This window comes from Thalassophryne amazonica, chromosome 2, assembly GCF_902500255.1.
Source record: "Thalassophryne amazonica chromosome 2, fThaAma1.1, whole genome shotgun sequence".
NCBI classification, from domain to species: domain Eukaryota; kingdom Metazoa; phylum Chordata; class Actinopteri; order Batrachoidiformes; family Batrachoididae; genus Thalassophryne; species Thalassophryne amazonica.
In genome coordinates this window covers 94,411,938-94,533,833 of record NC_047104.1, presented here as the reverse complement: position 1 = coordinate 94,533,833, position 121,896 = coordinate 94,411,938, and the positions used below count along the sequence as shown (strand labels likewise).

Here is a 121,896-nt window from a genome sequence, read left to right as displayed (position 1 = left end):
TTTCCTTCTAACAACACTCAATAAGCATTTGGGCACTGAGGACACTAATTGTTGAAGCTTTGTAGGTGGAATTCTCAATTCAAAAGAAAAATAAGTAAGGAATCTATGGCCAATCTTAGAATGGAATTATCGCACCAAGATCAGTGTGGCATCTATGTACCACAGGCTTTTAAGGTGGCAGTAATTAAACCATTACTTAAAAAGCCATCATTTGACCCAGCTATCTTAGCTAATTATAGGCCAATCTCCAACCTTCCTTTTCTCTCAAAAATTCTTGAAAGGGTAGTTGTAAAGCAGCTAACTGATCATCTGCAGAGGAATGGTCTATTTGAAGAGTTTCAGTCAGGTTTCAGAATTCATCATAGTATCAGCATTAGTGAAGGTTACAAATGATCTTCTAATGGCCTCAGACAGTGGACTCATCTCTGTGCTTGTCCTGTTAGACCTCAGTGCAGCTTTTGATACTGTTGACCATAAAATTTTATTACAGAGATTAGAGCATGTCATAGGTATTAAAGGCACTGCACTGCAGTGGTTTGAATCATATTTATCTAATAGATTACAATTTGTTCATGTAAATGGGGAGTCTTCTTCACAGACTAAGGTTAATTATGGAGTTCCACAAGGTTCTGTGCTAGGACCAGTTTTATTCACTTTATACATGCTTCCCTTAGGCAGTGTTATTAGAAAGCATTGCTTAAATTTTCATTGTTACGCAGATGATACCCAGCTTTATCTATCCATGAAGCCAGAGGACACACACCAATTAGTTTAACTGCAGGAATGTCTTTCAGACATAAAGACATGGATGACCTCTAATTTCCTGCTTTTAAACTCAGATAAAACTGAAGTTATTGTACTTGGCCCCACAAATCTTAGAAACATGGTGTCTAACCAGATCCTTACTCTGGATGGCATTACCCTGACCTCCAGTAATATTGTGAGAAATCTTGGGAGTCATTTTTGATCAGGATATGTCCTTCAATGTGCATATTAAGCAAATATGTAGGACTGCTTTTTTGCATTTGCGCAATATCTCTAAAATTAGAAAGGTCTTGTCTCAGAGTGATGCTGAAAAGCTAATTCATGCATTTATTTCTTCTAGGCTGGACTACTGTAATTCATTATTATCAGGTTGTCCTAAAAGTTCCCTGAAAAGCCTTCAGTTAATTCAAAATGCTGCAGCTAGAGTACTGACAGGGACTAGAAGGACAGAGCATATTTCACCCATATTGGCTTCTCTTCATTGGCTCCCTGTTAATTCCAGAATACAATTTAAAATTCTTCGTCTTACTTATAAGGTTTTGAATAATCAGGTCCCATCTTATCTTAGGGACCTCATAGTACCATATCACCCCAATAGAGCGCTTTGCTCTCAGACTGCAGGCTTACTTGTAGTTCCTATGGTTTTTAAGAGTAGAATGGGAGGCAGAGCCTTCAGCTTTCAGGCTCCTCTCCTGTGGAACCAGCTCCCAATTTGGATTAGGGAGACAGACACCCTCTCTACTTTTAAGATTAAGCTTAAAACTTTCGTTTTTGAAAAAGATTATAGATAGGGCTGGATCAAGTGACCCTGAACCATCCCTTAGTTATGCTGCTATAGACTTAGACTGCTGGGGGGTTCCCATGATGCACCCAGTGTTTCTTTTTATTCACCTCTTTTTGCTCTGTATGCACCACTCTGCATTTAATCATTAGTGATTGATCTCTGCTCTCTTCCACAGCATGTCTTTTTCCTGATTCTCTCCCCTCAGCCCCAACAAGTCCCAGCAGAAGACTGCCCCTCCCTGAGCCTGGTTCTGCTGGAGGTTTCTTCCTGTTAAAAGGGAGTTTTTCCTTCCCACTGTCGCCAAGTGCTTGCTCATAGGGGGTCGTTTTGACCATTGGGGTTTTTCTGTAATTATTGTATGGCTTTTGCCTTACAATATAAAGCGCCTTGGGGCAACTGTTTGTTGTGATTTGGCGCTATATAAATAAATTGATTTGATTTGATTTGTTAGACAGGAAGTCAGTGATCCACGTACAGGTGGAGTCAGGAACACCAAGCTGAGAGAGCTTGTCCTGCAGCAGGGCTGGGATGATTGTATTGAAAGCAGTGCTGAAGTCCACAAACAGAATCCTAGAGTAGGTTCCTGGGGAGTCCAAATGCTGGAGGATGAAGTGGAGGGTTGTGTTGACAGCATTGTCTACAGACCTGTTGGCTCTGTAGGCGAACTGCAAGGGATCCAGGAGTGGGTCAGAGATGGCCTTGAGGTATGTGAGGACAAAGCCCTCGAAGGTCTTCATCACCACAGAGGTCAGGGTGATGCGTCTGTACTTATTAAGTCCTGTTGTACTTTGTTTTTGAGGATAGAGATGATGGTGGAGGCATGTCTCCAGAGAGGTGTTGAAGATGTCTGTGAACACTGGAGACAGTTTATCTGCACAGTTGTTCAAACTATATAACACATGCCAAAACTCTCCTCCTCGCAAAAACCCATGAAGTACAGAGGGATTGTGTCTGTGTAGTACTGAGAAAGTTTGATAACTCCCTGACTTCAAATCAGTGTGACACGTCGCCGATACGCATGTAATGTAATGAAGCTTCAGTTGGGGAGTCACGTGATTTTTTTGCAGGTTGAAGCGAGGTATTGAAACATCTTGCAGCGACACTTCTGCTTTGAAAGACCAGGGGCCTGTACTACGAAGCGGGGTTACTGGCTTATCAGAGTAACTTCGGGAGTAAGTTGATGACGTGTGGAGTAACTTCCCGGTTAACCCGTACTATGAAAGGTGGATAGGTTTTGATCGAGGTATGCTGCCATGGCAATTTATGCTGTGTGCCAAACCTGCTCCAAGCAGGTTATGTTCTAGGTTAGCTTGAGGTTTTCGCTTAACCACTCCCTTTATAAGTACCGCCCATCCACCTTCAATCACTCCGAAGACAATGCCGACCTACCTGGATGATCCATTTGATATTGGGGCACAAATTGTGAGGGGCTCTCCTTGCAGGGCGAGGGTTTTTAAAGACCGCCAGAATCCGCTGACATACCCGGACGATATTCTCTATGAAAGATATAGATTCTCAGCCGAGGGAATTCGTCATCTTTGTCAGCTGATCGGGCCAGAAGTCTATAACATCACCCATCGTAGCAATGCCCTCACGATCGAGCAGATAATGTGCCTTACGCTTAGATATTTTGCCAGTAGACAATTTATGTATTCCATTGGTGATGCTGAACATCTGAGCAAGAATACTGTATGTCGTATGATTTGCAAGGTAGTACTTGCTCTATCTAAACTGTTGGATGAATTTGTCGTTTTCCCTGGCCATTTATCCGCAATGCAAATCAAAGAAGGGTTTTATGCAAGCGGGTAATTACAAATATCAAAATAGGTCTAATGCATGTCCATTAATTAGGCGAAGTGGGGCTTATCAATGACAATTTCTCCTAGGTTTCCCAAGAGTAATAGGAGCCATTGATTGCACACAAATCCCAATCAGTGCACCCCTGGGAGTGCACAAGGGCAATTATGTCAATCGCAAATCTTTTCACAATATCAATGTGCAGGTATAGCCGTTCTATTCGGCCTATTTCATATACCCATTATCGTGTAGTCCACTCTAAGATCACCTTCTTTTCACTTATTTCAGCCACATAAGGGTTGCTTTGGTTTGATTTTTCTAAATATTCCAATATGCAATTACTATAATTACATATTTCACACTCTTTTTCTCCCCACATGGGGCTGTCCTGTTGGATAACCTCCATGCCAAAGTGATATATATGTACCTATGTTAACAGAATGACCATTAATGGCTTTAAATCCTTACATGACGTGAGCATTTACCCGATCAGCAATACGTTGCAAACAAGCCTGTCTTGCTTTATTGGCAGACAATGTGTTCGATTTCCCCCTTAACGTTAATTTAAATTCCTCGTAGCTCCGCATAATAATCGTGCATTCTTCTTCGGTAAAGTAAGGTGACCGCGCCATCATTGAAAAATGGTAACCTGCCCCTTTTATGTGAACGCGCACAAACTCCAATTAGGTTAACACAGGTTCAACAAATCAACATCTTAATCAGCGTCGTAGTACCGATTAACACCACTTGAGAAAACCAGGTTTTGTCAACCCCGGTTTAAGATGTTGACCCTGGGTTACATCTGAGTAAGTTAACCCCGCTTCGTAGTACAGGCCCCAGTACTGTGTAGCTCTGTCTGCTTTGAGCATAACATCACTACCTTTTTGCACAAGCATTTCCCAATTTATATCTCTATTACATACAGTATTTTATGATAGCACAATCACATTATAACACAAGAATATTACTAATGTCTTTAAAATAAAATATAGTCAAAAATTTCAAGCTACACATAGAGCATTTATTATTAAACACATAACAGTGCCTTACTCTTTCATGACACCTTGCCCTTTGTTGTTCCATGCAAGTGCTATGTTGAGGTTTGGCCAGCAGATGTCGCCATATTTAATTGTATCGAATGCTTCGAAACATTGAACCATATTGATTCACTGGTCCAAAAAGCTTTGGTTTCTCCATCACTAGGGAGCAGCACTGAACCATCTCCTATAGACGCAGAATAACATCCTGTCTGAAGAAGAAGACAGTGCTATGAAGCGGTGAGAAGGTAAACTAACCGAACATAACTTCTTTGATAAACCTATAGAATTTTTGTTTTTAGGTAAATTTGATGAGACACTATTATAAGTATCAGCCAAAGCTGAATTTTGCTCTCTCATTCTTTTTTAAAAACTGTCCCTTGAGTTCATAAATAATATTAGGTCGTGTGGTTTAGTTTCATTGTGGTTTGTGGGTCTAAATAGACTTGTTGGACCTTACAGCTTCTTCAGCGTTAACGCTGTTGTTAGCATGCTAATGTGAGTTGCTCGTTAAAACAACAGGAAACTGATCTAGATCTCTGTAAATAAAATAAAAATGAATTTTTTTTCTTTTAAAGTTATTAAGTTGACTGACATAACTGGTCTTTTTGGTACAGGGATAAAAGTGTTGTAGTTGATTATTTGTGGTTCAGACCTTTTCAAAATACGAAGTGGTTACAGTTACAGTGTCACGTACTGACATGACTCCCGTAGCGGGAAAAAACGGGAAGTTTGTTTTGTAGCTATTGAATTTACCCTTTCTGTGTCCGGAAAGGACTGAGAGCTGGCTTCAATTTATGGAGAAAAATAACCCCCTGGGGCAGCACCGTGGCTTAGTGGTTAGCACTGTTGCCTCACAGCAAGAAGGTCATGAGTTCGATTCCCACCTGTGTCCTTTCTGTGTGGAGTTTGCATGTTCTCCCCGTGTTTGTGTGGGTTCCTTCGGAGCTCCGGCTTCCTCCCACATCCACACACATGCATGGCCCTGCGACAAACTGGCGTCCTGTCCAGGGTGTCCAGGTGTACCTGGCTTACACCCTCCAACTCCAGCTCCCCCATGACCCTTAATTGAAGTAAGAGGATTAATGTATCTCTGTAAGATTTGAGTTATTTGGGCTATTGAGTTAGGGTGAGGTTTAGAATTAGCGCCATAATAATAACAGCCTAGAAAATATTATATACATGGCAGTGGCTATTCATATAGTGAAATTCTATAGGTACGTAGTGTCACAGGCTATCTACTTTTACATGTAAAATAACAGGAAACACTTTGCCTGATTTAACTGTTAATCAAATAATAAATCTTTGTAGTTGTATTTGTCTGCACTGCAGCATAAATATTGTATATGTCAGAAGCTGTGTTGATTGATTAAAATCTCTGCAATATTCATATTTGTTACACTTTTCTGAAAAGTCTGCTGTAGGTGCTAAATGGTAACCACCCAGAGAGAAAAACAGTCCATCCCCACCTCTCAAAAATCACTATCTGCTGCAGCCAGGTGAAATATTGGCGTGCTTTTGGCCTTAACGTGCTGCACCTGTGTGCTGGATCCATTTTCAGGATGTCCCAGAAACACTTTGCGAAAATTAACATAGGCTGCAAAAAAAAAAAAAAAAATCACCATCAATAATCACTTGTGTTCATTGAGTACTCACAGATCTAGGATGCTGTCCATGGTTGAATTCTTGGGTGTGAAGCGATCCTGCTTCAGTCACTGAGCGGCAGTTAAGTTGAACGGAATCATGTGTTGTTGTCTACACATCCATAGATTTCAGATATAATCACTGTGATACAGTTGACATCCTTGTGAATTGTGTTCATATACTTCGACATGCCAAGTAATGCGGCATAGTCTCTTTTAACCCGTGCATAAGGAGCTGACCTGTCTTTATGTAGATATGGGTTTGAATCTTGCTCATGTTTCATGTCTGTGTTTGGGACAAGACGCTTCATTTGCATTGTCCCCCGACCAGGGAGAGTTGTGCACTCTCATTTGCATTATGTTATGACACTAACTGGCCTATATAGGGCTTATATTTAATAACAGAAGTGTAGGCAACACCATTGCAAGTTTGCCAACTCGCAGTTAGATCTGGTTTTATCTGTATGTGCGTGGAATGCATCAGTGGCTTTCTTTGACAGTATTGTTGAACGACAGATATATGGTTCATGTTTTGTATTTTCTCTTGCAGGATGCCTTTCAGATTCTGTCCCCAGTGCGGAACGAAGCTGCAACCTGAGTTCCGCTTTTGTCCATCTTGTGGAGAGAAGCTCCTTTGTCCTGTTGAGCTCCCTGAGCCTTCTGGCCAAACTGAGTCTTGGGCTCCATCTCAAAGTCATGAAATTGAAACATTCACAGTTAAAACAAGCCCAACTGTTTTAAGTACAAGATTTGAAGCCACAGAAAGTAGGTACACTTTATTGGTTTAACAAGTAAAAAACTTGGTTTGCAAAAATAGAGATGCAAGTTCACTTTTTCTGCAGGACATCCATGCAATGAGTCCCTTCCAGTTAGTGCTCGTCCTCCTTTGCGACAAACCCGTAAGTCTTCTCGATTCATAAAGGAAGCTGATTTCAACATTCAAGATGTCGCTCCACCTGCAGATGTGATTGAAGGTAATTAAATGGTTTTAAAACTGTGGCTTTTCTTTGCTGTTCAGTTTGGGGGCTGCTTTAAAGTTTAGGTTTCTTTGTTGCATTACTAACAAAATTGGGTGAGGAGACATGAAATACAGTGCATCCAGAAAGTATTCACAGTGCATCGCTTTTTCCACATTTTGTTATGTTACAGCAGTGGTGTCCAAATTATTTCACTGAATAACATCACTTTGAGCAGATGGGATGAGTTCATCAGTGAAATCACCTTCTGGAGTCGGTGGCTGCAAAGAAAACCTGCACCCTCTTGGCCCTTTCTGGAATACTTTGGACACTGCTGCGTTACAGCCTTATTCCAAAATAGAGTAAATTCATTTTCCCCTCAAATTCTACTCACCCCATAATGACATTTTTTTTTTCAAATTATTAAAAATAAACTAATAAATCACATGTACGTAAGTATTCACACCCTTTGCTCAATAGTTTGTTGATGCACCTTTGGCAGCAGTTATATATGAATGTGATGCCACAAGCTTGGCGCACCTATCTTTGGGCAGTTTTGCCCATTCCTCTTTGCAGCACTTCTCAAGCTTCATCAGGTTGGATGGGGAGCATTGATGCACAGCCATTTTCAGATCTCTCCAGAGATGTTCAATTGAATTCAGCTCTGGACTCTGACTGGGCCACTCAAGGACATTCACAGAGTTGTCCTGAAGCCACTTCTTTGATATCTTGGCTGTGTGCTTAGGGTCATTGTCCTGCTGAAAGATGAACCGTCGCCCCAGTATGAGGTCAAGAGCGCTTTGGAGCAGGTTTTCATCCAAGATGTCTTTGTACATTGTTGCGTTCATCTTTCCCTCAATCCTGACTAGTCTCCCAGTTCCTGCCACTGAAAAACTTCCCACAGTATGATGCTGCCACCACCATGCTTCACTGTAGGGATGGTGCCTGGTTTCCTCCAAACATGACAACTGGCATTCACACCAAAGAGTTCAATCTTTGTCTCATCAGACCAGAGAATTTTGTTTCTCTTGGTCTGAGAGTCCTTCAGGTGCCTTTCGGCAAACTCCAGGCAGGGTGCCATGTGCCTTTTACTAAGGAGTGGCTTCTGTCTGGCCACTCTACCATACAGGATTGGTGGAGTGCTGCAGAGATGGCTGTCTGTCTGGAAGGTTCTCCACTCTCTACAGAGGAATGCTGGAGCTCTGACAGCGTGACCATCAGGTTCTTGGTCACCTCCCTAACTAAGGCCCAATCATTCAGTTTAGACGTGTGGCCAGCTCTAGGAAGAGTTCTGGTAAATCCAAACTTCTTCCACTTACAGATGATGGAGGCCACTGTGCTCATTGGGACCTTCAAAGTAGCAAAATGTTTCTGTATCCTTCTCCAGATTTGTGCTCCGAGACAATCCCATCTCCAGGGTCTACAGACAATTCCTTTGATTTCATGCTTGGTTTGTGCCCTGACATGCACTGTCAAATGTGAGATCTTATATGTCGACAGGTGTGTGCCTTCCCAAATGACGTCCAGTCAACTGAATTTACTCCAGGTGGACTCCAATTAAGCTGTAGAAACATCTCAAGGATGATCAGTGGAAACAGGATCCACTTGAGCTCAGTTTTCAGCTTCATGGCAAAAGCTGCAAATACGAGTGCAAGTTATAAGTTATTGCAAGATTTGTTCTACAAATAATTTGCATTTGTTGTTTATTTGTACTCATATTTGTACAAAAGCTGCGAGTACATGTGATTTCTTAGTTTTATTTTTAATAAATTTGAAAAATCAAAAAAGCTTTGTTCACATTGTCATTATGGGGTATTGTGTGTAGAATTTTGAGGGGAAAAAAATTAATTTCATCCATTTTGGAATATGGCTGTAGCATAACAAAAAGTGGACAAAGTGAAGCACTGTGCATACTTTCTGGATGCACTGTACCATGAGTAGGCGGCTGAAGCACCTATATTCTGTGTTTGTACAATGTGGTAAAAAAGTATTTAGTCAACCCCTGATTGTGCAAGTTCTGCTACTTAGAAAGATGAGAGAGGTCTGTAATTTTCAACATAGGTACACTTCAACTAAAAGACAAAATGAGGGGAAAAAAAAATTCCAGAAAATCACATTGTAGGATTTTTAAAGAATTTATTAGTAAATTATGGCGGAAAATAAGTATTTGGTCACCCACAAACAAGCAAGATTTCTGGCTCTCACAGACCTGTAACTTCTTCTTTAAGAAGCTCTTCTGTCCTCCACCTGTTACCTGTATTAATGGCACCTGTTGGAACTTGTTATTTCAATTTCAATTTATTTTCATTTATATGACGCCAAATCACAACAGAGTTGCCTCAAAGCGCTTCACACAGGTAAGGTCTAACCTTACCAACCCCCAGAGCAACAGTGGTAAGGAAAAACTCCCTCTGAGGAAGAAACCTCAGGCAGACCAGACTCAAAGGAGTGACCCTCTGCTTGACCATGCTACAAACATAAATTACAGAACAATTCACAGAACAATTCACGGACAAATATACAAGAAATGCTATTGGTGCACAGGACAGGAGGATCGCCAACATGAATACAACTGCCATCTCTGGATGGAGCTGCACCTTAAACAGAGAGAAAAGCAGAATCATGCATCAGAAAGACAAAAAATACTGTATAATTTGCCAGCATTAAACAAGAAAAACAGAGAAGTACTAAGGTGATCACCGGCCACTAGCCCTAAACTTCACTAAAAGACCCAGAATTTAGGTAAAGTTGAGGCCGCAGCCTGCTTCAATTACTAATAAATTAATTAAAAGAGTAAAAAGCGTAAAACAAAACTGTACCAGTATGCTAGCCATATGAAATAAGTGCATCTTAAGTCTGGACTTGAAAATCTCCACAGAATCTGACTGTTTTTTTTTTTTTGATGCAGAGAGATCATTCCACAGAACAGGGGCACAATAAGAGAAAGCTCTGTGACCCACAGACTTCTTACTCACCTTAGGGACACAAAGTAGTCCTGCACCCTGAGAACGTAAAGCTCAGGCCGGTACGTAAGGTTTTATTAGGTCAGCTAGGTAGGGAGGTGCCAGTCCATGAATAATTTTATAGGTTAGTAGCAGAACCTTAAAATCTGATCTCACTGGGACAGGAAGCCAGTGAAGAGACGCCAAAATGGGTGTAATGTGGTCGAACTTTCTGCTTCATGTCAAAAGTCTGGTTGCAGCATTTTGAACCAATTGGAGACCCCTAACACTAGATTGCGGTAAACCAGAAAATAGAACATTGCAGTAGTCCAGTCTAGAAGAGATAAATGCATGGCTCAGGGTCTCAGCATCAGCCATAGACAGGAGGGGACGAATCTTTGCTATATTTCGCAGGTGGAATAAAACAGTCCTAGTAATATTTCTAATGTGGAGGCCAAAGGACAACAAAGGATCAAAAATTACCCCAAGGTTCCTCACTTTGTCAGTGTGATGTATGACACAAGAGCCGAGGCTGAGCGTTAACTGGTCAAATTGATGCCGATGTCTCACTGGACCAAGAACCATCATTTCAGTCTTATCAGAGTTTAAAAGTAGGACGTTTCTAGACATCCAACTTCTCACTGCTGCAAGGCAATCTTCTAAGGATTTTATGTGAACGAGATTATCAGCAGTTATCGGCATGTACATCTGTTATCTGTATAAAAGACACCTGTTCATAGCCTCAAACATTCAGACTCCAAACCCAACCATGGCCAAGACCAAAGAGCTGTCAAAGGACACCAGGGAGAAAATTGTAGATGTGCACCAGGCTGGGAAAAGACCATTGATAATCTACCTCGATCTGGGGCTCCACGCAAGATGTCAGCCCATGGGGTCAAAATGATCATGAGAACGGTGAACAAAAATCCCAGAACTACACGGAGGGACCTGATGAATGACCTGCAGAGAGCTGGGACCAAAGTAACAAAGGCTACACACTACACAGAAAGGGACTCAAATCCTGCAGTGCCAGGCATGCTCCCTGCTTAAGCCAGTACACGTCCAGGCCTGTCTGAAGTTTGCCAGAGAGCATATGGATGATCCAGAAGAGGATTGGGAGAATATCATATGGTCAGATGAAACCAAAATAGAACATTTTGGTAAAAACTCAACTTGTTGTGTTTGGAGGAAGAAGAATGTTGAGTTTCATTCAAAGAACACCATACCTACTGTGAAGCATGGGGGTGGAAACATCATGCTTTGGGGCTGTTTTTCTGCAAAGGGGACAAGACGACTGATCTGTGTTAAGGAAAGAATGAACGTGGCCATGTATCATGAGATTTTAAGCCAAAACCTCCTTCCATCAGTGAGAGCATTGAAGATGCAACGTGGCTGGGTCTTCCAGCATGACAGTGATCCCAAACACACCGCTCAGGCAATGGAATGGCTCCATAAAAAGCATTTCAAGGTCCTGGAGTGGCCAAGCCAGTCTCCAGACCTCAACCCCATAGAAAATTTGTTGAGGGAGTTGAAAGTCCGTGTTGCCCAGCGACAGCCCCAAAACATCACTGCTCTAGAGGAGATCTGCATGGAGGAATGGGCCAAAATACGAGCTACAGTGTGTGCAAACCTGGTGAAGACTTACAGGAAACGTTTGACCTCTGTCATTGCCAACAAAGTTTATGTTACAAAGTATTGAGTTGAACTTTTGTTATTGACCAAATACTTATTTTCCGCCATAATTTACAAATAAATTCTTTTAAAATCCTACAGTGTGATTTCCTGGATTTTTTTTTTTTTCTCATTTTGTCTCTCATAGTTGAAGTGTACCTATGTTGAAAATTACAGACCTCTCTCATCTTTCTAAGTAGGAGAACTTGCACAATCAGGGACTGACTAAATACTTTTTTGCCCCACTGTATTTGTTGGCAGTCTAAGCCTCCATAGTTGCATGCACTTTGAACTTCCAGTCAGTACTTCCTTAGAAGTATTGTTGATGAATGGATTAAAAATAAAAACTGTGATTTGTAGCAAAAGATAATGCCGCTGGAAGCAAGTTATTTCCACCCAAACAACACGCACTTACTTCCAGTCTCGATGAAAAGGTGCAGCCAGCTTCAGAAATTTTATCTCCTCCTGTCTCTAAGTCCCCACGACGAGGTGAGCTGAAACACAAACGTTGCATGGTGCCATGTGTAAAATTCTTTGCTCATAATCTGTTCTCATTTGGGGCTGAATCCATATGAAGTTAGGGGAAAGGCAAGAACCAGCAGACCTGTTGAAAAACTTGTGCAAGAAGGAAAGGAGCTGACTGATAAAACGAGTCTGGAGGCAGGGGAATCAAATTTAGCATGTTCTCCAGTGTCAGCCTCTTTGACCCGTTCTTCACCTGCCACCTCCAGGTCTCCTTTGAAAGGTGAGCTCAAACATGCATTCGACAGAGTTTGCATCGTCATTCATACATAGACTACAGGGAATTTCCGACTTCCATCAAAGCCTCATTAACCCTACTTTGCTGCATTTGTTCTGGTTCACTGTAATGACTTGCACAACACAAATCTGTATTCTACCATAGGCAGCATAATCACCAATATGAGCTGATTTTGTATAATAACGTGGAAGTGGTGACTAAGAGGAAAACAACATGTTGTGGTTATGATCTGAATATGGATGTAGGTTTTAACTAGATAAACCTCTTGGAGCACACATTCTTCTGACACACTTTGCAATCTGTAGGTTTTTTTTTTTGTTGTTTTTTTTTCATGACTGAGATCACGTTGATGAGAAGAAACAACACAGGGAATTAGTTTTAGTTGTAAATTTGCATTTATTTTTGGATTTTCATGATAGTTTACCAGAAAAAAACATGCTTCATAGTATCAGCTTACAGATGTAGTGCAACTAATGTGAAATGGTTAGGTAAAATTTGGTCGGGCTATGTTGGTGGTTGAGCATCATAAAATTGAATTCCATGTAAATGTCAGTGTTCTCTGTCAGTCAGTGTTATACTTCTTGAAAAGTATAACACTTCTTCTTTAAAATGTGAAATGTTTCCTTTTTTCCCCCTTATTATCTTTTTCCATACAGTCAGTTCATACATCATCTCCCCTCAGTTCCTTTTCTTTCAAGTCTTTATGTTGGTTTTCAGTCATCTGGATTTTTTTTTTTTACCATAGCTGTTTTACTTCTGCAGGTGTCATTGTAAGCACAAGCAGATTTACCATATCAGTCTTCAGTTACTCAAATGTTTTCCTTTTAAGTGGTTTGAATTTTGTTATGCAATTTGTCACACTTGTATGTACATTCACAGGCAGAGGTAAAGCCAAAAAGGCAAAACATATGTTTGCTTTGGAGCCATTAGAGGAAAACGAGGAGGTAACTGACACAACAGGCAAAAAGTGGAAGCTTGTGAAATTAATCAGTCAGAGCATGACAGAACTCTTTTATGAAGGTGAGCTTGTGAGACAGTTGCAGAAATGATACTTTCTCATATCGTGACTATGGGTAGAAAAGACACACATTGCCTTGTCTTTTTCAGTCTTCCAGGCGCAGACACGGTCCAGTTCCAAAGAAATTAATTACATCCTCAAACTGGTAATTTCAGCTATATTTCCCATTTTTAAATTTCAATGTTTTTGTGTACCCCATACAGGAAGTATCCAAGTGATGTTGCTGTCTCATTGTATATTCATTAAATGCTTTTTCCATGAAATTGGTTTACAGAGGACTTGGACTTTTTCATATATCGTTGAGTCCTTGATGGCAACCACCCAGACAGACCACCTGTCAAAAGCCAGGTGAGCTGTGGGTGTCTCCATGGCCTTTTCTAGATGCTTGGGTCCTCAACACTGAGGCACGTGTGCTGGGTCATGCCTGGAGAAAAGCACCACATTCCCAAAATGTCCTTGGAAGTGTACTTCTCATCTGAGTCTCATTAAATAACTGTTCATTTGACACACAGTCATTCTAGCACTACCCAAAGATCCATTGATGAGACCTAGTACCAAAGACATCTAGTTATCACCTATGGTCACTGATTAGCATCCATGTTTCACAGCTATACAGTAAGACAGGAAGCACAGTGACCCTAAACACTTCGACTTTTTCTCCTGCAAAGGTATCGCTGTTGCCAAACACCTCTGTCAAGCAATTTCATGGCTTCATTGGCCAGGGGTATTCATCTCCAGCCCTCGAGGGCTGGTGTCCTGCAGCTTTTAGATGTGTCCCTGGTCCAACACACCTGAATCAGATGATTGAATTACCTCCTCAGTATGCAGTCAAGTTCTCCAGAGCACTGCAAATGACCTCATTAATTGACTCAGATGTGTTGAAGCAGAGACACCGGCTCTCGAGGACTGGAGTTGTATACCCCTGCCATAGACTCTTCTTAGTTGCCTCTTGATCTCAAAGGCCTGGGATCCAGAGATATGATGGTTACTTTACTTTTGAGACATGGGGTTGGACCGGTTGTCTTCTTGGGTGGTTGCCATGCAGGATCTAGGTTCCATAGTGTGGTATAGTCAGCAGTGAACAGTGCCAATGCTTACTCCCTAACCTGACTTGCGATGGTTGCCGTATTCACTTAGTACTTCCTAAACAATTTTTTTTAGAAACCAAAGTTTCTTGCAAATAAAGCAGTCATCAAAGGTAAATAGATTACTCTGATGCTTTATTGGTAACAATGTTTTAAAAATGACTGGGGTTGTTTTAAGAATGACATTTGTAAAGTACAGAAGAAAAATGCTACTAGTGGTCAAAAGTGAAACATTCTTTAGCGCAGTGAATTCAGCCAGATCACAATCAAGGGGTACCAGTGGGGTACATTAAGGGTAGAAATTTTATGTTCCTATATTAAATTATTTACACTCAGAAAAAATATTAAAAGTGTTGTCTAATAAATGCCAATTATTAACTTCACTTCCTGAAAAGCTAGAGCTGATTTCGAAATGCATGTTTTTTTTGTACCAAAGTGTGGTGTACAGACACTACATTTTCATCATTTGTTAAATGAAAAGGTGCTTTTATTTAAATATGTGATGCATATATCAACCCAGAACCAACCTGAAATGATCTTTAGCGTGCGTGTGTGTGTGTGTGTGTGTGTGTGTTGGAAGTGTGAAGGGTGGGGGAATGGGTGGGTGGGGCGCAGCATATAATTATGTGGTGTTTCTTTATTAGGGAAAATATAACATGTTTTCTCATGCATACTTGAATGTTACATACATTGCAGCATGGAAGTGAGCATTGTATTACTTATTGTAACTCTAATACAACTGGTTTCTATGTTCATAGACCAGACTTGCAGCACAAAATATCTTGGTGTACGGACACTACATGGTGTACGGACACTACATTTTGCAAACCTGAATTCCAAATCAGCCTTGCTGATTTACAATAAATATCATTTGTTGTATGTAAATATAATTTTAGTTGTTACTAAAGAAATTTGAACTTTTCAATGAAATAATACTGCTAAACTAGATCAATCTAAACCATTTAAATAGTGGTGTACGAGCACTACACTGATTTTTGTGAAATATTGAGGGTCATATTTCTCGAGACATAAATCCACAATTTATTGAGACAACAATCACAAAATCTATTTCGATCAATCAAAGTGTCATTGTGTATCAAATAACAGCATTATGGTCACTCAGAAATATGCATGTTTACTTTAAAACAGAACATTTTCTCTCAATGACGTGAAAAAGATTGATTTCATAACAGCAAGCATGAATACAACAGTCAGCAATATCAGCATTGCTTCTCAGCAATAAGTAAAATACAAATAACACATTACCAATCCAACAACCAAATTTTACTTGGAGAAGTATTAAACATTGTTTGCTGTAGTTTTTCTACATATAAGATACATTCTTCTTAGTACTTTGTTGAAATCAGCACCATAATAACAAATAACAACATCAAAACAATGGTTTCTAGTTGTTTAATAATACACCAGAATTTTAAAAAGAACATTGCAAATTTCACCAAACTGTGCATTGTGGTTAATTTCAGTACCATGAAACTAACGAACACATGCAAATCGTTCACTGGCAATACATTAAATTGTAAATCACATATAACAAAGATTTGCTTAACCTGTACCCCTTGATTGTGATCTGGCTGATTATGAATTAGTTCAAATACTGGTAAGTAGTTAAAACTCCCATTGTATTATTTTAACATCAGTTTCACATGTAAAATCTTATTATATAAAGTAACTCATTGGTTGCAGCCATCATGTAAAAATACCATGCAGTACAAATAACTTTTGTTTCTCTCCATTCAGTAACTGTGCCCTGTACTTCACTTTGCAATTTTTCTGAACTGCTGCCATTGTGTAACTGTTCATTTTTATATTTATTGTGTCTATACATATTTGTTTTAGGGAGCAAAAGATGGAAGAATCTTCAATGAGCAGAACTTTTTGCAGAGATCTGCAAAACCTTCATCTGGTGAGTTTTTTTCCTGTGCTTTTGTTTCAGTTTTTTTTCCTGTGTTTTTGTTTCAGTTATAAACAACATTTAATGCCATGATGATTTTCCTGCCTTCTTCAATCACACAATACTATAGAAGAAAGAATACAGATGTGTGCCGGTTAGTAGGCTTCAATGTCAGAAAGGACAAATTAACAACAGTCACTCATTGAATCATTACATACTTTCAGTATTCCAACCTGGTTCAGCTTTATTTCTGTTTACAAAAAATCAAAACTTTCCAGGATCATTAACCAAGCAAATAAAATAACTGGTGAGACCCAAACTCAACTATCTGTACTTCATACACAAGCAGTAAAAAGGAAAGCCAACCACATCATAGCAGATCACACACCCCTTCCATAAGTCTTTTCAGTTATTTCCATAAGGTTGTAGTTACAATGCCCCCTGGCCAAAAATCAATCAATCTGTAACTCCTTTATAAGATCCCCCAATTACTACGTCATTTAAGACAAGGACAGTTTGTACACATTGGCATTTTCTAAGTATTTTATGATTTTATTCTGTTTTGCACAGCTATTTTTGTTTTATTTTAGGAATGTCTCCCAGTATCAAATACAGGGTGACATACAGTAAGGCAAATAGGTATTTGATCCACTGTCAATTTTGCAAGTTTTCCTACCTACAAAAGAATGGAGATGTCTAATTTTTATCATAGGTACACTTCAACGGCGACAGACAGAATCTAAAAAAAGGAAAAAAAAAATCAGAAAATGACATTGTATGATTTTTTTAGAAATAATTAATTTGCATTTTATTGCACGAAATAAGTATTTGATCACCTACCAACCAACAGGAATTCTGGTTCTCACAGACCTGTTAGTTTTTCTTTAAGAATCCCTCCTATTCTGCACTCATTACCTGTATTAATTGCACCTGTTTGAACTCGTTACCTGTATTAAAGACACTTGTCCACACTAGGCATGGGCTGGTATGAGATTTGCCGTGGGCAAAAATGCCGCAGTTTCATGGTATTATGTATAGCTTTAAAATGTACTTTAACAACATTATGACTATTTGCATATGAAATGCACGTGATTCAAGCGCACTAATTGACATGTTGTCTACCGCTATGAGCACTGATGGATTGTTTGTTGCTGTGACGCCACTCTGAACTTCACACGGTTGTGTACGCTTCTTTTATTTCTGTTTAGCACTCTTCTGGTTATTAATTGTATCTACTCTGAACGTTATTTAACAACAGTCCTGTTGTGACTCGCTAGCAGTTAGCATTCGCTAGCTAGGTCGACACCTCCCCTCTCCGTTGTTACTTTTTATAGCTGTTTCTTATCTATCCGTTTAATACTTCTGTTCGTTTTTCAGTTGAACTGCTGTGAATTTTAAGTAATTTTTACTCCTGTGTAAAATCTTAGGAGCGGCTAGCATTTTCGCTAGTGGCTAGCTTGCGTTAGCTATTTCTGACCCTTCTCATCATTTTTTCCATTTCATTTTTTACACTCCTGTTAGTTAACTGTTTAGTGTATTTTATAGCTGCTACTTTTTTACCTGTTTAATACTTCTGTTAGTTTTTCAGTGTAACTGCTGTGAATTTTAATTCATTTATCTGCATCTGTGTGAGCCTTAGGAGTGGTTAGCTTATCCATTATTGGTTAGCTCGTGTTTGCTTGGCTACATTTTTGAATTTCTTAGTGCACAAAGTACACTACTTATTATACTTTACACCCTCTGTAAATCCTGCGTGATGTTGGAAGATAGGGTGGCTCTCTTAGAGAGCTGTGTCCGTAAGTTAGAGCAGCTTCTTAGTGGAGTTAAATGTTACGGGCACTCCAGATGAGGTTAGTGTTGGGCCAGCTAGCGAGCCCATTAGAATCAGCTTAGAAACGCCGGCTGTGGAGGACGGCTTTCGGACTGTGGCTAGGCGGAGGAAGTCCTGTAGGGCTTGGTGCCCGGTTGTGGCACCCCGATCACACTCGCCAATGCGAACTGTGAATCGGTTCTCCCCCTTGGATTTGCCAGATGTGAATTCTCTGAGCCCACGAGTGACTTCCACTCCTGTCTCCAAGCCGAAACACCGGACTTTAGTGATAGGGGATTCTGTCACCCGCAAAGTCAGTCAGTCAGTCAAAGCTCCCGACATTGCATCTCATCTTAGGGTGCTGACGCTGCAGCAGGGAAAACAGACGAAGGAACATGACATGAGATATAGTCACATAGTTATTCACGTTGGCACCAATGATATCAGGATGAAGCACTCAGAGGTCACAAAAATGGACATAGAGAGGACTTGTGACCTTGCCAGAAAGATGTCGGCATCGATTAATAGTCTCTGGTCCCCTCCCCTCCCGGGGTACTGATGAGGCATTTAGCAGGCTGACATCATTAAATAGGTGGCTGGCGCAGTTTTGTAGACAGCAAGGCTTTAGCTTTATTGATAACTGGCCTTCGTTCTGGGGCCACTGTGGCTTGCTGATGCTGGACGGCCTCCACCCTACTGGGGAAGCCGCCGCCATCTTGTCTGCGAACATAGATAGAGCTCTACAGGGAGGGTAACATTAGGAATCTACAGCAGGCCATGGAGCAGGTGATTAGAGACCCTGCAAGGCTTATGACAAATGTGGTTGTGGAATCCATAAGCTTAGTGGGAAATTTTGTGCAGAAAATCCACTATGGTGATAGTGCAGTTTATTTGCCAGGGAGGGAATTTCAACAAGTTGAGACTGTGGCCTGCTTTCGTAGTCGTGTCCATAAAAATCATAGAGGGATATACTTTCCAAACTTAATACTCATTACTATATTGGATGATGTTGAAATTGAGGATGGCCCAGTGGTTGTTCCAGCAATAGCAAAGATTTCGTGTCTGCTACCTACAACGCACGTGGAATGTCTTAAACCCAAACCTGCTTCTAGGCATCTTATATATGCTACTCTGGAACCACCCCTAAACCCAAACAGTTCAACCCCACTGAGGTTCTTAGACTGGGTCTTATTAACATAAGATCATTGTCTTCAAAATCATTGTTGATCAATGATCTAATTATTCATGATCACTTAGATATGACTGGGCTATGTGAAACCTGGCTTAAATCTACAGCTGTCCTCCCCTTAAATGAGGCCTGCCCACCAGCATATACATTTAGTCACGTCCCTCGTGATGTGAAGCAAGGCGGGGGTGTTGCTCTTATTTATAAATCTAGGTTTAGCTTACTAGCTGTTGGGGGTTGCAAATATCACTCATTTGAGCATCTGATTCTCCGCTCTGCTCAGGATATTACACATTGCCAAGGTCAGAAGAATAAAATCTGTCGTATTACTTTGTCACTGTATATAGGCCTCCTGGCCCATATTCTGAATTCTTAGATGAATTTGGTGCGTTCATCTCTAACTTGTCAACTAGTGTAGATAACATTCTGATCATTGGTGACTTGAACATTCATATAAATAAGCCTTCTGATCTCCTCTGCAAATCATTAATGGAAATTGTGGATGCATTAGGATTTCGGCAATGCATTCGGGATTCGACGCACATTAGTGGAAATGCCCTGGATCTGGTTCTTGCACGTGGTATTGCTGTCATGAATATTGACATCATGCCTCTTACATCAGTGGTGTCTGATCACTCGCTTATTAAGTTTAGTTTCGCTGCTGTGTTTAGTGGAACAACAACCTTATATATCTTTACGGTGATGCATCAACTCCTCAACTAAGACTGAACTCAAAGCTAGACTGCCTGATGTCTTAGCTTCACATTTGACAAATACCCAGTCAGTAGACAGACTTGTGGATAGTTTAAACTCAGTGCTCAAAACTACACTTGACATGATTGCGCCACCTGTGTTAAAACCGCGCTCCCCCAAATCACAGTCACCTTGGTTCATTGATTATCTGCGTGACCTCAAGCATAAAGCAAGAGGTCTAGAATGGAAATGGCGTCGTTCAAAATTAGAAGTATTTCATCTTGCGTGGTGTGATGCTATCTTAGACTATAAGCATGCATTATTGGCTACAAAGCGGACTTACTACTCTGATTTGATCAACAAAAACAAGCATAACTCAAAGTTCTTGTTCGACATGGTGGCAACACTTTTGCATGGACAAGCACCTGTAGTTTGCGCTCCTTTTACAGCACAAGATTTCCTGGATTACTTTGGGAAGAAAATAGAAGACATCAGGTTAAACATATCCCGGCATGCCTTAATCCAGCCACTACACCCTGCTATTGATGTGGGCGCCACTACTGAGGTATTACCTAGATTTACAGAATTTGACAGTATCTCACTAGGCATGCTGACAAAACTCTGTCAACAAAAAGCACAACTTGTTTATTTGATCCTATACTAACAAAACTGTTTAAGGACCTGTGGCCCACTCTTGGGCCGACTGTGCTGGAAATTATTAATCTTTCTTTAACTTCTGGATCTGTTCCTAAATGTTTCAAATCTGCAGTGATTAAACCATTACTTAAGAAACCTAATATTGACTCTAGTGTATTGACAAACTATCGGCCGATATCAAATCTATCATTTTTCTCTAAAATTCTGGAAAAAGTGGTGTCACGGTAGCTCGTAGACTGTCTTACTGAGAATAATCTCTTTGAGCCACTGCAGTCTGCTTTTAGAAAATATCATTCCACAGAGACGGCTCTCACTAAAGTGGTGAATGATCTTCTGCTTATAGTGGATTCGGACACCACTACGGTTCTGTTGCTGTTAGATCTCAGTGCTGCATTTGATACAGTGGATCATCATATTCTACTTGATAGGCTGGAAAATCATTTTGGGATTACTGGGAGTGCCCTTGCATGGCTGACGTCATACTTGACCAGTCGTTCTCACTGTGTTTTGTACAGTAACACTACGTCTAACCTTAGTGACATGAAATTTGGGGTTCCACAGGGGTCTGTCTTAGGCCTCCTGCTTTTCTCCCTTTATATAGCACCCCTTGGGCACATATTGCAGTGTTTTGGGATTACCTTTCACTGCTATGCAGATGATACTGTTATACTGTACCAGCCCGGGCTTTACGTTCTCAGGGTGCAGGACTACTTTGTGTCCCTAACGTGAATAAGAAGTCTGCGGGTCACAGAGCTTTCTCTTATCGTGCCCCTGTTCTGTGGAATGATCTCCCTGCGTCAATAAAAGTCAGATTCTGTGGAGACTTTCAAGTCCAGACTTAAGACGCACTTATTTTCCCTTTCATATGGCTAGCATACTGGTACAGTTTTGTTTTACGCTTTTTACTCTTTTAATTCATTTTATTAGTAATTGGAGCGGGCCGCGGCCTCAACTTTACCTAAATTCTGGGTCTTTTAATGAAGTTTAGGGCTAGCGGATGGCGATCACCTTAGTATTTCTCTGTTTTTTCTTGTTGTTTAATGCTGACAAATTATACAGTATTTCTTGTCTTTCTGATGCCTGATTCTGTTTTTTCTCTCTGTTTATGGTGCAGCTCCATCCAGAGATGGGAGTTGTGTTCGCGTTGGCGATCCTCCTGTCCTGTGCGCCAATAGCATTTCTTGTGTATTTGTCCATGAATTGTTCTGTAATTTATGTTTTGTAGCATGGCCCAAGCAGAGGGTCACCCCTTTGAGTCTGGTCTGTTTGCGGTTTCTTCCTCAGAGGGAGTTTTTCCTTACCACTGTTGCTCTGGGGGTTGGTAAGGTTAGACATTACCTGTGTAAAGCGCTTTGAGGCAACACTGTTGTGATTTGGTGCTATATAAATGAAAATAAATTGAAATTGAAAACTATACCACTGATAGCTTTAGAGAAAATACCAAAATGATAGTCATTCTTTTAGACATGTAGCATCTGCCCTGTGGGAAACATGACTTACTTGCTTAGGGAGAAATATTGCTGGAATAAGGTCCGGAACTCCGGATGCTCAATACTTGGCCCATCTTCACGAACAAAGTGCTTGGAATAGATGTATTTGTCCTTCTTGACATGCTTATGGGAGACATTTGGTCGATCACAAGTACGACTTGAGTCTACCGCTTGTACTTCTCAGTGGTTTCAAAGATGGGATAAAGTTTACTCCTTCCTTGTAATCCTTTGCGGGTATCTTAAATCGCTCCGAGTCCAACACAGGCCATAGCTACAGTGCTTTGCTGTCACCATTTTTGGTTTGAAGGGCTATTCCGCTGAAAATAAAAAGAAAAAGCCGACTTGGTTCTTTTAGACGGAGGGAAAAGTTCAGTGCAGGCTTCCTCCGTCAGCCATAATGCGGCGCTAGCTAACGATAGCTGCCTGTTTTTAAACAAAGACAGAGGTGCACACCAGGGGGAAGGGCGGCAGCGGCCACCTCCGCTCTGCCTGTCAAGACTTTTCATAACCCGCTCATACCGTAGGGACGGTATAACGGAAAATTTTAGTGGTTTTGATACTACGGCTTTTTCATACCGCAGTATACCGTGAAACCAGCAGTGGTGAGCACAGCTAACCAAAAAGTTAGCTTTAAAAACAGATAATCAGCTAACTGAAAAGTTATCTTTTATAAAGCTAAACCGATAAACCATCCAAAAATTTGTTGGAAGCTACAGCTAACCGATAATTGATAGCTTTCAGTATTGTCTCCTGTACACTTGCAACTACTAGCAAGCTGATTTTGAGTTTTAACACCACAATCGCTTCTGGTAGCATCAAAGGCGACCACAGACCCAAACAATGAGCCAGTACTTCTGTCTTTGTGCGCCCTGCCCACTGCTGGAAGCTCCTGTTCACTACATAGCTTGCAGCAGTGAAGCAGTTGAGAGGAGCTGCGAAGCTCAACTCTCTACTCATTAGCAGTGTCGCCGTGAGGTGGAGGTCTTGGAAAATAAAGCAGTGCTGACTTATGGTTTTGATTTATAAATAAAATGAATACAGATAGAATAGCTCCATTAATGTAAATTCTGTCATTTGTACAAAGTTAAAATATAACACATATCTTCTAATTTTAAATAATGCACTAATTCTGAAGTTTTGTAACAAACAGACAGATGCCAAAGGGATTATCGGTAAATGAGCCTCCGCTAACACTGATTGGTTGACTCATTCATTCTATGTAAAAACCAACATGTTAATGTGAGGTGTGTGTGTCGGTGTTTACATATAAATGTGCTTTTGTAAAATATGCCTTTTTTATTTGTAAAAAAAAAAAAAAAAAAAAAGCTATTTGCAAAAAGCCAAAAGTTCAAGTTGTGATTTGACAACCGTCTGATATAACCAGAATCAAAATAAATAGAACACTGCCATCTACTGGTGTCCAGAAGCTCATTCTGCCATGAACACTACTGGCCATCAGATAGCAGTAGAGACTGTGAAAACTTGCCAAAACAAAATTCCAGATAATCCGTGTCTGCTACATTTAAGATGCGTGGAATTTAATAAACGCAGACTGAATTTCAGACATCTTATATATATTACTCTGGAACAAAGACGACAGACAGTGTTTGACATAAGCAGGACTCTAAAAAGCAAACAGTAATCAATTGCAGTGATTCCAATTGAAAATAATGGAGAAGCAACCTGGGACCACAGTCTCAAAGATTACATTAGTAACACACTACACCGTCATGGTTTAAAATCCTGCAGGGCATGCAAGGTCCCCCTGCTCACACCAGCACATGTCCAGGCCTGTTTGAAGTTCAACTGTGACCATCTGGATGATCTGGAGGAGGCATGGGAGAAGGTCATGTGGTCAGATGAAACCAAAATAAAGCTTTTTGATATCACCTCCACTTGCCGTGTTTGGAGGATGAGAACAACCCCACGAACACTGTCCCAACCATGAAACATGGGGGTGCTTTTCTGCAAAGGGGACAGGACGACTGCACTGTATTGAGGGGAGGATGGATGGAGTCATGTATTGCAAGATTTTGGCAAGCAACCTCCTTCCCTCAGTAAGAACATTGAAGATGGATCGTACCTGGGTCTTCCAGTATGACAATGACCCCAAACACATAGCCAGGGCAACTAAGGAGTGGCTCCATAAGAAGCATTTCAAGGTCCTGGAGTGGCCTAGCCAGTCTCCAGACCTGAAACCAATAGAAACCAATAGAAGATCTTTGGAGGGAGCTGAAACTCAAAACCTGAAAGATCTGGAGAAGATCTGTATGAAGGAGTGGACCAAAATCCCTGCTGCAGTGTGTGCCAATGTGGTCAAGAACTACAGGAAACATCTGACCTTTGTAATTGCAAACAAAGGTTTCTGTACCAAATATTAAGGTATGTTTTTCTATTGTATGAAATTCAATAGAAAAAATGTGCATATATCAATCAATCAATCAATTTTTTTATATAGCGCCAAATCACAACAAACAGTTGCCCCAAGGCGCTTTATATTGTAAGGCAAGGCCATACAATAATTATGTAAAACCCCAACGGTCAAAATGACCCCTGTGAGCAAGCACTTGGCTACAGTGGGAAGGAAAAACTCCCTTTTAACAGGAAGAAACCTCCAGCAGAACCAGGCTCAGGGAGGGGCAGTCTTCTGCTGGGACTGGTTGGGGCTGAGGGAGAGAACCAGGAAAAAGACATGCTGTGGAGGGGAGCAGAGATCGATCACTAATGATTAAATGCAGAGTGGTGCATACAGAGCAAAAAGAGAAAGAAACAGTGCATCATGGGAACCCCCCAGCAGTCTACGTCTATAGCAGCATAACTAAGGGATGGTTCAGGGTCACCTGATCCAGCCCTAACTATAAGCTTTAGCAAAAAGGAAAGTTTTAAGCCTAATCTTAAAAGTAGAGAGGGTGTCTGTCTCCCTGATCTGAATTGGGAGCTGGTTCCACAGGAGAGGAGCCTGAAAGCTGAAGGCTCTGCCTCCCATTCTACTCTTACAAACCCTAGGAACTACAAGTAAGCCTGCAGTCTGAGAGCGAAGCGCTCTATTGGGGTGATATGGTACTATGAGGTCCCTAAGATAAGATGGGACCTGATTATTCAAAACCTTATAAGTAAGAAGAAGAATTTTAAATTCTATTCTAGAATTAACAGGAAGCCAATGAAGAGAGGCCAATATGGGTGAGATATGCTCTCTCCTTCTAGTCCCCGTCAGTACTCTAGCTGCAGCATTTTGAATTAACTGAAGGCTTTTTAGGGAACTTTTAGGACAACCTGATAATAATGAATTACAATAGTCCAGCCTAGAGGAAATAAATGCATGAATTAGTTTTTCAGCATCACTCTGAGACAAGACCTTTCTGATTTTAGAGATATTGCGTAAATGCAAAAAAGCAGTCCTACATATTTGTTTAATATGCGCTTTGAATGACATATCCTGATCAAAAATGACTCCAAGATTTCTCACAGTATTACTAGAGGTCAGGGTAATGCCATCCAGAGTAAGGATCTGGTTAGACACCATGTTTCTAAGATTTGTGGTGCCAAGTACAATAACTTCAGTTTTATCTGAGTTTAAAAGCAGGAAATTGTTGTGTGGGCCGCTGAAGAGGAGGTACTGCTGGCCCACCACCACCAGAGGGCGCCCTGCCTGGAGTGCGGGCTCCAGGTACCAGAGGGCGCTGCCGCCTTATGGGAGCAGCCTGGGTGACAGCTGTCACCCATCACTGGACACAGCTGTTCCACTCAGCACAGAGGTATATCAGGAGGACGGCGTCTCCACCTCAGTGCCGAGATATCGCCTTTAGACTGAGGTAACGTTCTCTGCATTTATATTCTGACTAACTAGCTAAAAGATTTGTTAAACCTTTTCAGGACAGCTGATTACTGTAAGCTAAATTGCTTGGATAAGTACTCACCTGCCTGCCATATTGTGACTAGAGGTGGAGGCGGCTTCTCCCCTCTCCATTACTGGGTGCTGTCGCATCCACGCCTGTGTTGTTGCTCTCTCCCGCCAGCAGTACCGGATCCGACGAGCGGAGGCAGTGGCCACCTGGGAATTCGGGACTTGGCGGTTCCAGTATTTCCAGGGTTCGGTGGCAGAGGAGATCTGGGTGGTTTCGGTTCGACTGAGACGGACGTCTCCTACCTTCGAGCCTGCCCACACGACACCAGCGGATTCGACCCCAAATTGTGATTGTTGTATTCATTGTGCTCGTTTCACAATAGTAAACCTTGTTATTCACCTTCCTCCATTGTCCGTTCATTGCGCCCCCTGTTGTGGGTCCGTGTTCCTACACTTTCACAACAGGATATCTCGGCCAGCGTCATGGATCCCGAGGGGCGTCAACCGGCTGTTGAACGGCCAATGGAAGAACAAGGCGCGTCGGCGGCTTCGGGAGGGGTAATCGGTGGATCCTCACCGCTTTCACCACTCGGATCGATTTAATGACCGAGCAGCACGTTCTCCTAAACCGCAGGGTGGAGGCTCTCGCCGCGCAAGTGGAGGCGCGCCCTCCGGGCGCCGCTGCGGCTCTCCCTCCCGAGGACCCTGCGCGTGAAAGTGACGTTCCACTGGTCGTTCAACGGTCCCTTCCTCCGTCCCCAGAAGCATACATAAGCCCTCCAGAACCGTACGGAGGCTGTGTGGAGACGTGCGCGGATTTCCTGATGCAGTGTTCGCTCGTCTTCGCACAGCGTCCCGTGATGTACGCGACTGATGCTAGCAAAGTCGCTTATGTAATAAACCTGCTTCGCGGGGAGGCACGCGCTTGGGCTACAGCGCTCTGGGAGCAGAACTCACGGCTCCTTCATACCTACGATGGGTTTGTACGGGAGCTCAGAACGGTGTTCGACCATCCCAACAGAGGAGAGTCCGCTTCAACCGCGCTACTGTCGATGAGACAGGGGCGTCGGAGTGCAGCTGCCTATGCAGTCGCCTTCCGCATCGCGGCGGCGAGATCCGGCTGGAATAGCACTGCCCTCCGCGCCGCCTTTGTAAACGGACTGTCACTGGTCCTAAAAGAACACCTGGTGGCGAAGGACGAACCGCGGGACTTAGATGGTCTCATCGATCTGGTCATACGACTCGACAACCGGTTAGAAGAACGCCGTCGGGAACGAGGCGAAGGGCGTGGCCAGGCACGCGTCGTCCCTCTCCCTTCCGGTTCCGATCGAGCTCCGCCCTCCCCACGCTCCTCTGTTCCTGCGCTCCGTGCGCCTACGGCTCCCCCTGCTGACGAAGCTATGGACACGAGCAGGGCAACATTTAGGGCACCTGGAGCACAAAGGAGGCGGGCCCACGGAGCTTGTTTTGTTTGTGGCTCGAGTGAGCATCTCGCAAACGACTGCCCCGAGCGGTTAAACTCCAACGCCCGCCCCTAGAGACTGGGCCAGGGGTGGGCCAGAACATTCATGTGGGACACACCCACATTGCTACATGACTCCCAGTCACGATCCTGTTTGAGGATTCAACCCTGAAGGCCCCAGCACTGGTGGACACGGGCTCTGAGGGGAATCTGCTAGACAGCAGATGGGCTAGGGAGATAGGGCTCCCTCTGGTGGCTCTTACCTCGCCTGTGCAGGTTCGGGCACTAGATGGCTCCCTACTCCCACCAATCATGCACAAGACACCTCCAGTAACTCTGGTGGTGTCAGGTAGCCACCGGGAGGTGATAGAGTTCTTTGTGACTCAGGCCACCTCCCGTGTGGTTTTGGGTTTTCCCTGGATGTTGAAGCACAATCCCCGGATCGATTGGCCGTCCGGGGTAGTGGTTCAGTGGAGCGAAACCTGCCATCGGGAGTGTCTAGGTTCCTCGGTTCCTCCCGGCTCCCACGCTAGGGAGGAGGTCCGAGTCCCGCCCAATCTGAAGGCGGTGCCGGCGGAGTACCATGACCTCGCTGACGTGTTCAGCAAGGATCTGGCTCTCACGCTTCCTCCCCACCGTCCTTATGATTGTGCCATTGATTTGGTTCCAGGCTGTGAGTACCCGTCCAGTAGGCTGTACAACCTCTCACGGCCGGAGCGTGAATCAATGGAGACCTACATCCGGGACTCCTTAGCTGCCGGGTTGATCCGGAATTCCACCTCTCCGATGGGTGCTGGTTTCTTTTTTGTGGGTAAAAAAGACGGCGGGCTTCGTCCATGCATTGATTACAGGGGGTTGAACGAAATCACGGTTCGCAACCGATACCCGTTGCCCTTGTTGGATTCGGTGTTCACCCCCTTGCATGGAGCCAAAATTTTCACCAAGCTGGATCTTAGGAATGCGTATCATTTGGTTCGGATCCGGAAGGGAGACGAATGGAAGACGGCATTCAACACCCCCTTAGGTCATTTTGAGTACCTGGTCATGCCGTTCGGTCTCACTAATGCTCCCGCGACTTTCCAAGCGTTGGTAAACGATGTCTTGCGGGACTTCCTGCACCGGTTCGTCTTCGTATATCTAGACGATATACTCATCTTTTCCCCGGATCCTGAGACACATGTCCGGCATGTCCGTCAGGTCCTGCAGCGGTTGTTGGAGAACCGCCTGTTTGTGAAGGGCGAGAAGTGTGAATTCCACCGCACTTCTTTGTCCTTCCTGGGGTTCATCATCTCCTCCAACTCCGTCGCCCCTGATCCGGCCAAGGTTGCGGCGGTGAGAGACTGGCCCCAACCAACAAGCCGTAGGAAGCTGCAACAGTTCCTCGGCTTTGCTAATTTCTACAGGAGGTTTATTAAGGGCTACAGTCAGGTAGTTAGCCCCCTGACAGCCCTGACCACCCCAAAAGTCCCCTTCACCTGGTCGGATCGGTGCGAAGCCGCGTTCAAGGAGTTGAAACGGCGCTTCTCGTCTGCACCAGTTCTGGTGCAGCCCGATCCTAGCCGCCAGTTAGTGGTTGAAGTGGATGCCTCGGACTCAGGGATAGGAGCGGTGCTCTCCCAGAGCGGGAAGACCGATAAGGTCCTTCACCCGTGTGCCTATTTTTCCCGCAGGTTGACCCCCGCTGAACGGAACTATGACGTCGGCAATCGGGAACTCCTTGCTGTGAAAGAGGCCCTCGAAGAGTGGAGACATCTGTTGGAGGGAACAGCCGTGCCATTCACGGTTTTCACTGACCATCGGAACCTGGAGTACATCAGGACCGCCAAGCGGCTGAACCCCAGGCAAGCCCGCTGGTCACTGTTCTTTGGCCGTTTTGACTTCCGGATCACCTACCGTCCCGGGACCAAGAATCAAAGATCGGATGCATTGTCCCGGGTGCACGAAGACGAAGTCAAAACGGAACCGTCGGATCCCCCGGATCCCATCATCCCGGAGTCCGCTATCGTGGCCGCCCTCACCTGGGACGTAGAGAAGACCGTCCGGGAGGCCCTGACCCGTGACCCGGACCCCGGAAACGGACCAAAGGACAGACTATACGTCCCACCAGAGGCTAGGGCTGCAGTCCTGGACTTCTGTCACGGTTCTAAACTCTCCTGTCACCCTGGGGTGCGAAGGACCGTGACAGTCGTCCGGCAACGCTTCTGGTGGGCATCCCTGGAGGCCGACGTCCGGGACTACGTCCAGGCCTGTACCACCTGCGCCAGGGGCAAGGCCGACCACAGAAAGACCTCAGGGCAGCTACAGCCACTGCCCGTGCCTCATCGCCCCTGGTCCCACATCGGCCTGGACTTTGTCACGGGTCTCCCGCCGTCCCAGGGACACACCGTCGTCTTCACGATAGTGGACCGTTTCTCCAAGGCGGCCCACTTCGTGGCCCTCCCGAAGCTCCCAACGGCCCAGGAGACAGCGGACCTCCTGGTCCACCACGTCGTCCGTCTGCATGGCATACCATCAGACATCGTCTCCGATCGCGGTCCCCAGTTCACCTCGCACGTCTGGAGGAGCTTCTGCCGGGAACTGGGGGCCACGGTCAGCCTCTCGTCTGGGTACCACCCCCAGACTAACGGGCAGGCAGAGCGGGCGAATCAGGAACTGGAGCAGACACTTCGCTGTGTGACAGCCGCGCACCCGACGGCCTGGAGTACCCACCTGGCCTGGATCGAGTACGCCCACAACAGCCAAGTGTCATCAGCCACCGGCCTCTCCCCGTTTGAGGTGTGCTTGGGGTATCAGCCCCCCTTGTTTCCGGTGGTTGAGGGAGAGGTCGGTGTGCCCTCGGTCCAGGCCCACCTACGGAAGTGCCGTCGGGTGTGGCGTGCCGCCTGCTCTGCTTTGTTGAAGGCCCGGACGAGGGCGAAGAAACATGCAGACCGGCGGCGGGCCCCGGCCCCCAAGTATCGTCCTGGGCAGGAGGTCTGGTTGTCCACCAAGGACATTCCTCTGCAGGTAGACTCGCCGAAACTTCAAGAACGGTACATCGGACCTTACAAGATCCTCAAGGTCATCAACCCCGCCGCAGTGAGGCTCCAGCTTCCGGCCTCACTGCGGATCCATCCAGTTTTTCATGTTTCCCGGATCAAGCCCCTTCACACCTCACCCCTCTGCACCCCGGGTCCGGCGCCGCCTCCTGCCCGGATCATCGACGGGGAACCGGCTTGGACTGTACGCCGGCTCCTTGATGTCCGTCGGATGGGCCGGGGTTTTCAATATCTGGTGGACTGGGAGGGGTACGGCCCCGAGGAGCGCTCCTGGGTGAAGAAGGGCTTCATCCTGGACCCGGCCCTCCTGGCCGACTTCTACCGTCGCCATCCGGACAAGCCCGGCCGTGCGCCAGGAGGCGCCCGTTGAGGGGGGGGTCCTGTTGTGTGGGCCGTTGAAGAGGAGGTACTGCTGGCCCACCACCACCAGAGGGCGCCCTGCCTGGAGTGCAGGCTCCAGGTACCAGAGGGCGCTGCCGCCTTATGGGAGCAGCCTGGGTGACAGCTGTCACCCATCACTGGACACAGCTGTTCCACTCAGCACAGAGGTATATCAGGAGGACGGCGTCTCCACCTCAGTGCCGAGATATCGCCTTTAGACTGAGGTAACGTTCTCTGCATTTATATTCTGACTAACTAGCTAAAAGATTTGTTAAACCTTTTCAGGACAGCTGATTACTGTAAGCTAAATTGCTTGGATAAGTACTCACCTGCCTGCCATATTGTGACTAGAGGTGGAGGCGGCTTCTCCCCTCTCTGTTACTGGGTGCTGTCGCATCCACGCCTGTGTTGTTGCTCTCTCCCGCCAGCAGTACCGGATCCGACGAGCGGAGGCAGTGGCCACCTGGGAATTCGGGACTTGGCGGTTCCAGTATTTCCAGGGTTCGGTGGCAGAGGAGATCTGGGTGGTTTCGGTTCGACTGAGACGGACGTCTCCTACCTTCGAGCCTGCCCACACGACACCAGCGGATTCGACCCCAAATTGTGATTGTTGTATTCATTGTGCTCGTTTCACAATAGTAAACCTTGTTATTCACCTTCCTCCATTGTCCGTTCATTGCGCCCCCTGTTGTGGGTCCGTGTTCCTACACTTTCACAACAGAAATTAGAGGTCATCCATGTCTTTATGTCTGTAAGACAATCCTGCAGTTTAGCTAATTGGTGTGTGTCCTCTGGCTTCATGGATAGATAAAGCTGGGTATCATCTGCGTAACAATGAAAATTTAAGCAATACCGTCTAATAATACTGCCTAAGGGAAGCATGTATAAAGTGAATAAAATTGGTCCTAGCACAGAACCTTGTGGAACTCCATAATTAACTTTAGTCTGTGAAGAAGATTCCCCATTTACATGAACAAATTGTAATCTATTAGACAAATATGATTCAAACCACCGCAGCGCAGTGCCTTTAATACCTATGGCATGCTCTAATCTCTGTAATAAAATTTTATGGTCAACAGTATCAAAAGCAGCACTGAGGTCTAACAGAACAAGCACAGAGATGAGTCCACTGTCCGAGGCCATAAGAAGATCATTTGTAACCTTCACTAATGCTGTTTCTGTACTATGATGAATTCTAAAACCTGACTGAAACTCTTCAAATAGACCATTCCTCTGCAGATGATCAGTTAGCTGTTTTACAACTACCCTTTCAAGAATTTTTGAGAGAAAAGGAAGGTTGGAGATTGGCCTATAATTAGCTAAGATAGCTGGGTCAAGTGATGGCTTTTTAAGTAATGGTTTAATTACTGCCACCTTAAAAGCCTGTGGTACATAGCCAACTAACAAAGATAGATTGATCATATTTAAGATCGAAGCATTAAATAATGGTAGGGCTTCCTTGAGCAGCCTGGTAGGAATGGGGTCTAATAAACATGTTGATGGTTTGGATGAAGTAACTAATGAAAATAACTCAGACAGAACAATCGGAGAGAAAGAGTCTAACCAAATACCGGCATCACTGAAAGCAGCCAAAGATAACGATACGTCTTTGGGATGGTTATGAGTAATTTTTTCTCTAATAGTTAAAATTTTGTTAGCAAAGAAAGTCATGAAGTCATTACTAGTTAAAGTTAATGGAATACTCAGCTCAATAGAGCTCTGACTCTTTGTCAGCCTGGCTACAGTGCTGAAAAGAAACCTGGGGTTGTTCTTATTTTCTTCAATTAGTGATGAGTAGAAAGATGTCCTAGCATTACGGAGGGCTTTTTTATAGAGCAACAGACTCTTTTTCCAGGCTAAGTGAAGATCTTCTAAATTAGTGAGACGCCATTTCCTCTCCAACGTACGGGTTATCTGCTTTAAGCTACGAGTTTGTGAGTTATACCACGGAGTCAGGCACTTCTGATTTAAAGCTCTCTTTTTTAGAGGAGCTACAGCATCCAAAGTTGTCTTCAATGAGGATGTAAAACTATTGACGAGATACTCTATCTCACTTACAGAGTTTAGGTAGCTACTCTGCACTGTGTTGGTATATGGCATTAGAGAACATAAAGAAGGAATCATATCCTTAAACCTAGTTACAGCGCTTTCTGAAAGACTTCTAGTGTAATGAAACTTATTCCCCACTGCTGGGTAGTCCATCAGAGTAAATGTAAATGTTATTAAGAAATGATCAGACAGATGGGAGTTTTCAGGGAATACTGTTAAGTCTTCTATTTCCATACCATAAGTCAGAACAAGATCTAAGATATGATTAAAGTGGTGGGTGGACTCATTTACTTTTTGAGCAAAGCCAATAGAGTCTAATAATAGATTAAATGCAGTGTTGAGGCTGTCATTCTCAGCATCTGTGTGGATGTTAAAATCGCCCACTATAATTATCTTATCTGAGCTAAGCACTAAGTCAGACAAAAGGTCTGAAAATTCACAGAGAAACTCACAGTAACGACCAGGTGGACGATAGATAATAACAAATAAAACTGTTTTTGGGACTTCCAATTTGGATGGATAAGACTGAGTCAAGCTTTCAAATGAATTAAAGCTCTGTCTGGGTTTTTGATTAATTAATAAGCTGGAATGGAAGATTGCTGCTAATCCTCCGCCGCGGCCCGTGCTACGAGCATTCTGACAGTTAGTGTGACTCGGGGGTGTTGACTCATTTAAACTAACATATTCATCCTGCTGTAACCAGGTTTCTGTAAGGCAGAATAAATCAATATGTTGATCAATTATTATATCATTTACCAACAGGGACTTAGAAGAGAGAGACCTGATGTTTAATAGACCACATTTAACTGTTTTAGTCTGTGGTGCAGTTGAAGGTGCTATATTATTTTTTCTTTTTGAATTTTTATGCTTAAATAGATTTTTGCTGGTTATTGGTAGTCTGGGAGCAGGCACCGTCTCTACGGGGATGGGGTAATGAGGGGATGGCAGGGGGAGAGAAGCTGCAGAGAGGTGTGTAAGACTACAACTCTGCTTCCTGGTCCCAACCCTGGATAGTCACGGTTTGGAGGATTTAAGAAAATTGGCCAGATTTCTAGAAATGAGAGCTGCTCCATCCAAAGTGGGATGGATGCCGTCTCTCCTAACAAGACCAGGTTTTCCCCAGAAGCTTTGCCAATTATCTATGAAGCCCACCTCATTTTTTGGACACCACTCAGACAGCCAGCAATTCAAGGAGAACATGCGGCTAAACATGTCACTCCCGGTCTGATTGGGGAGGGGCCCAGAGAAAACTACAGAGTCCGACATTGTTTTTGCAAAGTTATACACCGATTTAATGTTAATTTTAGTGACCTCCGATTGGCGTAACCGGGTGTCATTACTGCCGACGTGAATTACAATCTTACCAAATTTACGCTTAGCCTTAGCCAGCAGTTTCAAATTTCCTTCAATGTCGCCTGCTCTGGCCCCCGGAAGACAATTGACTATGGTTGCTGGTGTCGCTAACTTCACATTTCGCAAAACAGAGTCGCCAATAACCAGAGTTTGATCCTCGGCGGGTGTGTCGTCGAGTGGGGAAAAACGGTTAGAGATGTGAACGGGTTGGCGGTGTACACGGGGCTTCTGTTTAGGGCTACGCTTCCTCCTCACAGTCACCCAGTCAGCCTGCTTTCCCGGCTGCTCAGGATCTGCCAGGGGGTAACTAACGGCGGCTAAGCTACCTTGGTCCGCACCGACTACAGGGGCCTGGCTAGCTGTAGAATTTTCCACGGTGCGGAGCCGAGTCTCCAATTCGCCCAGCCTGGCCTCCAAAGCTACGAATAAGCTACACTTATTACAAGTACCGTTACTGCTAAAGGAGGCCGAGGAATAACTAAACATTTCACACCCAGAGCAGAAAAGTGCGGGAGAGACAGGAGAAGCCGCCATGCTAAATCGGCTAAGAGCTAGTAGCTATGCTAAGCTAGCGGATTCCTAAAAACACGCAAAGTGAATAATGTGTAAATAATTTAGAGGTGATTCAGCAGAAGGAGTGCTTTAGTTAAGGCACGTAAAGATTACACTGGGAAACAAATCGTAATCTAGATAACTAGATCAATCTAACTGCGCAGATTAAACAGCTAACAGATACAGAAAAACACCGCTGTGCTCCGGAACAGGAAGTGATACAATACCACATATATATATACGAGGGCTGTCAATAAAGTAACGGTCCTTTTTATTTTTTTCAAAAACTATATGGATTTCATTCATATGTTTTTACGTCAGACATGCTTGAACCCTCGTGCGCATGCGTGAGTTTTTCCACGCCTGTCGGTGACGTCATTCGTCTGTGAGCACTCCTTGTGGGAGGAGTCGTCCAGCCCCTCGTCGGAATTCCTTTGTCTGAGAAGTTGCTGAGAGACTGGCGCGTTGTTTGATCAAAATTTTTTCTAAACCTGTGAGACACATCGAAGTGGACACGGTTCGAAAAATTAAGCTGGTTTTCAGTGAAAATTTTAACGGCTGATGAGAGATTTTGAGGTGATTCTGTCGCTTTAAGGACTTCCCACGGTGCGAGACGTCGCTCAGCGCTCTCAGCCGCCGTCGTCAGTCTGTTCAAGCTGAAAACCTCCACATTTCAGGCTCTGTTGATCCAGGACGTCGTGAGAGAACAGAGAAGTTTCAGAAGAAGTCGGTTTCAGCATTTTATCCGGATATTCCACTGTTAAAGGAGATTTTTTTAATGAAAGACGTGCGGACGTGTCCGCGCGTCGGGACGCAGCCGACGCGACGCTCCGCCACAGGAAAAACACCTCTGTTGAAAGCCTTAAGGACAAGTTGGAACATGTCCTGCTGTTAAACAATTTCTCATATACTCACTCCACAGAAAGCCATCAAAAGCCGCCTGGATTTTACAAATGGTTATCAACACGGAGGTGTTTTTCCTGTGCCGCCGCACCGCGTCGGCTGCGTCTCGACGCGCGGACCCGTCCGCACGTCTTTCATTAAAAAAAATCTCCTTTAACAGTGGAATATCCGGATAAAATGCTGAAACCGACTTCTTCTGAAACTTCTCTGTTCTCTCACGACGCCCTGGATCAATAAAGCCTGAAATGTGGAGGTTTTCAGCTTGAACAGGCTGATGACGCCGCCTGAGAGTGCTGCACGACGTCTCGCACCGTGAAAAGTCCTTAAAGCGACAGAATCACCTCAAAATCTCTCATCAGCCGTTAAAATTTTCACTGAAAACCAGCTTAATTTTTCGAACCGTGTCCACTTCGATGTGTCTCACAGGTTTAGAAAAAATTTTGATCAAACAACGCGCCAGTCTCTCAGCAACTTCTCAGACAAAGGAATTCCGACGAGGGGCTGGACGACTCCTCCCACAAGGAGTGCTCACAGGCGAATGACGTCACCGACAGGCGTGGAAAAACTCACGCATGCGCACGAGGGTTCAAGCATGTCTGACGTAAAAACATATGAATGAAATCCATATAGTTTTTGAAAAAAATAAAAAGGACCGTTGCTTTATTGACAGACCTCGTATATATATATGCATTAAAATGCAAATTAATTATTTAAAAATCATATAATGTGATTTTCTGAATGATTTTTTAGATTGTCTCTCACAGTTGAAGTGTACCTATGATAAAAATTAGACCACTCCGTTCTTTTGCAGGTGGAAAAATGTTCAAAGTCTACAGTGGATCAATTACTTATTTGCCTCACTGTAAATAGATAGTACTAACATGCTGAGTCCCTATATATCACGGGTAGAGTTGGGGGGGTGGCTGTGCCATCACCAGATGGAGCTGGAAGTGCTCCCAAATAATGAAAACAAATCTCTCCTTTCAGGCCCTTTTGCCTCACTAACAATTACATAAAATTTCAGATGATCCTGATACAGCTTTTTCTGTGGACATCCTACTACACAGCAACTTTTATTAATTTTCTATGAGCACTGAGACATTTAAAAACTAAGTGACCTACTGCAAGCACAATAAACTCTACGAAGAAGCACGTAAAGTTTGTCCCCAATGTCCAGTCCTGCTACCTGTTAGTTCAGACAATTGTCAGATGACAGTCCTCTCTCCTGTGATCCAGACTTGTGATGATTTAAACTGCAGAGAAAAGGCAGTAGGAGGCACCTGATATCACAATATAATCCCCTCATTACAGTAATTCTCTTGTTTCTCCCCTAGTGGACAAATGGGTGAAGAACAACAAGATGGATTTTCTTGGGATTCCTTCTTGTGTTGGTTTTGGTCTCCACGGTGATTCCTACAGGTATGGAAGAAGATCGTTTTTACACTTGATGCACTTTTGCATAACCTCTGAATCTTCCTGTTGTTTTTGTGTGTGTGTGTGTGTGTGTGTGTGTAGGTTTCTGGTTTTTCCTGACTTGGGCCAGTCTCTTGAGTCTCTTATGCAGAATGATGGGCTTCTGTCTGAAAAAGTTGTTCTTCAGCTTGCCTGTAGAATAGTGAGTGTTTTCAAATCAGCTCTGAACCCGATGGATTTTTTTTTTTTTTACTATATTTTTTAGATGTTTTGTTGCTATCAGCAGAAACTATGGTGCTCTCTCACTTCTTTGTCATTGCAGTTGGATGTGCTGGAATATATCCATTCAAATGAATATGTTCACGCTGACCTCAGTGCAGAGAACATTTACGTCAAGCCTAGTCAGAAATCACAGGTGATGAATGTTTTGCAGTACAGACTGACATGTTTGTCAGTGTATATTTACACGATGGCCATATATAAAGGCAGTGAAAAAGTGCACACCGCTGATTGATACTTTTGTCTTTAGGTGTACCTGGTCGGATACTGCTATGCTTTTCGCTACTGTCCAGGTGGGCAGCATGTAGAGTACCGTGAGGCCAGCAGAACTCCACATGAGGGCACTGTGGAGTTCATCAGTCTGGATGCCCACAAAGGAGCAGGTGAAAATCAGAGAATTACAAAACCTAATCTTGTTTTTCTACCACAAGGGGCAGCTGTACTCCTCCCACAATCCATCTGTCCTGCTGTGGTTGCAGCAGGGCTGTTATACACGTGCAGATATAACAAGGCTGGGTAGATGTTCTCATGTAGCTTTTATTCCTGGTGAAGCTGATTCTGGCCTCTCTGGCTATAATGTAAAACGGTTTGGACAACTGTGACACGGTCCTGTTTGAACCCAAAGTGGAGGATTCAGATGAGGGTTCTGCAGTGATTTCTCTTCATGTCATCCTTTCAGCTCCGTCTCGGCGCAGCGACTTGCAGTCTCTGGGTTACTGCATGCTGCGCTGGCACAGCGGGATGCTGCCGTGGACAGAAGTCACTCAGCCAGACCAAGTCGCCACCCAGAAACAGAGGTGAGAAACTTTTGAGGCTGCATTTTTGAATTCCACTTACATTGTGCAGTACTGAAAGATATCTGTTACTTCTAATCTACAAGCAACTGTCGTCTGTTGTTAAAAAAGTAATGCAACAGAACACACTGGCTATTGAAGATAAATCCTATTTCAGGTACATGGACGATGTGCCTGCACTGTTGAATCACTGCTTTGGGAAGAAGAGTGTTACTCGTGAGTTTGTGTTTTCCTTTTATAAATTATATAAAGCATGTGCATGCACTCCTCATGCTGATGCATCTGTGTGGTGGTGCAGGTGCATTTCAAACCTACCTGACTGCAGTAATGGCGCTGCAGTATTCGGAGCAGCCCGACTACTTGGCGCTGAAGGATGTGTTCAGAGCAGCTTTGCTGCAGCTTGGGGGAACCGTGGAGCAGCTGCTCGACTTTTAAGAGAGGTCATACCTCCACCTGTGTACCTCTGGTCCACATCCTATTCTTGTTTTTACTGAAAAGGTTTCATAGCTAGCAGAAAAGTGTTTATTCTGACTGACAAGAGTGTTGTGTCCACAGTTATTTGTTCGGTAGCACATTAATGCTTTCTGTGGATTCATGTCGTTTGTTTTGAGATGATGTTTGTTATGTCTGCTGTCTATAATCCTAAATTAAAGGAGAACTCCAACATTTTTTAACCTGGCCTGTTTTTAGATGTTTGGGCTTCATATTTTCACTCGGGACATTAATCAATGCAATATTGATTTAGAATGCAAACACCGTCTCGGGCTACTGTACAGGGCATCCTGAAAACAACCACTTGTTGTCCCCCATGAACAGGCCAAATGTCATTACAAGTGTGATAGCATGGAGAGGTTCCCTGTGGAGGTGCGCATGTATGTCTCCCCTAAATGTCACACTATTTAAGATGGCCAATATACAGTAGTGTTCAGAATAATAGTAGTGCTATGTGACTAAAAAGATTAATCCAGGTTTTGAGTATATTTCTTATTGTTACATGGGAAACAAAGTACCAGTAGATTCAGTAGATTCTCACAAATCCAACAAGACCAAGCATTCATAATATGCACACTCTTAAGGCTATGAAATTGGGCTATTAGTAAAAAAAAAGTAGAAAAGGGGATGCTGTTGCCGCTACAAACTCAAAACTATTATGTTCAAACTGCTTTTTTAGTAATCTTGTGAATCACTAAACTAATATTTAGTTGTATAACCAGTTTTTCATGATTTCTTCACATCTGCGAGGCATTAATTTTGTTGGTTTGTTACCAAGATTTTGCTCATTTACTAGTGTGCTTGGGGTCATTGTCTTGTTGAAACACCCATTTCAAGGGCATGTCCTCTTCAGCATAAGGCAACATGACCTCTTCAAGTATTTTGACATATCCAAACTGATCCATGACACCTGGTATGCGATATATAGGCCCAACACCATAGTAGGAGAAACATGCCCATATCATGATGCTTGCACCACCATGCTTCACTGTGAACTGTGGCTTGAATTCAGTTTGGGGTCGTCTCACAAACTGTCTGCGGCCCTTGGACCCAAAAAGAACAATTTTACTCTCATCAGTCCACAAAATATTCCTCCATTTCTCTTTTGGCCAGTTGATGTGTTCTTTGGCAAATTGTAACCTCTTCTACACATGTCTTTTATTTAACAGAGGGACTTAGCGGGGGATTCTTGCAAATAAATTAGCTTCACACAGGCGTCTTCTAACTGTCACAGCACTTACAGGTAACTCCAGACTGTCTTTGATCATCCTGGAGCTGATCAGTGGGTGAGCCTTTGCCATTCTGGTTATTCTTCTATCCATTTTAATGGTTGTTTTCCGTTTTCTTCCACGCATCTCTCTTTTTTTATTTTTATTTTTTGTCCCTTTTAAAGCATTGGAGATCATTGTAGATGAACAGCCTATAATTTTTTGCACCTGCGTATAAGTTTTCCCCTCTCCAATCAGCTTTTTATTCAAACTACGCTGTTCTTCTGAGCAATGTCTTGAACGTCCCATTTTCCTCAGGCTTTCAAAGAGAAAAGCATGTTCAACAGGTGCTGGCTTCATCCTTAAATAGGGGACACCTGATTCACACCTGTTTGTTCCACAAAATTGACAAACTCACTGACTGAATGCCACACTACTATTACTGTGAACACCCCCTTTTCTACTTTTTTTTTTTACTAATAGCCCAATTTCATAGCCTTAAGAGTGTGCATATCATGAATGCCTGGTCTTGTTGGATTTGTGAGAATCTACTAAATCTACTGGTATCTTGTTTCCCATGTAACAATAAGAAATATACTCAAAACCTGGATTAATCTTTTTAGTCACATAGCACTACTATTATTCTGAACACTACTGTAGTTAGCCGCTTACCTTCATCTACAATGGTGAGACGTTTACATTTAGTGTAGTAAACATGCAGGTAACCACCATAGAGATTCTTTCCATGTTACCAGACACTTCGAATAATGTTTTTGCCTTTTCATTTGTAACGGTGGGGGATCACTATACAGTAACATTAACCTGTACCATAACCTGTGATGGTGTTTGCATTCTAAATCAACATTGCGCTTTTTACTTTTCCCCCAAAATGAAAAGATGCACTCTAAAAAGTCAGTTCTCCTTTAATGTGTTATTGGGGAGTAAAATTGTAGGGAAATTTAAATTATAAATTTGATCAGTCTGTAATGCTTTAATAGCTACAGCCTGTACGTAAACAAGGTGATTCTGTCACTTTATAACTAGATTAAAAGAAATACCAAGATTTATGCCAGAATGTTGGGGATTTAACATACTGTTCTGGAAAACAAATTGTACTCAAAGTTGAATACAAATACTATATATAGGGTGTCTCAAAAAAATTTACCCAAACGTACTCTGAAATATGAATACCGGGAAATGGTTTTACTGGGAAATGTTTTTCTCATATCAGGAACCCTAAGGGCCCCTTCACACATAGTACAAATAAGTACAACTCAGGGCAAATCACAGCGGAAGAGCTCGTATGAGTGATTGAAGAAAACACCAAGCCATCGGGCAGGCGTGAACGATGCCGCTGCGACAGTTTTGTGCACGCGGAAACAGTGTGAGCAGCTGCGTGTAACCACATCGTGCAGCTGCTGTGGGGAAAAAAAAAAACATGCCATCCACAGAATTTGAACCTGCAATTTCCAAAAGCTCTGATTGCCAGTCAGACACTTTACCACTGAGCTACCATCACTCACGTGGTCACAGATGTACAGTCATGAGATGAATGAGAAGCAGGCCGGTCTTATCATGTCCACATCTACTGGCAGCATTTCCAACCAGCCCATGCGTGTCCTGCCCGACGCGTCTTGTGGACAGCGCGCCACAGGACTGACACCGCGTCATGTGGAACAGAGCTCACGTGGGTGACGTGACATTCAGATCGCCTGATGCGTGTTATGATCTGACGGTCCATTTCCCCTGGGGTAGCCTGTCAACGTGCACGCCATGCGTGCCCTCGCTGCAGCCCATTGCAACAGCGATATGTTTTTATGTATGTCCATGTGGTGACAGCAAGCAGACATAACGAGCGTCATAGTGGACAGTTGTTAGTTCATGTCCGTCCAAACACAGTACGTGTTCTCCAGCTGGCACGTCCAGAACCACAGATCGCCACAGCCGCTCCTGTCGGCGGACACCCCCCCATCAGTTCAGCGCACACATCACCGTGTCACTGTGTCGGTTTGCAAAGCCACACTCGTGGGGGCGCTCAGAAAAATTTCACATCCAGCTTGACAGTGATTATCTGCTGACTGTTGTCATGCTGATAGTGTGAATGGCCACACATTTTCTAAGTGCCAAGCAAGCGGTGTTAGATGTTCGTGTGTGTCAGCTGGAATTTGGCCGACACCTGCCACGAGAGTGTCGATGGGCTCTCACAGCACACACTGTCTTTCAGCCACTGGTGTGCGCAAATAGCTGTAGCACAGGTGTACAAGGTGTTGGAGGCAGCTATGACTTTACACGTATTGCATACAATTCCTGCTTCATGCATAATTCAACCACATTTGTACTATGTATGAAGGGGTCCTAAAGTTTGTTCTGCAAGATATTAAAGTCCAGGAAAAATGCTGCCTTTTACCCTAATTCAGAGAACAAAAATCGTTGCGTTCTGTGCAACGCATCCTGAGGGCTGACTTGCATCTCTTTCCATACAAAAGTCAGTCTCAGAGCAAACTAACTCCCCAGGAAATGGCAAGGAAACTTGAATTTGCTAGGTGGTTTTCGGGAAAACTGGAGACAGATGATTTGTTTCTTTGGAAACCAGACGAGGAGGTTACATTGATCATGTGGTGTAAAAGACAAAGGGTTAAAACATCAAAAAGGAAAGACTGAACTAAAAACTGTGCATTGGGGAGAAAAATTACATGCTTTCGCCACATGGTCATGCAGAAAATGTCAGATAATTTTGAGTGGTTTTTCTGTGCTGTCAAAATACTTTTGGGTACTTTTTTTTTTGAGACACACACACACACATTATATATATATATATATATATATATATATATATATATATATATGCATTTTAACTGTGATGTTTGTTTTTTGCACTGAAAAAAGTTTAGGTTGAGCAGCAGCAGCAACACAAACTCATCAGGATGAGGGTTGTGATTCCTACCATCTCTGTTTAGTGTTCTGAGATAAATATCACTGTAGTTGATATGATTGGTAATTCAGAAGGCTGATGACTAGTTATTGTCCAAGCTGTTTTTTTTTTCTTGTGAATGAAAGAGGGAAGGATGAGGTTAATCATGCTTCCTGAACAGAAGTCAACATGTAAAATATTTTCTGACTCTTACTAACAAGTCAGGTCTGGGATCATGCATTGTGTGTCACTGCATGTGCCTCACCACAGAACCACCCTGGGTCCACATGGTAACCAGCCAGGTGGACAAGAAGTCCATCCCTACCCCTCCAAAGTAACCGTCCATCCGTCACAGCCAGGTGAAGCATGGGTGTTCACCAGGCCTAGTCTAGCTGCTGCCATTCTCAACACAGAGGTACATAGTACACTCAACAAAAATATAAACGCAACACTTTTGGTTTTACTCCCATTTTGTATGAGATGAACTCAAAGATCTAAAACTTTTTCCACATACACAATATCACCATTTCCCTCAAATATTGTTCACAAACCAGTCTAAATCTGTGATAGTGAGCACTTCTCCTTTGCTGAGATAATCCATCCCACCTCACAGGTGTGCCATATCAAGATGCTGATTAGACACCATGATTAGTGCACAGGTGTGCCTTAGACTGTCCACAATAAAAGGCCACTCTGAAAGGCGCAGTTTTGTTTTATTGGGGGGGGGGATACCGGTCAGTATCTGGTGTGACCACCCTTTGCCTCATGCAGTGCAACACATCTCCTTCGCATAGAGTTGATCAGGTTGTCAATTGTGGCCTGTGGAATGTTGGTCCACTCCTCTTCAATGGCTGTGCGAAGTTGCTGGATATTGGCAGGAACTGGTACACGCTGTCGTATACGCCGGTCCAGAGCATCCCAAACATGCTCAATGGGTGACATGTCCGGTGAGTATGCCGACCATGCAAGAACTGGGACATTTTCAGCTTCCAAGAATTGTGTACAGATCCTTGCAACATGGGGCCGTGCATTATCCTGCTGCAACATGAGGTGATGTTCTTGGATGTGGCACAACAGTGGGCCTCAGGATCTCGTCATGGTATCTCTGTGCATTTAAAATGCCATCAATAAAATGCACCTGTGTCCATAACAGACGCCTGCCCATACATAACCCCGCCGCCACCATGGGCCACTCGATCCACAACATTGACATCAGAAAACCGCTCACCCAGACGACGCCACACACGCTGTCTGCCATCTGCCCTGAACAGTGTGAACCGGGATTCATCCGTGAAGAGAACACCTCTCCAACGTGCCAAACGCCAGCGAATGTGAGCATTTGCCCACTCAAGTCTGTTACGACGACGAACTGGAGTCAGGTCGAGACCCTGATGAGGAGGACGAGCATGCAGATGAGCTTCCCTGAGACGGTTTCTGACAGTTTGTGCAGAAATTCTTTGGTTATGCAAACCGATTGTTTCAGCAGCTGTCCGAGTGGCTGGTCTGACGATCTGATCGATCAAAGATCAAAGATGGCGGCACCAGGTGTGTGGCAGGTATAGCGATAGCTTTTTTTGGTTTTGCACTGCTGACAAGTGTTTTTTATTGTACCGACACTAGCCTGATTTTAGATGGATATGGTTTGAGTAGGTTTGCTCAGCCGGGCAAGCACTTTGGATTCGGGAGATTTGTCCCAACTAACATTCTTGTTCAGTCGCAACTCAGTGGCCGAACAACAAAGCGCTCCGGGATTACATCCAAGTCACAGCGGAGCTACGCATTTTTAGCAGTCATGTTTCTCTTGCTGTCTGGGGACGTTCACCGGTGTCCTGGTCCAGTACATCATACTGATGAAACGGTGGACCTGGTTAAGCATGGGATCAGTCATTGTGCGGACATGCGCTTGGTTTGCAGCAGAGGACCAGCAGCTTTCGGGACACACCAAGTGCTTGAGTGGGTCCTATTACCAGTGTTAACACCAACTAGTAGCGGTCCAACGGCTTCAGATGGGGCTGCGCCTGCGGTTAATAGCAGTCTAGTAGTCACGAGGCCTTTAACTTCTCCGGCGGTGCTACCAGGGGAGCAAACAGCGCTAGCGGCCCTTGACGGGACCCTGCCTGCGGCCAACAACAGTCTAGCAATCGCGAGGCCTTCAACTTCATCAGCGGAGCTAGCAGGGGCGCTAACGCCACCAGCAACCTGTGATGGGATGTCACAGACGGCAAACAACAATCCACCAGTCGCGAGGCCTTCAACCATTCTAGTGGCTCTAGCAGGGGAGCTGACGCCACCAGCGGCCTTTGATGGAATCCTGCCCGCGGCTAATAACAGCTTAGCAGTTGTGAGGCCTTTAACTTCATCGCTGGTGCTAGCAGGGGAGCTAACGCCATCAGTGACCTGTGATGGAACCCCGCCTATGGCTAACAACAGCCCAGCAGTCGTGAGGCCTCCAACTTCCCTAGCGGTGTTGGCAGGGGAGCTAACACCGTCAGTGGTTCGTGATGGGATGCCATCGACGGCTAACAACAACCCACCAGTCGCGAGGCTTTCGGCCACTTCAGTGGCGCTAGCGGGGGAGCTGACGCTACCAGTGGCCCTGGACGGGACTCCGCCAGCGTCTAACACTAGCTTAGCGGTCGCGAGACCTTCGACTCCATCGGCGGTGCTGGCGGGGGAGCTGACGCCACCAGCGGACCTGGACAGGACCCTGCCCACGGCTAACAACAGTCTAGCAGTCGCGAGGCCTTCAACTTCATCGGTGGTGCTAGCGGGGGAGCTAGCTCCGCCAGCGGCTGACGATGAACATCCCACCGTCAATAGTGGATTGCATACACCGATTCAGATCAGTAAGAAAATAAATCAGGACGTTAAAAATATGCATCTAGCGACTACAAAACAAAGCAACAAAGTTATTTCAAACTGTTAATCATGCCAGGGTTTTATGGGATCGAAAGTTAAAACCAAAGGGCATATTTGGGGGGCACATAAATATTAGAAGCATATTTTCAAAAGCGGAACACCTTCAACATCTTCTGTCGGACTCAAATTTAGACTACCTGTGTCTCTCGGAGACCTGGTTAAAACCTCACTCCCCCTTAAGTCACATAATAGTACCTGGATACAAAATATATAGAAACGATAGAATAAATTGCAAAGGTGGAGGGGTTATATGTCAAAGAATATTTGCAATGTGAACAACTGGACTTACCCAACAACAATTTAGAGTGTATTGGTGTAAAATTTACATTATCACCTGAAATGTCTTTTCTTGTATTTGTCCTCTACAGACCACCGTCCGCTAAGGAAGATTTCTATGATGACCTGGGTCAATTGTTAAAAATTTATAGTGCAAAAGAAATGATCCTTTTGGGGGATTTCAACTTAAATTGGATGGACAAAAAAACAAGAAAGAAATTGAGTGACATATGCATTAAATATCAACTGTCACAATTAATCAATAAGCCTACCCGAATCACCAATAAATCACAAACGTTACTGGATTTAATTCTTAGTAATAAAGTAGACCGTATCTCTAAAACATACAATTTAATAACTGGAATGTCTGACCACAATCTTACATTAGTTGCACGTAAATTATCCCGATTTAGGGCTAAAAATCAAAATAGAGAAATAAAGGTAAAATGTGTAGATATTATTCCAAAAAGAAACTTAGAACCTTTGGAAAATGATCTTGGGCTGATTAACTGGGATGGAAAAATTGTAGGACCTGATTGTGAAGACGTGGCAAATCAAATAATAACTACAATCCAAGACATATTGTCTAGATACAGGAAGACAGTACCAATAAAAGATAAAAAGCAAAATATACCCTGGTTAAATGAGACCTCGAGGCAAATGATGAAAATTAGAGATATGGCGTTAAAAAAATTTTAAAATCAGGCCGGAATACAGATCACATAGTATTTAAAGGGATGAGGAAGAAAGTAACATCAGAACTCAGGAAAGCTAAAGCGAATTTTTTTCTAAATAAAATAAAAGAAGCAAAAGGCAATAATAAAGCCTTATGGGAAACGCTCAATAAATTGATGGGCAAAGATCATCAAAAATGTGAAATTACACAAATTAAATGTTGTAATGAAATTTTTAATGATAGTGTAAGTATTGCAAATAATTTTAACACATATTTTATCATTTCTATATATGAACTTAGCCAAAAATTCACTCCAGTGTATCCCAAAAAAAGACTAATAACAGATAACCCAAAATTGAACCTATGCTTAACTAATGAATTTCAGGTAAAAAAAATGTTGGTTTCTCTGACAAATTCAAAAATCAAAGACATCTATGGAATAGACTCTGCGCTCATTAAAAAAAATTATGAATACTTAATCAAACCACTAACAAGGTTAACGAATCTTTCAATTGAACAAAATTCTTTTCCAGATAAAATGAAAATTGCAGCAATAATTCCTATACACAAATATGGTAACAAGACATGGAAAATTATAGACCGATTAGCATTCTTCCAATATTTTCCAAAATCATAGAAAAGGTAGTGTCCAGGCAAATAATTGACCATCTAGAATCAAATGCATTGTTACATCCTATGCAGTTTGGTTTTAGAAAGTACCATTCTACAGATACAGCCTGTAGCTATCTCTTGGAAAACATAAAATCAAATTTAGACAAAGGAGTTGTTGGAGCAATTTTCTTAGACTTACGCAGAGCGTTCGATACCGTAAATCATGAACTTCTCTATTCAAAATTACAAAGATTCAAACTATCAGAAAACACAATAAGTTGGTTAAAATCTTATTTATCAGGGCGAAATCAGTGTGTCAGAATTAATAATGTAGTATCTGAGATAAAACTGTGCAATATAGGTTTACCACAAGGGTCAATTTTGGGCCCGGCCTTATTTTCTTTATATATAGATGATTTACCTTCAGTATGTGACAATGTGAGCATACAAATGTACGCAGATGATACAATAATATACACACACGGAACAAATATGACTGAGGTTGTGAGCAAATTAATTATAGCCATGGGAAGAGTTTCTACCTGGCTTCAGGAATCCTGTCTAACATTAAACTTGGAAAAAACAGCAGCCATCTATTTCACTATTAAGAATAAAACAACAGTATATCCAAATATTATTATCAGTGATCAAATTATAAAAAATGTAACTGAGTTCAAATATTTAGGGCTTACATTAGATTCAACTCTCAGTTTTAAGAAGCATATAAAAGATCTCAAACACTTTAATTTAATTTAGTTACTTTTAAAAGCATAAGAAACACATTAACAACAGAGGCTGCAAAATGCTTTCTAAATGCAATGATAATACCTCATTTTTCTTACTGTATAACAAGTTGGGCTCAAGCAAATCTAACAACGTTAAGACCTTTGGAGTCCCTGTATAAAAGGGCTCTTAAAATCCTTGATCAAAAAAGTATTCAATATCATCAGTCATATTTTGAGCAAATATGCTATGCTCAGCTTTGAAAATTTTATCTTTCTCCATGAGGTTCAAATGGTATACAAAATAGTTCATAATCAAGCTCCGCCACCTCTCAAGAACTTCATTCACCTGTCCTCTGATACAACAAGGGGTAACAAGAGCAACCACTCGGAGGCAGTGTACCATTCCCAAATGTAAGACTGCATTTGCACAATCGTTTTCTTACAGAGCGACAAAGAAGTGGAATATATTATCAGAAGAAATAAAAACACAACCAGACTTTAAGACATTTTCTGTAAAGGTAAAATCATGGCTTCTTCAAAACCAAAGATGTAGGCACTAAATATATAGCACTGCTAAAGGTAACACTGAACATGTGTAATAAGTATTCTGATTTTATATAGAAATTGAGAGATGAACTGTATGAAGGGTGAATATTTTTTACAAGTGTTTTGATACTGTGCAGTAATTGAGAGGTTTAGATGAATTTATGAATGTCTTGACAATTTTGATGTTTTGATGCTGCATGTTATGAGTGACAGGGATGAATTATGGTTGTTTTGATATGGCACAGTATTTTAGAAATGAATGACGTAAGAATGAATTTAGTATTATATATTTTGTAGGTTTGTTTGTGATGTATTTAATAGCCCTATGTGTATCCCCCTGACCCTCAAGGACTACAGATGGAAATTAGCTGTTGCAGCTACAATCTGGTACAAACATCTCTGCTTGATGAGCATAATGTAATTGTATGTTGTCCTTGTACAAATAAATGGAAATGAAATGAAATCTTGGAGGTGAACATGCTGGATGTGGAGGTCCTGGGCTGGTGTGGTTACACATGGTCTGCGGTTGTGAGGCTGGTTGGATGTACTCCCAAATTCTCTGAAACGCCTTTGGAGACGGCTTATGGTAGAGAAATGAACATTCAATACACGAGCAACAGCTCTGGTTGACATTCCTGCTGTCAGCATGCCAATTGCACGCTCCCTCAAATCTTGCGACATCTGTGGCATTGTGCTGTGTGATAAAACTGCACCTTTCAGAGTGGCCTTTTATTGTGGACAGTCTAAGGCACACCTGTGCACTAATCATGGTGTCTAATCAGCATCTTCATATGGCACACCTGTGCGGTGGGATGGATTATCTCAGCAAAGGAGAAGTGCTCACTATCACAGATTTAGACTGGTTTGTGAACAATATTTGAGGGAAATGGTAATATTGTGTATGTGGAAAAAGTTTTAGATCTTTGAGTTCATCTCATACAAAATGGGAGCAAAACCAAAAGTGTTGCATTTATATTTTTGAGTGTATGTGCTGGACCATGCCCAGAGAAACATGCCACATGTCCAAATTGTCATAGGTGACATTCCCTCACAATCAAGTGACACTTCTGACCTGAGTCACTTAGTCACTCCTTTGACAGTCATTCTAGCAATACCCAAGGATCCTCTGAAGAGACCTGGTCCTGAAGACACATAGTTGTTTGCTTTAGGTCACTGGTTAGCATCCAGGTCTCACCACAGTACAGTAAGACAGGTGGCACCAAGACCCTAAAGACTTGGACCTTCAGTCTGCAAAGATGTTGACATCACCAAACACCTCTGTCCAGTAAGCTTATGACTGTAAGATCTTCCCAGGCATCTCTCTCTCAAAGGGTAAGCAGTCAAAGACACGAATGTTACTGCTGAGATACATAAATGTCTCTACAAGTTCACTTTCACCACATACTGCTATGTTTATGCTGGCCTAGTTCAGGTCACCGAAAACCTGGATCTTGCTCTTTGATCCAGGACAGTCAGCATTTCTGGGAATTTACAGTAAGTAAATGCGTTACACTGAATAAATGGCTATTTTTTAAAACTGTTTTGGGGTCTCAGTTGTTAACTAAAAGCAAAACAGGTTATTTGAAGTTTAAGGAGTGTGTAAATCTGGTGGTTGTGATGTTCTCTTGAGAACACAAACAAATGCAGAAACTTCAAGGAAACTTTTACAAAGCTTTTAACATTTGTCAACATAAACATTTGAACATTTCAGAACATATGCAATTCTTTATATGAAACAGTAAATATCTCTTATTGTGCACTCTAATTCAGAAAATAAACACTTATCTTTGCCCGATCACATCTGTTGTGGCATTCACTTATTGAAAACTTTACATCTGTCACCTGAGGCACTTTCTGAATGACGAGGCTTTAGTAGAACAATGTAAAGCAGGACACTGAAGGACTGTGGCGCCCCCTAAAGGAGCCTCTGTACACCACTGCAAACAGGCTTGGTTAGGTTGGTGCTCACTGAGCTCAATCGGATGAGCTAGGTTTTTCTTTTTAATTACAAACATGCTGGCAGTGTGACGCAGATACACATGCAGGTTTAAATATTTTTACACTGCAAATTGTTTTTGTGTTGGCAAAAATGACAGAGCAGTTGTTGAAATAAAATCTCTTGATTAGTCCAAATGCTTTTAAATGTTATTACTAACGTTCCTCGTGTTGCTGTAAAGGCAGGATGTTACGTCTGCACTCAGTGTGGATTTTTTTTTTTTTGCATATAAACAGTTTGTTTTTCAGAGTGCACTCCTTGTTTATCTGCAGCTCACTTACTCTTCAAACATCACATGCTTCTGAAGTCTTTCTTCTGCCGCGAGCAGTGTCAGCGCGGTGGGCCACACGTTCACGTAACACTGTAAATCACAACCTCAGATCTCTGCTGTAAGAACTGTGTCCAAAAATACTGACTGGTTTCAAAGCCTCCCGGCTCCAGCTTCTGCTGTTTTCATGCTTTGACCTCACTGATCGACTTTTATGCTTCTCTGATGGAAATCATTCGATTACAGAACAGTTGCAAAGCCAAAACATGGCCACATTCAGCCGTTCCTAAAATGAAGGCATCATTAGAATTTTTTATTTTTTTTTAAATGTATGCAGGAGGAATTTGTGAAAGTGTAAACTCAGTGGTATCCCACTTTTAAACACAGGCAGCATGTGCAGAAGGAAAAAGAACGTTGGCTACCTTGGGGTTACTGTAAATAACCAACGATTTAACTTTGTTGGTCAGAAGAAGGCAAAAGTGCACAAACTCCACGCTGGTGGAAGAGCTTGTTTGTCAAGGCCTCCAATCCCACATCGAAAGCAGGTGATGACATGAACAGATAAGAGCGGGGAAACAGTTTGGTCACGGTTCCACCGTGTCCTCAGGAGACAGTAGTGGCCATCTGGTTGGGAGTAGATGGGCGCTCTTCCTGATCAGATGTCTCATCTCCTGGAAGATTTGAAGAAATGTGGCAAATTAAACTGCTGTTGCTCAGACCGACCTGCAGCAGTGTGTAGTAGCAAAGCTGCTCACCACGTTGTTCATCTGCCCGTTTCTCCTCATCTGGAATTTCCACCTGACCCAAATCCTGCGCATCCACCACACTTGAGCCCTATTCAGATAATGTTAAGCACTCAATTTCAAAATCATGTTTAATTAAAGCTACAGTGTGCAGGATTAGGCATCTTCTAGTGGTGAGTCTGGAGGCTGCCCACCCTGTTGCCCTTCACATTTTCGGGCGGAAGGGTGTCATGCTCCCTCACCTTCTCTTGTGATAAGCAAACTAGTTATCCTGTACTACAACCCCTGGCAAAAATTATGGAATCACTGGCCTCGGAGGATGTTCATTCAGTTGTTTAATTTTGTAGAGAAAAAAAAGCAGATCACAGACATGGCACAAAACTAAAGTCATTTCAAATGGCAACTTTCTGGCTTTAAGAAACACTATAAGAAATCAGGAAAATAAAATTGTGGCAGTCAGTAACGGTTACTTTTTTTTAGACCAAGCAGAGGGAAAAAAAAAATATGGAATCACCCAATTCTGAGGAAAAAATTATGGAATCATGAAAAACAAAAGAACGCTCCAACACATCACTAGTATTTTGTTGCACCACCTCTGGCTTTTATAACAGCTTGCAGTCTCTGAGGCATGGACTTAATGAGTGACAAACAGTACTCTTCATCAATCTGGTTCCAACTTTCTCTGATTGCTGTTGCCAGATCAGCTTTGCAGGTTGGAGCCTTGTCATGGACCATTTTCTTCAACTTCCACCAAAGATTTTCAATTGGATTAAGATCTGGACATGCAGGCCATGACATTGACCCTATGTGTCTTTTTGCAAGGAATGTTTTCACAGTTTTTGCTCTATGGCAAGATGCATTATCATCTTGAAAAATGATTTCATCATCCCCAAACATCCTTTCAATTGATGGGATAAGAAAAGTGTCCAAAATATCAACGTAAACTTGTGCATTTATTGATGATGTAATGACAGCCATCTCCCCAGTGCCTTTACCTGACATGCAGCCCCATATCATCAATGACTGTGGAAATTTACATGTTCTCTTCAGGCAGTCATCTTTATAAATCTCATTGGAACAGCACCAAACAAAAGTTCCAGCATCATCACCTTTCCCAATGCAGATTCGAGATTCATCACTGAATATGACTTTCATCCAGTCATCCACAGTCCATGATTGCTTTTCCTTAGCCCATTGTAACCTTGTTTTTTTCTGTTTAGGTGTTAATGATGGCTTTCGTTTAGCTTTTCTGTATGTAAATCCCATTTCCTTTAGGCGGTTTCTTACAGTTCGGTCACAGACGTTGACTCCAGTTTCCTCCCATTCGTTCATTTGTTTTGTTGTGCATTTTCGATTTTTGAGACATATTGCTTTAAGTTTTCTGTCTTGACGCTCTGATGTCTTCCTTGGTCTACCAGTATGTTTGCCTTTAACAACCTTCCCATGTTGTTTGTATTTGGTCCAGAGTTTAGACACAGCTGACTGTGAACAACCAACATCTTTTGCAACATTGCGTGATGATTTACCCTCTTTTAAGAGTCTGATAATCCTCTCCTTTGTTTCAATTGACATCTCTCGTGTTGGAGCCATGATTCATGTCAGTCCACTTGGTGCAACAGCTCTCCAAGGTGTGATCACTCCTTTTTCGATGCAGACTAAACGAGCAGATCTGATTTGATGCAGGTGTTAGTTTTGGGGATGAAAATTTACACGGTGATTCCATAATTTATTCCTCAGAATTGAGTGAGTCCATATTTTTTCCCTCTGCTTGGTCTAAAAAAAAGTAACCGTTACTGACTGCCACAATTATTTTTCCTGATTTCTTATAGTGTTTCTTAAAGCCAGAAAGTTGCCATTTGAAATGACTTTAGTTTTGTGTCATGTCTGTGATCTGATTTTTTTCTACAAAATTAAACAACTGAATGAACATCCTCCGAGGCCGGTGATTCCATATTTATTGCCAGGGGTTGTAGTAACCAGCAGACAGTGTACAAGAGAGTAACCACTGATTCCTAATCTTTTTTTTCTTCAATCTTCTGACCACAGAACAAAATGCAAAAGAGAGTAAGCATGTCCCTTTTCGACCGCTACTACCTTATGAACATGGCGGCCTTCATGAGTTTGTTACCTGTGATTCAGAGTAACAGTCTTCATCCGAGTTCCTAAATCCTTCTGGTGCTTCCATGAGGATCTCCAGGCCTTCTGCATCAGCTTCATCTTCATCACTGCTGAGTGACCCAGAGATTGATTTAACATACTCGGGTGATTCTTCTTTAACTACGGGCACTATTGGCCTTGTAAATGTAATTTCCACCACACCATTGCCTTACAATAAAAAGCGCCTTGGGGCAACTGTTTGTTGTGATTTGGTGCTATATACATGTGCTCTGATGTAGGGGTGGTGGCCAAGTGGTTAATGCACTTGGTTTCAGTTCGGAAGGTTCTGGGTTCAAATCCCACCCCTGCCACATTTCTCCATGTAATGTGGAGTTGCATCAGGAAGGGTCTTCCGGCGTAAAACCTGTGCCAAATCAACATGCAGATCCACCTTGGATTTGCTGTGGCGACCCCGAGTGCAAACAAGGGAGAAGCCGAAGGGACTTACTTTTACATGTGCTCTGATGTCACTGTTTATCTCCATAGAAACTACCCAAAGGGACATTACAGTGTTGTGGTGGAAATTATGGCAATAGTGTGGGACAACTACATTTTGTTTAAAAAAATCATAACAGTTGTATGACACTGAATACCCCAATTATGTTTTGATTATTTTACTGATATTTTATTCAGAGATATTTTAAAACATTAGAAAAAACGTTTCTTTACCATTCATTTTTATCATTGAAGATCAAAAGTCTGGGTGTGGGACAAGCACAAAACGGCAATATTTGCATATAATGATGCTGAAAAAAGGTGAAAAAGTCATCATAGACTACTAGAACAAATTTCTTAACACACTTTCATTGTAAAGATAACTATAAGAGTGTGAAATTTCCCCTTTTTTATGTTTTTCATACAATATGATCAAAGGACATACTAAGTGCCCGTAGTCTAAAAATCACCCACTCACACTCTACATTACCACACTTTAACAAAATCCTTTGGTAAAAAGACTAAATGAGGGCAAATGGTTCAAAGAGCAAAATATCATTGACATGCCAACCTTGATCTACAGTAGATGTTCTCCTCGCTCTTTTCCTCCTCATCTACAATTTCTTCCTCTGTTTTATTTTGGTCCTTTTTATGTTGCTCTGTCACCAGTTGCTCAGCTTCCTCCTCCTCCTCTTCATCCAGATCAGAACAATTGAGGAAGTCAAAACTTTCGAGAGCCGTCTCCACTTCCTGACTGAAACTGGCGGAAGTCGGAAAAGGAACCTGAGGCAAAATCAAACGTAGGGGTCAATAATAATCACCATCAGATGGAGATTAAACTGTTTGTGGTTTGAGTGTCGACTGTGTTAATCTCTCAGCCGTTTTTGGGACTGAACAACAGCACTTTGTTGAAAAAGACATCATGCCAAAAGGTGAGAACTTATGATGAATCAAAGTGCTGAAAAATGAACTGAATGTAATCACTAATGGTCTATTATGCACCTGTCCCGCCAGACAGACACACACACATACAAACAGCAAGTAAAGAGAGTCATGGCTCACCACTAGAAAATTATCTGGCTGCTGTAGGTCTTGGGTAGTCTGCTCCGGCTGACTCTGTACTTCTGGGGCTTCCACCTGGTCAGTGTCGTCTTCTGGCCCTTCTCCAGTAGAACCCTCAGACTGATCATCATATCCCTCTTGCACTGAAATACACACCCGTGTGATGCCACTCTCAGGCAAATCCAGCACCTGTGGCCTCTCCACTGATGACGCAGACGAGTGAGAGGAAACATCGGGGAGGGAGCAACTGAGGTCCGCTGACTGGACAGCCGACATCTCAGGTGCAGTACAGTCTGTGCAGCTCTCAGTGCAGCTGTAAGAGCAGGAACTCTGCAGGTGGCCGTTCGGAACCCTGTCTCCCTCACAGAAACCCTCACTGACCTCCTGCTCGTCCTCCTCTTGATTAGACGAGAGCGATGGCGTCGATGTGCTGGACTTATGGGGGGTGAACGCTAACTGAGAAGTGAGAGTGGACTGCGGCATGTTGGTGGCTGTCAGCCTCTGGTGAGCTAAAGCTGGACTGGAGGAGTCATCGGAGGACTCCGAGGAGTTGGACCACACGGTCCCATTCTCCAGCTCTCCCTGCCGCTTCAGCAGAGACTAAACAAACGGGAAGAACGGGCTCCATTAGAGAAATAAAATAAATTCAAAGGACAGGATTTATGCACACTGAGGACAAGAAGAGACCATAAACACTTCAGACTTAAAATTACTTTATCATCTACTGACACAGATTTAATTTTAAGTTTATGCAGGTATATTGTAATCTGATTAAATATCACCTTGTGGGCTCAAAAAAGATTACATAATTAACAAACACTGGCTGATTGTGCGTGTTCTGGATTCATCACAAATCTGTTCCGCAACAGTAAGGCGGCGTGTACTCTGCGAACATAGACATTTGCCATTGATTTAAAAATGGTCAATGCTTTTTTTGACATATTAACTTAAGATTAGTAGTAAAAAAAAAAAGCAATAAAATAAGATGGTACAATTCACCAAACATACATCCACAGGATAAAAGTGTCTGCAGTAACAGCTCATTTATTTAGCGGGGCAGATATGTGTTAAATATCACTACGACTGTGCATTTTATAGTAAAGTTTTGCACAGACCTTGATATATAATTGTGTTTTGTATTTTCTTACACTCAATCAATTTCAATTAAATTTGCATTGAATTAAAAAGAAGAAACATCAGCTTGGTATGTTTTTTTTTCCCCATTGGAGGAGGTTTTGTTATTGCCCCAGTTTGTTTGCCGACAATTTTTCATATCAGAGGGGCTATACGCCCAACCGTTGGGTCAATAAAATAAATTTGCGTGCATATATGCCCAACCACAACCAACCAATGAGCACGCTTGTGAGTTTACTTCCGGTTTCAATGAGGGAGGGAAAAAAGGCGGATATTTTCTCACCCGCTGTGGGAGGGTTCGCAGCCCACGGAGGAGCTGTGATCTAAAGTGGTTCCGTTTGGCTCATCACACCCAGGGAACAGTGTCAAACTAACACCATCTTACAGCCAACAAGCAGCATTTTGTTCAAAAACTGTTTTGTCATTGTTAACAGGCTTCCGTTCAAAATGCTTATGAAGTTTGTCTGTTTTGATCCGTTGTGGTGTTTTCACAGTAATTAAAGATGGCGCCGTTAAATGTGTCAAACATACGCCGCAATAGAGCCTTAAAAAGTGGTGCAAAAAATGTAGTTTAGAAGCACAAAATGTGTCAAATACACAATCGCGGTTGGGCGATTAAGATAAGACATTATATTTATCTGCCCAATGGTTGGGCGTATAACCTTTGCCTTTTCATATATCGTTATGAAATTTTTACTAAAGATTCATAGCCTGGTAGGCAAGAACTGATTCAGTTTACAAGGTCAAAATCAGGAAAAATACTGAATAAATTTTCAAAAATTCATAACTGTCAAAAAAGATCAAATTTCTTTCATATTTCAGAGCATTATGTAAGATGGTGTCCTTTATCGACTGAAAAAGTTTGATCTGGACCTAATCCAGATTTTGTGGTCAATTTAAATTTAACACTGAAAACCCCATTTGATGTATATTTTACATTATTATCACTTTACCAAGGCGTTGCTAGGCCGGTAGAGTAGATTTTCGTCGACGCTACCTGGCTATACCCGCCCGTAGTAGAGAACGAGTATCGGCATACCCGCCCGCTGTGCGTAAACAAATGACGTCATGGCGCGCGCAGCCCAAGAACTGTCCACAGAGGGGGAAAAGAAAAAAAAGAAAAAAAAAAAAACTAAAAAGGCGAGAAGTGTGTGTTGGTCCAAATATGGATATTCCGGATGATTTTCTCATGGAGAGTACAACAATGAACAGCAGCCAGAGCAGCCAGCTTGATGAGGATGCACTGCCGAATTTGGAGAGCAGCGCGCGCCAGTCGACACGACATAAGTTAAGTGAGCCAACTTTTTATGTACGTGTTACATGTTGTGTATCTCAGTAAAAAGTGATAATAATGCAAATAACATGCTGTTGTCATGTGGTATGCATTTTCTGAGTCCCTCCATCCATGCCGTCGGCTGCAATGACAGATATTTATATAATATCTGTCATTTTGGGCGACTGGGCGTAGACGTCGGGCCTCTGAAAATGCATACCGCCCTCCAAAAGCATGTTATTGTATTATTATATCTTAATCAAACGTGTCCCAAATACTCATATTTGAAGGTGAGGTGCAGACTGGCACTCACTATCACCTGACAGTTTGATGTGGATCTGATCTGGATTGTAGATTTTGTGGACATTTGAATTTAATATTGAAAAACCATTTGGTGTACATTTTGCATTATATCTCAATCAAAAGTGCCTCAATCACTGTCATTTGTGACAATGACGTGGAAACCGGTACTCTCAATGAATAGATCCACATCTGATCCGTATTGCGGATTTAGCGGATATTTGATTTTAACATTGAAAAGCCCCTTTGATCTATATTTTGTATTATATTTTAGTTTATGAAAAGCCACTTCTAACAGGACTTTTTGACCCTCAAAATTTTGCGCTCTGTGCACAAATTGCACGGAGCGCAAACCTCCGCCAACACCAGCGCGGTGCTGTAGTTTATTATTATTATACATCAAACAATGTCTGTGAACACTTTGTACGTTTTGTGGTACAGGCTCAATCGTTTCACATATTTGCTGCAGGAACTGTCAGTGAATTTCTTGGCTGTGGGGCACCTGGCGTAAAAACTGCCAAAACCATATACGGCTCCATATACCGGTGTCGCCGAATGAACGGTCCCCCCGATGATGTGGTTCATGGATTAACACCTCGTTTCTGCTTCAAACTGCACTCCAGTCATCATCTGTCTCAGCGACAGATATCTGAAGCTTTTGTACAACAATCATTTCCACATAAATTCAGCATTATTTCATCATAAAAGGCGGCGGAAGCGATAGGGCGCCGCAGCTAAATGAGCTGCTAGCCAAGGCGTTCACTGCGCATCGGACATTTCAAAAACATCACAAACTTTTGCCTCGTTTCTGCTTAAAACAGCCTCGTTTATGCTTAAAACTGACTTTAGAATGATTTAAGAGGTTTTACCTTTATCATCTGATGGTTAATAACCCCATTAATCCATTTGATTGCTTTGGGTGAAGAGACTCCATCTCAGACGTGCTGCTGTGGTCTGAAATGACGCGTGCGCAAATGCAAAAGGCGAACCGATTGTTATAGGCGGACCGTTTGGTCTGCGACACCGAGTCTGCTGTGGTGATTCTGCGCAAAACCCGAAGCAGTGAAGAGAAATCATTACTTGTGAGTTTTGCAAAACTCAAGGGTTATATACATTTTACTATGAAAACTGTCCAAAATTATCTGTTGTTTTTGAGTCCCGGAAAACCTTAACTAGTCATCCAATTTTTGCAGCACCAATCTATGTTTTTTGCTTTAAAGTATATCCCAAACTCCAGATGATAAGATGGCTTCTTCTTCCCCTGTAATTTATAGTTAAAAACAAAGATTTTTCTATTAGGGCCTAAAAACAGACTTTCAACTATTATTTATTCTGGAGTATTTTGGGAGTTACTACAAATTACAGCTACATCCCAACACACGCCAGCTTTCTGTTCCTGAGCAGGAGAATTCACAGCCGTGAGGATGCCAACTGTCTGTCACGGCATCATGGAACACTTCGTGGCGAGTGGCTCAGTCTGAACCCTTCAGGAGGTGTGTGAGAGGCGGCACATATTAGACCACTACTAAACTACTATACTACAAGGGCCACAGCTGTGTTCGTGCATCCCCCTACTGCAAGCGTTCAGCTCAGCACTCGCATTAGACAAATATGTCCTAGCACATGCAGAATGCTCGTAGCATGGGCCGAGGCGGAGGATTAGCAGCAATCTTCCATTCCAGCTTATTAATTAATCAAAAACCCAGACAGAGCTTTAATTAATTTGAAAGCTTGACTCTTAGTCTTGTCCATCCAAATTGGAAGTCCCAAAAAACAGTTTTATTTGTTGTTATCTATCGTCCTCCTGGTCGTTACTGTGAGTTTCTCTGTGAATTTTCAGACCTTTTGTCTGACTTAGTGCTTAGCTCAGATAAGATAATTATAGTGGCCGATTTTAACATCCACACAGATGCTGAGAATGACAGCCTCAACACTGCATTTAATCTATTATTAGACTCAATTGGCTTTGCTCAAAATGTAAATGAGTCCACCCACCACTTTAATCATATCTTAGATCTTGTTCTGACTTATGGTATGGAAATTGAAGACTTAACAGTATTCCCTGAAAACTCCCTTCTGTCTGATCATTTCTTAATAACATTTACATTTACTCTGATGGACTACCCAGCAGTGGGGAATAAGTTTCATTACACTAGAAATCTTTCAGAAAGCGCTGTAACTAGGTTTAAGGATATGATTCCTTCTTTATGTTCTCTAATGCCATATACCAACACAGTGCAGAGTAGCTACCTAAACTCTGTAAGTGAGATAGAGTATCTCGTCAATAGTTTTACATCCTCATTGAAGACAACTTTGGATGCTGTAGCTCCTCTGAAAAAGAGAGCTTTAAATCAGAAGTGCCTGACTCCGTGGTATAACTCACAAACTCGCAGCTTAAAACAGATAACCCGTAAGTTGGAGAGGAAATGGCGTCTCACTAATTTAGAAGATCTTCACTTAGCCTGGAAAAAGAGTCTGTTGCTCTATAAAAAAGCCCTCCGTAAAGCTAGGACATCTTACTACTCATCACTAATTGAAGAAAATAAGAACAACCCCAGGTTTCTTTTCAGCACTGTAGCCAGGCTGACAAAGAGTCAGAGCTCTATTGAGCCGAGTATTCCTTTAACTTTAACTACTAATGACTTCATGACTTTTTTTGCTAATAAAATTTTAACTATTAGAGAAAAAATTACTCATAACCATCCCAAAGACGTATCGTTATCTTTGGCTGCTTTCAGTGATGCCGGTATTTGGTTAGACTCTTTCTCTCAGATTGTTCTGTCTGAGTTATTTTCATTAGTTAGTTCATCCAAACCATCAACATGTCTATTAGACCCCATTCCTACCAGACTGCTCAAGGAAGCCCTACCATTATTTAATGCTTCGATCTTCAATATGATCAATATATCTTTATTAGTTGGCTATATACCACAGGCTTTTAAGGTGGCAGTAATTAAACCATTACTTAAAAAGCCATCACTTGACCCAACTATCTTAGCTAATTATAGGCCAATCTCCAACCTTCCTTTTCTCTCAAAAATTCTTGAAAGGGTAGTTGTAAAACAGCTAACTGATCATCTGCAGAGGAATGGTCTATTTGAAGAGTTTCAGTCAGGTTTTAGAATTCATCATAGTACAGAAACAGCATTAGTGAAGGTTACAAATGATCTTCTTATGGTCTCAGACAGTGGACTCATCTCTGTGCTTGTTCTGTTAGACCTCAGTGCTGCTTTTGATACTGTTGACCATAAAATTTTATTACAGAGATTAGAGCATGCCATAGGTATTAAAGGCACTGCGCTGCGGTGGTTTGAATCATATTTATCTAATAGATTACAATTTGTTCATGTAAATGGGGAATCTTCTTCACAGACTAAGGTTAATTATGGAGTTCCACAAGGTTCTGTCCTAGGACCAATTTTATTCACTTTATACATGCTTCCCTTAGGCAGTATTATTAGACGGCATTGCTTAAATTTTCATTGTTACGCAGATGATACCCAGCTTTATCTATCCATGAAGCCAGAGGACACACACCAATTAGCTAAACTGCAGGATTGTCGTACAGACATAAAGACATGGATGACCTCTAATTTCCTGCTTTTAAACTCAGATAAAACTGAAGTTATTGTACTTGGCCCCACAAATCTTAGAAACATGGTGTCTAACCAGATCCTTACTCTGGATGGCATTACCCTGACCTCTAGTAGTACTGTGAGAAATCTTGGAGTCATTTTTGATCAGGATATGTCATTCAAAGCCCATATTAAACAAATATGTAGGACTGCTTTTTTGCATTTACGCAATATCTCTAAAATTAGAAAGGTCTTGTCTCAGAGTGATGCTGAAAAACTAATTCATGCATTTATTTCCTCTAGGCTGGACTATTGTAATTCATTATTATCAGGTTGTCCTAAAAGTTCCCTAAAAAGCCTTCAGTTAATTCAAAATGCTGCAGCTAGAGTACTAACGGGGACTAGAAGGAGAGAGCATATCTCACCCATATTGGCCTCTCTTCATTGGCTTCCTGTTAATTCTAGAATAGAATTTAAAATTCTTCTTCTTACTTATAAGGTTTTGAATAATCAGGTCCCATCTTATCTTAGGGACCTCATAGTACTATATTACCCCAATAGAGCGCTTCACTCTCAGACTGCAGGCTTACTTGTAGTTCCTAGGGTTTGTAAGAGTAGAATGGGAGGCAGAGCCTTCAGCTTTCAGGCTCCTCTCCTGTGGAACCAGCTCCCAATTCGGATCAGGGAGACAGACACCCTCTCTACTTTTAAGATTAGGCTTAAAACTTTCCTTTTTGCTAAAGCTTATAGTTAGGGCTGGATCAGGTGACCCTGAACCATCCCTTAGTTATGCTGCTATAGACTTAGACTGCTGGGGGGTTCCCATGATGCACTGAGTGTTTCTTTCTCTTTTTGCTCTGTATGCACCACTCTGCATTTAATCATTAGTGATCGATCTCTGCTCCCCTCCACAGCATGTCTTTTTCCTGATTCTCTCCCACAGCCCCAACCAGTCCCAGCAGAAGACTGCCCCTCCCTGAGCCTGGTTCTGCTGGAGGTTTCTTCCTGTTAAAAGGGAGTTTTTCCTTCCCACTTTCGCCAAGTGCTTGCTCACAGGGGGTCGTTTTGACCATTGGGGTTTTTACGTAATTATTGTATGGCCTTGCCTTACAATATAAAGCGCCTTGGGGCAACTGTTTGTTGTGATTTGGCGCTATATAAATAAAATTGATTGATTAATTGACATGGCGCTCTGCAAACATCCTCACACACAGCACTTCTACAGCTACACGCTAAGCAGTGGGGGAGCAGCTGAAACATAACAGGTCAAAAAAGTTAAAGTGTCTCAGTGCAATAAAGCGTGCAACATGTGCAGGCTTCAGAAACCGTTTCTGCAAACTAGTATTGGGGCAGGTGCGGTGGAGCTGCTGCTCGTGGAAAAATGCTAAGACAGGACAAATCTTATTTTAACACTCACATAGAACACCTGCTCCCGCATAGAGGGTGTGTCAGGGGGGCTCTGATTGGACAGCAGTCGTTTGGAAACTGTGCTGGCAGATGAGGTCTGGTCATCCTTGTCAAACGGACTGAAAAAACAAAAAACACAAAGACGAGGCATGTGTGGTTAAGCATTCATACAGGGCAAAAATACAAGGTGCTAGCTGCAGGTTCACGTACCTCCAGGTGACCTCCAGGTTCAACTTCACTGTTCCAAGGTCATTGATATCCACAGCGAGGGTCTGAGGAAGTGGGCAGAACAGGTCTAGCATTTCACACGACACGCTGCCCACCACCACGTGATTGGCCAGGCTCTTCAGCTCCGTCACCTTGACAACCAAAGCACATGAGCCTCAGAGAGACGAGCACAGAGGGAACGCACATAACTTCAGCAAGCACTGCAACGCCGCAGCTGCAACTTGGAGCCATTTTGTCACCTTGATCGACAGGAGCTCTGTGACGAGAGGCAGGAAAGTGTATTCCTCACTGTCCCACATCTGCTTGTTGCTAACTTCCACACGGCCGCGCAGCCGCCAGCGTTGGCGCCCGTAGCGCATCAGGACCTAAAGGAGCCCAGAAGCGGCTTGACATCAAAGTGTGAAAAGAGAAAATTTATTTAAAAAAAAAAAAAAAAAAAAAAAAAAAGGTGTGCAGCTACCCTCACCTCATACTGGTCACCAGCACACAACCGTGCAAAGCCAGCAAGGCCTGAAACATGTGAGAACAGCATAAGCAGATCTGACAGTTGCACGTGGGCGGAGCAGGGATGAAGTGAGAAAACTCACCTTTCATCTTGACATGAAATTCTCCCATCTGACTTTCCAACTCGGTCTCCAGGGAGCACATGTGCTGCAGGAGGACAGAGGATGTCAGCTTGTGCTGTCACATGACACAACACGCTCACTAATCATTATTAGTAGCAAATACTGTTAATAAGAACGGCAGCGTGGAGAACAACCCCCGGGGGGGTAGCATTCACTTGCCTCTGTACATTCCCTGTAGCCCTTGTTGGCTTCACTCAGACTCTCTCTGGCCTCCCTGCTGCCTGTACCCGAGTTAAAAGCCGCCACCATCTTACTTGCCCCATCACGCAGCCGCCGTTGGATACAGTAGGCATCATACAACTCCTCCACCTGCAAGAACACCGATTAAAAAATGTTCAACAAAACGGACAAATCAGCATATTACTCAGGTTGCAACAAACGATTATTTTTATAACAGATTAATCGGTTCGTTTTTTTGTTCATAAAATGTCAGATAATGTTGATTGGTGTTTTCCAGAGGCGAAGATGATGCCTTTCAAATGCCAGGTTTTGTTCACAGCCCAAAGATAAAAGTTAACGCCAAACAGGAGTAAAGAAACCTGTAAAATCAACCAGAGAATATTCAGATTTAAGAAGCTGAAATCAGAGAATTTAGATTATTCTGAATTACTCAAAACAAATACTTGATTATCAAAATAGTTAGTAATACACTCACAGAAATATTTAACCCTAACTTTTAAGATTTATGTAATTTTATTACATGACAGATTCCCATTTACTTTTTTTTTTAGATCATTTTAATACAAACCTACCAAATAAACCTTACATGATGCATATTCATTACTGTAATAAATCCTATTTATTTGAAATCATAATCCTCAGCTTTATGTAGTATTAATAAAATATAATTACTCTAAATCAATAATAATGACAGTATTTATTTAAAATAAAGTATATTGTTTGAATTGCATGATAATTATGTTACCTATGCCATTTATCTTGTATAGGTAACATAATTATTATGCAATTCAAACAATATACTTTATGTATTTTAAATAAATACTGTAAATCTTAAAGTTAGGGTTAAATATTTCTGTGAGTGTAGTACTAGCACACTGTGCCCCTGCACGGTGCCTCTGGTGAACTGATCGGCTGCTCCTTGAGGTACAGAGGTCCAAGCGAACACTCAGAGGGGGCCGAGCATTCTCTCTTGCTGCTCCTAAAATTTGGAATGATCTACCTGTGCACATTAGGCCAGTTTCCTCACTGTCTGTTTTTAAAACCAACCTCAAAATGCACTTGGCTTTTAACCTAGCATGACATTTCACTGTGTTTTAGCTGTTTTCATTTTTTCTCTGCTGTTTTTCTGGTTGTTTTGTTGTTTTTATGACCCCCCATGTACAGCACTTTGTTTCAGTTGTGGCTGTTCTAAAGCATTTTATAACTAAAATTGAGTTAATTTCATAGATGATTAATAAGTGCTTAAAAAATTAATCATTGCACATTCATTAGTTTCTTTAATTTAATGACTTTATTTGGGGGGGGGGGGGTATTTAATTATTTTACCACTGACAGATATGTAATGTTTCAGCTGTTTCTCTCTTCTATATTTCCGTGCTGCTCTGTGCACATCTGATCCCCTCAGATCTACTTTGATCCTGATTAGTACTTGGCGGGTAGACCACTTGGGAACACCAGGACTTGTGTCCGTGTTTCTCCAAGTACAAGTGGAGTTGCATCAGTATGTTTCTCCTTGTGGTTGCTAACATACATTGTTAGCTCATGTGAAGCTGGGTGCCACATCCAGCAGGTGGCAGACACGTCTATGGGATATTACATCATGGCTGACCCCTCCCACCCTGGATACTATCTTTTTAAGACTCTCCCCTCTGGTAAGAGACTGCGGCCCATCAGGACTAAAATCTCTCACCACAACAGCACCTTTTTTCCATCTGCAGTCAGCCTCATTGCCAGGACTAGTGACACCCACCGACACGCTCACACTTCCACCACGGCCCCGCCCCAACCCACGACACTCTATGCGTGACATTAACGTACAGAAAATGTCACATGCTCATTTTAGCAGCACACTGTACATACTCATAGCTGTCCATTTTGTAGGTAAACCTATATTTTTTATTTTGCTCCTGAAATTATAGTGCTGGTTTTATTCCACTAATGTTTACTGTTGTGCAGCAAACACCAGAGAAAATTCCATGTATGTGAAAACTTACTTGGCAATAAACATGATTTAGATTCTGAGCATGTGCATCAGATGGAAAAGAGCTGTAACAATGCAGTCCAAATACCATTAAATATGTAATTTTGCTCACAAGGCTTAAGCAGTTGAATGAGTGCTTTTTCACTTTATTCTCTTGCAACATTTCCTTTCATAAACCTGCACACCTTGCCCAGTCAATACTACGCTTTTCCTTGTACAAGTCACTTTATCTGCATCGTCTCAGCAGACCCAGCTGTAAATGGGTAACAGCCTTGACTGGGGAAGTAACCTGCATCGAACTGGTGTCCCATCCAAGGGGAGAGGTAGACTCTCATCCGATTCGTGCTATGGGGTTTAGGACCAGTGTCCCGATGAGATGATCTACCTGTCGAGAGGATCTTCACCGCGCAATTGCGCATGCATTCTCTCTACCCCGGACTTTAACTCCTCCCCCCATCGAGTTTATCTACCTCTCTTTACTGCGGAACTGCTCATGTGCATCTCCCCGTCACAATGAGCTCCCCATCATCTAATGACAATATTTTTGCTTTAAAGACAGCGTGTGTACATGCAAGTCTTTACTTTTTTTTCTATTGAAAAGACACATTACTATATTTTTTTATGTAAAGACAAAAAAAGGTAGGTGGGTTTTCTACTTTTCTTCAGTGGGTGAGGTCAACTCGATGGGTGAGGTATGCATGCACAGTTGTTATCTAATGGTCAATAATCACATTATTCCCTTTGATCGCTTTGGGTGTAGACAGTCAGACTCTCAGTCAGTCTCAGACGCATGCACAATGAAGGCAGGGCAGACCAATTTTTAGAGGGGACCATTCGGTTAGCAACACTGGCATCAACGGGCCTCACGGCCAGTGGTGGCTCCAGAGATTTTTTTCTGCAGGTGCTATGGGGGAGCTTGGTATTTTTATGAGGGTGCTATGAAATAAGGGCTCGTGTGTCGCGACAGCTCTCTGCTACACCTCTACCACAATCACAGGCATGCGTACACAGAGCCATATTCTGATGTGTGACAGTCACTAAAGACATACAGAACGACTAAAATCACACACAAACCTAGGCTACTGTTCAATATAAATATCCACAGACCTCCACATGTAGCCTAAAGGAAAAAAAGGCCAACAGCAGGCAGAGAGAAAATCTTTCCCCTACCATTGATGTCTTCATAACAGCACAATGCGCATGTTGTTTTGGTTAAGAGCAAAAGCATCAATGATTTGGTTGCTGTCCAGAGGTCATGTTCTCTGAGTGGTAATTGCCAGGTGTGACTCCGTGTCACTGGTTTGTCTGTGTCTTCTGCTATTCCTCAGGTAGGTTCTTTAGGCGACACAGACTTCACTTCTTTCCAGTTCCACTCATGCATATTTGGGCATCAAAAACCATTTCAGCAACTTGAAACTACACTCACTGCAGTACAACATCATCATTGATGCTGAAAAACTCGTCCATGGCTTTGTCTCCTCTGGGCTTGTCTACCGTAACTCCCTGCTCTTTGGGATCTCTGGAAAAAAACCTTCAAAGGCTGAGAGTACATAAACAGGAACATATTACACCTCCCTTACCAAAAAGTAGTGCATGCAAGTATGTTTCAAGTATACTTCCAGTTTACTTTTTATATACTTATCAGTACTATTTTTTGGTAAGGGCTGTTTCCATAACCTTCACTGGCTCCCCATCACATACAGAATCCATTTTAAGATTGCTCTCAACACTCACCAATGTATCCATGGCAATGCCCCCCGCTCACCTCAAAGACCTCCTCACTCCTCACACATCCTCCCTCCCGTTCCCTCCATTCATACAATACTAATCTTCTCCGTCTCCCTCACACCAAATGTCACACCATGGTTGACAGGGCCTTCTGTTCAGCTGCCCAGAGCAGAGAGAGCTGCTGAGGGGCTTCTTTAAAGACAAGTAACTTCCGCCATAACAAATAAACACATTTTCACATTTCATCTTCCAAAACAAGGGTGTCATGTGGAGAACAGTTTTCATCTGTGATGATAAATCCTGGCAACAGGCCAGATTAAAAGACTTTATTTAATCCGTGTGGCGGCTTCTAAAATGTTAGCTTTCGTGCACATCGTCTTCTCCATTTTTTGTAGAAGCATTACAGCGCCACATACCAGCCTGGCATTTTCACACAGTTTCACTGGATCTGTGAGAACGGAGATATTTATCGAATGGAACACTTTTTGAAAATGACAAAGAAAAAGATTGTATGGTAGAACTTCAATTTCAGTGTGGACAAGGCCTTAAAACATGGGATGAAATTAAATTAAAATAATAAATGAGGAATTATTTTCTTGGGGGTGCTATGACAAATCTAGCACCCCTAGCACACCCCGTGGCGCCACCCATGCTCAGGGCCTATAAAGGACTTCAATAATACGCACCTTGCTCAGGTGGAATTCCAAGCGACGCATGAACCTCTCTATGGCTTTCACTTGCTACAAAGAAGAACAAATGTTGAAGGTGATAGGTTCTTGTCTATCTTTAAGCATCTTTATGTGCGTTGCATTCATGGGAGTCAAGCTCACCTTATCCTGCTCATACAAAGATCCCTGCAGAGAAAACAGCAAAAAAAAACAAAAAACAAAAACAACACACATTTAACATCACAAAGTTCCACATTAACATGATGACAGTGGTGTGAAGCCTGGTACTGCTCAGTACTGGTGCGACTGGTTTAACAAGACGAGCTCTCACCAAGCGACCGTTCCTCTTATTTTCTCTGATCTGCTGCCCCAGACTGTCCAGCTCCAGCTGGTGGACCTGCAGGTACGATCTGACAACAAGTCCATCAGACCACATTTACATTTCAAGGCTTAAATGCAGCGTCATTAGTGACATAATCACCTGGAAGCAAATCAAAATCAAATCAAATCAATTTTATTTATATAGCGCCAAATCACAACAAACAGTTGCCCCAAGGCGCTTTATATTGTAAGGCAAGGCCATACAATAATTACGGAAAAACCCTAACGGTCAAAACGACCCCCTGTGAGCAAGCACTTGGCAACAGTGGGAAGGAAAAACTCCCTTTTAACAGGAAGAAACCTCCAGCAGAACCAGGCTCAGGGAGGGGCAGTCTTCTGCTGGGACTGGTTGGGGCTGAGGGGAGAGAACCAGGAAAAAGACATGCTGTGGAGGGGAGCAGAGATCAATCACTAATGATTAAATGCAGAGTGGTGCATACAGAGCAAAAAGAGAACGAAACACTCAGTGCATCATGGGAACCCCCCAGCAGTCTAAGTCTATAGCAGCATAACTAAGGGATGGTTCAGGGTCACCTGCTCCAGCCCTAACTATAAGCTTTAGCAAAAAGGAAATATATGATAAATATGATTCAAACCACTGCAGCGCAGTGCCTTTAATACCTATGGCATGCTCTAATCTCTGTAATAAAATTTTATGGTCAACAGTATCAAAAGCAGCACTGAGGTCTAACAGAACAAGCACAGAGATGAGTCCACTGTCTGAGGCCATAAGATGATCATCAAGCAAGACAAACAAATGTGTTTACTCACTGTAAGCCTCTGCGTAAGGCGGCGTACACTTCACCCAGCCTCTCGGGCTGAGGGGCTTTAGCGGGTGGCAGTTTGGTGGAGCCTGTAAACATCCTGCTTCCCTTACGAGGCACTTTTCTTGTGGATCATACAGTGCTGAGAGAGGAACAGACAGTGGTAGGCCACAGGGTTCTTCCAGATAGTGCCTTAGTGATAACCATAGTTACAGTACATGCAAAATGGACAATTCAGCAAAACGTCAACATGCGCTGTGGAACCGTTTGCTCACCTGCTGAGCGGAGAAAGGCCGTCACTGCTGTAGCATGTTTGGAGAGTTGTGGGTGTGGCTTTAACAGATTGAAGGACATATCCTGAAATGATGCAAAAAGGAGACCTTAGAGACAAAGCCCGTCCTTCTGGGCTCATACCGAACAGGAATATTTCAGAGCAGCGGAGGCAAAAAAAAAAAAAAGGGATGAAAATCAGTTTCACTTCCTGCGCCTCGCCACATTGTTTTGCACAGTCTGAGATGGCGAGCGACATGCATGCAGCAGCCACACTGGTCACCGCTGACAACAGAATGGTCCCTTCCCCTTCCTTCTCCTCCCCCTCCTCCACATCCAAAACTGGAGTACAGGAAGTCTCATGGCTGACTCTACACAGGAAATTCTCCACAGACGTTTGGACGCAAAACACAAAACCATCCGTGCAACATGTGCAAGTGTGTAAAATTAACTGTTTTCTGCTCTGCTAAATTATTAAACATGCAGAATGGTGGAATGCCAGTCAGAGAGAATGGATTCTACAGGAAGACTGGGGGTCTTGTCTAGGCTGGAATGCTCACAGAAGAGATTACTGACTTAAATCGGACTTAGTCCTTAAAGTAGGACCCAAACCATTAACACACGGGATCTGTGAACAAGCTGACACAGGGCATCTGCTACCAACTCTTCAGCATTAAATTCACTAAAGGAGAGAAATTTGTGGCAGATGGGAACAAGTGTGACACCTTTTGGAAGGAATATATATATATATATATATATATATATATATATATATATATAGTCGTGTTCAGAATAATAATAGTGCTATGTCACTAAAAAGATAATCCAGGTTTTGAGTATATTTCTTATTGTTAGATGGGAAACAAGGTATCAGTAGATTCTCACAAATCCAACAAGACCAAGCATTCATAATATGCACACTCTTAAGGCTATGAAACTGGGCTATTAGTAAAAAAAAAGTAGAAAAGGGGGTGTTCACAATAATAGTAGCATCTGCTGTTGATGCTACAAACTCAAAACTATTATGTTCAAACTGCTTTTTTAGCAATCCTGTGAATCACTAAACTAGTATTTAGTTGTATAACCACAGTTTTTCATGATTTCTTCACATCTGCGAGGCATTAATTTTGTTGGTTTGGAACCAAGATTTTGCTTGTTTACTAGTGTGCTTGGGGTCACTGTCTTGTTGAAACACCCATTTCAAGGGCATGTCCTCTTCAGCATAAGGCAACATGACCTCTTCAAGTATTTTGACATATCCAAACTGATCCATGATACCTGGTATACGATATATAGGCCCAACACCATAGTAGGAGAAACATGCCCATATCATGATGCTTGCACTACCATGCTTCACTGTCTTCACTGTGAACTGTAGCTTGAATTCAGAGTTTGGGGGTTGTCTCACAAACTGTCTGCGGCCCTTGGACCCAAAAGAACAATTTTACTCTCATCAGTCCACAAAATATTCCTCCATTTCTCTTTAGGCCAGTTGATGTGTTCTTTGGCAAATTGTAGCCTCTTCTGCACATGTCTTTTATTTAACAGAGGGACTTTGCAGGGGATTCTTGCAAATAAATTAGCTTCACACAGGCGTCTTCTAACTGTCACAGCACTTACAGGTAACTCCAGGCTGTCTTTGATCATCCTGGAGCTGATCAGTGGGTGAGCCTTTGCCATTCTGGTTATTCTTCTATCCATTTTGATGGTTGTTTTCCATTTTCTTCCACGTGTCTGGTTTTTTTGTCCATTTTAAAGCATTGGAGATCATTGTAGATGAACAGCCTATAATGTTTTGCACCTGCGTATAAGTTTTACCCTCTCCAGTCAACTTTTTAATCAAACTACGCTGTTCTTCTGAACAATGTCTTGAACGTCCCATTTTCCTCAGGCTTTCAAAGAGAAAAGCATGTTCAACATGTGCTGGCTTCATCCTTAAATAGGGGACACCTGATTCACACCTATTTGTTCCACAAAATTGACAAACTCACTGACTGAATGCCACACTACTATTATTGTGAACACCCCCTTTTCTACTTTTTTTTTTTACTAATAGCCCAATTTCATAGCCTTAAGAGTGTCCATATCATGAATGCTTGGTCTGGTTGGATTTGTGAGAATCTACTGGTACCTTGTTTCCCATCTAACAATAAGAAATATACTCAAAACCTGGATTAGTCTTTTTAGTCACATAGCACTACTATTATTCTGAACACTACTGTATACGAGGTCTGTTAGAAAAGTATCCGACCTTTTTATTTTTTTCAAAAACCTGATGATTTGAATCACGTGTGCTTGCATGAGCCAACCTTGAACCTTCGTGCGCATGCGTGAATTTTTTCACAGCTGTCGATTGCGTCATTTGCTTGTAAGCAGCCTTTGTGTGAGGATGGGTGTAGTCTCTCGTCATTTTTTCTTTGCAAGGAAATGGCGGAACGACTGGAGCAGCGCGACTGCATCAAATTTTGCCAGAAACCGGGCGACAGCCAGGTGGAAACCATTCGGATTATTCAGACGGCTTTTGGTGACGATGCTATGGGCATCACACAGAGGGGTACAACCTGTTTAAAGATGGCCGCACAACGGTGGAGAGCACGCCGGGCGGCCATCAACATGCTGAAATGATTGGATCATTCCAAAGTGAACGCTGTGGTGAGGTGGGACCGTCGTGTGACTATCCGAGAAATTGCGGAAGAGGTGGACATCAGCACTTTTTCGGCACATTCCACTGTGACGGAAGATTTGGCCATGAAAAGAGTTGCAGCAAAATTCATGCCGATGGTTTGGGCACGAAGCTGATGGCGGAACAAAAGCGCCACCGTGTTGAAGCCTCACAGGACATGTTGTGACATGCTCACCTATTCCACCATTCGGAAGATTCGGACGGCTTTCTGTGGCTTTTCAGTCATGTGACTATCTGAGAAATTGTGGAAGAGGTGAGCATGTCACAACATGTCCTGTGAGAATTCAACATGGTGGCACTTTCGCTCCATCAGCTTCGTGCCCAAACCATCGGCATGAATTTCGCTGCAACTCTTTTCATGGCCAAATCTTCTGTCACAGTGGAAAGTGCCAAAAAAGTGCTGATGTCCACCTCGTCCGCAATTTCTTGGATAGTCACACGACGGTCCCACATCACCACAGCGTTCACTTTGGAATGATCTGGTCATTTCAGCATGGTGATGGCCACCCGGAGCGCGGCGTGCTCTCCACCATTGTGCGGCCGTCTTTAAACCAGTTGTACCGCTCCTTAATCTGTGTGATGCCCATAGCATCGTCACCGAAAGCCGTCTGAATAATCCGAATGGTTTCCACCTGGCTGTCGCCCAGTTTCTGGCAAAATTTGATGCAGTCGCGCTGCTCCAGTCGTTCCGCCATTTCCTTGCAAAGAAAAAACGACGAGAGACTACACCCATCCTCACACAAAGGCTGCTTACAAGCAAATGACAACCGACAGACGTGAAAAAATTCACGCATGCGCATGAAGGTTCAAGATTGGCTCATGCAAGCACACGTGATTCAAATCCATCAGGTTTTTGAAAAAAATAAAAAGGTTGGATACTTTTCTAACAGACGTCGTATATATGTATCTCAAGGAGTAAGGACATGCACTGAGGGTGGACCAGTTCACAGTTCCAGTTAAACCTCCAGCTACACGCTGGGAGGATTAAGCGACCTTGGTCATGTTTGGACAAAGAAAAAGTGATTAAAAAGGTGCCAATACAGCATCATTGCAATGACACACAACCACACACACAGTTACAAAACATATTTTATGCATTTTAAATAAACCTGCAGAAGAGATGATGTTCACTGTGATTGGCATATTCCACTAACTCAAAAGATAAATGTTATATAAATGCTAACCTTCTTTACATGAATTTAACTTTTACTTTTTTTTGGCTCTAAAACCCTGAGAAACAGAATTGTAAACACAAATTCCCAAAATCCTTTACCATGTAACAGCAGTTTTCCTTCAAGATACATTTTATTTACAGTGCAAAACATTTTAGACAAATAAAAAATATAAAGAAATGAAAAACAAAACATGGAAAGTAATTTTAATGACCCCATTAAACACATTTAGGATGGCACGGTAGCTTAGTGGTTAGCACTGCTGCCTCACAGCAAGAAGGTCATGGGATCGTTTTCCGCCTGGTGCTGCGTGGAATTTGCACGTGCTCACGTGGCTTCCCTCCAGGTGCTCTGACTTTCTCCTACTTCCAAAGCCATGCGGTTTAGGTAAACTAGCCTCTTAAAACTGACAAGTAAGCGTATGAATGTGTCCATCTATATGTGGCCCTGTGATAAACTGGCGGCCTGTCTAGGGTGTACCGCGCCTTTCACCTAGTGTCTGCTGTTATAGGCTCTAGCTCCCTTGTGGCCCTTATTTAGAATAAGCGGGTATACAAAATGAATGATTAAGGCATTTACTCTGGTTTAACATCCTGCCCCTCCAGCTCCTTGAAGTTATGCTTGTTCCTTTGCGCGACGTGTCGATTTATCTTTGAATTAATATATAAGCGTTAACAGGAATAAACATATGATTTTAGGGTTTAGAAACATTTTTGAGTATTAAAGGAGGCCTAGCTTAAATATAATTCTTATTTTTTTCTGAAAAAAACATAATAAAAACATGCATTTCCTACCTTTCTTATGAGTTTTTTTGTTTGTTTTTGATCATTATAAATCGATAAAATAAAAAATTATAAGGAACAAATCTGATTGGTCAGAAGTTATATGACATATGCAGATAGGGGCCAAGCTCCAGCGATATTGTACCCATACTGAATTCCATGTGTAAGTGAAAAAAGTAGGAGAGCAATTTAGCAAAAATGGAGGTGTTTTGCTGCACCAATAAGCGATACAGAAGACAGAATGTTAGCTATCATGGCCTACCACTGAAAAATAAGGAAAGACTCGGGCAGTGGCTAAGTGCAGTGAAACTAAAGGACCTGCCTGTTAACAGGCTGTAGCGACCATTTTGAGCAGGACTGCTATAATAGATTTTTTGAGCGGAGCTCATGGGTTCAAAACCAAAAACCTTGTTGAAAGATACTGCAGTCCCAATGTTATTGACTTCAGTGAGTGTGTAAACAAGGGGCGAGCCACAGTCAACGTGAGCCCTGGAAACAGAATCCTGGTCAAGAAGACCAAAGCCAGCTGTTGCCATGAGGGCAGAGACAACCGAGAACCGCGGCAAGTCTTCACAGTAGGTGAAGATTCACAAGAAATACGATGCTAACTTCTAACACTAACCCGGCTAAAGCCCCTCTGCTCACTCGAAAAGTCCAGGAATTGAAAAGTCGGCAAGCAGCACAATGATTCACGATCCTTAAATATGAAGAGTGATGAATGTGTTGAACAAAACGGCAGTGTTCTGTTCGGGTCGGCAGTCTGAGGACACATTTATTCTGTTCAGAGCTGGAGGAGACGCACATCTGCTGCACACAGACGTTTGGTGCCTCAGCAGAGGTAAATTTCTGGAATGTTCAAACCATGCTGAATATACACAGCTTTTGGATTTGAAAGCAAGTTTAAAAGCAAATTACATGTGCTATCAAGCAGGTTGCAACAGTGTGACCTGTAGAACTTTCCACACATGGACACAGAACTTAAGCACCAGGACAAAGGCCGTGGAGCCTGAGAGTGCACGTTATGAGTATCATGTGCAGAGCATCTTGTCAGAATTTGACAGGCGCTTCACTGACTCTGCATCCAAAGAGCCAGCTGTCAGTTTTCTGTTTTCCATTTGGGGAAAGATAGATGTGGACTGTATATTGTGAACAGTGGCATCACTCTTCAACCTGGATCTTCACACTGAAAAATGATATTGAGCTCAAATCCAGAGCAACACCTGACATGAATGTACAAATCTGAAATCTAATGCAAACAGAGAGTGTCTGAGTGCCTGCTTACGGCTGCTCTCAGCTCCTACTGTCCGGACTAGAAGAGACCAGCTTCCTCCTCTCGGGGCCAAAAGTCCCACTAAGGTAGGTAACAACTTTTCCAACTTGAGGCCATTCCTAGGTCTACTTGGGCTTATTCTTTTCCACCATGCACATTTACTTCAATGGTGCATTATTATTGTTAAAACCTGCCAGAAAATTGTGTTATGTTGGTGCACATTATATTATGTAAATGATGAGTGTATGGTTTTATACACTCATCATTTTGTCAATTCCCTGAAATGAAAATAAGGAACACCTGTGTGCTGGGTCGGCCAACCAGGTGGCCTTTACCTGGCCAAGCCAGTGGAAAATTTTTTTTTTAATTTTTCCAAAATATTTGAGCTATTTGGGGGCAGGGTGTTCCAAGACCTATCCATTCAATACCATAATCATAAGGAGATGCAATGGTTTCAAACATTTACCAGAGGTATTTATAATAATCTTATATATACACTAAGACACTCCAACCTCAGCTCATCTGGATTGGACTGAATGCAAAAGTGATGGTTTTCATGTGTTATAATAAAGGGTGCACTTACTCATTCACACCATCATTTTGGCTTTTAGATTTTTATTTCTTCTAGTTTAACCCTCTGGGGTCCGAGGGCATTTTTTGGACAGTTCACTCACTTGGCATAAATGTTTTATTATTGCTGTTAACAGCTCTCCCTGCATCCCACACTCAAGTTTTATGTCTCTTTTTTCCAGGACAAACTGTGCTTTCAGAATATGTATGTTTTTGTTGTGTTTTATAAGTGTAATAAAGGTTTACAATCAAAAATAGGCAAAGAAAAAAGAAAGCGAAAAATAATTTTACACACACATTTATTCAAAACACACAGCAAACTATAATAAACAACTGTTTTGACACTTTATAAAGGTAATTTGAGGACTTGTGTGAAAGACTGTACAACAATAAGGTTCAAACAAACACAAATGCACATTCAGAACAATATATACAAAATGGTCTATGCGTTTTGTTGTCCATTGATATGGTAAACAGTGCTTTATGCAGAGAAAGCAACAGAGTTATCCAGTAACATTCACATGCAAACTAGTGGAGCAATCCTGATAGTTACACACTCTTTGTTTGAGCACGTGAGATTGTCATCAGAGGCTCTCCGTGTGCTCCTGCTTTCACTGATCGCTGTGCGTAATGGCGCAAGGCACACTGAGTATGTACTAATACAGCCCCTGGAAAAAATTATGGAATCACCGGCCTCGGAGGATGTTCATTCAGTCGTTTCATTTTGTAGAAAAAAAAGCAGATCACAGACATGACACAAAACTAAAGTCATTTCAAATGGCAACTTTCTGGCTTTAAGAAACACTATAAGAAATCAGGAAAAAAAAAATTGTGGCAGTCAGTAACGGTTACTTTTTTAGACCAAGCAGAGGAAAAAATATGGAATCACTCAATTCTGAGGAAAAAATTATGGAATCATCAATCAATCAATCAATTTTATTTATATAGCGCCAAATCACAACAAACAGTTGCCCCAAGGCGCTTTATATTGCAAGGCAAAAGCCATACAATAATTACGTAAAAACCCCAACGGTCAAAACGACCCCCTGTGAGCAAGCAGTTGGCGACAGTGGGAAGGAAAAACTCCCTTTTAACAGGAAGAAACCTCCAGCAGAACCAGGCTCAGGGAGGGGCAGTCTTCTGCTGGGACTGGTTGGGGCTGAGGGAGAGAACCAGGAAAAAGACATGCTGTGGAGGGGAGCAGAGATCAATCACTAATGATTAAATGCAGAGTGGTGCATACAGAGCAAAAAGAGAAAGAAACACTCAGTGCATCATGGGAACCCCCCAGCAGTCTAAGTCTATAGCAGCATAACTAAGGGATGGTTCAGGGTCACCTGATCCAGCCCTAACTATAAGCTTTAGCAAAAAGGAAAGTTTAAGCCTAATCTTAAAAGTAGAGAGGGTGTCTGTCTCCCTGATCTGAATTGGGAGCTGGTTCCACAGGAGAGGAGCCTGAAAGCTGAAGGCTCTGCCTCCCATTCAACTCTTACAAACCCTAGGAACAACAAGTAAGCCTACAGTCTGAGAGCGAAGCGCTCTATTGGGGTGATATGGTACTATGAGGTCCCTAAGATAAGATGGGACCTGATTATTCAAAACCTTATAAGTAAGAAGAAGAATTTTAAATTCTATTCTAGAATTAACAGGAAGCCAATGAAGAGAGGCCAATATGGGTGAGATATACTCTCTCCTTCTAGTCCCCGTCAGTACTCTAGCTGCAGCATTTTGAATTAACTGAAGGCTTTTTAGGGAACTTTTAGGACAACCTGATAATAATGAATTACAATAGTCCAGCCTAGAGGAAATAAATGCATGAATTAGTTTTTCAGCATCACTCTGAGACAAGACCTTTCTAATTTTAGAGATATTGCGTAAATGCAAAAAAGCAGTCCTACATATTTGTTTAATATGCACTTTGAATGACATATCCTGATCAAAAATGACTCCAAGATTTCTCACAGTATTACTAGAGGTCAGGGTAATGCCATCCAGAGTAAGGATCTGGTTAGACACCATGTTTCTAAGATTTGTGGGCCAAGTACAATAACTTCAGTTTTATCTGAGTTTAAAAGCAGGAAATTAGAGGTCATCCATGTCTTTATGTCTGTAAGACAATCCTGCAGTTTAGCTAATTGGTGTGTGTCCTCTGGCTTCATGGATAGATAAAGCTGGGTATCATCTGCGTAACAATGAAAATTTAAGCAATGCTTTCTAATAATACTGCCTAAGGGAAGCATGTATGATTCAAACCACCGCAGCGCAGTGCCTTAATACCTATGGCATGCTCTAATCTCTGTAATAAAATTTTATGGTCAACAGTATCAAAAGCAGCACTGAGGTCTAACAGAACAAGCACAGAGATGAGTCCACTGTCTGAGGCCATAAGAAGATCATTTGTAACCTTCACTAATGCTGTTTCTGTACTATGATGAATTCTAAAACCTGACTGAAACTCTTCAAATAGACCATTCCTCTGCAGATGATCAGTTAGCTGTTTTACAACTACCCTTTCAAGAATTTTTGAGAGAAAAGGAAGGTTGGAGATTGGCCTATAATTAGCTAAGATAGCTGGGTCAAGTGATGGCTTTTTAAGTAATGGTTTAATTACTGCCACCTAAAAAGCCTGTGGTACATAGCCAACTAACAAAGATAGATTGATCATATTTAAGATCGAAGCATTAAATAATGGTAGGGCTTCCTTGAGCAGTCTGGTAGGAATGGGGTCTAATAGACATGTTGATGGTTTGGATGAAGTAACTAATGAAAATAACTCAGACAGAACAATCTGAGAGAAAGAGTCTAACCAAATACTGGCATCACTGAAAGCAGCCAAAGATAACGATACGTCTTTGGGATGGTTATGAGTAATTTTTTCTCTAATAGTTAAAATTTTGTTAGCAAAGAAAGTCATGAAGTCATTACTAGTTAAAGTTAATGGAATACTCAGCTCAATAGAGCTCTGACTCTTTGTCAGCCTGGCTATAGTGCTGAAAAGAAACCTGGGGTTGTTCTTATTTTCTTCAATTAGTGATGAGTAGAAAGATGTCCTAGCTTTACGGAGGGCTTTTTTATAGAGCAACAGACTCTTTTTCCAGGCTAAGTGAAGATCTGCTAAATTAGTGAGACGCCATTTCCTCTCCAACTTACGGGTAATCTGCTTTAAGCTATGAGTTTGTGAGTTATACCACGGAGTCAGGCACTTCTGATTTAAAGCTCTCTTTTTCAGAGGAGCTACAGCATCCAAAGTTGTCTTCAATGAGGATGTAAAACTATTGACGAGATACTCTATCTCACTTACAGAGTTTAGGTAGCTACTCTGCACTGTGTTGGTATATGGCATTAGAGAACATAAAGAAGGAATCATATCCTTAAACCTAGTTACAGCGCTTTCTGAAAGACTTCTAGTGTAATGAAACATATTCCCCACTGCTGGGTAGTCCATCAGAGTAAATGTAAATGTTATTAAGAAATGATCAGACAGAAGGGAGTTTTCAGGGAATACTGTTAAGTCTTCTATTTCCATACCATAAGTCAGAACAAGATCTAAGATATGATTAAAGTGGTGGGTGGACTCATTTACATTTTGAGCAAAGCCAATAGAGTCTAATAATAGATTAAATGCAGTGTTGAGGCTGTCATTCTCAGCATCTGTGTGGATGTTAATATCGCCCACTGTAATTATCTTATCTGAGCTAAGCACTAAGTCAGACAAAAGGTCTGAAAATTCACAGAGAAACTCACAGTAACGACCAGGTGGACGATAGATAATAACAAATAAAACTGGTTTTGGGACTTCCAATTTGGATGGACAAGACTAAGAGTCAAGCTTTCAAATGAATTAAAGCTCTGTCTGGGTTTTTGATTAATTAATAAGCTGGAATGGAAGATTGCTGCTAATCCTCCGCCGCGGCCCGTGCTACGAGCATTCTGACAGTTAGTGTGACTCGGGGGTGTTGACTCATTTAAACTAACATATTCATCCTGCTGTAACCAGGTTTCTGTAATGCAGAATAAATCAATATGTTGATCAATTATTATATCATTTACCAACAGGGACTTAGAAGAGAGAGACCTAATGTTTAATAGACCACATTTAACTGTTTTAGTCTGTGGTGCAGTTGAAGGTGCTATATTATTTTTTCTTTTTGAATTTTTATGCTTAAATAGATTTTTACTGGTTATTGGTGGTCTGGGAGCAGGCACCGTCTCTACAGGGATGGGGTAATGAGGGGATGGCAGGGGGAGAGAAGCTGCAGAGAGGTGTGTAAGACTGCAACTCTGCTTCCTGGTCCCAACCCTGGATAGTCACGGTTTGGAGGATTTAAGAAAATTGGCCAGATTTCTAGAAATGAGAGCTGCTCCATCCAAAGTGGGATGGATGCCGTCTCTCCTAACAAGACCAGGTTTTCCCCAGAAGCTTTGCCAATTATCTATAAAGCCCACCTCATTTTTTGGACACCCCTCAGACAGCCAGCAATTCAAGGAGAACATGCGGCTAAACATGTCACTCCCGGTCCGATTGGGGAGGGGCCCAGAGAAAACTACAGAGTCCGACATTGTTTTTGCAAAGTTACACACCGATATAATGTTAATTTTAGTGACCTCCGATTGGCGTAACCGGGTGTCATTACTGCCGACGTGAATTACAATCTTACCAAATTTACGCTTAGCCTTAGCCAGCAGTTTCAAATTTCCTTCAATGTTGCCTGCTCTGGCCCCCGGAAGACAATTGACTATGGTTGCTGGTGTCGCTAACTTCACATTTCTCAAAACAGAGTCGCCAATAACCAGAGTTTGATCCTGTGTCACCAAGTGGGGAAAAACGGTTAGAAATGTGAACGGGTTGGCGGTGTACACGGGGCTTCTGTTTAGGACTACGCTTCCTCCTCACAGTCACCCAGTCGGCCTGCTTTCCCGGCTGCTCGGGATCTGCCAGAGGGGAACTAACGGCGGCTAAGCTACCTTGGTCCGCACCGACTACAGGGGCCTGGCTAGCTGTAGAATTTTCCACGGTGCGGAGCCGAGTCTCCAATTCGCCCAGCCTGGCCTTCAAAGCTATGAATAAGCTACACTTATTACAAGTACCATTACCGCTAATGGAGGCCGAGGAATAACTAAACATTTCACACCCAGAGCAGAAAAGTGCGGGAGAGACAGGAGAAGCTGCCATGCTAAATCAGCTAAGAGCTAGTAGCTGCGCTAAGCTAGCGGATTCCTAAAAACACGCAAAGTGAATAATGTGTAAATAATTTAGAGGTGATTCAGCAGAGGGAGTGCTTTAGTTAAGGCACCTGAAGATTACACTGGGAAACAAATCGTTATCTAGATAACTAGATCAATCTAACTGCGCAGATTAAACAGCTAACAGATACAGCAAAACACCGCTGTGCTCCGGAACAGGAAGTGATACAATACCGCAGTGAGAGCCAACCACCAGTAAAGGCAAGCAAGAATCAATCCATGTTGATTCAGATGCAAGCTAAAAGAAATCACAGACTGTAAGGTGGTAGCAGGAGAGAGTGTCACTAGACAGCATAGGATGGTTGTTTGTAGGATGACTTTAGAGGTAAAGAAGAAGAAGAGAGAGAGAGCTCAACAAAGGATCAGATGGTGGAAGCTGAAGGAGGAAGACTGTTGTGTGAAATTTAGCGAGCAGGTGAGAGAAGCACTAGTTGGAGGGGAAGCAATTTTGGACAACTGGAAAAGTACTGCAGATGTGGTGAGGGAGACAGCTAGGGCAGTACTGGGTATGACATCTGGACAGTGGAAGGAAGACAAGGAGATTTGGTGGTGGAATGAAGAGGTCCAGGAAAGCATAAGGAGAAAGAGGTTGGTGAAAAAGTTTTGGGATAGTCGGAGAGATGAAGAAAGTAGACAGGAGTACAAGGAGATGTGGCGTAAGGCAAGAAGAGAAGTGGCAAAAGCAAAGGAAAAGGCATATTGTGAGCTGTACAAGAAGTTGAATAGTAAGGAAGGAGAAAAGGACTTGTACCGATTGGCCAGACAAAGGGGCAGAGCTGGAAAGGATGTGCAGCAGGTTAGGGTGGTAAAAGATGCACATGGTAATGTGCTGACAAGTGAGGAGTGTGTGCTGAGAAGGTGGAGGGAATATTTTGAAGGGTTGATGAATAAAGAAAATGAGCGAGAGAAAGGCTGGATGATGTGGTGAGAGTAAATCAGGAAGTAAAAGAGATTAGCAAGGAAGAAGCGAGGGCTGCTATGAAGAGGATGAAGAGTGGAAAGGCAGTTGGTCCAGATGACATTCCAATGGAGGCATGGAATGTCTAGGAGAGATGGCAGTAGAGTTTCTAACCAGATTGTTTAATAAAATCTTGGAAAGTGAAAGGATGCCTGAGGAGTGGAGACGAAGTGTGCTGGTTCCTATTTTCAAGAACAAGGGTGATGTGCAGAGCTGCAGTAACTACAGAGGCATAAAGCTGATCAGCCACAGCATGAAGTTATGGGAAAGAGTAGTAGAAGCTAGGCTTAGAAAACAGGTGAAGATCTGTGAGCAGCAATATGGTTTCATGCCGAGAAAGAGCACTACTGATGCAATGTTTGCTCTGAGAATACTGTTGGAAAAGTACAGAGAAGGACAGAAAGAGTTACACTGTGTGTTTGTGGACTTAGAAAAAGCTTATGATAGGGTGCCAAGAGAAGAGTTGTGGCATTGTATGAGGAAGTCTGGAGTGGCAGAGAAGTATGTTAGGGTAGTACAGGACATGTACAAGAATAGTGTGACAGCGGTGAGATGCGCAGTCGGAATGACAGACTCATTCAAGGTGGAGGTGGGATTACACCAAGAATCAGCTCTGAGTCCTTTCTTGTTTGCAGTGGTGATGGACAGGTTGACAGATGAGATCAGACAGGAGTCCCCATGGACTATGATGTTTGCAGATGACAGTATGATCTGTAGTGAGAGTAGAGAGCAAGTTGAGTCTAGTCTGGAGAAGTGGAGATATGCTTTGGAGAGAAGGGGAATGAAAGTCAGTAGAAGCAAGACTGAGTATATGTGTGTGACTGGGAGGGAGCCCAGTGGAATAGTGCAGTTACAAGGAGTAGAAGTGGTGAAAGTAGATGAGTTTAAATATTTGGGGTCAATTGTTCAAAGTAATGGAGAGTGTGGTAGAGGGGTGAAGAAGAGAGTGCAGGCAGGGTGGAGTGGGTGGAGAAAGGTGGCAGGAGTGATTTGTGACCGAAAAATATCAGCAAGAGTGAAGGGGAAAGTTTACAAAACAATAGTGAGACCAGCTATGTTGTACGGTTTAGAGACAGTGGCACTAACAAAAAGACAGGAGGCAGAGCTGGAGGTGGCAGAGCTGAAGATGTTGAGATTCTCTTTGGGAGTGACAAGAATGGACAAGATTAGGAATGAACATATCAGAGGGACAGCTCAGGTGGGACGGTTTGGAGACACAGTCAGAGAGGCGAGATTGAGATGGTTTGGACATTTGCAGAGGAGGGACCCAGGGTATATAGGGAGAAGGATGCTGAGGATGGAGCCACCAGGCAGGAGGAGAAGAGGGAGACCAAAGAGGAGGTTCATGGATGTGCTGAGAGAGGACATGCAGGTGGTTGGTGTGACAGAGGAAGATACAGAGGACAGGGTGAGATGGAAATGATTGATCTGCTGTGGCGACCCCTAACGGGAACAGCCGAAAGACAAAGAAGAGGAGTACAGAGCGTAGTACTGCCTGCCATGCTCAATTCCCGTACCTCCACATCCCAAGTCGGTATTGTCCATGACTGTTGTTACTGGCCATCTCGCCCGGTATCTTCTAAGCAAGCGACACTGAGTGACAGCGCTTCGACAATGAAATTAGCGCCATTACCATAAATTCTAGGCCTAAATCGCCCTGTCATTTAATGATTGATACTGTTATCTATGTTTGATTCTCACAGAAATACAGGACAAAGTGTGTCCCTTATCGGTTCAAAACAAAGACGCGTATTTTAGCTTCCAAACACAGGACCATTCTGTTTTTCAAGGGACGGTTGGCAACCCTACTCATCACGTTTAACTAGAGCCTCACAGGAAGTCTGCCTTTAAAAAATAAAAATTTGCAAGCTAATCACAGTCCGTTTGTATTCATGTTCTGCCAAATATCAACAGTGATAGTAGCAACCGAAGAGGTGATGAGTTTATCAGAACAGGCTGTATCCATGGAGAGGTCAAAAACACAACGTATGTTCTAAGATTAGCACTGCTCTTCAACCTTCATCCACAAACGCAATCCACAACACACATCGGGCGGTTTTGGGATGTTCAAGAACAGATTGTGACTTTAAAGCTATCTTGCTACACACAGGAATGTCTGTACACAATTTGCTTTTGCTTTTTTTTCGTCTTTACCCACTTTATGTTCGTAAGCAACATTCTCCATACGGCTGGTCCTGCACCTCCGCCTCACTCAGCCACTTGTCTTAGTCTACTTATCGTCATTATTCACCTTAAACTGTGCATCCCTCATTTCTTCCTCCTCTCAAAGTCCATCTTATCACTTTTAACTACATCAATAACCTCTTTTCATCCCACATTTAAACCACCTCAGCTGTCTTTCCTGCACTTTTGTAGTGATTTCTCTTACCTACAGATGCATCACAAAAAAATGATCATGGAAAAAGTTAAATATTTTTGTCAGATTTTTCAGAAAGTGAAGGTAAATGTTTCAAGCAGTTTTTAATTTCAATAATTATGGCCTACACCTCAATAAATATATATTTTTAAAAGACGTAATATTACAATATTTAATTTCAAGTTTGAGGAATTATTTATGCAGTATAAATACCATGAATTTCTTAGTCTGGATCAGCACACACAACTACAATCATGGGGAAGACTGCTGACTTGACAGTTGTCCAGAAGATACTCATTGACACCCTGCAGTAGAAGGTCACTGCTGAAAGCACTGGCTGTTTGCAGAGAGCTCTATCGAAGCATATTCATGGAAAGATGACTGTAGGGGATGTAGGAAAAGAAGCACAAGCAACAGGGAAGACTGCAGCCTTCAGAAAATCGTCAAGCACAGCTGATTGAAGAACTTAGGAGAACTTCAAAAGGAGTGGACTGAGGCTGGATTCAGTGCATTAAGAGCCACCACACACAGACGTGTCCAAGAAATGGGCTACAAGTGTCGTATTCCTTGTGTCGATGCAGTCCTAAACTGGAGACAATGCTGGAAGCATCTTACTCCAAAGTAACCAAAGGATCCTAGTATGAACTGTAGTTGTGGGGTGGAGCGGAGGTGGACATGCAGCATCTCATGGTGAGATCAGAAGGGATATGGATGATGTCTAATGGGATGTGGTGTCCAGTCGATGGCCATCCACAGTGCAGGTAGGAGTACCGTAGTCTTAATCAAGGGGATCTGAGGGAGGCTGAGCCAAGTAGCAAAAGAGGAGTGCATGAAGTTGCCTTTAGCCCACAGCCGAATCTATGAAGAAAGCCAGGGTGTGAGCACCACTGGGGGGGCCCACAGTTGGGCCTGAATGAGTGGTCTAGTTAGGGAAGTTAAGCACAAGGATCTGCGCACCAATGCCTTAGCTTTTTACTGAGCAGGAAGTGACAAAGTGGCCTGGCTGTACTCAGTAAACACAGATGTTCTGTTTCCAGTGGCAGAGTCTCTCTCTTCAGGGGTCAACCTGGTCCTGTCTAACTGCATGGGTATTTCAGAACTGGTGGGGGAGCTCATGAGTGGCGAACGGGTTGCGGTGGTAGACAGTATTCCTGGTGTGGACTAGATGGATGGGATGCCAATCCATTGCAGATTACTTCGCCAGCCAAGGCCACTGCCCATTTACAGCTGGGTGGATGAAGCATCTCATCCATGGACATAGACAGACTGCATGACTGTCATCAGTGGGTGAACAGAGTATTACATTTGAAATGTCCAAGGAATCATTTCCAGTCAAAATGAAATGTTCTTTTTTCAATTTAATTAAAGATACTAATCAATTACTAAGTGACATATCTTATTTTCAAGTGGGAAAGCAAAGGGTCAAAATATGATTTCTTTGCAATTTTCTGTCAGCTGTATGATAATACAATGATCAACCAAAAAAAAAAAAAAAATCAAGTGATTATAAAAGCCTTACTCAATACAAACCCCATTTTCTTACCAACTGTAAGAGACCTCTCAAAATTAACGCTGGAACTTAATCACCGAAAGAAATAGTATATAATTACAGGTGAAAATGGATGGTCACATATTTATTCATTATGTGCCTAAAACCTACACACACACACACCAGAGTTTATAAGTAATTTAACCATGTCATATTGAACCATAATGCATGAGTAATGTTAGTATTTTTGCATTGTGGTTATAAACGGTCTCTGTGAGCTTATCTCTTTCCTTACACTACATTAGAGATCACTGGGTGGATTAATCCTCTCTGTTCACCGAGCAGCATGAACAAACACTTCACAAAACTGTACTTTTATTTTTAGTTTTACATGCAGCTGTTGCATCCAACAGTACATATTGCAACAGGAAGTATTTCATGACTGTGGTATGTAAATTTTAGATTATAATTGTAAGTGAAAAGCTACCCACAGTAGACATGTTCAATGTTACAATATCTTTTGGGCCACATGTTGTTCTTGTTCCACAAATAAAATTAAAGATCTGTGCCAAATTTTATTGTAATCAGACACTGTTTAGGGGTCCCCCACAAAGCAACAGTTTTCCCCAAACAAGCAATGTAGTAAACCAGTAATTCCAGTAATGTTCTCCTCTGGGTGACCAATCAACCACCACTTTTTGCGATTAGAAGCCATCACATGTACCTGTAAAAGAAAAATAATGGCATCAGAGTCTTCTCCCGTTAGGGTGACGTTGCCTTGCCAATAGAGGGAGAGGAAAATGTGTCACTTTGAGAGATCTCTTAATCTTATTGAGTTTAAATTTGGTCTGCACCCATAAAACCCCAAGTGGAACAAAAAGGCCCGAAGTCTCTCACAACTTTTATTTTTTTCACTATATAACATGAACAGCCCTACCCCACAGGGTGGGTGTGTGTGTGTGTGTGTGTGTGTGTTTGCAGCATACATACACTAAGATGGTTATAGTATGACAGCCAAATAAATCATTAAAAGTCTTAAACGCCTCACCCACACATCATTACGTTTCTGGAAATGCAGCTGTTATTGGTAACATTTACATATGACATGGTTCATTTTACACTCATGTGACATATGTTGCGGAAGTACATGTCCAAACTTCCATTTTCTTTGAGACACGCCCACTGAGTCGCTCTGTGCACTTGTACGCGCCCACCCAGTCCAGGAAGAGCCATTTCTATCTAAGGCAACAGGTTGTTTCTGTATTTAAAAAAAAAAAAGGTTTGTAAGGATGCACGGCCTGAGTGCTTATGTTTCAGCTACCAGTGTTTAGACCTTTGGAAAATGTGGACAATAGGACCCCTTTAAGTGTTTGTGGGCATCAGTGAGCAGCAGGAGGAAGAGGAGCTGGAAACAAATGAAGGCTGCTGGTGTTCCAACAAAACACAGCCACCTCTAGTCCAGATTACTGGATTACTCTGACCTGGTGTGAGCAGATCAACTTCTTCACACATCACGGCTGAGCTCTTGACTTCGACTTCCTGACTCCAAACAACAAACCTGGGCTCAGTTTTCCTCTCTAAATTTATATCCAGTAAAAATCCCACCCAGACCCCGGAGCTCATCACAGGCCACAAAAAGTCCTCTGCCGTCTACACCAGGACCCCCAACGCCCTGTTCCCACACAACAAGAGCCACTACACGGAATAAAACCGATCAGAAACTCAATCTCAGTCGAGTGTAATGTCGACTAATGAACATCACGAGATACCAACTTCTGCTCAGAGACTCGTGTCCATATAGAGGAAAAATAGAGAAAGAATTCCTGCGGTGACCTTGGCGATAAAAGCAGCTCCTACCTTCTTTTTAAAGTCTGACAGAGCAGAATGTGAGCCCGCAGTTCCATTTCCAACACGATGCTCCGCAGTTTGCAGAGGTTTACTGTTATTCTGGGCGCTGTCCTTCTCCTTGATTTCGCAGTTTTTGTGTCCACATTATTGTCAAGTTAATAACAGTTATTAAAAGCTACTACCGGCCGAACCCTTTCATTGTAAAAGCTTAATTAAAAAAAAAAAAACACTGGAATATCACATATTTCAGTGAAAAGTAAAAATGAATAAATTAATAATAATAATAATAATAATAATACACAGTGTTTGGTAGGTTCCATAGTTGTATTACAGGAGCATGTAAATCACAACTGAACTGATCCACGGGGTACACTGCACACGTAAAAAATAAATAAATAAATAAATAAAATAACACATACAGCAACACACAATGAAAGAGAATAAAACATACATGCACGTTCCCTGTTGGATCAGCAAGCAAGGCCGTGAGTCCACACAGTAACAGCAAATACAGCATTCAGTAACACCCACTGAAAATAAAATATGATTCATTTGTCCTAAAAATCAGCTAACAAATTGACAAAATTATGAACATTATTTTACAGAATCAATTCTATTGCCAAGTAAGCTCACACATACAAGGAATTGGATCTGGTGTTACTGGTGCATAAACAATAAGAAAAAAAAACCCACCTCTCTAAGAAGTAAAACAGCCAAACAGGCAAAACTATATTCACTGTTTACTAAATATAACATAATGAATGGGACTGTGCAAAAACAGGTAATTGGAGTACAGCTGTACAGTACCGTTCAGTGCAGGGATGACCAATCTGTACTTTATGGTAGTGAGGGGAGGGGAGCAGGGTAAGTGGGGGTCTCTGGCATTATTTGTGAGTCTTGCTGCAGATGGAAATAAGCTGTTTTTGTGTCTTGAGGTTTTGGTCCTGATGGACCTCAACCTCCTGCCAGAGGGGAGGGTGACAAGAAGTTAGTGACCTGGGTGGGAGGGATCAGCTACAATCTTCCTTGCTTGCCTCAGGGCCTTGGAGGCATACAGGTCCTGTAGGGATGGCAGACTGCAGTCAATCACCTCCTCTGCTGCATGGATGATATAGGCTACAGCCTGCTCCTGTCCTTAGCAGTGCCATTTGAGGGTTAAGGCTAAATAAAAGGTCAGCCACCTTCCCCTGTCCTTTGGTGCCCCTTTATTTTTTGAGGCTCTTGCTGCTTCATCATTACAAGATACATCACTTTCCCTCAAAACTGCATGTACCTACCAGTATCTTAAATTCAAGGTAAACTTTAAAACCAAATGTGAGGTGCAAAACTAAAGACACTCCCTATCCATATGTAACCATTTCAGTTTTGTGTTAGGTCCCACAATGCATTGCTCATAAAAGACCAAATCAAGAATTAAAAAACCTTTAGACAGAACTCAAAGTATAAATATAAATATATAAATATAAGCATATATATATATATATATATATATATATATATATATATATATATATATATATAAATCCTGTAATTACCTCAGTACAATCATCTACAATCATGCATATATCTATTCATACACTATTGCATGTACTGATATTTGTACAGTACTCCTTTATTTATACATTACTATACATACCCATCTGTATATTATCCATCTCCTACTTGTTTTGTTCTTGTAAAGCACTTTGAATTGCCTGTGTGTGTGTGTGTGTGTGTGTGTGTGTGTGTGTGTGTGTGTGTGTGTGTGTGTGTGTGTGTGTGTGTGTGTGTGTGTGTATACAGTAAATATTTTAACAATATTTTTCATTTGTTTATGTGCATAATTAGTATTTACCAACCAATTTTGAGCTTTTATTTTGAAATCAGCTCCGCAAAAGCGGAACTGTGGTTTGGCTTTGTTGCCGCGGTAACAGGGTCTTGCTGTGTTTTCTTCGCCTTGCTGCTTTGCTCAGTTTGCTGTGCTGGCGGCGAATCCATGGAAAGAAGTATGCATGATGTTTCCGAGGAGAAAAATCACCGACGTTTCCCACAAGCACACCAGTCACCGACAGTTACCCAGAAAGCGTGTAGTTTGTGGTTTTAATTTGCACGTTAGGGTTAAAAACAGACGTTGATGGCCGCTGGTTCCAAAGAGAAGCAGGAGAGGAAAACGTGGGCTTTTTGTTCCTCCACGTTTCCGACAAAACAGGGCGTTACAGCTGCTTAAAGCTAACTAACGGTTCCATTAGTCTTGGAGATAAGTTGCATTGTGTGTGTGTCGTATTGACAACGCACGCCAGCAAAATAGCTTTTAGAACAGGGTAAAATAAGACTTAAAGGTTACAACCGGAAAAATAAACAAAATCATTTTGTCACGTATCAGCTGGGAGCACAATCTCCAGTCACTAACAAGGATTATTCAGTTTCACCTTCAGATGCAAATTTTATCTATATATATGAAAGGAACGTTTTAATCAGTTTTCAATTCAACTTCTGGGATATTGTTCTGGTCATTTACGTAGTGTTGTTTGTGTGTGTGTGTGTGTGTGTGTGTGTGTGTGTGTGTGTGTGTGTGTGTGTGTGTGTGTGTGTGTGTGTGTGTGTGTGTGTGGGTGGGGGGGGGGGGGGGGGGGGGGGGATAAACAGTTCCAAATGCTTTGGTGTAAATGAAATTAACAACAGGTGCACTAGAGGAGCAACAATGAGACGACACCCAAAACAGGAATGATATTACAGGTGGAGGCCCCAGGCATTTTTTTTTTCTGTAATTTTTTTAAATTGTTTTTTCAGTAGTTTAGCATTTTGTTATAGGGTCAGTGTCAATACCCTACAGAGGTTGCACAAGTAGTCCAACTCCTCCAGGATGGTGCATCAATTTGTGCCGTTACCAAAAGGTTTGCTGTGTCTCCCAGCAAGCATATGGAGGAGATTCCAGGAGACAGGCAGTTTACTCTTGGAGAGCTGAACAGGGCCGGAGAAGATCCTTAACCCATCAGCAGGGCCGGCATCTGCTCCTTTGTACAAGGAGGAACAAAATGAGCACTGTCAGAGGTCTACAAAATTACCTCTGGCAGGTTAGAAACAGACTTCATGAGGGTGGCCTGAGGTGGTGTTGTGGGCCCTGTGCTCACTGGCATTTGGCATCTGACTCAATATCTACAGACTACTAACTTTAACTGAACCACAATGCTCCTGTTAGCTAAAATAAAAAGAAGCCAAATAACGCTGTCGATTCACTTATGTTTAAAAAAGAGGGATTACTCCACAGGTGAAGTGTGAGGGAAAGCCAAAGTGCTGCAGATGCACCAAAGTGATTGACATCTAAATTAATACACACACACACAGTTATTACAAGTGAGGATTGTAACCTTATCATTTATGCATATTTTCTAAGGGATATAAACCTGAATTCCTATTGGATTCAATCATTTATAGGTGATATGTGTGATGAAGGTGTGGAAATAACGTTTAGTGTACCTGTTATGGTATGCTGCTTCTTTACCTCAGAAATAGACAAAAAAAAATAAAAATAATTTAAAACATGAAATGTCAAAAATTGTAAAATGCCTTTCAGAGGGATCACACCTCAGTAGCTATTGAGGTGTGATCAACAATCAATCATGTTTTGTTGCAAGAAACGTGGAAAAGATGCAAATTAACTGCAAAAACCATAAGAATTAAATATTAAATGATCTTTATGCAGGACAAGGCTTCATCACATGCATCCAAATATTCCAGCAAAAGCATCACAGATGATGAACTGACATGGTCCTATGCCTCACCTGACTTAAACCCTGCTGAGATCTTATGGGCCTGGAGGCTGTGGTTGCTGCTGGATGAAACGTTGCTCCTCAACTGATCAAGAATCTGAGACTATGGATGGAATTAAGGCTCGTGGCAGTTATCAAAAAGAAGGGTGATTACTAGTCACTGAATATTTTTTGAAATGTTAAAAGTGTTTGATAATTTTGAGCTGTTTATGTTATACTTACACTACTAAATGAAAACAAGTGAGCTGGGAAAACTGTATTTAGTTGCATAATTGTGCACATTATAGTTCCCTAATAATTACACAAACAGCTGAAAAAGCCAAAACTAAGTTTTGAGGTTTATAACATTTTAGAGTAAGTTTGTTCAACAATAAAATTAATCCTCAAGAATAGAACTTGCCTAATAATTGTGCCTGTATATCATTTTGGTTATGTACACTCAACAAAAATATAAACGCAACACTTTTGGTTTTGCTCCCATTTTGTATGAGATGAACTCAAAGATCTAAAACGTTTTCCACATACACAATATCACCATTTCCCTCAAATATTGTTCACAAACCAGTCTAAATCTGTGATAGTAGTGAGCACTTCTCCTTTGTTGAGATAATCCATCCCACCTCACAGGTGTGCCATACCAAGATGCTGATTAGACACCATGATTAGTGCACAGGTGTGCCTTAGACTGCCCACAATAAAAGGCCACTCTGAAAGGTGCAGTTTTATCACACAGCACAATGCCACAGATGTCGCAAGATTTGAGGGAGCGTGCAATTGGCATGCTGACAGCAGGAATGTCAACCAGAGCTGTTGCTTATGTATTGAATGTTCATTTCTCTACCATAAGCCGTCTCCAAAGTCGTTTCAGAGAATTTGGCAGTACATCCAACCAGCCTCACAACCGCAGACGACGTGTAACCACACCAGCCCAGGACCTCCACATCCAGCATGTTCACCTCCAAGATCGTCTGAGACCAGCCACTCGGACAGCCGCTGAAACAATCGGTTTGCGTAACCAAAGAATTTCTGCACAAACTGTCAGAAACCGTCTCAGGGAAGCTCATCTGCATGCTCGTCATCCTCATCGACCTGACTCCAGTTCGTCGTCGTAACCGACTTGAGTGGGCAAATGCTCACATTCGCTGGCATTTGGCACGTCGGAGAGGTGTTCTCTTCACGGATGATGCGAAGGAGAGGCAAATGGTGGTCACACCAGATACTGACTGGTATCCCCCCCAATAAAACAAAACTGCACCTTTCAGAGTGGCTTTTTATTATGGGCAGTCTAAGGCACAACTGTGCACTAATCATGGTGTCTAATCAGCATCTTGATATGGCACACCTGTGAGGTGGGATGGATTATCTCAGCAAAGGAGAAGTGCTCACTATCACAGATTTAGACTGGTTTGTGAACAATATTTGAGGGAAATGGTGATATTGTGTATGTGGAAAAAGTTTTAGATCTTTGAGTTCATCTCATACAAAATGGGAGCAAAACCAAAAGTGTTGCGTTTATATTTTTGTTGAGTATAATATACCAGTATACAATGCCTGCCACCTGCTGGACATGTCTGGGATTGTTACAGGATCATGGCTTGTGACGGAAATCAGTAGTGAGCGTGGCTTAAGTCAGCATAATAGTTTCTTTGCTTTTCAAAGCCTGGATTTGGAGGTCATTGCTGCTTTTCTTAGTGAATAAGTAAAACAAATTCTGTATTATGTTTAGTAACGTATGGACATTAGGCAATTTTTTAAGACAGACTTAAGTCTAGCTTAATAGTTGCCTATTGTATGAGGTGCAGTTGAGGAAAATTGAATTTGAAAGTTTTTAGCCATGAGGCAATTATCTGGTTAAGCACCTTCTTCCAAATAAGTAATTTTGTGCACAAATATTGAAGAAACATTATCTAGTTAAAGTTATATATCGAGTAAACATATGTACCCATGCAGTTAACTCATAAAATCAAGTTACTGAACATCAGTCATGGTGTTGCAAAGTAAAATTCTATCCTGTCCATTTTACGCATTATTTTGTGGTGACGTCAGTCTATACAAGATTATCTCTTAGGATCACACCCCAAAACACAGAGAACTACATTTGCTCACAGAAAGCTGCAATATTTTTTGTGCACATTCATAATAGAAATACGTATATGATTGTCATCTCTCCCCCCAAAGCATGCCATTTTGTATTAAAATAAAAATTCAGCATAGATCTTTAAAATCTTTTGGTACTTTATCAGTACCAGCATTTAGAACTACTTGTGCCGTATCACAGACATTATTTTCCAGCAAAGGATGCCTAAATTATAACTGAATCTGGTGTGGCACCGAAGATGCACACCAACATCACTGTTATGTTCCCCAAGCACAACCCATTATCAGTGCCAAGGACCCCAGTCTAAGAACTCCCACGTCACCACCTTGCCATGGCAGACACTGTAGATGGCTACTTTCAGGCCATGAAATTTAAAATAAAACAAAACTATTTCCACATTAAATTATGAGAGAATTACACAACTTCAGAAACTCAAGATGTCAGTCTCGATGTCTACTTTTTCTTTTATTGGTTGTACAGTCATACATCTGTATCTGACACACAAGCCAGTAAAATGTCATTCGAGCTTGTATGTAGCATTGCCAATGGTATAAAAGGAAAAAAAATAACCCAAAGTGGAATGGCTACACAATGGAAGAAAAACAGCTTTCTTCCTTTGCACTTAGTCACAATGTTGATCATATTGTATGTGGATTCTAAGGGTGTTACACTTGCAAGAAAAAGATGCATAAGCAGTCTAAAATCTCTTAAAACTAGAATAGGCTTAAATGACTTTACTAACCACAAAAAACAAAGCAAAAAAATATTCAAAATATTTAATATTTCTTGTGTTTAAGTGACTGCAACTAACATCAGCATCATTTGCTTCCATAAAATTGCTTTGTGTCCTTCCCAGGAAATATGTAACATTACAGCAACTATGAATCTTTGTTGTATTAGTCCCCCCCACACAAATCTCTAACTCCAGAAAGACATTTTACAAAATTTTAATATTTTGTTTAAAGGGCAGGTTTCTGTTTACACAGAGGTACAAAACCTCAGCATACAGATCACTGATTTTTATTTTTTTGCATGTTGACGAAGACAAAAATCCACAAGCCATCTTAATCTTCTTTTAAGAGCAACAATTTACTAGCATGTATATATAAAAAAATAGAAAATAAAATCTGCAAACAGAAGTGGAGGGTCAGGTTTTAAAGTCAAAATACTTTAAAATTAGAAATATCAACCCCCACCCCAAAAAATTACAGCCAAAGATTTTGCCAGTACAAACATGATGCAGGTGTTATTTACGAGTAATCACAAGAAAGCTAAACGATGCTGCTGGTAATTACAGCAAACCAAGCTCAGACAAGTACTGAGATTCTTTTTTTTTTTTCTCTTTTGGTTGACAAATCCATGTTAAAATCTTTTTAATCAAAAATAACACGATTAAAAAGAGAATCTTAAATTACAACAGTGATGTTCCTGTGCAGGATGCAAGTAATCATAAATGCCAGGAATAAAATGAAGATGTGAATAAGGGTCTGTGGGACTGTATCTGCACAGGTCGGACCCTCACATCCATCACCGGTCCATCATGCTGAGGATCATTTCAGGGGTGAGGTCTCCATTTGGAGCAGCCTCAGACAGCTGCACCACCTGTGTCGTCTCCTCTGTTTGAGATAACTCCTCCATCTGGATGGCTGACTCTTCCCCGCCAACCATCACCACCTCTGTGGCGTCCTCATTGCCGCCCTGCTCCTGGTCAGCTTGTTCAGTTACAATTTCCTTCTTCACAATGATGTCATCCACCTCTCCAGTGGCCTCATCCTCCACACGGATGATGGCAGCCGCTGTGAAGAGTTTCACGTGAGATTCTAGTACTATGAAATTATGTACAGGAATAGATTAAAAGTGGACTTCTGACAGTGTTATAGCTAATGATGTAATCTTAGCTGCACAATACTAATTAATGTCCTGCGCCACAATGAGACATGTACCCTAACCAGACTGCTGGACATTTGTCCCATCTTCCCCAAGAAACTTATCAGCTTTACAAATTTTACTACAACCCCTGGCAAAAATTATGGAATCACCGGCCTCGGAGGATGTTCATTCAGTTGTTTAATTTTGTAGAAAAAAAGCAGATCACAGACATGACACAAAACTAAAGTCATTTCAAATGGCAACTTTCTGGCTTTAAGAAACACTATAAGAAAGAAAAAAAGATTGTGGCAGTCAGTAATGGTTACTTTTTTAGACCAAGCAGAGGAAAAAAATATGGAATCACTCAATTCTGAGGAAAGAAATTATGGAATCACCCTGTAAATTTTCATCCCCCAAATTAACACCTGCATCAAATCAGATCTGCTCATTGACACTGACCCTATGCCATGACATTGACCCTATGTGTTAGGGCTGGATCAGGTGACCCTGAACCATCCCTTAGTTATGCTGCTATAGACAGACTGCTGGGGGGTTCCCATGATGCACTGTTTCTTTCTCTTTTTGCTCTGTATGCACCACTCTGCATTTAATCATTAGTGATCGATCTCTGCTCCCCTCCACAGCATGTCTTTTTCCTGGTTCTCTCCCTCAGCCCCAACCAGTCCCAGCAGAAGACTGCCCCTCCCTGAGCCTGGTTCTGCTGGAGGTTTCTTCCTGTTAAAAGGGAGTTTTTCCTTCCCACTGTAGCCAAGTGCTTGCTCACAGGGGGTCGTTTTGACCGTTGGGGTTTTACATCATTATTGTATGGCCTTGCCTTACAATATAAAGCGCCTTGGGGCAACTGTTTGTTGTGATTTGGCGCTATATAAAAAAAAAATTGATTGATTGATTGATGTGTCTTTTTGCAAGGAATGTTTTTGCAGTTTTTGCTCTATGGCAAGATGCATTATCATCTTGAAAAATGATTTCATCATCCCCAAACATCCTTTCAATTGTCCAAAATATCAACATAAACTTGTGCCTTTATTGATGATGTAATGACAGCCATCTCCCCAGTGCCTTTATCTGACATGCAGCCCCATATCATCAATGACTGTGGAAATTTACATGTTCTCTTCAGGCAGTCATCTTTATAAATCTCACTGGAAAGGCACCAAACAAAAGTTCCAGCATCATCACCTTGCCCAATGCAGATTCGAGATTCATCACTGAATATGACTTTCATCCAGTCATCCACAGTCCACAATTGCTTTTCCTTAGCCCATTGTAACCTTGTTTTTTTCTGTTTAGGTGTTAATGATGGCTTTCGTTTAGCTTTTCTGTATGTAAATCCCATTTCCTTTAGGCGGTTTCTTACAGTTCGGTCACAGACGTTGACTCCAGTTTCCTCCCATTCGTTCCTCATTTGTTTTGTTGTACATTTTTCGATTTTTGAGACATATTGCTTAAGTTTTCTGTCTTGATGCTTTGATGTCTTCCTTGGTCTACCAGTATGTTTGCCTTTAACAACCTTCCCATGTTGTTTGTATTTGGTCCAGAGTTTAGACACAGCTGACTGTGAACAACCAACATCTTTTGCAACATTGCGTGATGATTTACTCTCTTTTAAGAGTTTGATAATCCTCTCCTTTGTTTCAATTGACATCTCTCGTGTTGGAGCCATGATTCATGTCAGTCCACTTGGTGCAACAGCTCTCCAAGGTGTGTTCACTCCTTTTTAGATGCAGGACTAACGAGCAGATCTGATATGATGCAGGTGTTAGTTTTGGGGATGAAAATTTACAGGGTGATTCCATAATTTTTTCCTCAGAATTGAGTGATTCCATATTTTTTTCCTCTGCTTGGTCTAAAAAGTAACCGTTACTGACTGCCACAATCTTTTTTTCTTGATTTCTTATAGTGTTTCTTAAGCCAGAAAGTTGCCATTTGAAATTACTTTAGTTTTGTGTCATGTCTGTGATCTGCTTTTTTTCTACAAAATTAAACAACTGAATGAACATCCTCCGAGGCCGGTGATTCCATAATTTTTGCCAGGGGTTGTACATACTTGTTGCAATAGGAGTTTGCATTCAACAGCCCTGCGTGCTCCAATTATTTTTGCATTTTTAATTTTTTTTTTTTGGGGGGGTATGACTGCATGAAAGTGTAACTGCTGTGTACCAGATACAAAATGACTAAGTTTACATTCCCTTTTTCAATGCTGAAATAAAAACAAATCCTGTAGATCTGACCAATAAATAAAATATCAACTTTTATTTACAGCTACCAGGTTTGTCATTAAATGCTGTTTGAGTTTATATTGTGATTTAATTCCTGCCAGTTTAATTTAGTAGTCAACAGTAAGCAACACCACTCACTCTCTGGTTTGTTCTTTGGAGGTCGGCCACGTTTTCTCTTGAGTGGTGGCTCCACTGGGGCTGGAATAGGAACAACTGGTGGGGCCTGTTCCACCTCCAGCTCACTTAGCATCTCTTCATCCTCTTCTATTTCATCCATTTCTCCCTCTACAAACAGGAATGAAGAACAAGAGGATCTGTTCCTACAATGATTTTTAGCAGTGAATACACCAATATCTTAGCATCATGATATTGACAGAAGATCTTTTAACAAATGTACTAAAAAATGTAAAATTACCATGACTGTAATCAAAGCAACATGTAGTTTAACTGAGATGGACCCAACAGGATGAAATTAGGGTATTTTCTGGTGGTTAAATAGCTGCATTCTAAAATGTAAACTAGCTCCCAGGTTGGACTTGCATTTTCTTGTAACTCTGACCCCCCCCCCCCCCACCAAAAATATACCTGTGACATCATCATCATCATCATCATCATCTTCACCATCCCTCCTGCTCTGCATCTTCCTCTTTCTGCCACGGCGACCTCTCTTGGACGGGGTGCCATTTTCTTCTCCAATGACTTCACCTGTACAGTTTTCAGCGTGACGCAACATGGTGTTCTGCAGATTAAAAATAAATAAATAAGCAAATGGGAAACTGTGAAACCTCACTGAGATGGAAATGCCAAGTAAAAAAGCTGTGTGTCCCAAAAGCCCAAACATACCCTGCGAGTGAATGTCTTGCTACATTTAATGCAGACGAAGGCTGTGGGCACATAATTAGGATCGTGATAGCGCCTGAAGTGCATATCCAGAAGCTGCTTCTGTCTGAATGTTTTTTCACACTGGCTGCAGCCAAACGGCTTCTCCCCCGTGTGTGTGCGTTTGTGCATTATCATGTGGCGTTCCTAAAAGGCAACAGGCAGAAAAGACAGTCAGCATGCACAGAATACCACATAGTGCACTCACACTATGTGGTACATACTCCAAATAACACACACACACACACCTGTCTGCAGCAGTAGTCACACTGGTCACACTTGAAACGTTTCTCATTTTTATGAGTCTTCTGGTGTTGGATCAGAGCATAACGTTCATGAAACACAGCATCACAGTAGCGACATTTCTTTCCCGTCTCAATAAATGAGTGCTGCTTCCGCAAATGCACACCTGGGAGAGAAAATGACATGACAAAATAAATAAAATTATTACCAAGTAAACAAATATAAGAGGATCCAACACACACCACAGGAACCCCTTTAAACATTTAAATTCATATCCAAGCATTAGCAGGTGCAGAGGGTCCAGCGTGTAAAATTCTGCCTGAAGAGTGTGTGGGTCGCTGCACAAGCATAGCCAATATTGTGTTTATCAGAATGCCCATATCAATAAAAATGTCTGATTTCATAAATACAGTAAAACTCACATATAATGGATTTAGGTGGACCAGCAAATTTTGTCTGTTATATGTATAAAATTGACAAAAACTGTTATATGTATGTAACAGATTAGTTACAGTCAGGAGGAGCCGAACGATCTACGGGGAACCCCCAGCACCAATTAGGCTTACGTATGTCCTTGATTAAGTGCCTGACCTTGAATCAGGACCTGCTTCATTTAATGAATGAGTCAAAATCTGGGTAGAAAAAACAAAAAAAAAAAAAAAAACAACAAAACAAAAACACCTGCCTTAAGTGTCAGACATTATGTGCATTAAAAAGATTACATTTAGCCGAGTCAAGTCTTTTTTCTAAGTCAGCTACAGAGTGGCACCTTAAAATCCTAAAGCCTGATTTAAGCTTCTGCAACTCTGTAGTCATGCAATGATGTTGGCGTGAACGTGAGTAGGGATGGGTATTGATAAGATTTTATCGATTGATATCATTATCGATTCTGCTTATCGATACGATTCCTTATCGATACTTCTTGTGAATTTTCTGTGTAAAAGTAGGCTTTACTGGTTTTCTATGTCAACAACATTTTATTGAGTCTTGAGTAAATAAATATGAAATTGGTCACTGGATCCTTAAACTTTGGATATAATAAACTCTACATGGTGGATCCTTGATCTCTGGACATAAGTAGAAACAAAATCTGTAGTTTTGTGAAAAGCATTTCCTTTCAGATATTATTGGCATGAATCTCTTTCCATACATCTGAGCTGAGTTCTTGCAGCTGGCTGTGCTGCACGTCAGGATGTAATTAATAAAGAATGCAGGATGTCTCATTTTGGGAGGAAAAAACATTTTAGTTAATTGTAATTTGTCTGTATTACAGTGTTTGGAAAGAGTTGTCATTTTACTTAAAGTGGCAATTCGCTTTGAAGTTAATTCCAACCGGACTCTCAGCAGAGAGCGATGCAGTGTTTGGAGCGGTACAAAGAACGGAGGATGATTCTCGTTGCTCATCTACAACAAGAAAGGGGTCCCAGTTAGTGACTTTAATCCACACAAAAGTGACTCATGACTGACATTTTAACAGCTTTGAGAGGGGATAAGAAGTGGACTTGCTGCTTCTGAAGAGCAGCAAATCAAAGAACCAACGAGCCAGCGGATCGAAGCAGTGCTTCATTGGTTCACACTTCAAAGTGGAATCGTGCTGCAAAGGTGGTTGATTACAGACCCGCTGCAGGATCTGCAATCAATGTAGAGAAATGATCATTTTCCTGACAAAGACCCTCAAAAACAATGGCCGCTCTGAAGGACCGATAAGGGACTGTAAGACTATTGATATCGGTGGACCGGATCATTTCTTAACGATACCTGAAAAGAACCGGTTCTCGATACCCAACCCTAAGCGTGACCCTTTTAAAGTTCTTCACCGCATCTTTATGCAATTTGCTGCAGGAACAGCGCCTTTTTCTGGATTAATTTGTCTCTCAACGAGCTCCACTTCTTTATACAATCATCAACCTCCAAACCAACGAACGGTAAGTGGAATTTTCCTCCATGAATTGTAGGTCAGTCATTTGAGTGTCTTTTTCTGACTTGTTCTTGTAAAGTTGGTCATATTTGCAGACTTTTCTGCCAGACGTATTCAATCCATGATCAAAATGTAATCAGCGTGCACACTGCAACAACTTTTACAGTATGACGGCAGAGGAAGGAGTGAAACCGGAAAAGTGACCAATCACAGCCTGTCATTTCACAGGTGAACAGGTTCACAGCCATGGAGATTTAAAGTGGTTTGGTTCATCACACAGGGATGTGTGTGAAACTTAACACCTTATTACAGTGCAAGCAACAAGCAGCATTTTGCTAATAATCACTGGCCTTGAATTATTCCCTGCCTCGTTTAGGTGCCGGGTCGAAGCACAGTTTGAAAACTAAACGGCTGGGCTTTTCAAATCAAATCAATTTTATTCATATAGCGCCAAATCACAACAAACAGTTGCCCCATCGCGCTTTATATCGCAAGGCAAAAGCCATACAATAATTACGGAAAAACCCCAACGGTCAAAACGACACCCCGTGAGCAAGCACTTGGCGACAGTGGGATGGAAAAACTCCCTTTTAACAGGAAGAGACCTCCAGCAGAACCAGGCTCAGGGAGGGGCAGTCTTCTGCTGGGACTGGTTGGGGCTGAGGGAGAGAATCAGGAAAAAGACATGCTGTGGAGGGGAGCAGAGATCAATCACTAATGATTAAATGCAGAGTGGTGCATACAGAGCAAAAAGAAAGAAACACAGTGCATCATGGGAACCCCCCCAGCAGTCTAAGTCTATAGCAGCATAACTAAGGGATGGTTCAGGGTCACCTGATCCGGCCCTAACTATAAGCTTTAGCAAAAAGGAAAGTTTTAAGCCTAATCTTAAAAGTAGAGAGGGTGTCCGTCTCCCTGATCCGAGCTGAAAGCTGAAGGCTCTGCCTCCCATTCTACTCTTAAAAACCCTAGGAACGACAAGTAAGCCTGCAGTCAGAGCGAAGCGCTCTATTGGGGTGATATGGTACTATGAGGTCCCTAAGATAAGAAGGGACCTGATTATTCAAAACCTTATAAGAAGAAGAATTTTAAATTCTATTCTAGAATTAACAGGAAGCCAATATGGGTGAAATATGCTCTCTCCTTCTAGTCCCTGTCAGTACTCTAGCTGCAGCATTTTGAATTAACTGAGAGGCTTTTCAAAGAACTTTTAGGACAACCTGATAATAATGAATTACAATAGTCCAGCCTAGAGGAAATAAATGCATGAATTAGTTTTTCAGCATCACTCTGAGACAAGACCTTTCTAATTTTAGAGATATTGCGCAAATGCAAAAAAGCAGTCCTACATATTTGTTTAATATGCGCATTGAATGACATATCCTGATCAAAAATGACTCCAAGATTTCTCACAGTATTACTAGAGGTCAGGGTAATGCCATCCACAGTAAGGATCTGGTTAGACACCATGTTTCTGAGATTTGTGGGGCCCAAGTACAATAACTTCAGTTTTATCTGAGTTTAAAAGCAGGAAATTAGAGGTCATCCATGTCTTTATGTCTAAGACAATCCTGCAGTTTAGCTAAATGGTGTGTGTCCTCTGGCTTCATGGATAGATAAAGCTGGGTATCATCTGCGTAACAATGAAAATTTAAGCAATGCTTTCTAATAATACTGCCTACGGGAAGCATGTATAAAGTGAATAAAATTGGTCATAGCACAGAACCTTGTGGAACTCCATAATTAACCTTAGTCTGTGAAGAAGACTCCCCATTTACATGAACAAATTGTAATCTATTAGATAAATATGATTCAAACCACTGCAGCGCAGTGCCTTTAATACCTATAGCATGCTCTAATCTCTGTAATAAAATTTTATTGTCAACAGTATCAAAAGCAGCACTGAGGTCTAACAGAACAAGTACAGAGATGAGTCCACTGTCTGAGGCCATAAGATGATCATTTGTAACCTTCACTAATGCTGTTTCTGTACTATGATGAATTCTAAACCCTGACTGAAACTCTTCAAATAGACCACTCCTCTGCAGATGATCAGTTAGCTGTTTTACAATTACCCTTTCAAGAATTTTTGAGAGAAAAGGAAGGTTGGAGATTGGCCTATAATTAGCTAAGATAGCTGGGTCAAGTGATGGCTTTTTAAGTAATGGTTTAATTACTGCCACCTTAAAAGCCTGTGGTACATAGCCAACTAATAAAGATAGATTGATTATATTTAAGAACGAAGCATTAATTAATGGTAGGGCTTCCTTGAGCAGCCTGGTAGGAATGGGGTCTGATAGACATGTTGATGGTCTGGAGGAAGTAACTAATGAAAATAACTCAGAACAATCGGAGAGAAAGAGTCTAAACAAATGCCGGCATCACTGAAAGCAGCCAAAGAGAACGATATGTCATTGGGATGGTTACGAGTAATTTTTTCTTTAATAGTTAAAATTTTATTAGCAAAGAAAGTCATGAAGTCATTACTAGTTAAAGTTAAAGGAATACTCGGCTCAATAGAGCTCTGACTCTTTGTCAACCTGGCTACAGTGCTGAAAAGAAACCTGGGGTTGTTCTTATTTTCTTCAATTAGTGATGGGTAGTAAGATGTCCTAGCTTTACGGAGGGCTTTTTTTATAGAGCAACAGACTCTTTTTCCAGGCTAAGTGAAGATCTTCTAAATTAGTGAGACGCCATTTCCTCTCCAATTTACGGGTTATCTGCTTTAAGCTGCAAGTTTGTGAGTTATACCACGGAGTCAGGCACTTTTGATTTAAGGTTCTCTTTTTCAGAGGAGCTACAACATCCAAAGTTGTCCTCAAAGAGGATATAAAACTATTGACAAGATAATCTATCTCACAGAGTTTAGGTAGCTACTCTGCCCTGTGTTGGTATATGGCATTGGAGAACATAAAGAAGGAATCATATCCTTAAACCTAGTTACAGCGCTTTCTAAAAGACTTCTACTGTAATGAAACTTATTCCCCACTGCTGGGTAGTCCATCAGAGTAAATGTTATTAAGAAATGATCAGACAGAAGGGGGTTTTCAGGGAATACTGTTAAGTCTTCAATTTCCATACCATAAGTCAGAACAAGATCTAAGGTATGATTAAAGTGGTGGGTGGACTCATTTACATTTTGAGCAAAGCCAATCGAGTCTAACAATAGATTAAATGCAGTGTTGAGGCTGTCATTCTCAGCATCTGTGTGGATGTTAAAATCGCCCACTATAATTATCTTATCTGAGCTAAGCACTAAGTCAGACAAAAGGTCCGAAAATTCACAGAGAAACTCACAGTAACAACCAGGTGGACGATAGATAACAACAAATAAAACTGGTTTTTTGGGACTTCCAATTTGGATGGACAAGACTAAGAGTCAAGCTTTCAAATGAATTAAAGCTCTGTCTGGGTTTTTGATTAAGTAATAAGCTGGAGTGGAAGATTGCTGCTAATCCTCCGCCTCAGCCCGTGCTACGAGCGTTCTGACAGTTAGTGTGACTCGGGGGTGTTGACTCGTTTAAACTAACATATTCATCCTGCTGTAACCAGGTTTCTGTAAGGCAGAATAAATCAATATGTTGATCAATTATTATATCATTTACTAACAGGGACTTAGAAGAGAGAGATCTAATGTTTAATAGACCACATTTAACTGTTTTAGTCTGTGGTGGAGTTGAAGGTGCTATATTATTTTTTTCTTTTTGAATTTTTATGCTTAAATAGATTTTTGCTGGTTATTGGTGGTCTGGGAGCAGGCACCGTCTCTACGGGGATGGGGTAATGAGGGGATGGCAGGGGGAGAGAAGCTCAAGAGAGGTGTGTAAGACTACAACTCTGCTTCCTGGTCCCAACCCTGGATAGTCACGGTTTGGAGGATTTAAGAAAATTGGCCAGATTTCTAGAAATGAGAGCTGCTCCATCCAATGTGGGATGGATGCCGTCTCTCCTAACAAGACCAGGTTTTCCCCAGAAGCTCAGACAGCCAGCAATTCAGGGAGAACATGCAGCTAAACATGTCACTCCCGGTCCGATTGGGGAGGGGCCCAGAGAAAACTACAGAGTCCGACATTGTTTTTGCAAAGTTACACACGATTCAATGTTAATTTTAGTGACCTCCGATTGGCGTAACCGGGTGTCATTACTGCCGACGTGAATTACAATCTTACCAAATTTATGCTTAGCCTTAGCCAGCAGTTTCAAATTTCCTTCAATGTCGCCTGCTCTGGCCCCCGGAAAAGACAATTGACTATGGTTGCTGGTGTCGCTAACTTCACATTTCTCAAAACAGAGTCACCAATAACCAGAGTTTGTTCCTCGGCGGGTGTGTCGCCGAGTGGGGAAAAACGGTTAGAAATGTGAACGGGTTGGCGGTGTACACGGGGCTTCTGTTTAGGACTACGCTTCCTCCTCACAGTCACCCAGTCGGCCTGCTTTCCCGGCTGCTCGGGATCTGCCGGAGGGGAACTAACGGCGGCTAAGCTACCTTGGTCCGCACCGACTACAGGGGCCTGGCTAGCTGTAGGATTTTCCAAAGTGCGGAGCCGAGTCTCAAATTTGCCCAGCCTGGCCTCCAAAGCTACGAATAAGCTACACTTATTACAAGTACCATTACTGCTAAAGGAGGCCGAGGAATAACTAAACATTTCACACCCAGAGCAGAAAAGTGCGGGAGAGACAGGAGAAGCCACCATGCTAAACCGGCTAAGAGCTAGTAGCTGCGCTAAGCTAGCGGATTCCTAAAAAACACACAAAGTGAATAATGTGTAAATAATTTAGAGGTGATTCAGCAGAGAGAGTGCTTTAGTTAAGGCACGTGAAGATTACACTGTGAAACAAATCGTTATCTAGTTAACTAGATCAATTTAACTGCGCAGATTAAACAGCTAACAGATACAGCAAAACACCGCTGTGCTCCGGAACAGGAAGTGATACAATACCGCAGTGAGAGCCAACCACCAGTAGAGTACAATAATAGTAGTGTGGCATTCAGTCAGTGAGTTCATCAATTTTGTGGAACCTTTAATCACGGAAATATGGTACCCATGTTCCTCAATTCAGCACGTGTCAGTACTGAATGTCATTTAATACGTCCAGACTGCTCTGTCTGATACATGCGAGGGGTTTTTACATTTTGTCCGATGTGAGCAAAAATCCATTATACAAAATCCTGTATATACTGTGTTTATTACACAGAAAACCTTTCAAAAAGCACTTGGACGTTTGCTTTTGTCTGGTAAGTGCGAATATCCGGTTTATACGATGACGATTTAGGTGAGCTTTACTGTACAAAATAAGTCACAAATAATTGGTTTGTGTGTTTTTGTCCTGTACAAACACTCTTCTCATGTGTTTCAGCAGAGGGCATTGGAAAGTTGTGTGCATCCAGTTTGTCCTTGTCGCTGCAGTAAGCAACAATATGAAAACTATAACGATCGATCTTTTGCTGCCCCCCCCCTAATGATAAAACAGCATCCAGTTTGCCCTGTTGCGGTGCGCAGCTGCTGCGATTACAGGCCGATTGTGATATTTTCCGTCAAGCTCTCACTGAAAATAATGTAATATCCAGTTTTCTTCTCAAATAACTGTTTAGTGCCAGATCTATTCCACTTTGTGTGCAATTCATTCACACTTTGCATCATTACTGCAACTAGTATGAATTTCCTTTCCTTTTTTTGGGGGGGGGGGCATCAAAATGACTGCCATGTGACCAATAAGTCCCTTCAGCTGCTCCCTTGTTTGCACTCGGGATTGCCACAGCGAATCCAAAGTGGATCTGCATGTTGATTCTGTACAAGTTTTATGCTGGATGTACTTCCTTATGCAACTCCAGATTACACAATGAAATGTGGCAGGGGTGGGGTTTGAACCAGGAACCTTCTGCACTGAAAGTGCACTAACCACTTACCGATAAAATAAAAAACCATTGCATGAATGTAAAAAATAAGTAATGACCACAAAATAAATAAATATTCCCCATGAAAAACAAAAGCTTTTGTGTCATTTCTTTAGTTTTTTTTTATGTCCTAAACGACCAGCACACACTGATGACATCACCACAGGTAAAATGCAGAAGCGATAAGACAAATGTGAAAACTTATTGTTCAGCTTTGTTGTTATGCCGTGGTTACAAAATCAATTTATTTTAGGAGGATGTTAAAAACAAATAAATAATTTTGGGTGGGTGTTTAACCAACTTTTTACGTTTAACAGGCAGGGAGGGTGGGTTAATTCTCGATCAGGAGCGGTCTGCACAGTAATTAAAACTGTCACACAGGAGAAGTCAGTACATTACTCTAGTCACTCCACTTTTATTTGAACTTTTGTATGATGTAAATGAGGCTCTACACATCTGAGGCAATGTAAGCAAGCTCCAGCTAGGACCATTTTAGTGCTGGGCAAACTATGTGATTGCAGCTCACAGCCTTGGGTCCAGGACCCGCTTAAAGTGCTGGTCACAACCCACCGTGCGTTTTTTTCTGCCGTACGTTTTCTGCGGATGCCACGGCCACTACGTTTTTGTGAAAACGTACGGAGGCAGTAGCAAGAGGAGGGAGAATGTTCAACGCACGTCTCTAGGAGCGTAACGATAAAGAGAGTTGACAAAGCAGTGTGTGTGGTCAGCTTTTCTTTTTTATGAGCGGGACCGGAGCGGCAGGTGTTTTTCGGCGTCGGCGATGCATGAGCATGTCCAGCCTGCAGCGGTCAGTTGTACGAGTGTATACTTGCCTCGAAAAGTTACAGCTGGACAAAAAGTTACAGACTGAAGCTGTGGAGTGTCTGTGTTGCTGAAGTTTGGAAATCAAGTCCAAGTTCAAGTGAGAAGCTGCGTCGTGCATGCATGTCTGTCGGCCTCCATAGTATGTGGTGAGTGCGTAATCCATACTGCCTCCGAACGGATTTGGTTAATTCAATAGTAATTGAATGAAAATGTGCTGCTTTGAATCCGTACTGAGGCAGTACTCACAACGTGCGTCATCTGTACTGCTGGTGAATCCGCAGCGAAAAATCTGCATGCACTAAAACCTCTACAGCGTGTCTGCGTGTTCCTAAATTCGTACTGAGGCAGTACTTACGATGTACGGATCTCCAAATTTAGCCCACGTTTTTGCAAGTAGACTGCACGCACGTGCAAGTACGGTGGGTTGTGACCACGGCTTAAAGGACCCTGGTGGGTCCAGGGGAAATGCCCTGGCAGAGGTCAAAGGGCAGAGACCCCTAAAGCTATAGGTTTTTATTCCTCAAACATAATTAGGAAGCCCTACTTGAACTAATTTGTAGTGGTTTTAGATGCACTGAAAGCAAGAATAATAATAAATAACGTTGAAAAGGTTAAAAACATTAATATTTGATGGACAGCTCAGTTTTTCTGTCACCTTGACAGTTTTTTTTTTAAACAATATAACCCCTAATTGTCTTGTTTGAACAAGAGCTGAACCTGAACTGATTTGATTGTCAAACCTGCTCTTTCTGAATCAGTTCTTCACACTTCCCTGTTTCAATGAAGCTGTGTGGTGAAGATGATCATTTATGATTAAGTTTAATGAGCGTGTAGCACTAAAGTCTGCTGTTCATTCCAATGAAAACTATTAACTTTTCATGCGAAAATTAGTGAAGCCCTGTCTCTCTCTCTCTCTCTGTCCCCTGATTGCATAAAAAGAAAATGAGAAATGTATTACATATTTCTTTATTTTTTAATTTTTCAGAAAGTCCACACTGGGAGCACAGCCAATTTGAACCTGAGAGCCAGGTGGAACTTTGCAGTACCGTTGTCACTGACCAAACAGCACCCTCTAAAAATCTGTCTGCCCTGCATTCACTGTGCATGGGTCATTTCTGTGCATCAGTTATGGTTCACCAATTATCACCTCATTTCTGCTTAAAACTGCACTCCAGTCATCAATCTCAGCAACAGATATCTGCAGCTTTTGTACAGCAATTATTTCCACATAAATTAAGCATTATTTCATAAAAGATGGAGAAAGCGATCAGAGCACAGCAGCCAGACAAGCTGCTGCATTCACTGCGCCTCCCTCATTTCAAAGCATCAGTAGCAACTCACTGATTATTGCCCCGTTTCTGCTTAAAACTGACTTTAGAATGATTTAAGAGGTTTTACCTTGTCATCTGATGGTTAATAATCACATTCCCTTTGGGTGTAGAGACTCAGTCTCAGAGGAGCTGCTGTGGTCCCAAATGACACATTCGCAGCGAAGGATGGGTGGAACAATTTATAAGGGGGGACCGTTTGCTCCGCAATACTGGGTGCCTGAATGCAAGTACTGCTCTCAATTCTTAGTACTTCTTGAATGTACACCCCGCCCCATCCCTCTAAGGCAGGCAGCTTATAAACTTGAGTTAAAATTGAATGCAACACATATACAATGTTAACTTCTCACCTACTTAGGATTTTCTATATTGTCAGCAAACTTCTCCTTATGTTAATCTATCTTGTTGTTGGTCAAATTCAAGCTGAGGAGTTTTACCAGCAAATTAATTAATACAAAGACGCTTAAACGTGAACATTTATATATTTTTCAGCTGCTCCCCCCACCCCAGAGCTGATATCAACTACAGCTGTTGGGGGATAAATTACAATAATCAATATACCATTTAGTCTAGTGGGTGTCCACTGTGAAACCCAACCATGCACAATTTTAACCGCCTTGGATACAAACTCATTCAATTTGGGTTATAATCAGATCCATTTTTTTCAAGTTGTCATGTGCACAATAGTGGGACACACATGGCCTTATAGTTGGTGGCGGATAAATTTATATGCTGAAAAACACAATTTCTCTGAATCTCAGTCCAGAGATGTTAATGACCAATTTATTAAGTCAGCCTTCCCCACAACTTTTATAGATTGTGAATTAAAAGACAAAACAACTTACCCAAGTCACTCTTGCGTGCAATGACAGTATCACAGTGTGGCAGTTGAAAACTTGGCGACATTCTCTGTATGTTTCTGCAGGATGTGCATTTTCATGGTGCCACTCTGTGTAAAACGAGCGTGGCAGATGTAGCACTCATAAGGCTTTTCACCTGTCAGACAAGACGGAAGACTGTAAGAAGAGCGTCTTTACAGGAGTATTCAGCTTCTGCCACCTGCAGAAAAAGTAGTTCACCTGAATGTGTCCTCATGTGTCTCTTGAGCTTATACGTGTCTCTGCTGGCATAGCTGCACAAACTGCACTGGAAAGGGCGCTCCCCTGTATGAGAGCGGATGTGCCTTTTCAATTTGCTCACCTTTATTGCGAGGAGGGAAAAAAAATTAAATGAATGAAACTCTGTGCAACTTCTCCAAGGCCAGAGATATGTGTGATGACTTACCTCCACACTAGAATAGTCACACATGGAGCACTTGAAGGGTTTCTCATGCGTATGTTTGTAGCGGCGGTGACGCACTAACTCACCACTGGTCACAAATGCCATGTCACAATCTGAGCATTTGTGTGGGCGTGTGCCTTAGAAAGTGAGGGGAAAACAAACGACACTGTCAACATCCATTAATAAAATGCATCCATCGTACTGAGTAACATGTCACAAAAGGACCCATAAAGTAGAAATTAAATAACTATATGCCCCACTGTGCAGATATCAGCAATGAGTTCTGAGAAAGCGGGTCAAATTCTTAAATTTATCAAGTGGACACACTGATGTCTCATAATTACTTCTCCTGAGATACCTGTGTGTGTGTTAAGGTGGTTCCTCAGCAGTGTGACTGTTCTGAAGGCCCTTCCACACAGGTGACATTTATGTGGTCTTTCATCTGTGTGACTCTTCATATGTCGGTCCAGGTTGGAGCGCCGTGGGCACGTGTAGCTGCACAGCTCACACTGGAAAGTCTTCTTTACCCCTAACCCGAGATGCATATTACTGATTAATCATAACTGCAAAAAACTTAAGACCACAGATAATACATTTACAGAATGCAATGAGAACCCCTGGACAGTAAAAAACCAAATGCACACTGTGGCCAAAACATCCATCATGTTCAAATATCTGATGTACATCTAAAGAAAGTCATGAAATCAAACCTTTCTTCTTGATCTTTGTGGGCTTAGGTGGCTTCATGTTGCCCACTACTTTCTCAGCATTCACCTCTGACAACAACCCCTCTTGCTGCTCCTCCTCAAAGTCATACACAGAAACATCCATGTCCCGATCACCCTCTGCATAACGCAGGCGGTTCTTCTTTCCTTTCTTTCCCTTACGGACAGCAGCAACAGGCTGATAGTCTGGATCCTTTGCCCATTGAGGTTCTTCTTGTTGGGGCTCAACAGGTTCCTCATCTACTGCTTCTTCTTCCTCCTCTTCCACCCCTGTCACTTGAAGCTCCTCATGGGCTGCCTGGAGCTCCTCCTGCTCTACAGTCTCTACTTCTCCATTAGCACCCACTTTCACCACCTGAAGAAGAAAAATCAAAACAATTCCCCTTTCATGATTTTTCATTTCATTTTCATTTCACAATACATTCAGATTGTGACACTGAAAACAAGACAGACTTTATACTTTGTACTCTCTCACCTGGAATCCCTCAGGCAATGGTAGAGTGTGACAGATGACTGGCTCACCATCTTTGTTTGCTGTTGAAGCATCAACATACGTGGCCTGAAGCCCTTCAACAGTTGTTGTGGTAACTGGTACTTGCACCAACTGAAGCTGCCCAAGACCTAATGCAGCACCTGTTTGCTCCTCCATGTTCACTACCTATGTTAAAAGATGAGCCATTTCAACTCAGTCAAAAGACAGCCATTTATCCAGTGTTGATTACTAAAAATTCAACATTAGCGTAACAGACATTAACCTGGAGGGTGATGATTTGACCCTCTTCTCCACCAGTAACAGTCACTGTGCCGCCACCTTCCAACACTTCAGTCTTCATTTGCAGCAGAGTTGGATCAAGAGCATCCATCACCATCATCTCCATGTTACCAGCAACCTCCCCTTGTGGTGTGATGGCTGCTGCTTGCATCAAGGCTTCTTCACCCTCTGACAAGACCTTTCCATCAGGAGCCAGGGCAGCAGCCTGGACACTTTCCATGGAAACAACCTCGCCCTCCATGGCAAAGGGCCAACCAGAAACCTTAAAATACAGAGGGCATGTAAATGTCTTGTAAAAACTTGTGATCAAGCCTATGCAACCCTGTGTCTAACAGCTAAAATCCAGGGCCCATTTCATAAAGCAGTCTAATCTTGTTTAGTCAAACTTGGTTGACTAATTTTTGACAGTCTCTGCACAAAGCGCTTAGTCGTCCAAAGTTCTGCATTACCCGACTAAAGTTCTTAGCCTGGCACAGAGGAGGCCAATCTTATTTTAGTCTACAAAACATAACTGTCTTACCAAAAAAAAAAAAAAAATAGCTGCTATTATGTACCACCACTTGATGGAACACGCAAGAGCACCACTACGAGACTCATATTCCTCCAAAAGGAGCGCTTCCTCCGCTTTTGCCCATGGTTGTAGCAGATGACTGTCATGTGATGTGTTTGTGACAGTTCTCACATTAGCCACTGGGCGTTGCTGTTACGCTGAGCAGTGTTGTGTGCACAAAAAGGCTTGATGGAAGTGCCGTAAGTATGCAGAAGAAGAACTGCCAAGGTAAGAGTTAAGACGTCATATGTGTCCGTAAATGTTAATAAAGGCAGTCATGAAAACCAACCTGGAAGTAAACAAAACTCTTGCGCATTGGAGGCGTTTCTTGGCAACAGCACTTGCGAAGCTGTTATGTCCGTGAAAATCGTTGACTAACGTGAGATGGCTAATCTACAAGTTTAGATACAAGATAATTTATTGATCATATGCAGGTTAACACAGAGTCAACAGGCAATGAAATGCTTAGGATGAGAAGGACTGTTCAAACTTGCAGGAAGTACTAATAGCACACAATATAAATACTGAAAATATAAGCATATAAAAAAAAAATAATAATAATAATAATAGCAGTAGTCAGGTTGCAGTATTCACAGGTTGTAGTATTGTTCATATTGCACATAGTATTATTGCACATGACATATTGCACAGTTGTGTAGCAAGTTATTGCACAGGTAATAATAAATAGTAATAACAGATGAGTTATGAAAGGTAAGGTGGTGACATACAATCAATGTGGCATCAATGCGAAATGGTGATTAGACGGATAATGTTGGGCAGCTAACCATAGTTGACTCAGGAAGTTTAGTAGACTAAGATTAGATTGCTTTATGAAACTGGGCCCAGTTACCCATTCATGTTGATAAACTACATACATTATTTTTTTTTAACCATAACCAGACAAACTGCTGTCCCATTCATTCACACACAATCTGCAGCTCAAGTTGTTTGTGGCTCCTGTCACCTTAGTACTAGTGGTGAAGGAGAGGAGAATTTGACAGACACAAAGTGATGAAAATTTACATTTCAAAAAACTAATCAACAACATGCATTTTCACAAACATTTCTGTTGCTACTTAAAGACCTGGGAAGTATTTCAAGAAAGTATAATTCATGAATCCCAGATAAAGGACAAAGCCAGGCTTGACCTAGTGTGGGCCACACATCCTGGCTTTATATCACCCATTGCTGATTTTTGGCCACTATAGGGCAGTGCAGTCTCGTTTGAACCTTGCATGATATTACGAAGCAGTTGCGAAAACTGCAATTTTTTCTGGTACCCAGTGGAGAAAGGAAGACGAGGCAAATGGGAGATGTCGTGTCGTTAAGTGTTAGCCTATACAGCTAACCAGAGTAACTCTGTTCTCTCACCTGCACAACCGCCTCGACACATTTGCGCTTCGGGTCATAAACAAACTGCAACACATGTCCACCGCATTGTAATTTTTTTCCTTTGCATTTTCACTTTGCCTGAAATTTGCCAAAAATCTCAGAGTGCCGTGTTTCTGTCCCCGGAAGTAGCAAAGTTACATCATATTTTAACCCCTTAGCACCCACCCTCAAGCAAGACTGCACTGCCCAATTTGCATCTTACTTTCAAATCATGGAAATCTGGCCCAGCTTGTATTATATTCCATTTTATATCTGCTTACATACCAGCACAACTAATTACTATAAAGTACAAAGTCAGTACGATTCCCATTACGCAACTGTTTTGCAAATACCACGGTGCATGTACAAAATGCTACTTCCATTCTAGAAAGTAAAATATTGCAGCAACCATCCAAGAAAACGATACATCTCCATCTATAAAGTAATCATCTATCTGCAGCAGGCAGGTGAAACAGGCATCCTGATGGCCTTTTCTATTTGTCATGACAGCTGGATTGTGCCAGAGAAGTATCTCACAGGGCCAAGATGTCATATCTAGGTCCCTTACAAGAGTTTTGTCAGAGTTAAAATGTGTACAATACATTTTGTTTAATATTTTAATTGCAAATATCTAAGATTTCTTAAAAAGGTGGGGATACCTATCTTCCATATCAATTATTAATGCTCATTAAAAAATATGGAGTCAAGATAATTGGTAAATATTGCAAATTGTGATAGCTCATTTAGTCTTAAGAGTGAAATTAGATTAACCAGTCAATCAATCAATCAATCAACTTTTTTCTTGTATAGCGCCAAATCACAACAAACAGTTGCCCCAAGGCGCTCCACACTGCAAGGCAAGGCCATACAATAACCACGAAACACAGTCTACGTCTAAAGCAACATAACCAAGGGATGGTCCAGGGTCACCCGATCCAGCCCTAACTATAAGCCTTAGCGAAAAGGAAAGTTTTAAGCCTAATCTTAAAAGTAGAGAGGGTATCTGTCTCCCTGATCTGAATTGGGAGCTGGTTCCACAGGAGAGGAGCCTGAAAGCTGAAGGCTCTGCCTCCCATTCTACTCTTACAAACCCTAGGAACTACAAGTAAGCCCGCAGTCTGAGAGCGAAGCGCTCTAATGGGGTAATATGGTACTACGAGGTCCCTAAGATAAGATGGGACCTGATTATTCAAAACCTTATAAGTAAGAAGAAGAATTTTAAATTCTATTCTAGCATTAACAGGAAGCCAATGAAGGGAGGCCAACACGGGTGAGATATGCTCTCTCCTGCTAGTCCCCGTCAGTACTCTAGCTGCAGCATTCTGAACCAACTGAAGGCTTTTTAGGGAACTTTTAGGACAACCTGATAATAATGAATTACAATAGTCCAGCCTAGAGGAAATAAATGCATGAATTAGTTTTTTCAGCATCACTCTGAGACAAGACCTTTCTGATTTCAGAGATATTGCGTAAATGCAAAAAGGCAGTCCTACATATTTGTTTAATATGCGCTTTGAATGACATATCCTGATCAAAAATAACTCCAAGATTTCTCACAGTATTACTAGAGATCAGGGAAATGCCATCCAGAGTAACGATCTGGTTAGACACCATGCTTCTAAGATTTGTGGGGCCAAGTACAATAACTTCAGTTTTATCTGAGTTTAAAAGCAGGAAATTAGAGGTCATCCATGTCTTTATGTCTGTAAGACAATCCTGCAGTTTAGCTAATTGGTGCGTATCCTCTGGCTTCATGGATAGATAAAGCTGGGTATCATCTGCGTAACAATGAAAATTTAAGCAATACCGTCTAATAATACTGCCCAAGGGAAGCATGTATAAAGTGAATAAAATTGGTCCTAGCACAGAACCTTGTGGAACTCCATAATTAACTTTAGTCTGTGAGAAGATTCCCCATTTACATGAACAAACTGTAATCTATTAGACAAATATGATTCAAACCACCGCAGCGCAATGCCTTTAATACCTATGACATGCTCTAATCTCTGTAATAAAATTTTATGGTCAACAGTATCAAAAGCAGCACTGAGGTCCAACAGAACAAGCACAGAGATAAGTCCACTGTCCGAAGCCATAAGAAGATCATTTGTAACCTTCACTAATGCTGTTTCTGTACTATGATGAATTCTAAAACCTGACTGAAATAGACCATTCCTCTGCAGGTGATCAGTTAGCTGTTTTACAACTAACCAGTCCAGGCTGATTGGAAACTCTTACTAGTCAAATAATGTTAAACTGGAATTATCTCCAGTAATATATGTAATATATAATGTACAGTGCCAAACAGTGAGTAGACTTCAAAAAAGTGTATTTTGAAAGCGATCTGCTAATTTTGAAGTTGATCAGTCATTTGTAAAACGTTTTACATCTGTTTGTAACTCATATTTAACTGATCGACTTTCAGTGGATCAATATTTTACAGATGGTCTTTGTCGTAACACGTACATTGTAGACACGTGCCTCTGATCAGGAGCGTGTCCGCGTAAAAATTAAATAAATAAAAAGACGAAGTGGTGAGTTTGTTAACTCGAGAGGCGCGTCTGAAAACAGGAAACAAAGGGCGATAACATGGACGTCAGGCCCGAACAAACTAACAACACAAACACCATCAACACGGCCACAGCAGCGCACATACTACAAAATACCAGCCCAACTGAAAGAATACGTTGAACTGAGACATGGAGTTGCAGTTTATAGACGCATTTAGTAAATTTTGGACAACGATAGAGGGAGACAAACACCCCCCGCCAGCCGCCTGGCCGGTAAGCCCTACCGTGACACCTAGAGGCCGACGACAGCTCCTACAAAAACCTCTCCGTGTGCAGGTGCCAAACAACTGCTTGACTTACTCTCGCCCAGTTCTTTCCTCCCTTATATTCGGCTGGAAGCTCGACGCGCTGGTCTCCTTCGTCTAGCTCCGCCGTGGAAGCGGTTAACTGCTTCGCGCCAGCCTCTTAATTTTCTCCCGCTTTGGAAGAGCAGGCCCAGCACAAAATGGCGCCCCGTCAGCACTAACGCGCACGCGCAAACGGACTAACAGAGGGCGGGGCGAGCTGCAGCTGTGGGTGACAAGCGCCAGTTTTGAATTCGGCTGTGGGCGTGGCTTCTGACCCACCCTTGTGTACACAGGTGAATTTTGAGAGGCATTCTGTGAGGAGATGGACTCTGGGTAATTGCTGCCTCCAGATGTATCATATTTATCTCTTTGTATAGTTCTGTTCTTGAAAGTTTACTTTATGAATTTTCCAAGAACCTAGCTTTGGTATTCACACCAAGCATTATAGTCGGACGCTGGTCCATTCAGATAGTTCGATTTGTTTGATGAGGTATGAACACGCATTAGAACTATGGTGGAGACCACACAAGCAAACTGCACGGGTGAGACTGGGTCGACCTTTTCAGGTGTAAGACATAGGAATAAATCAGTTGATGTTGGCAGTAGTTGTGAAGATAGCATGAAGCACTAAGCAGGAACATGAAGACGCTGTATGAAAACAAACTCAACCTTGAAAAAAGTGTAACATTTAAGTCCCTATTACAGTGTGTTCTTCTATATCATAAAGTCTGACCACCACTAATCAGCCTCCTCCATCAGTGTGTGGTGGTAATAATGCCGTTGGTCATTATTAAACAATTTGACAGGTATGCCACTGTGTGAGGGCTATCACTTGTTTGTACTTAAACTCAGTAATGATGGATTATGCAGTGCTTTCAGAAAGTGTTCACAGTGCTTCAGTTTTTTCCACATGTTGTTATGTAAAGGCCTTATTCCAAAATGGAGTAAATTCATTTTTCCCCCTCAAAATTTTATTCACTGCACCCCATAATGACAACATGAAAATTTTTTGTTGTTGAAATTTTTGCTAGTTTATTAAAAATAAAAACAAGAAATCACATGTACGTAAGTATTCACACCTTTTGCTCAATAGTTTGTTGATGCACCTTTGGAAGCAATTTCAGCCTCAAGTCTTCTTTAATCTATCGTTTCGCAGTTGTGAATCTCACACGTCTCGCGGTCCGTGACTTATGCGAGAGGTCAGTTTCAGCAGAGTTTCGGTTTAGCGCACAATGTAAACACACGTTGTGAACAAGACATTGGGGCACAGCAGAAGTCCCTAACAGGTGCTACACCTCTTCTAGATAACCTTCTCAACTTGGGAGAATGTGTCATCATCATAATCGCCCATGAATTCACTGAATCAATGCCATCCGCATCCTCGCTAGCAACTGTTTACATGGCTTTGAAACGCCGGAACTCTGCTGGCACCGCACTGCATTCTGGGAAGCACAGGGGGCTGCCAGGGGGATTATGGGAAAGTACTGAATATGATACCCCAAGCTTGGGGCACTATCTTTGGTTAGTTTTGCCCATTCCTCTTTGCAGCACCTCTCAAGCTCCATCAGGTTGGATGGGGAGCATTGGTGTACAGCCATTTTCAGATCTCTCCAGAGATGTTAAATCGAATTTAGGTCTGGGCTCCGACTGGGCCACTCATGGACATTCACAGAGTTGTCCTGAAGCCACTCCTTTGATATCTTGGCTGTGTGCTTAGGGTCATTGTCCTGCTCAAAGATGAACCGTTGCCCCAGTATCAGGTCAAGAGCACTCTGGAGCAGGTTTTCATCCAGGATGTCTCTGTACATTGCTGCATTCATCTTTCCCTCAAACCTGACTAGTTTGCCAGTTCCTGCCATTGAAAAACATCCCCACAGCATGATGCTGCCACCACCATGCTTCACTGTAGGGATGGTACCTGGTTTCCTCCAAACACAACGCCTGGCATTCACACCAGAGTTCAATCTTTGTCTCCTCAGACCACAGAATTTTGTTTCTCATGGTCTGACAGTCCTTCAGGTGCCTTTTGCCAAACTCCAGGTGGGCTTTCATGTGCCTTTTACAAAGGAGTGGCTTCCATCTGGCCACTCTACCATAGAGGCTTGATTGGTGGATTGCTGCAGAGATTTTTGTCCTTCTGGAAGGTTCGCCTCTCTCCACAGATAAATGATGGAGCTCTGACAGAGTGACCATCATGTTCTTCTTCACCTCCCTGACTAAGGCCATTTTCTCCCGATCACTCAGTTTAGGAAGAGTCCTGGTGGATCAGAACTTCTTCCATTTATGAATGATGGAGGCCATTGTGCTCACTGGGACCTTCAAAGCAACAGAAATGTTTTTGTATCCTTCCCTAGATTTGTGCTTCGAGACAGTCCTGTCTCAGAGGTCTACAGACAATTCCTTTGACTTCATTCTTGGTTTGTGCTCTGACATGCACTGTCAACTGTGGGACCTTATACGTAGACAAACCCACATCATGTCCAGTCAACTGAATTTACCCCACGTAGAAACATCTCAAGTATGATCAGTGAAAACAGAATGCACCTGAGCTCAGTTTTGAGCTTCATACCAAAGGCTATGAATACTTATGTACATGTGATTGCTTATTTTTTTTTTTTTTTTTTTTTTTATTTATAAATTTGCAAAAATCAATAAAAAAAAAATCACATTGTCATTATGGGATATTTTGTACCGAATTTTGAAGAAAAAAAAAGAATTTCATCCATTTTGGAATAAGACTGTAGCATAAAAAATGTGGACAACGTGCTGGGCTGTGAATACTTTGTGGATGCATTGTAACTACATTTTTGAGGATGAATTCATCTTTGGTTCAGGGAAGATTTGCTGCATATTGTGGTGATTCCACACTGCTTGAATTTTTTTTATTTTTTTATTTTTTTTTTGCTTTTATCCGATTAGCATTCTGTAAAACCTATCATCAGATGACGCAAAGATCTGTAATTCCATGTAGACTTCTTGGTTGATGTTCAAAGCTGTGATCCAGTCAAGAGCCAGGAATAATGTGCAATACATTGGCAGAAGTATGTATTGTCTGAGTGTCTATCTAGTGAACTCTCATGACTGATGAGGTTTGGTACTTTGGGAGGAGGCATGGGGATTATGTGGTCACAGCTGTTTGTCTGGATGTGTATAGGATAACTGAAAAATAGTACAACAGATTTTGACAGAATTTTGTGGGGAAATGATCCTTGGGTCAAGGAAGAGCTGAATCAGTTTGGAGAGAGAGCACCAGAGTGGACTCATTTTTTTCTTTTTATCTATATCTTTTTGTTTTTAATCAATTCTCTACCAAGTTTGCTTCATGACATCAGAAAGAGATAAAACTAGACACAATCACTGAGAAAGTTGTAGTTCATAAATAAATCAAATTTCGACAGAACTGTATATATTTTCTGAATTCATAATTTGTAGTTGTTGATAATTTTACTACATTCTATTATGACAGCTTCTTTCTCATTCAGTGTCTTCATTTTACATATTTGAAAAAATCTTGCTTAATTTTAAGAAGCTTATTTTAAAAAATGGAATATGGTATTCATATCATATTGAATGCAGGGCATTCATGTGAATGTGCAAATGAAGGGAAAGGGCAAAGTCGTAAGGCGACGACCACACTTTGTATTATTTTGAGTAGTTGACCACAAACATTTAAAGTTATTCACGTTCTGCTCCTTGCTCCAGCTCTGTTCCTTGCTATGGCACTATTCTGCCACCCTCGCTCTCATTTACACACTTGTACTCCATCTTGCTCCTACTGACTTTCATTCCCCTGCTCTTCAGTACATACCTCCACCTCTTTGGCTCGCATTAGTCGTCCACCCTACAGATCGTAGTGTCATCTGCAAATATCTCCATGGAGAATCTTGACAGGTCTTCTCCATTAACTTGTCCCATCACCATTGCAAACAAGAAAGGGCTCAGAGCCAAACCTGTATTCCACTTCAACCTTGAACCTACTCTATTTTCATCGCATACCACACTGTTATCATCCCGCACAGCTCCTCTTTCAAAACATAATTACACAATACAACTAATTTTGGCTCTGTCTTCTCCATTTCTCCTAAACACTCTGCGCCTCAACTCATATGTCACCTGGACCAACTGCCTTTCCACTTTTCATCCTTTTCAGACCTGTCCTCACTTCAATCTTGCTAATCATCATACTTCTGGATTCACTCTGTCTACATCATCCAACCTTCTCTCCCTCTTATTTTCTTCATTCATCAGCTCCTCAAAATATTCCTTACACTTTCTCAAGACTGACGGCGAGCAGAGGCAGTTTTTGATCACAACTCGGTCGTGGACCCGGTGTAAACGGGATGTTTGATACCAACTTCACACACAACTTACCATATACCTTGTCCTTAACCTTTGCCAAAACCACTTCTCTTGTCACCCGATGCCACATCTTCTTACACTCCTGTCTACTTTCTCCACTCACGAGAAAATTCATTTTCATCAGTGATATCATAGTGTTTGCAGAAGAATTTGAGAGTGTGCAGGTTTTTTATTGCAACTGAGGACTCCACCAAATAATTGCATCGATTAACACCACTTTTGGCAGAGGGAAAGAGTTTCTAGGGAAATCACCTCCTGATGTAGCTGGAATTAGTTTGAAGAAACTGCGTTAATATTTTGTGAGCAAACCTTCCAGCCCTTCTTCCAGAATTATAGCAATAAGAATATGTCCTCATGATCTGGGGGCAAAATTATCCACTTTTGTAGAGTCATAAATATACACAGGTACAACCACTTACTGCATCTGAAATAAAATATTAAGTTGTTACATAACCAACACACCATTTTATGTAATCCGCTTAGTATATTCCTACATAGTTGTCCTACACTTTAATTTATGAAGCAGTAGTGAGTGATATACTTCTCCACTGCTTCTGATTTTATCACCATCTTTTTCCTCATGCTTTTTTCCTCTTGGAGGGGAGGGGGGTAGAAAAAAGGCGAGGTTCTGTTGTCAAATCTGTCAGTCTACCCAGTTTGGCCCCTCCCACTTCAGTGAAGGCATTGCATACTGCTGGTTCTTGTGCTCTTAGCAACGGTGCCTCAGC

General features: G+C 42.1%; 4 protein-coding genes across 8 annotated transcripts in view; 2 read left to right on the top strand and 2 right to left on the bottom strand.

Moving 5' to 3' along the window:
- The first annotated feature begins 4,540 nt into the window (after positions 1-4,540).
- Positions 4,541-38,771, top strand: vrk3 (VRK serine/threonine kinase 3). Of its 2 annotated transcripts, XM_034189706.1 has the most exons (15): positions 4,541-4,631; positions 6,577-6,791; positions 6,869-7,000; positions 11,956-12,084; positions 12,173-12,340; positions 13,235-13,375; positions 13,463-13,518; positions 16,316-16,382; positions 37,123-37,207; positions 37,304-37,403; positions 37,524-37,616; positions 37,731-37,863; positions 38,160-38,277; positions 38,432-38,490; positions 38,573-38,771. In XM_034189706.1, exons 2-15 carry the CDS (start codon positions 6,578-6,580, stop codon positions 38,707-38,709), a joined length of 1,632 nt encoding a protein of 543 aa, XP_034045597.1. In that variant the 5' UTR covers positions 4,541-4,631; position 6,577; the 3' UTR covers positions 38,710-38,771. The 2 variants fall into 2 exon arrangements, with proteins under 2 accessions (XP_034045597.1, XP_034045607.1); XM_034189716.1 differs by lacking the exon at positions 11,956-12,084.
- An 11,527-nt stretch (positions 38,772-50,298) lies between these two features.
- LOC117527369 (rho family-interacting cell polarization regulator 1-like) lies at positions 50,299-88,368 on the bottom strand. 3 transcript variants are annotated; one of them, XM_034189686.1, is made up of 17 exons: positions 88,218-88,368; positions 69,821-69,902; positions 69,553-69,687; positions 68,732-68,810; positions 68,563-68,586; positions 68,419-68,472; positions 64,003-64,152; positions 63,805-63,868; positions 63,684-63,727; positions 63,457-63,582; positions 63,200-63,348; positions 63,000-63,108; positions 55,301-55,900; positions 54,810-55,021; positions 53,775-53,874; positions 51,659-51,737; positions 50,299-51,574 (listed from the first exon to the last, which is right to left on the bottom strand). In XM_034189686.1, exons 3-17 carry the CDS (start codon positions 69,642-69,644, stop codon positions 51,507-51,509), a joined length of 1,950 nt encoding a protein of 649 aa, XP_034045577.1. In that variant the 5' UTR covers positions 69,645-69,687; positions 69,821-69,902; positions 88,218-88,368; the 3' UTR covers positions 50,299-51,506. The 3 variants fall into 3 exon arrangements, 2 of the variants coding, with proteins under 2 accessions (XP_034045577.1, XP_034045583.1); XM_034189692.1 differs by having other exon boundaries at positions 53,775-53,871; XR_004565514.1 differs by lacking the exons at positions 50,299-51,574; positions 51,659-51,737 and having other exon boundaries at positions 53,782-53,903; positions 54,719-55,021.
- A 6,139-nt stretch (positions 88,369-94,507) lies between these two features.
- Positions 94,508-116,977, bottom strand: LOC117527361 (transcriptional repressor CTCF-like). Its single transcript, XM_034189674.1, is given in 14 exon segments — positions 94,508-95,851; positions 98,303-98,449; positions 98,750-98,903; positions 99,008-99,190; positions 99,292-99,452; positions 110,099-110,153; positions 110,155-110,249; positions 110,333-110,453; positions 110,538-110,671; positions 110,893-111,063; positions 111,245-111,614; positions 111,735-111,917; positions 112,015-112,293; positions 116,823-116,977. Coding segments are annotated over 13 exon segments (2,301 nt in total). The 5' UTR covers positions 112,273-112,293; positions 116,823-116,977; the 3' UTR covers positions 94,508-95,582.
- Positions 116,978-121,765: 4,788 nt separating this feature from the next.
- Positions 121,766-121,896, top strand: part of LOC117527346 (flocculation protein FLO11-like) — an 8,250-nt gene continuing 8,119 nt past the window's right edge. For both annotated transcript variants that reach the window (XM_034189663.1, XM_034189656.1), the window contains exon 1: positions 121,766-121,896. This exon is cut by the window's right edge and continues 137 nt beyond it. The gene's annotated coding sequence lies outside the window, so the exon portion shown is untranslated.

What these genes read in the sequence shown, in the direction of transcription:
- vrk3 (XM_034189706.1), top strand. Translation starts at nt 6,578, where the DNA reads ATGCCTTTCAGATTCTGTCCCCAGTGCGGAACGAAGCTGCAACCTGAG. An exon ending in CTCCAGGTCTCCTTTGAAAG is followed by an intron (nt 12,341 to 13,234) that starts GTGAGCTCAAAC and finishes GTACATTCACAG; the next exon opens with GCAGAGGTAAAGCCAAAAAG. An exon ending in TGGGAAGAAGAGTGTTACTC is followed by an intron (nt 38,491 to 38,572) that starts GTGAGTTTGTGT and finishes GTGGTGGTGCAG; the next exon opens with GTGCATTTCAAACCTACCTG.
- LOC117527369 (XM_034189686.1), bottom strand. Translation starts at nt 69,644, where the DNA reads ATGTTTACAGGCTCCACCAAACTGCCACCCGCTAAAGCCCCTCAGCCC. An exon ending in TGGAATTCCACCTGAGCAAG is followed by an intron (nt 64,153 to 68,418) that starts GTGCGTATTATT and finishes GTGTTCTTGCAG; the next exon opens with GTGGAGGAGTTGTATGATGC. An exon ending in TGCGGGAGCAGGTGTTCTAT is followed by an intron (nt 55,901 to 62,999) that starts GTGAGTGTTAAA and finishes CCGTTTGTTTAG; the next exon opens with TCTCTGCTGAAGCGGCAGGG.